We start from the raw sequence: 130602 nt of genomic DNA, 5'->3' as shown, positions 1-130602 counted from the left end.
CCATCCATGGGCAGCCGGCCCATGAACACACCTGTCCCCCCTAACTCCCGCATCCACAGGCAACCGGCCCATGAACACACCTGTCGTCATCCCCCCCAGCCCATGAACACACCTGTCCTTCCCCCCCAAGCCACAGGCAGTAGACCCCTGAACACACCTGTCCCCAAAGTAACAACAGGCAGCCAGCCCCATGAACACACCTGTCACCATGTCGGGAGGGGAGATAAATCTGACAAGGACCCGGGGAGTGGGAGGAGAACTGGGACTGGCTGGGCAAAGAGATGGACCAAGGAGCCAGTGGGGATGGAGACTTTGGTGATGGGGGTGGTAGGTGAAAAGCGGGCTGTGAGGGGAGGGAGATAGATCGGACAACGAGCCAGGCACGGGGAAACTGGGATAGGATGGGCAAGGAGAGTGGAGACAGGGAACTTAGGGTGTGAACAACTGGTAATGGCTTGGGAAGGAGACTGGGCTGGGAGCTGGGCATAGTGGGGGGCTGGGTGTGAGGGAGATGAGGATGGGATGTAAGACTAGGACTTTCCAGGCAAGAGGTCTGGGAATAGGATGAAAAGCCTGAGGAGTGAAGACTGGGACTGGCTTGGTGAAGAGAATGGGGCTGGACCAGGAGATAGGGGTGGGGAGGAGACAGGACTGGGACAGGGACAGGTTGAAGGGGATGGGGCAGAAGGGGTCAAGCTTGTGGGGAATGGGCAGAAGAGTCTGTGCCCACCAGAGTGCGCTCCTCTCTAGAGCCAAGAACGGAACCCAAGATGCTGGAGTCTCCCCATTCCTCTGCTGTCAGCAACTTCCTGTGAGACTCACTGGCAAATTGTTCCATCTCCCTCTAGTGCCGGTCCCCACAGAGGATGACAACCTACTTCTGCTAACAGTTACGCTATTAGGTCAAGTGGCAAAGGAGTGTGCAGTGACCTTGCCTGCTGTAGAAATCAAGAAGAACAAACTTGGACGGAGCCCACAGAGACCATTGTAAAGTCTACAGAAGCAGATTATCTCCAGAGCTCTGTTGATGGTTAACACCTTAGTCAACAAATTGCTCTTATATGAATACTGCCTCCAGCAGCTGCTGCTTTCTTGAGAGTACAGCAACATAGTGCAAAGACCTCCTTTGTCTCACTCTCTAATATAGGTGTTACCAGCGCTGGGAATGACAGAAACCTTTGGTTTGCCAGTAGTCGCACCACCCTATCCTGTGGTATCCATCAGCTCTCACAACGTAGGCAGGTTTGGGCTCGGCCAATACTTGCATAAGAGGCATCCAAGAAGCACCTTGGTGCTGCAAAATGGGACTGACAATTTAATAGATGGCGGACGCCGTTCCTGTATGTTAATGTTGAACTAATGCCCCAGGATAGTCCTAAGAGTTGCGGTGGTGCGATTGGTGAGATGTAACTCCAAAGTCCTGGCTCCTTGGGGCTGTTGAAGTTGCCAAGGCATTTTGTAGGAGCAGAGGTGGCCAAACTCCCATCTGCCTCCCTAAATTCCCTGGTTTGCACTCTCAGGCAAAACTTCAGCAATGGTAAAGCACAATAGCTTCCTAAGTGCATCAGCTGGGCTGATCGGTTGATAGAAGGGATATAAAAGCATATGATGTCACTGTTAAAGTTTTGTGTTACAGGGATGTGACGTTATTGACATAATCTGGGACCGTATAGATCATCGTTGCAACCAACGTCCTATAGTGGCACCAAATCATATAAAGGGGGCCAAATGAGGTGTCTAAGACAAGGTTATGGTTTGTTGATTATCCTGTCTATATGTGTGTAGCATTTTTGTAGTTGAAGTTATGAATATTGGCTCTACACTGTCTGTAGTTCAAACTTGTGCTATGCTTCTGGGTGACACCCCAGACAAGCTGGTGTCAGCTCAGCTTAGCTTGCTTGATGGCCCATTAAGGACCATGAGCTATACAGCTGACCCATTGAGAGAAGGCAGACACGCCTTGGGACTCAGCAAAGCATGCAGGGACCTGCGTATGGACAGAACTCTGAGGTGTTTCCAGGCCATGGGATGGGCAGCTTGTCCTTGGGACAAAGAGAGAGAGACCACATGGCAAGAAACTATAAAAAGCTGCTGCAGCTCCTCCATCTGGTCTTCAATCCTGCTTCTTACCTCTGGAGGGACCTAAGCTTTGAACCAAGGACTGAAAGACCCATCCCAGCTGTGGGTGTTCTCCAGAGACTGGATTTGAACCTGCAGTTTATTCCATCACTGCTGCAAGCCTGAACTAAGAACTTTGCCAGTCCTGTATATAATTGATTCCATTTAACCAATTCTAGCTCTCATCTGTATCTTTTTCCTTGTATGAATAAACCTTTAGATTTTCGATTCTAAAGGATTGGCAACAGCATGATTTGTGGGTAAGATCTGATTTGTATATTGACCTGGGTCTGGGCTTGGTCCTTTGGGATCGAGAGAACGTTTTTTTCTTTTACTGGGGTATCGGTTTTCATAACCATTTGTCCCCATAACGAGTGGCACGGGTGGGGATACTGGGAAACTGGAATGTCTAAGAGAATTGCTTGTGTGACTTGTGGTTAGCCAGTGGGGTGAGACCAAAGTCTGCTCTGTCTGGCTGGTTTGGTTTGCCTTAGGGGTGGAAAAACCCCAGCCTTGGGCTGTAACTGCCCTGCTTTTAGCTGTTTGTCCTGAATTGGCACTCTCAGTTGGGTCCCACCAGAACCAGCATTGTTACAAGGGAGCAGGCAGATGTGTTGCTTTTGGGTATCTGTTGGTGATGGACAGGAAAGCCTGATGGAGTGCTAGAGTATGCTATCAATAGCATTGTACCCAAAGTGAAAGTGGGCACGAAGGCACAAGTCTTTCCTCTTCACTCACTTCCATTCTTTCAAGATTTTGGGCCAATCCCTGGGGAGTACCCCTTGATGCGATGGGCAGGCTTGTGTGTTCCAATGACGCTCAGACTATGCCAGCGGGCGTTTGAATTCCTGGGAGGACTCCCTATGCCAGAGAGGTCAAAGGACAGCAAGCAGACGAAAAGCAGCCCAGATTGAATTTCAGTGATGGGCTAACAACATATCCTCAGAAAACAGGGAATTTATAGAAACACAGGAAGGTCAGTACTCATGTGGAGCCTTGTTCGTGGCCTAAGTGACATTGACGGCATGGAAAGGATTCTGATTCAGAAAGTTTTGAGTGGATGAAGTGTGTCCTGCTGCAACCTTGACTTCTACTAATCCTAGCATTTGTTTGCTAGTAGTAACCCTTAGAGAGACAAGGTGCGGGGTGTCGTGTCTTTTATTGGACCAGCGTTAAAAGATGTGACCTCCCCCACCTTATCTCTCTCATATCCTGGGGACTGACTCGCTTCAACTACACTGCATACAACAGTAATCCCTGCTAGTTGTCTAATTCCTTTTAGTGTCCATACAAGGACCCTGCCCTAGTCACTAAAACCCAGAATTTGAATGGTATTAGGCATATAAAAAATCTGGGCCTATCTGCCTTGGTCATTAGTTAATTAGCCACATCAAAAAGATTGAATTGGCAGCTGCTCCTCACCTCAAACCCAAAAAATTATTAACTGTAGATTAAATCAACCCAATCAGTCCTGCCTGTGATGGAGCTTATCCCCCATCATGGGCAAGCTAAGAGATAAAACCCCAGTTAGTGAGGTGCTGCACCTGATTAACTAATGGCCTCCTAACCAGAAGAGACAGAGCTAGGCCTGATAAGTAGTCTGAGGGAGCTCAGGTGAGGGAGTTTGTTCCTCTCCTTTGAGGAAGGTCTAGGCCAGGTAGACTAAGCAAAGCTATAGGGACAGGACTGGCTACTGGAAAAAAGGGGTGAGATCTAGGGGAGACTGCAGAGAGGGCAGGACTTTCCTATAGAGGGAGGCTCATAGGGGGCAGAGCAGGCTCCTGTGGGAGGGAGCCCTGAGATATGCTTTGTAAGCAGATAAAAGACAGGGCAGAAGAATTATTCAGTTTTGCCTGAACCTGGCTGGAGGCTGGTAGCCTACGGGAGGTGCTGGAGCTGAAGATAGTTGCAACATCCTGCCCTGACCCATCTGGGAGGATCACCCAGGGTGAGTGAGTACTACCAAACCTCTCTTACCACAAACTGCTAGCTTCTATCCCCTCTCCAAAAGGCTGGATAAAGAAGGGCCTTGCAACCTTCCCTGAAGGTTAACATAGTCTGGCTACTTCTTTCTTTCTTAATGGTCTTAAGTGGGGACACACACAATTGACTGTATAAAATCAATTTCTAAAAAAATCAACTTCTATAAATTTGACTTAATTTTGTAGTGTAGACATAGCCCAAGGGTGAAGGGTCCTCTTGGAGAATGCCCTGCTCTTTTATATCCAAGAGGCTGCACCTTTGCTGATCCCAACTGCAGCAGTATGAGAGGGGGAGAGATGTCACCCCCTTTAATCTCAAATAGCCAGATCTCAGGCCAGATGGTGTTCCTAGGGCAATATGTTCCCTATCCTCAGGGATAAATAGCCAGTCAGTACAGATCAAAGACCTGGTGACCTAGTGTTGCCAGGCTGCACCTATATCTGTAAGCACTCTTCAAACATCTGGTGATAATCAAGCACATGGTACTCTCTCTACAGGAGCATGATTGAAGCAAATTGAGAGACTCCCAAAGCTCTCATTGACTTAAAGAACCCAATCCAAAGCCTATTTACTGCTTATCTGCCTTGCAGGGGTGTTGTGAAGCTTAATTACGTATGTACAATACTTTGAGGCTTTTGCTTGGAAGGTGCAATTTGACTGGAGTTCTGAGGATCCACTCTCCTTTGAGTTTGAACAACAGTCAAAATTCTGGAGCAAAAATATGGGGGAAAAGATGCCAATATCACTTGTTGAGACACCACTTTTTAAGTCACAAAGGGCCTGATTCTCTCCCCCTGCTGTAGGATAGGCTTAATTCTCATTGATTTCAGTGGCAGCTACTGCTGACCTTTGGTCGGAGAATACAGATCACATTACCCCAGTGCCACACAGTTATGCAGTATCTTGAAAATAGTGGTGTAACCCACTGGTGAGTATGTGCCACAGGGATTATATGGTGAAGTTGCTTGTGATGACCCAGGAGGTCCATTTCAGTCTGATGTTCTTGGTCCTCCTCTGTGCTGGTCCACACACACAATATGAATTGTCACAGTCCTCCGCTACAGAGCTGCAAAGCGCGAGCTACGATAGCTGGATTTAAACTCCAGAGGTTGGTCTGTGGTTCAGTCCCACTGTGTCAGCCAAGAGGGCAATTGTCACACCGTAACATTCTACAAACCACTAATCCTTCAGTTTCCTGGACAGATAACCTATAAAAGCCAGGGAGCTTATATTTACTCCACTTCCCTCTGACAATTGTATAGGGATGGCAAGGTTTCAAATGAGCCCTTTGAAGAGTGGTTTAAAATTAACTAATTCAAACAGTGGTAACAAACCTGAATTCTACCAGCGCTTGGGATCCGGGTTAGGGTGTGGGGAGGGAAGGCGTTTAGGGCCTGCCCTCATCGTGCCAAGGTGCTGAATGACTTCACTGGGAGCTGACGCCAAAGGGGAATTGGTCACTCGGCCCCTCCCAGCACTGGGCTCTAAGAAGGCTGGTGTAGTGTTACATACAACTGGGGGAGTGGAGTTCATCTGCTGTAAGTGCAGGGGACAGAACCCAATTTGAAGGCCCTTCTGTGCCTCCTGCTGTTGTTTCACCGGACTCACCTGAACTTCTGGTATGCAGATTAGACAGAATGGGCTGAAAAACTCTCTAGTGCAACTCCCCTTAAATCAGTCAAGTTACACTAGGGATGAACTTGGCCCATTCCCTTTCGCAGGAGCTCCCAAAGGTAAATGCCAGGCACTTTTTCAAGCCGTATTTGTTACTGTGGCTTGTGACTGCAGAGCAACTCATTAGGTTTATTTTTATTTTATTTATTTAGATTTACATCATAAAAAGACTCCTATGCAAGGACCCTAGGGCCCCCAACACTTAAATGTACACCATTATACTGCCCCCAGCAGCATTAGAAAGCAAACATTCTTACTAGAACAATACCTCAACCTGGCCATCTACAAAAAGCTCCTTTTCATCTCCATCATCCTGGGACCATCTCCTCAACTCTCCCCAAAACCTGACGAAAGGCAGCTGAATGCAATTACGGCAATGTACTAGCAGATGGTGACTAGCATCCTACGAACTCCACCTAAAAGCCTCCTGAACATGGTTAGGTTCTACACTCCTCCTTAGATCCCTTGTCTGACACCCCCTTTCAGCAGCCCCCACCTCACGCAGCTGAATCTGCAGTCTCACTCTCTCTGAGTGCTCTCAGGGGTGGCCAGTACAGTCATCCTCTCCTCTGGAAGGTTATGCCAACAAAACATCCAGCCTGTGGGAGGAAAAGATATTGCAGTGCAAAGCCTCTGCATCTTTTGGGCAGAATCTAATTCAGCAGTATGATGCCATGCGTTGAAGCAAAAGCTTCTGCAAGCCGCAGCAGGACTGAGAAAGGCTGTGAATACCTTCCAGCTGTCCACAAGGCTATTTGTGCATAAAGGTCAGCCTGACTCAGTTGCCTCTCGGATAGAAAGCATGGGCAATGCATTGCATGCCGTTGCGGGGGAGGAGGGATGCAGCATTGGTGGAGGTGCTGATCTCCAAGGGCAACATTAGGCTGCTTCTGTGCCTTTCCAGAAGGAACTGAAATGTCCCAAGGCATGTTTTAAAAAAAGAATCCAGAACAGATGTGTGTGTCCTGGGCAATAAAACAGCTGAGAATGTCCTTGGGAGCTGCTCTGTTTGCTTGCTTACAGGCTCAGATTCAGCGGCTTCCACCAGTGTTATCTTGGAGGGGGCCCCAGCCCTCTTTTTTGCCTTTGCATCTCCCCTGATCCCTTAGGAGTGATGGAGGAGGAGAGCGTCCCTATGTAATGCCTATGTCCAGCACATACAGTAAAACATATTCTAGTGACTGAGGGTAAAATGTTCAAAAGCAGCTAAGTGACTTAGGTACTGGGAAATGGGACCCAGGCTCCCAAGTCACTTAGATGCTTTGAAATATTTTACTCTAAGACTCGCCCCCATAGTACTTTATATGCTGAAGTATACGCACATCAATATTGGGGGATAAAGTGTATTTATGCCCTGAAGCAAGTCCTGGCCCTCACCTCTGCACGCATGTGCCTCAGTAGAGGCAGTGAGCGGAAACTTGCTTTGAATGAGGGGGCAGAGTGGTGGTGCTCTGCATGGGGAGTCTGGGGCAGAGGAGCATTGGGGTATCACAGAAAGGAGGAGGAGTGGGATGGGTGCTCTGCATGGGGAGCGAGGGGAACTATTGAGACTTGGCAGAGCGGGAGGATTCCTACCTGTGCTCCAGCCTGATCCTGTGCACCGTGGTGGATGCTCCAGCCCCTCCCGGGTCCTGCTTCCACCACTGCCTCTCCCCCCACCACTTGCACACAGTTGATAGGGAATGACACATGGGGTGGAAACACAGATCAGCCCCACTATATTTCCATTGCAGGGCACTAGCTCACACTCCCCACAGTCCCATTCTGCTACTTCTGTGCCTCAGTGTTGCGGAGCCCAGGTCCACAGGGTTTCTCTGAGCAACCGTCCATAAGGGCTATTTAGGTGGCTCACGGACAGGTTCAGGTGATCTGCTGCTGTACATGTTGTTCAGTCCTTCCACCACACTAATGGCTGGAACAGTCTCAGTGGAGGGGTATCACTGCCATGTTAAGGGCTTGGAAGCACAATTCTGTCCCCACTATGGATCTCGTCACTGCCCTGCTGTGATACTTGGCCTGGGTGCTGAGGAGTGGTTACATTTTCTGTAATATTTGTATGAATCGTTTGCATGCCTCAGTTCCCCACTGTACTGTGCATTGCTACCCAATGTATGTGAAAGGATGAACACCAGTGCTGGAAGTGAGTGAGAGAGAGTGTGTGTGTGCATGCGTGCATCTGTCCGTCCTAGCTGTCTAGGTGGAATGACTGGGTCATTCCAGAGCTGGTTGAGAACAAGACAGATCAATAGAGGATCCAGCGATAATGAGACCCCGCAATGACTGAACAATCAACACAAGAAACCCTAGGAGAAGGGACATGTGACCTCAGCTGGAGAACAGATGGAAAAAGTGTCAAACAGCTGGAGTAAGGACTGTCCTTTGGAGGCACCCAGCATTCACATTTGGAACTAAGGCCACCAGATGGAGCTGATAACAGCCTTCATTGCACTGGCTTGGCCAGGATGAACTGTATTTAACCTTTGTCTCTCTGTGATAACCTAAGGACTGTCAGCTTCTGCAGCCAGGTCACTAATACATTGTTACCTTGTTTTGGAAAGGCTGCCACTGCCAACACTCACTGAGAGCGTTGTGCCCTGAAGGGGCCCAGGACAAGCCTCCTCCAGGCATCTGGTTCAGCTGGATTCACTGCAGGGAGCCAGGGGGAGAAACAGGGATTGCTGGGGCCCGAAGGCCCAGTCTTGGTGGCCATGGGCCTGTCCCTGTAGAAACATGTGGGTCCTTGAGAGCCGGCACACTAAAGGGGTCATTCGTAAGGGACTGGTTACCGACTGGGGCATAGACCAGAGCCTGTGAATCCATGACACTTGGCCTGGGTGCTGCGGAGTGGTTTTGGCCCTTGATAATTCTGTATAATAATTCTAATTTTAAAGAAAAAGAAATTCACACACCAAAAACTTTGTGAACAATAGGTTAAGGATGCTACATTACAAATGCTACGTACCACGAAAGTTGCCATGAAAGTTGCCATTAATAAAATCTAAGGGTTAAAGTATAGAAATGATAAACGCTGTATATACCCTTACGGGAAATATATTGGCATGAGGAAAAAATGTATGAAGATCCACATTCAACATTTCAAGAACAATCTTAACACTTTCCCTCCCTCCCATGTCACAGCAGACATGGCAGTGACTGCTGTAATTTAGGTGGCCCGAATGTTTCTGTTCTCACCTATTTTCACTTGCTCAAGATCCTGTCCAGTCTCTGGCCCTTTGGGCGGTTTCCCAGGCGTGGTCTCTGCCTGAAGCAGACTCCTTGTTAGCAATGGTCCCTGGGGCGCTTGTGGCTAAGAGGTGGCTGGAACAAGCCTCACACCTTTTACCTGCTCTGCACGCAGGAGGGTTAGGAAGGGGAGACTTGGGGGGAACAGGCCTGGCTGAGGCGAAGGGGTTTCTGAAGTGTATGCAGGATGCGGCTGAGCTGGTCAAGGGCCCGGCTAAAAGATTCACCCAGCGTAGGGTGCGAAGGGCTGGGGGACAGGGCCTGCAATGGCACGTTCTCTAGTCTGCAAATGACCTTCCAAACATGGTGCCCAGCATCGGCACTCTCCCTCCATGACTGCCCTTCTCAACATGGCACCCATCCCTTTCACGCCCCGCTTAATTGCCCTTCCCAATATGGTGGCCGCATTCGCCCTCTTCAGTGACCTTTCCAATATGCCGCCTTTCTTTGCCCTCATACTCTACCTACCTATATTTGCCTTTCGCAACATAACAACAACTCCCCTTCCTGTGCGAAAACTGCCCTTCCAAATATGGCGCTCAGCCTGTCCTTCTTCGTTTACCTTCCAATAATGGCGTCTGTCCTGTCTCATTTGTGTCCGTGCTGCGACTGTCCTTTATGGTTATTCGTTTTCTCCCTTCCCAATATGGCTCCCGGTTTGGTTAAACCTTCCTACTGGCCTGTTTCGCAACTGTGTAGCCTCCCCAGTATGACCCCCAGACTGCTCCCCTTTGCGTGACCTTCTCAATATGGCGCATTTCCCGTCCTTCTTCTCACGTGACCTTCTGAACACGATTTCCGCCGCTCCCATGTCACGTGACCGGGCCGGCGCGCGCCTGCGCGCTGCGCTCCCCCTCCTAGCCAGACTGGAGCGCTGGTGGTTGCGATGCTGCCGAGCGGAGCGAAGATGGCGGCGGCCGAGGGCGGCTCGGGCTCCCGGTGCCCGCTGCTCTGAGGGGGGGTTGGGCAGCGCGGCCGCGGAGCAGGGGGAAGGGCCCCGGCTCCTGCCTTTACCCCGGGCCCTGGAGAGAGCGAGGCGGCGGCGGGGAGGTGAGTCCCGCCGGGGGGCGGAGCGGCGCCCCGGGACGTGGGGGAGGGGGCCCGGCCGGGAGCGTGAGGCGAGGCCCCCCCTTCCCCTCCCCGGCCGGGGCATGGCGGGGCCCGACAGCCAGTGCGGGAGGAGCCCCCGGGGCTGTGGGTGGGATCCCCCACGAACGACGGTGGGGTCGGGGAGGGGATCGGGTCTCCCTGTAGTGGGGGACTCCCCATGTGAACGGGGGGCTGGGAAGCTGTCTCTGGGGCCATGAGAAGGGAGCTAGTTCCTCAGCTTGGGGTGGGGGGAAGGGAAGGGTGAGGAGCTCTGCTTGGGGGCGCTGGGGTGGGGGGAGAACCCCTCCGCTCCCTGCCCCCGACCCCGGCTCTGGTTTAGGGAAGTGGAAACCCGAGCAGACATGTCCGCTCCCCGTCTGGGAGGTGAGTAGGGTCTACGGCTTTCTGTGTCTCCTCCTCTCTCCCTCCCCCCCCGCCGCCAGACCTGGGGGCAGTGGGGCTTGCCGCCTCTCGGCAGGACTCCGAGAGAGGAGGTGGTTGTGGAGCACCTGCAGCGTTCGCTGCTTTTTCCGGGGGGGAAGAGTAACTAGCCCTGGGGTGTGCTCAGGAAAGACCTGTTCTGTTCTGCTGTGAAGGTGGCTGCTTTTAGGGAGGGAGGTCTGGAAGGGGGGATTAAATAGCAAATCTAGGGACAAGAGTTGGAGACTCTGCCCATCCTGTTCGTTAGAGAAGCGCTTGAGTTCTCTGTGTCTAACGAAAGCTGTGTATTTTTGCTGTCTTTGATATAATGCTGATGAGGGAGTTACACTCCAGATTACACACCACAGCTCCTGCCAAACCCTGGTCAGTCAAGAGTAGTCTACATATAAGGCATGATTCTTTAAGTTTCCATTCTGATTGCTATGCTGAAGGGGAGGATGGTTCTGCTCCATCATAGCATAGTGCTTGTGTGGGGAACAGTTGCACTAAGATTCCCATTTGCTTTCTTTTTATTACTCACCAAATACTAACTTCTGAGAGGATGTTGCAACTTCACCATTTTAGGAATAAGGAAAAAGCTTGTTTCTCTTCTCAGTATTTTCATTGTCTCGGATATTGTTTGTAAGAGCACATTCTGAGAAAAAGGATTTCTTTCAATATGTTCTGTTTTTGTGAAGGACATTAAACTCTGTACTAATGTCTTGGGACAGCCAAAGCTGTCATAAAATTGGGATTTCATTAAAAAACACAAACTTCAGCAATGCAGCACAAAGCATGAATTTCAAATAACGCGGATCCAGACAATCAGGACTGAGAGAACTTGCGTTCACTTGTAAGTGTTTTTAATAACAAGGCTGGTGTTATAATGAAGTTGCCAGTAGAAATAGCATTTTATATGTATAAAAATAAAGATGAGTCTAAAGAAAATATTTCAGATCCATGGAGAACTTGGTGTGAGTTCAGAATCTAAACGAGGCTCTGCATTTTATGCCTTGGGTGTCTGTGAGAGATATATGTTGGATTTAGGAAGCTTACATTGTGTTAATGCTAGTGGTGAACATAACATAAACAGCAAGAGATGGTAGCATGGGTATTACTTTACATTATCCACCTTCTCTGGCTTTCTTCTGGTAGTTTGTTTCACTGATGGTATGAGTGAAGAAGGGCTTTTTGTTAAACTATGAACTGAATAGTATTACTTCGGTGGGATTGCCTCAAAATGCATAGCTCTTACGAGGATTACGTTGTATTGCTGTAAGCAAGATGAAACCAAGCCTCTCTGGCTGAAGTATTTTGCACAGATGAATTCAAATTTGAAATCCTAACATATTCCATCTGAGAACAGGTGTTTATTTTTTCGTGGCCTCCGAGGCCGAGGGTGGAACATTGGCACATAGCATTCCTGATTTTGTGACCCAAACTCTGCTGTTGGAGGTGTTGGGGAAAGAACGAAAGGTATATGAAGGTATATTGAAATGTATGTCTGTAGCGTATGGCATCAGTTTGTTACCTGAAACTATTTCCTGCTTATAAACTAACCCAATTGTGGGACTTCTGTTGTGAGGCTTGCTTAATGCCTATTGATGGGCACATCATTTGTATTAAAATGGCTTCAGTTATCATAGTGAGAACTGTTTACACTGCAGGCTAATAAATGGTGGAACCTTACAAAAGAAACACTGTTTATTTGGGCAGAGAAAAACAGATTTGATCTGGGCAGAAATCATGGTCCTTTCTAAAGGAGTGGTTGATTGCACTTGAGATACCACTACTAACCTAAATTCTAAACTTAAGAGTAGCAGTATTCAGCCTTTAAGAGCCATCTTGCCATCTAATGGCACCACAGAGCTGGAAAGAATCTGTGTACGATGCCCCAGTATTGTGTGCATTATGAAGTCACATCTACATGATGACATTACATTGTCATGACAAATTGATGCAACATCACAATACAATGGTTATAATCAGGGAATGAAAAACTTACCTGATGTGCTAATCAGAAGACTAAACCTGTTAGCTAGATGCTGACTTGAAATATTAGGGGAGGCTTACCATCATGGTTCGGGGCAGTATTTGATGAGAAATGTTACGCTAACCCAGCTTCTCGGGAGGAAGGGATGTTGGGATTCTTAGTAGGGTTTTGTCCCTGGACCTTGCTTGGGGAAGGGTAGGGACCTCTTTCTTAATAAGAGATTACATTGTTGAATACAATAGGTATACGCAAAAAGAAAAGGAGTACTTGTGGCACCTTAGAGACTAACAAATTTATTTGAGCATAAGCTCTCGTGAGCTACAGCTCACTTCATCGGATGCATTCAGTTTTCAGTACTGTGTGACATTTCTCTCTCATACACTCTAACGGCAGCAGGTATAATAGTAAAACTGAGCTTTCTATCATCAGCCTTTACTGTCTCTCGATAAATAAACTCTCTTGCTAGCCCTCAAATTGTCAACTCCAATAATGGATTTTTCTATTCTCAAAATTCAAGAAAGTTGTAAAAGGACCTTTTTGAAGAATGAGGCTCATGCGCAAAGTGGACACAAACATTGTAGCTGTTAAAATTGTTAAAATACAATATCTCAATCATTCATTGGTAGTAAGGAGCCTGAATTAAATTTTATTTGATGGAGGATTTTAGGTAATCGGTATTAGAGGATACTACTTCTGCTATTTTTGTTTCTGGCTTTTTGCTGGTGAGGTGCATTTGGAAATCCTTTCGTTAGAATATTAAAATATTAAAACAGTCTGGCTCTCTACTGTATTTAGTTTTACATTTTCTTTTCATATGTTTAGTGGAAAGAGTGACATGAATTGTTGGCAGGGGACAAGGTACACATTTCGTGTGCAGAGAGGAGGATTATTATCAGCTCATTCCCAGAATATGAATGTTTTTTTAAATGTGTGTGTTCAAAACTTCACTAAACTTAAATTGCACTGTAGTCAGCTGAGGTAGTTGCCAATTTATGTTGCTTCCACAGCATAATTTATGCTGCTGAGGGTTGCTTAACAAGGTTACCAGTTTATATAAACACACCTTTGTGACAGTGTGAAGCTTTTCCCCCTGTATTTGGTTATCAGAGAAAGTTGTCAAAGATATTGATTCATGTCTCTCACAAATTTATGACACTAATAAACACGGATGAATTTCATAGTCTCATTGGCTTTTAAAAGACAACATCTTTCTGATATTGGACATGGGCTTAAGAAAACAAAGTTTGGCGTATAGTCTCAAATAGCTGGATTAAAATTTCCTTTCCAGAATGCTTGCATATAGCCCAGTGAGACATCTGTATCATTATTAAAGTGGCAATACTAGGCCTGGTATTGTGCAAGATGCAGAAAATATTGTTGTTACCCATGGGAGTTTACAATCTCAAGTGCCATGAATGTCCTAGAGCTTTAGTTCATTCCCATTAGATTGTTTTGTGGTTTGTCCTCTTCCCTAGTTTTCTAGAAACCATTGATACGTGTGTGCTCCTTTAGCCTGGAGATGGACACCACCCAAATGCCTGGAAATACAAACAAATAAAAATGGGAATTTACCTCCCATCTAATGTGAATTGAAGCATCATTTACACTCCAATAGTCTGTATTGCTTCCTCTGACTTGAATGCATTTTAAAATGTTTGTCTGGTTTATTTTGTCCTTTGAAGTTCCTGAGTTCCATACTGGACGGGGCATTCATTGGTTTTAGGTAGGTTCTTAGTGTTACCTGAATTTAGTTTTTGCTTGCTTGTTACATGAACATCATTGCACTATGTCTGTAAATGTACCCTCTCTGGCCATGATTTTGTCAGAGCTAATAAGATCAGTAGTTTTAATTGCAGAACTCTGGGCTATCCAGGAAATGGTGTTGGACTCAGAGGAAGGTGTTACTCCCTGAATCAGTACTGAACCAGTGTATGGAAGTACTATGCTGATTGTGTACTGGAAGAAAGAGTCATTTTTCACAGTGGTAAGGATATAAACCCTGATGTCTTGGCAGAATTCAAATTTGGTAGGTGTACATTCTGCCTAATTAAAATGCCTTCTGTGGGTTGATGAAATATTAATTTTGCTGGCACAGAAGGGGATATACTGTCCTAGAGGTGGGTGCATTTCATTAGTAGGTGAGTGAATATATGTAGTATTCAAACTGATTTAGGATCCTTCAGGATGAAAGCCACTGCATAAGCATAAAGTTTTTCTCTGAAAGGTAGACTCTCTTTATTAAATATGTCTGAACCTGAAAAAGCAGTAAATCCATCCATGTACTGGATTCAGGTGCCAAATTTTGTAAGTGCTTAAACAGTGATATTTTCTTATGGCATTTGTTTGACGGGGAACCTGGTACTGTCCATCTGTAAACTTTTGTCACACTGGAGTTGAGACTGGGAACCATGAAAGAGGTGTTGTTATAATGTGTCCAAAGTCCCCAGACTGCTTCTGTTTAAATCATAACAAATTCGGACATACTTCTAGTGTATAGGGGGAACTATAATAGTAGAGGCTTCATTCATTTTTATAAATTGTTGTGAATCTCCTTGTACTTCTCTGTGAACTCCCAGTCACAAAGAAGGGAGCTGTTTGTATTTGGGAGATGAACCTTTCTGAAAGACTGAATTCTTTACAAATCTATATTTTTCAGAAGGCCATTGGTTTACTGCTCTGACTGATATTATGCATGATCTGATTCCAGTTCTAACGAGGCTTTTGCTTGTGTGCATTATGGTGGTAAGATTTTTTTTTAGACACAAGTGGATGGAAAATCACTAGTCTTTAAGTGTTTCTTGTGTTACATTTGAGTAAATACATTTACAGACAAGTGTCAGTGGCTTTTTTTACCCTTTTTACATATTCTATTCTATGGAATCAAGTATATGAGCTAAAATTATTTAGATTAAAGGTAGCAGTTCAAGGGATAAGTGGGAAGTTAACTTTTCCTGTCTTGCTGAATTTGTACTGTACCCCTTTCCCACTCCTAGGTCTGCTTCACTCTGGGGTAGCTAGGTGATTGTCGGTTTCAGAGTAGCAGACGTGTTAGTCTGTATCCGCAAAAAGAAAAGGAGTACTTGTGGCACCTTAGAGACTAACAAATTTATTTGAGCATAAGCTTTCATAAGCTACAGCTCACTTCATCGGATGAGTGCAGTGGAAAATACAGTGGGGAGATTTTATACACACAGAGAACATGAAACAAGGGGTGTTACCATACACACTGTAACAAGAGTGGTCAGGTAAGGTGAGCTGTTACCAGCAGGGGGGGTCGGGAGGTACCTTTTGTAGTGATGATCAGGGTGGGCCATTTCCAGCAGTTGACAAGAGTAACAAACCATTATGAATTTCTAATGTCAGAAGCCCACTTGAGTAAGAGGATTCTGGGCCAAGCATTAGCCTGTTCCAGGCGTACCAGAAAGTGTAACTCCGAGACCTATAAATTGTGTAGCAGGTGTGCATGCTGTCTCCTGTCACTGTTTCAGAGAACATCTTTGACTCTTGGACTACAAACTTTTTAGATCATGTGCTGTTGTGTGCTATTAGATGTCATCATGTTTTGTCCCAGTAGTTGATGAAATGAGCCCATATATAGAGTTCATTTTGACTGTAGCCACCTGATCACTCTGCCTTTCTGACAATGGGGAGCTAGGAGTCAAGAGATCTAGTTTCTAGTTCTCAGTGCACCCTGGTTTGCTTCAGTTGACCACTCTGTAAAATGGGGATACTTTGTGAACTCTTGTAAGATCTTTGGAGGAAAGGTGCTAAATAAATGCAATAGAAGATCAAAAGTTAATTATTGAATTTGCCAGTGGCCTGTGTAATTTATTTGTAGTATCCTTAAAAAAAAAGTTCCTTGGTGTGTTGCCTTTATAGGGCATTTTGCTAAAATGTTATAAAAATCTAAACAAAAACCAATTCTGAAAATAGTTGAAAGACAGCAGAGAGCGAAGCAAATATATACTTGTCCAACTTGTGTTTTACATCTTTCCTCTTCTGACAAATCTAATGAGAGAAAACGAGCTATTATAAAACTCAGAATCCTTAAATTACTAATGAGAGCTAATGACCTGAAGAATAGCTCTGTGTTGCTCAAAAGTTTTTCTCCCACCATCAGAAGTGGATCCAATAAAAGATAGCTCAGCCCCCCGTCTTTCTCAACAATCTAACTAGAAATGTAATCTGTGAATTGTCTCTAGTATTGTACTGAAGCTGGATATTTGTACTTAACTTTAATTTCACATTTTTGTAGATTTGCATTGTGTCTTTCTATTCATGGGCCAGTCATCTCTTGATCTTTCTTAGTCACTGGGCTGCTCGTAGTTTTCTCATTCTCCTGTCCTCCTCCCTCTTAAGTGTGTAAAGATTTAGTATAAACCTTAATGTCAGATCTGTCCAGGCATGTGGCTGATCACAGGGGAATCCAGAAAAATTACCACCTCATAATGCAGAATAGCCATTGTATCCCCAATAACTCGCCACCCTTAGAGCCAATTTGTTGTACTCTTCATCTTTGTATAATGTTTGGCTGGCTAACGGGGGAGGTACTTATCCTTCTCTTCCCCATCTGCATTACCTCCTTAAGAATCCAAATGAATCACTTCTGACTTGCCTGAAATAGATCAACACTCCAAATGAGACCAGTGTTCCTTCTGAATCCTGTTTACAGAGCTGCTTTTCCTCCTGCGTGCATGTGTAGAAATACTATTGCTAGTCATGTAAGAAACATCGTTTTTAACAGTCTTAAACCTCTAGCACTGGAAGTTTTAGCTCTTCAAACTTCTATTGGTAGTGCAGAGCTTATTGATGATTAGCATAAGGGATTCCAGACTGCCAGCTACAGAGTTAGTGGTAGCTTGGCAGGATTTTGATATGTAAGTAGAAATGTTGCCTTACAAATCAGTCCAATATTTGTCAAATTGTAGTTTGACTGTTGTAGGGACACATGGTGCAGTCATAATTACATGCATCCATTGTCCCTGTAATAATGTACTTGCCTAGTGCATATAGAACCCAGTGAAGAGATGCAAAATATCTTTCATTCTGAATTGCAGTATACTAAATATATGTAATTTTTTTTATGTATAGATCAGCGATCAAAGTATTTATTGCTTCTTTGCTCTCCCTGGTCATATCATGAGTGAGAATGCCAGTGACAAATGCTGACACATTTGAATTTACATGTTAAACCCCTTTGCTCAATGTGACGGTAAACATTTGAGTTCTCTGCAGAGTTCTGTACTTACCTTTCTCATATTGGTATCCAACAACCTTTCAGTTTTTGCTTATTGTGTTTTTAGTTTAGTCCTAACTGTTCTCAGTTAACTGTCAAAAATATCAAACGAGCTCTCACAAATAGTCGAGTATTCATTTTAATATCTAGAGAGGCAGCGTCCTAGTTTATTAAGCACGGGTTAGGGAGCCAGAAATCTCAAATTCTAATCCCAACTCTGTCAGCAACTTGCTGTGAGACTCTGCTTCCTCACGTTCCTTATCTATAAAATAGAGTTAATGACCGCAGTGAAATGTACAGAGTTAGGCAGTGGAGCACCCACTGTCTGACTGCTGTTGGAATTTGTAATAAAAATATTATTTATGAACGAACTTAGGTTAACTTTTTTTGTAATTGAACAGCAGGTTTATGCATATGAAGTGCTGTCTTTGAAGTGTGGTTTTTTTAATAACACACTTTTGGCGTCATGTAAATTTTTTTCTAATTAGAAACTGAAAATTATACATGCTAGTGGTTTGTTGCATTAGTTTTGTCAGCTAAAGAGTAGTGCATTAAAGAAAAAAAAAGAAAAAGCCTTGTGTGTAGGGAAAAACCTGAGGTGATGTTTCCCTCCTCCTTTATCCTGGTCAACATGAAATCGAAAGTTAGTAGGTGGTTAACATTGTACTAATTGATTTTTGTTGTCCTTTCCTTTGTAGCATGAAAGCTGAATGTGGCTCTCATCCTTTCCAGACCTACTGTACCCCTTTCAGGAGTCTGATTTGTCTTGCGTACCCCCAAGTTTCACCTCACTTAAAAGCCACTTGCTTACAAAATCAGACAAAAGTGTCACAGCACACTATTACTGAAAAATGGCTAACTGTCTCATTTTTACCATATAATTATAAATCAATTGGAATATAAATATTGTACTTACATTGAACAATGTAAGCAAGTCATATGAAGTTTTAGTTTGTACTGACTTCTCTAGTGCTTTTTATGTAGTCTGTTGTAAAACTAGGCTAATCTCTAAATGAGTTGATGTCCCCCAGGAAGACCTCTGCGAACCCCCAGGGGTGCAGGTACTCATGGTTGAGAACCATTGCCCTAGTTCATAGAACGTGATTCATGGGATCTGTGTGGTTATGATTAACCAAGTGGATGCCATGAAGCATCTTTTTAGGACAGGCTTGGTTAGTGGGTCACAGTTCTTCATGGGATATATAGTCTAGAATACACCGTTAATCTGAGTGGATATGAATCAGATACGGAGGAGACTATCTGGTGCAGGTGCTAAGATGGTAATGTCCATGACAAACTAGCATTACCTAGATTGTCATGCCATAGCTGCTAAGCAGAAAGATCATTGCAATAGCCAACTCTTCAAAGCAGTGCATTCGGACAGCTTTAGAGATTGATTGATTAAATCCTGAATGCTGAACCTGTCCTTTGCTTTTGCAGCATCTGTTGCTTTTTGATCGTAAGTTACGTGGCATTCCAGGCACTCTTCCTACCTTCAAATTAAATGTCTCAAGGCTCCTTGTTATGTGAATTTCTTAAGCAACATGACAAGGTGGGGAACGGAGCATCATGGTTCTTAAAATTAGGATGCAGTATAATTTTGCTTTGTTGTAAATACAGAATTTGCTTCTCTGCAAACATACTTCATTAAGTGTATGCATGCTTATTCAGAGACTAGTAGAACTAGACATTTAAGATTTGGGTGTAGAGTGAAGCAGCATATACTGCTCTGCCAGTAATCCTAACTTTGACCTGGAGTTTGTGCTGAAAACTACTTTTATTGAGAATTTGAACTGGCTCTCAGAGGCTAAGCATGAATCTGGTGGATACTTGACAGAAATCTGAACTTTATTGAAGTCTCAGTCATACCAGTACACGTACTGGAAGCTGCAGTTGATTGCTTGACTTTGAGCATTAAACAAAGTGTACAAATATTAATTACTAATTACTTTTCTTCCCTCAAACCTCCATCATCCTTCTAGACAAAGCTATATCTGCCTCCGTACTCCATTTAATATACAAAGTCAGATGACAGTTTGTCTTAATTTCTCTCTCATTTCATTTTTCATTGAATGACAGTGTCCATAAGGTTACTTTATGCAACTCAGGCTGTCTCAGCTGCTACTGGAACTCAGCATTAGGCCGGTATTTATCTTTCTGAAATTAAGGTTTTGAGGCACAGGCCTTGAACTGGAGGCAAATCTCCAGTATACAAAAGGAAACTTTTTTTTTTAAAGTATCCCTGTAACTTTTTCTTGTGTATGCTTCCTGACTTAATGTTCTCAACTATAAAAGCTGTTTTTGGTGTTAGGGGTGCAGTACCCAGGTGGTCAGTGTTTTCCTTTTGTGTTTGTTTTGTTTCCTTGTGGCCTGTTGAAATTTCATGAAGCAGGTGCAATCTAGCAGGATCTTTCCAATCCAAGAATGCTGCCAACTGTATGGAATTGTCACTCGCGTTGGGGTGCTGCTTTACTGTCAGAACAAGTGTAATTGACACATGGTTATCTCCCTGACCTTGTGTGACAATGCAGTCTTCTTGCACTCTTTTCACTTGGTGTTTTGCAGCATTAACCCCTTTCTTTCATTGTCATTAATTTAAACATGGATGTCCTGCTGCTGAATTAATGCTGTCATGCAAATAACTAGTCTTTTTCAACTTGGAAATTCTTGTGTTACTGCTGTGACCAGACATAGTATACCAGTTGTATATTTTCTCAGACCACTCTTCTCCTTTGCTTCTGCCCACATTTTGTCCTTGCATGTGGCTCTCAAATCTTGCCTTCAATAATCTTTTTGTCCTGCCCCATTACATGCTTCATGATTACTTCAGTACTTGGTTAACTTGACCCCATTATTGGCGATTCCTGTGACTCTTGTTTTCTTGGTTCCCTTTCATCTGTCCCATGTGCACGATCAATTCTGTTTGGTTAATGCCATCTGATGCTCATTGTTAGTCTGGTTTTTCACTTTGATCTATTCAAGTACACAGTCACTCAGATTTACCACCTGTCCATTTGGACTACACAGGCTCATTTTTACACCACTCATAAATATTCTTTTGGCAGTTTAAAAAAGGAGAAATTGTTTGCCCTCTATTTTCCAGGTCTACTTATTTCCTGTGTTTGCTGGTGAGTTTGTTAGGGATTAAATTTATAGTCAGTCCTTTTAAAAAAAAAAAAAAAAAAAAAAAAATCTGATTTATACACTAAATGTAGTTTTCAAAATTAGGATTAAATCCAAAAACATTTCTCAAAATAAATAAAAATTCCCATGTGGTCAGTTGCCATTTTACCTGTGCTATGTGTTAGTTGTTGGCTAGCTTAAATATAAACAGTCTTCAGATGGCCATTTGAGGATCAGACAGCATTTGCACATGTTTAAAAAATTAGGGAAGATCCTAAATTAACAGTACGGCTCAGGTATTGTTACTCCTGTATGATATCTCTCAAGTAGCACGTGTGTGTTTGATTAGCTCCTTGAAGAAACTAGCACCTTTTGCATAAAATCCCCAAATGCGTTAGTTCACCTGATTGTTAAACCTGAATTCCAAAAAGTAAACTTTGAAAATGAATGTCTTTGCTTATTGTGAAGAATTTTCACCTTCATCTCCCATCCCTTGCTGCTGATCATTGTCACTTAGTCGATGCTCTCTCTGATGCACAATTTGGCTTTGTGCATCTGGGGCTGGGAGTGGGAGGGTCACTGAAGAGTAATGTAATGGCTACAAGGGGTAGGACAGAGGAGTCTCTCAGACCTAGGTCTCAGTCATGTGAGTACCTGTTTCATAGTTTGTATTGGAAACAGTGGTTCATATTTATTTGAGCATAAGCTTTCGTGAGCTACAGCTCACTTCATCGGATGAAGTGAGCTGTAGCTTACGAAAGCTTTGCTCAAATAAATTGGTTAGTCTCTAAGGTGCCACTAGTACTCCTTTTCTTTTTGCGAATACAGACTAACACGGCTGCTACTCTGAAACCAATGGTTCATATTGATCAGGTGGTAGAAGTAGTACAGGAAAATAATCCTTTATTATAGTAAAAAAATAAGATTAATATGCTACAAGTGATGTCTACTGCAGCGTAGCTGGAAAAAGCAGCCTTGAATATACCTGGGTTGCTTTAAATCAGCTCCACAGTTCTTGTTTTTTATCAGCAAAAACAAATTTTCAATGTAATTATCCCTGCAAAAAGTAAATTAATTGGTCAAATATAGGGATATCGTATTTTAAGACTACACTGAATCATTTAGTCTAACAAAAATCTGCAAACATGGCCTCTGTTTTATGACTCTTATTAGTACTACACACACAGCTCTGTTGGTTCTAGAAGTATAGCATGTCTCCCTAATGACATAACTGTAGGCTTGATTTTATGCACCTAAACCTATAAACAAGTTGATTAGGTTTAGCCGTCTTTGTAGGTTAAAAAAGAATTTCAGACACCACAAAGAGGAACAGTCCTGCATAGTAACCTTGAGAGTTGTCCTCTAAACAGTGGATTTAATTTTAATTTACTAGTACAACTTCACATGCTCTGCAATCCAATATCCTGAGAAAGGAGTTGGGCTGTATTTATTTAAAATATCTAACTGTGACATGTCTTGTAGCCTTTATCAAATGCAAACTGGGTTCTTGGTAATGATTCATTTTAGGTACTTTTGGAAAGACACCCAAATTCTTGCTGACATTCCAAAATTTGTTCTGTACAGACTCTGTACCACCGTCAAGATAAAAGCATTGTACTTTGTCCTCAACTTACATTAGGATTGGAAAAAAGTCTACTTATCTTCTTAAATCTTCCAATACATTCTGAAGCCTGAAAGCCATCTCTTTGCTAATTTGTGTCCTTTCCCCCTTTTTTCATTTGACAAGCATGCACTTCCCTTTTTACTTTGGATGGAGCTGAAATCAACCAACTTTCTTTTCCCCCTAGGAAAGCACAACTCTAAAAGTAGCTAACAGCTGATTCAGAGCCAGCAGAGGGAGCACAGGAGCAAAAACGTTTCCTGTGTACTTTCCACTAGAATAAGTGGTGTTCTCAAAAAGAAAAGGAGGACTTGTGGCACCATAGAGACTAACCAATTTATTTGAGCATAAGCTTTCGTGAGCTACAGCTCACTTCATCGGATACATGCAGTGGAGTAGCCAGTACATTGCATGCAGTGCATGCATCCGATGAAGTGAGCTGTAGCTCACGAAAGCTTATGCTCAATTAAATTGGTTAGTCTCTAAGGTGCCACAAGTCCTCCTTTTCTTTTTGCGGATACAGACTAACATGGCTGCTACTCTGAAAAGTGTCTTCTCAGTCTCATCAAGAGCAACACATTTAAAAAACAAATTCAGATACTTAGGTCTTGTCTGCACATGGAGTTGTTCCTAATTAACTTTCAAAGTGGTTTAAGTTAAACAGGAGCACTTATTCCAGAATAAATTGTTCACATATGGAGTTAATCTGCAGCATGTGCCCACAAGACTCCAGAGAATTAGTCCACTAGATTAGAACCGTTTCAAAATAGGGTCAAATTTGTGTCTAAATTACTTGAATGTCCTTTTTTTTAAATTAATCCAGATTACACAGTTTGTGCCAATTCCAAGCTTAATTTATATTTGGCTCAGTCAGTCTGGATAGAATATCTTTGAGTTTTTTAATCAGAGTTGATAGCTGGAAGTGTGGAATACACTCTTGATCTCAGTCAGGATTATAGTCCTGTAGTTAGGTGGGCCACCCAGTGGGAATCTGCCCAGCACACAGATTATTGATCCATCTTTGTAACTATTTGACCTGCAGGCAAATGTATTTAGTGCAGAGTGTGATTGATCCAAAGCTTGTTGGGCTAACGATATGCATTGTGAACTTTAGCAATACCTAATTACATGACACAGAACAGCTCCTTTAGTGCTGTTGTTGTCTATTATGACAGCTCTTCTAGGAGAGTTTTTTCCACTTGGCTTTAAATAGGTCTAAAGAATAAAACTAGCATGCAGGCAACTTCAACTAGTAATAAGGCTATGAAACAAAACAGAAAAATCCATCACGTTTATTTGTGAAGGATATTTTATAGTGTACCTAGGTATTAAAGGTCTAAATTAATTTTATGCAGCAGGCTGTATATGCAAAAATATGTGGAGAGAGACTAGGACTGAATGTCAGCTGTGGATGTAAATGTTTTTGGTTTTTAGCTTTTTGCCTGAGTTCTTGCAGTAATATTTTACCAACTTTTTCTTTAAAGATTCTGGTGTCTGACTGTGTTTTCAGTTTGTCACCAGAATTTGGTGATGGAATAAGTTTTAATATGTATGGTTGGGTTATGCTCAATATCGTCAATGATTTAGATCAGCGGTTCTCAAACTTCATTGCCCCAAGACCCCCTTCTGACAACAAAAATTACTACAGGACCCCAGGAGGAGGAACCAAAGCCTCAGCCCATCCGAATTCTGTCGCCCTGGGCAGGCGGCCAAAGCCATAGCCCACTGGCTTCAGCTCTGGGAGGGGGGCCTGTAACCTGAGCCTCGTTGCCCAGGGTAAAGCCCTCAGTCTTCAGTTTCAGCCCAGGGCAGTGAGGCTCAGGCTTCAACTTCGTCCCCAGGTGTCAGTCTTGGGTTTAGGCTTTGGACCCAGGCCCCAGCAAGTCTTATGCCAGCCCTGGCAACCCCATTACAATGGGGTCTCGACCCACTTTGGGGTCCCAACCCATAGCATGAGAACTGCTAATTTAGATAATGGCATAGAGTGTACACGTATTAAGTTTGTGGATGATACCAAGCAGGGAGGGGTTGCAAGTGCTTTGGAGGATAGGATTAAAATTCAAAATGATCTGGAGAATTGGTCTGAAGTAAATAGGATGAAATTCAATAAGGACACATGCGAAGTACTCCACTTAGGATGGAACAATCAGTTGCATGCATACATTCGCAATGGGAAATGACGGCCTAGGAAGCAGTACTGCAGAAAGGGATCTGCAAGACGCGAGAAGCGATTCTTCCACTGTACTCCGCGCTGATTAGGCCTCAACTGGAGTATTGTATCCAGTTCTGGATGCCACATTTCAGGAAAGATGTGGACAAACTGGAAGAAGTCTGGAGAAGAGCAGCAAAAATGATTAAAGGTCTAGAAAACGTGACCTATGATGGAAGATTGGAAAAAATTGGGTTTGTTTAGTCTGGAGAAGAGAAGACTGAGTGGGGAATATAACAGTTTTCAAGTACATAAAAGATTTTTACAAAAAGGCATGAGAAAAATTGTTCTTGTTAACCTCTGAGGACAGGACAAGAAGCAATGGGTTTAATTGCAGTAAGGGTGGTTTAGGTTGGACATTAGGAAAAACTTCCTAACTCTCAGGGTGGTTAAACACTGGAATAAATTGCCTAGGAAGGTTGTGGAATCTCCATCATTGGAGATTTTTAATAGCAGGTCAGACAAACACCTGTCAGGGATGGTCTAGAATTGATAATACTCAGTCCTGCCATGGGTGCAGGGGACTGGACTAGATGACCTCTCGAGGTCCCTTCCAGTCCTATGATTCTTTCATTTATAACAACACATAGTACTGGACTCGGTGTAATTGAAATAGGTTTTTACAGGCTTGTATCTGGTGTCCTTTATGTATAGTAATACTGTACGGGTTTTAACATGTTCAACAGGAAAGAACTACTTATGGAAAATCATTGCTATTGCATACATTTGAGTTTTACACGTGAAACAGCAGGAATCTATGCAAATGTTTATTTCATTCTCAAGGTTTTAGATTTCTTTCTTTGGGTATCCTTTTGAAAAGCAGTTAGGGGGAAAAGCTCAACTTCAAACCTCACTTCCAAGGACTCCTGACTGTCCTCTCAGAGCTAGTGGTGTTGAGAAAAAGCTTACTGAAAACATCTTTCCATGCCTCAGTCTGACTCAATCCCATGCAGCCATTTTATGTCTCTGCAGACAAGGGATGTTGCACATCATTCTGGTCCCCAAAGCTCATTGCCCAGTTGCACATTTTTTTAGTCTGGATGTTCCAGTGCTTTATAGAAACATTTTTCTGCAAAGATAATTCATCCGATTTGCTAGGTACAGCAGTGTAATGACCAAATCCCTCTTCCTTTTTCCTACTCTGCTGCTGGACTAAAGTCAGGAAAAGAGTAGGATTTTGTTTCCAGCACAAGTGATGTCAGGTGTTTCTTAACCTGTTACTGACATTTACTTTAATCACAATTGTAGCGCTACTCTTCCCTTGCGAATTAACTGGATTTTGCAAAAGAATTCTAGAATCTCCCCAAGGGAAGTGGTTTTCCTTTATTATTGAGCGCCAGCAATTCAAGGATTGATTTAAATTTTTACACACACATTACAGGATCTCTTCCCTACCTCTCCATCCACCCCAAGATCCCTGAAACTCTTAAATATCTGTTCTCTCCCTGCTATTCCTCCACCTGTCACTTAGCGCTTAACAAGTAGTTTCTTAGAATTGCTATCTTATTCCTTGAGTTCCGTCATGTACGTTCAGTGCTCTTCACCTGACTGCAGTGCACTTGACAGTCTGTACAATCTGTTTTTGTAAATAGCTTTTCTACCATATTTTTTACTAAGGAAATAGGATTTGCCCGTTTTAGCACTAAGAAAAACAAGTGAAGCTTGGATACCTCCTGTGGTTTTTGGGGTATTGGTGGTGCTAGTGGCACTGGGATAGACTTGGCGAGGTTTGATTATCTTGCTTTGTTTTATGCCTTAGCATTTTCCTTCAGTTCAGTGCTGCCACACTTTGTTTCCTATTTTGTATGAGACGATGGTGTGATCTTCCAGGGGGCTGGTTCAAAGAAAAAACAGTACTTGTAGCGCAGGTCAGAAGCTCTGAATATGTGACCTGTCCGGTGACTGGTCGTCATCACATGCATTGCCCCAATACCACAGCTCGAACGTTCCGCCTTTGACACAGTGATCTTTGGAATGACATGGCTAAGGGCATAGAAGCCAGCCATTTTTATTTACCTACCCATTGCTTTTTTTTCCATTTGGCAAACGTTCATTTTCCACTCTAGCCTCTTACTGGAACTGAAATGACTCCCGTGGTTCTTGTTTCCACCAGTATCCTTGGTAGTGCAGCTGTGGGCAGATAGCATTAGCTGTTAGCAAGAGCATGAAACAATCTGCAAATCCAACACAAAATGTCACTTGAGAATTTTCTTTTCTGTTAGAGGTGATTTCTTTAAGGGGAAAAAAACATAACAAAAACAACCCCCAAGACTTAGAATCTGAAGAACCCCTCCCGTTGGATAAGTGTTTTTAAGGTAGGTTAACAATTGTCTAAACTACTGGAGTGTCTCAGTAAATGCTGACTAAGGCCATCTCTACACTACTGGGACGGTAGCAGTACAGCTATGGAGCCACAGCCCCATGGCGTCGATGCAGTCTGAAGTGATGGACATTTTTCCCTTCACTGTAGGACAGCGGTCTCCAACCTTTTTACGCCCAAGATCGCTTTTTGAATCGAAGGGGAACCCAGGATCTACCCCCACCCCCTTCCCCAAAGCCCTGCCCCACTCACTCCTCTCCCCGACCCTCACTCACTTTCATCGGGCTGGGGCAGGGGTTTGGGCTGCGGCCAAGGGGTTTGCAGTGTAGGAAGAGGCTCTGGGCTGAGCCTGGGGCAGGGAGTTTGGGAGCAGGAGGGGGCTCTGGGCTGGGGCAGAGTGTTGGGGTGCGGGAGGGAGTGCAGGCTCTGGGAGGGGGTCAGGGCTGGGGCAAGGGGTTGGGGTGTAGGAGGGGGTATGTGGTGCTAGCTCTGGGAGGGGGCTTAGGGTGGGTTGGGGTGCAGTGTGTTGGGGTGCAGGAGGGGGTACAGAGTGGCTCTGGAAGGGGGGGGTCAGGCTTGGGGTTTGGGGTGCTGACTCTGGGAGGAGGTTCAGGGTGGGGCTTGGGGTGCAGAAGGGGGTGTGGGGTGCTGGCTTCAGGAGGGGCTTCAGGGATAGGGGTTAGGATGCGGCCTCCTGCCAGGCAGCACTTACCTCCAGCGGCTCCCGGTTGGCGGTGGGCACAGCGAGGCTGAGGCAGGCTCCCTGCATACCCCGGCCCCACACCACTCCCAGAAGGGGCCATAGCGCCCCTGCAGCCCCGGGGTAGGGAGAAGGGGCACGTGGCTCTGCGCGCTACCCCTCTCTGCAAGCACCGCCCGCTGCAGCTCTCCTGCCCAATGGGAGCTGCGGTGGGCAGTGCTCGCAGGCAGGAGCAGCGTGCAGAGGGAGACCCCCGGGGCGACAGGGCTGCACTGGCCGCGGGAGGAGTGTGGGGCCAGGGTAGGCAGGGAGTCTGCCTTAGCCACAGCCACACTGCACTGCTGGAGACTGTGATCGACTGGGAGATCCTCTAGGATCGACGGGTTGGTGACCACTGCTGTAGGAACACCACCCCTCTGAGTGGTTGCGGCTAGGTTGATGGAAGCATTCTTCTGTGGCTCTAGCTTTGTCTATGCTAGGGAGTAGGTTGGCATAGCTACGGGTTGCTCTGCGGTGTGGATTTGTTTTACACCCCTGAGTGATACAGCTATGCTGACCTAAATTTTAAATGTAGACCAGGCCTAAAGCCTGGCCTACACTACAGAGTTAGGTTGAGGTGGGGGAGCTTACATCAACTTAACTCTATAAGTGTCTATGCTACAATTTTGCGCCCACTGATGAGAGTCACTCACTACACCAACCTAATAAATCCACCGTGTCAGTGTAAATTGAGCCACCCAGGGCTCACAGCCCAGAGCCCCGCACTGCCCCACGCTGTCAGTTACATGATGGAAGTGCTCCTGGTGAGGATGCGCACTGCCCACAGAAGGAGCATAGTGTGGACATGAAAAAAAACGATTCAATGACTGTGCTGGCTGTATGTCAGCATAATTAAGTTGACTTAATTTTCTAGTGTAGACTTGCCTGGGGATACGTTGGGCCTGCCTTCGCTTTGAGGGAAATGCTAAGCTATAGGTAAGACATGTAGGCCTTTTGTCTTAACCCTCTCTCTGAATGCTACATTCCTGTAGATACATTGTTTTGAAGAAGCTGTACTGTAGTGGTTCCCAAACTTTTTGCTAAGGTGACCCACCTACTCCATTTTGTCCTTTTTGGGTAACAATCCGCTCTCCCACCCCAGCTCCCTGCTTCGCTCTTCCCAGCCCCATTGCTTTTGCTCTCTCAGCCCTACCCCCTCCTGCAGCCCCAGCTGGCTCCTCTTTCCCCATGGATGGGTTGTGATTGCTACAAGACTGCTGACTGTCTGCTGGCTCTGGCCATTTCCTCTGCATTGCTACAGCTACCCATCTCCTGCTCTCAGTTCCCATTGCTTGGGGAGTGTGCTCCAGGCGGCGGCAGCAGTGTGAAGGAAGCAGCAAGGGCCAGGGAGTGGACAGTCAGAAGCCGGTGTGTGGCTTGGAGGCACTTCCATTGCCAGTGCAACCACTAGGCGAACTAGGCGGTCGCCTAGGGTGCCAAGGGTTGGGGGCGGCCAAAAGTGCACTCCGGGGAGGCGGTGGAGTGGAGGTGAGCTGGGGCAGAGGGGCGCGGGGAGGGCCGCCTGCAGCAAGTAACGGGGGGGGAGGGGGGGGGGCGGGGAGGTGGCGCACAGGGGAACCACTCCCAGCCCCAGCTCACCTCTGCTTTGCCACCTCCTCTGAGCGTGCCGCCCCGCTCTGCTTTTCTCCCTGCCTCAGGGTGGCGGGGAGCTGCTGGGGGGGGGGTGCTTCAGGGCGGAGGGGGGGGCGGCGGGGAGCTGCTGCAGGGGGTGGGGGGGCACTTCAGGGTGGACGGGGGGTGCAAGGTGGAAGTTTTGCCTAGGGCGCAAAACATCCTTGCACCAGCCCTGGGCAGTTCCTCCACGCTGCTGCTGCCCAGATCCCTCTCCCTCAGCCTGCTGCCCAGGGGATGTGAGAGTGCGGGGAGGTGCGGGGAGATCTGCTTAGAAAACACTGCTGGACTGAGTCACTGTATATTCACCCACTGGTCGCAGCTCCTGAAGGGAAGTCTGCTGCAGGTACCAAACCCAGCTGGGCCTGCTAAGGCAGCAGAGTTAGTAAATGGGTGCTGTAGCCCAGGACCCAGTCTGAGTGGAAGAATTGCAGGATGCCACCCTAGCGAGGTAAAGGCTTGAGGCTGAAGACCTGGAGGTGGGTGCTCGCCAGAGAGATTAGCTAGGGATACCAGGCAACTGTGACAGGAATGTTTTAATATTTATATATAAGCAATTTAACAATCTGTGGTGGTTCTTATCAGATTTCAAGACAAGTCTAAGATCAAAACAGTAATTTTTTTTTGCTTACATCTAGCTTGCCCACTGTTTTTGTTACACAGCAGTGAATGATCACTTCAGCAGATTCCTAAAACAAGCAAGTTCTATTTCAAATGTATCTGGGAAGGGAGGGGGCAGGAAAAAATGAAACCCTATAAAATGCCAAAAGCAGTTATAAAATGCATTGCCAGTTGCAATGACACAGCTTTTGGGGACAATCAGATAAATTTGATCATCACTAGCCTGACTTGAATTTTATTACATGAATTTGTTCATTTATTTATCTATTATTTTAAGTGTTTTGGATTTTCTTTTTGGTGGGGTTTTGGAGCTAGTTGGTAAATGTTTCGAAATGTTCATGCTGCTCTGGAATAAAAACACTTCTCTCAGAAAATGAAATAGGAGAATATACATCCGGTGAAAAATTAAAGGATGCTTCAGAGCAGTCCTATTATGTGATAATAAGTTGTTAGAGTAAAACTGGGCTCCAGTCTGTCTACATGTTGGGGGTAAATGAAGACTTGACTGTATATTTTTGATGTGGTGCCATCATTTGACTTCAATATAGATGCGCTCTTGGTCTTGAGTATTAATGCTGCACAAATTAATATTTACAGCTTACCTAAACTGAAGCCTACTTTATAATGTAAATAGTGGAGGCTCAAAGTGCTAGATTTGCTGATCAATGGTGTCTGGGAGCAAGTCCTCTATTATCCAGGAAGCCCTGCTTTGAACTGTTGGAAAACTTAAGTTCAAAATAAAACAAGAATCATATGGAATAATTCATAAGGGGAAGATGATCTGTTCTTTCTTAACTCAGAAGTAGAAATAAATACTTCCTTACCTAGATAATACTCTCATCTGCAGATGTCAAGTGCTTTATGAAGGTAGGCATCACTGTTGCATGTTAGAGATGGGGACGCTGATGCACAGATAGGTGATCTGACTTGGACAAAGTCATCAAGCAATTTAGTGGCAGAGTCACTGGCCTGGGACGCTGGTGCTGTTTTCTAGAATCCTTTTTCCCTGAATAACAGGTTCTTATTTTCAGTTTTGTTTCTCTAATAAATCTTCTGGAGTGGATCATAGCAAAAGCGTTTCTCCGTCCCCCGTCCCACCCCAAGGTAGGTGGAATGGACTGTAATCCTACAACAGTCTTATGGTAGCCTCTCCCTGCCCAGTGTAAAACACTGCTTGTGTACACAGATTTTTCTGACAGTAACAAATCAAGTTGTGTAGAATTTTGTCCGCAGATTTGTGTTTGTGGAGTTGAAGGAGTGTGTTACTAATTTGGGGGTGTGTGTGTGTGTGTGAGAGAGAAAAATAACAGTGGAAAGGCTTGGAGGAATATTATTTGTGAAACTAAAATGTTTAGAAAACCATAAACTAGCAAAGTGAAATGAATCCAACTATTTCTAATGTGACATGATTTTACACAGCAGGCTCTAATACATCCCTGGCTGGGGTTGTTAGGTTCGTTTCTTTGATTTCTGCTTGGAGAGTAAATAGGACTTTCATTGTTTCCATGTTGAATCCTGTAATACCAGCGCCCCACCAGTTTCAACTTCCTTTCAGTCCACTTCCTGTGATTTTTTCCATAGAGAATTTCAAGATTACACAGATGACAATTAGTGTTAAATATAAATGTTGAAGGGATGCATTCACTGGAACTTGGTGCTTAGTAGCCAAACTAGTTAGAAGCACTTTCTCCTGTGCTAGTGAATTTCATACAGTTCATCTTTATATACACTTTCTTCATACATGGTATGAGGACGCTCTTTATGTAGTCAAGTGTAAACTAAATCGTGAAGATTTTAGCATTAGAACAGATTAACTGGTTCATTTGGGGAAAAAGGGTGTAGGAAATGAGAACGGAACAAGTGGAGCTGCTGGCACTTGAACTAGGCTAACCCAGATGCTGATCACTCAGGCTAACCCTGCAGTGCTGCATGCTCTAAAGTGTCTGGACAACTTGCTTTTAGTTTCTCCACGCTGCTATTTGCAGCTATTTTTCTGGCCCGTGCCAAAGACTGAACTTGCTGACTGCGCTTGCTCCCTGTTTGGAAAGATTTGCTAGGATTATACTTCCTGGGTTTTTAGCCTATATAGAGAGGGCACCAGAACACCTGTTTAGGGGAAATGGAGTGCCTCACTGCAGCCTGATAGACGTTGTAGGCAGACGTGAGATGGATAATGGAGTGGAGGAGAGCATCGTTGTTATACAGAGGACTAGAGTAGCTGGTTGTGGGTGCACAGGAAGTCAGATTGGGCATCAGGTGTGTTTCATATAACAGCTGAAAGGAGGAGAGAAGGATAAAGTGACATACATACTGAAAGTGGACTAAGGGCTTGTCTACACCACGCAGTTTTAGTGACAAGGCTGTGTTGACACAGCCTTGTCGCTAAAAGTCAGTGTGTGTAAACGCTCTTTTTCGGTACTTTCTCTGCACTTTAGCGAAAAAAATACTTCCAGCCCCATGAGCGGTGTTAGCTTTGTCCGCAGGAGAGCGCTCCTGCTGACAAAGCTGCTTTCACGCTGCCACTTGCGTCAGCAAAAGGTTTGTCTTCTGGGGAGGGGGGAGGCAGCTTTCTTAAATCCCCATGAAAGACAAAAGTTTTGTCAACAACTTCGCAGTGTAGACAAGACCTAAATAGTGAAATATATTACGTCACTTTTGGTTCATGAATTTTATCCCCTTTTGCAAGCCAGGAGAATTTTAAAATTATAAATATGAAAATTGTGAATACGTTGGGTTAATTGCTGGAAACCTGGTAATCTGAAATTGATACTGTATAACCATGCCCAATGTAAAGAAAGATTCTCTGAATAGAACCTGTGCTGAAAATGTGTATGGCAGAGTTTAAGAAGTAATTGCAATGTGGGTGGTATCCTTAAATAGAGAAGCAGATTTGTGTAGAACTTTATAAATGTGACACCAAGAGCTCTGTGCCCTCTGGCTAGGACGATAATGCAAGAAGCTGAGAGCAGGAGAAACTACATCTCAGAGGTGCAGTGTCCCTAACTAGAGTGTCAGAAGTGCTCCGACTTTGCTACTCTCTCTGATAGGGTTTTGCTTCAAACAATGTTAGGGATCTTGATCACAAAACAGCAGTTTGGATAACTTAAACTAGCGTGGAAGGAAAGGAGTACTTGTGGCACCTTAGAGACTAACCAATTTATTTGAGCATAAGCTTTCGTGAGCTACAGCTCACTTCATCGGATGCATCCGATGAAGTGAGCTGTAGCTCACGAAAGCTTATGCTCAAATTGGTTAGTCTCTAAGGTGCCACAAGTATTCCTTTTCTTTTTGCGAATACAGACTAACACGGCTGTTACTCTGAAACCTAGCGTGGAAGGGTTTTAAATGGACCAGATATCTGATCTGTTACGACAAATATTGTGATAAAACATGAAGACTGGTATTAGCTAATGGTATATGGGCTCCGGGGCTTTTCCCACTTCTCCTAGGAGTAGTTTGTGTAAACACACACCACTTTTAATCTGTTTCTGAAGCACCCTTCATGGTATCTAGGCACTGTATATAAATAATAGAAAACAGGGATCCCTCCAAACAGGACAGGCATTTCTCTTTTCTGCTCTCCCACTGGATCATTGATTGCTTTTTTAGAACAAAATGTTGCATGTTTTATATCTTTGTATTTTGGGGTGATGCTTTATGAAAGAGGTAAATTATGCAGCTTGATGGGAAGATGGCAAGGACTCTTCCTGATCACCTTGGGCAGGTTATTCCATAGTCTTGGTCTAACTACTGAGTCTCTTCCCCTTGCGTTTAGACTTGGGTTCCGTTAGCCATAGTGCACTGGGTAACTGTTGCAGTGGGTCCTGAACGGAGAAGTGAACCTTCATTTAGCATGGTCCTCTCAACAACTAAAAATGTTTTACCATACATCTACTAGCCAGAAATAGACATGAAGGACAAAGGTAGATATCTGAGAAACATGAATACCCTTGTGTACTCCATTACTGTTGATTTCTAGGTTTGCATTTGTTAAATTTTGGAGGCGGGTGTATGTTTTTATCTGTTCTTGTCTAAGTAGCATGCAGTTTGCTGATAGTAACAGCAGTTATGTCAAATCATTCTGGTTCCAGGCATTCTTTGTCATAACATTTGCTATATTAGGGAGTAAAGATGCTAGAAGATTTGAGAGCATCAGATGATATAATAACTGTAGCTTTTAGCAGTCTGTAAATTTGATTATATATTTTAAACTTTATTTCAAAGATTTTGACAGCCCATCTAATTTAGACTAGCTCTCCTAGAATTTTACATGGTTTTGCCTAATAAAAGCAGAGCAGTTCTGTTTAAAATGTACAATCCGTGCGTGTTCCTAAAAGTTATACAGAACTTTTCTTGTCTACTTCTGTTCACCCAGCAAGTTCCATGGCTCCTTTGTTTGTTGATTCTGTTTCTATACCAGTTTGTTGGTAAAAATAAGCTGCTGTGTTTCAGGACTAACTGTGAAAATTACTCTTATTTGGTCACCTGGCAACACTCATCATGCATGTGTAGGAGAATGTGCTGTGTGAAATTACTGACCTTTGAAAGATGACATGCATATATACAAATAATGTAAGCTAGACACACGCACTGGTCACCTGCAAGGATTGTATTGGTTAATTGCATAATGGTCCAGCTATCCCATTTTTCACTTAATTGATCCCAGGAGAGAATTCTGTGGAGGTTGAATTCTTCCATGCTTTGTTTCAGCAATGGGGGTGTTTTTTTAAATGTTGATCTACTTGAGTACAGTCATTCTGAATTCAATAGGTTTCAGAGTAACAGCCGTGTTAGTCTGTATTTGCAAAAAGAAAAGGAGTACTTGTAGCACCTTAGAGACTAACCAATTTATTTGAGCATAAGCTTTCGTGAGCTACAGCTCACTTCATCGGATGCATACTGTGGAAAGTACAGAAGATCTTTTTATAAACACAAAGCATGAAAAAATGGGTGTTTACCACTACAAAAGGTTTTCTCTCCCCCCACCCCACTCTCCTGCTGGTAATAGCTTATCTAAAGTGATCACTCTCCTTACAATGTGTATGATCAAGTTGGGCCATTTCCAGCACAAATCCAGGTCCCCCCCAAAACCTACTCTCCTGTTGGTAATAGCTTATCTAAAGTGATCACTCTCCTCCTTCCTGAGGAAACTACAATCCATCGGTGATCTTCCTGATAACACCATCCGGCCACTATGGATGTAGAAGCCCTCTACACCAACATTCCACACAAAGATGGACTACAAGCCGTCAAGAACACTATCCCCGATAATGTCACGGCTAACCTGGTGGCTGAACTTTGTGACTTTGTCCTTACCCATAACTGTTTTACATTTGGGGACAATGTATACCTTGAAATCAGCGGCACTGCTATGGGTTCCCGCATGGCCCCACAGTATGCCAACATTTTTATGGCTGACTTAAAACAACGCTTCCTCAGCTCTCGTCCCCTAACGCCCCTACTCTACTTGCGCTATATTGATGACCTCTTCATCATCTGGACCCATGGAAAAGAAGCCTTTGAGGAATTCCTCCATGATTTCAACAATTTCCATCCCACCATCAACCTCAGCCTGGTCCAGTCCACACAAGAGATCCACTTCCTGGACACTACAGTGCTAATAAACGATGGTCACATAAACACCACCCTATATTGGAAACCTACTGACCGCTATTCCTACCTACATGCCTCCAGCTTTCACCCTGACCACACCACACGATCCATGGTCTACAGCCAAGCTCTGCAATACAACCGCATTTGCTCCAACCCCTCAGACAGAGACGAAACAACTACAAGATCTCTATCAAGCATTCTTACAACTATAGTACCCACCTGCGGAAGTGAAGAAACAGATTGAGAGAGCCAGAAGAGTTCCCAGAAGTCACCTACTACAGGACAGGCCTAACAAAGAAAATAACAGAACGCCACTAGCCGTCACCTTCAGCCCCCAACTAAAACCCCTCCAACGCATTATCAAGGATCTACAACCTATCCTGAAGGATGACCCAACACTCTCACAAATCTTGGGAGACAGGCCAGTCCTTGCCTATAGACAGCCCCCCAACCTAAAGCGAATACTCACCAGCAACCACATACCACACAACAGAACCACTAACCCAGGAACCTATCCTTGCAACAAAGCCCGTTGCCAACTGTGCCCACATATCTATTCAGGGGACACCATCACAGGGCCTAATCACATCAGCCACACTATCAGAGGCTCATTCACCTGCACATCTACCAATGTGATATATGCCATCATGTGCCAGCAATGTCCCTCTGCCATGTACATTGGTCAAACTGGACAGTCTCTACGTAAAAGAATAAATGGACACAAATCAGATGTCAAGAATTATAACATTCATAAACCAGTCGGAGAACACTTCAATCTCTCTGATCACGCGATTACAGACATGAAAGTTGCAATATTACAACAAAAAAACTTCAAAACCAGACTCCAGCGAGAGAGTGTTGAATTGGAATTCATTTGCAAATTGGATACAATTAACTTAGGCTTGAATAGAGACTGGGAGTGGGTAAGTCATTATGCAAGGTAACCTATTTCCCCTTGTTTTTTCCTACCCCTCCCCCCCGACGTTCTTCTTAAACCCTGGATTTGTGCTGGAATTGGCCCACCTTGATTATCATACACATTGTAAGGAGAGTGATCACTTTAGATAAGCTATTACTAGCAGGAGAGTGGGGTGGGGGGAGAGAAAACCTTTTGTAGTGGTAAACACCCATTTTTTTCATGCTTTGTGTGTATGAAAAGATCTTCTATACTTTCCACAGTATGCATCCGATGAAGTGAGCTGTAGCTCACGAAAGCTTATGCTCAAATAAATTGGTTAGTCTCTAAGGTGCCACAAGTACTCCTTTTCTTTTTGCTGAATTCAATAGGTGAAAAATACACTATTTCTGATTCCCATCCCCAGTCGTTTCTCTCACTCTCACGAAATGGCTGTACTTTCCCTCCTGTGAAATCCAGGAACATCAATATTCATCCAAAATTATCAGTCAGTATTATTGCAAGTCACTAACTCTAAATGACATTAATATTTTATATAGACAACAGACATCAAAATAGCTGTAACTTAGTTTTTAATGTAATCTAAATATATGTGAACAGAGCATAAAGGTTGCAAAGCTGAGCGGTCAGGTAACGCCCAAATTGAAGTTGCCCATACAGTCTTAATTTAGTCCTCTTGTGTGTGTACATTATGATTTCCACTTATGCTGATGTATTTGTGTCTTTAAGTAAAGACACCTTCCATACGCCTGTAATTCTCAATCTGGACTTATTCTAAATAACAGGATTAATGTATTCCCCAGTTTCCAGCTGTTGGAAAGTTATCTACCTTTAAAAAAACAAAAAAACAAAACAAAAAAAACCACTAAGTTACAATAACTTAAATTACAATTTCAGAGTAACAGCCGTGTTAATCTGTATTCGCAAAAAGAAAAGGAGTACCTTTGGCACCTTAGAGACTAACCAATTTATTTGAGCATAAGCTTTCGTGAGCTACAGCTCACTTCATTGGATGCATACTGTAGAAAGTGTAGATCTTTTTATACACACAAAGCATGAAAAAATACCTCCCCCCCACCCCACTCTCCTGCTGGTAATAGCTTATCTAAAGTGATCACTCTCCTTACAATGTGTATAATGATCAAGTTGGGCCATTTCCAGCACAAATCCAGGTTTTCTCACCCCTCGCCCCCCGCCCCAAACCCACTCTCCTGCTGGTAATAGCTTATCTAAAGTGACAAATTACAATGAAATGTTATCATACATGGTATGTAACTAACTTATTCAGGATCAGGTGAATACTCAAAGAACTTGGCTAAGGATGCCTGCTTACTGGTGGGGGAGCTCTCCTTTCTGAGTGCACTAAAAAGGATGACCAAATTTCAAAATAGCTATCCTCTTTTTGGCACTCTTCTTGTGTACGTACTTGGTGTGAAAGCTTTTCCATTACAAGGACAGTCCATATTTTATAATACCACAATCCATAGGAGGAGGAATCACATATTTCCAATAATGTGCAATACAAAGTCTAATTGTTAAAGATAAAATAGTAAAATAAACCTTCTCACATTGTTTAAAATGCAGATCCTTCACTGGAGCATTAAGTAAGCAAACTGGGGAATGCTAGCAATCCAGTATTTTGTCAGAAGATGTCTCTCTTTAATAATTTCCTCCAAAAACTGTCTTAACTCCTGGATGCAACTACCACATGTTCCTATATCCCCGCAAACCCTCCAGTGGAGAGCCTCCATAGTAGCAAAAATATTATGGCTCTTAACTGGAGTTCAACGCCATGTACACAGTAATTTATACATTTCCTTGAGCTACCCAAATTGAGGATGTATATCTCCTTTCCCAGATAGAGACCCACTTTTCCATATAATTTGTCCAAATCCCTCTCTCATCTTTTCATCTGCTTTTCTTCTCAACATATTTTTCAATCAGAATTGTATGTATTTTAGAAATTAAACCTTTTGTTCCAACTTGTTCCTGGGTCAACTCCTCAAATGTGGTTAAAGGTCTAGATAGAGTTGACTTGTAGCCAGAGTTCACAATAAAATGTTTGACTTGTAAATACTGAAAATACAAGATCTTTATATAGTTTATATTACATATCTCTTGGTATGATTTCAAATCAGGACCCACGAACAGCTGTCTGCATTGTGTAATCTCAGCTTTTACCTGCAACAAATAGGCACTTTAATAACCAGGAATTTATTTTTAGGCAATATCAGTGAAAGGGCCTTGATTGACAAGAATTAAAAAAACAAAACAAAACAAACAAAAAACACTGTCCAAAGCTGCCAGGTGGGTGAGTGGGTGATTTTTTTTATTTTTGATGATCTAAATTCCTTTTTAACCCAATAATTATTAAAAATAGTTATATTTAGGCTCCTGTCCTGTTGAGTGGTCTGTCATTACCCCGTTGATCACATTTTAATCGTGATGCATAATAAATCAAATTAGGGAAAGCTTACTTTTTAGGTTATACAGAACTTTCAGGTTCACCCTGTTTCTTTTATGTTTCAGTACAAATTTTAATAGCAGATCCTGCCATGTTCTTAATGTCATGTCAGGGGTGCACTGAAACAAAAATAATAACTTTGAGAGGACACTCAACCTTAAACAAGGCTACTCTACCTAACCAAGAAATGTTATATTTGGTCAATTTCTCCAAGTCTTTTATTATTTATTCCACAGTGGAGGGTAATTTGCCTTAAAAATGTTTTCTCCACAGTGAGTATTTCTAAATATTTTAAAGATTCCTTTTCCCATTTAAATTCATGGAGCTGACCAGTTTTTGATCTTTTTGGGAATATTAATTTCTAAAATTTCAGATTTCTCATTTATTTTGAAACCTGATACCTGCCTAAATTTCAAAATCAATTGTTCTGTAATTTTTAATTGAGTCTTCTGGATCCTGAAACTATAAGAAGTCATCATCAGCATACAAAGCTATTTTGTGTTCTAATCCAGAAGGTGATTTGATACCCTTTACCGAGGGGCAGTTTTTCACATTTATTGCAAATGGCTCTATTGCCAAAACAAATGGGGGCATAATGGGCAACCCTGTCCCTTACTGCTACATAAATTAAAAGAAGGGGATTAATGACCATTAACCACAGCAGAAACTCAGGGTTGAGTATAAAGAGCTGATATGTCCCTATAAAACTTATTTCCAAAACCAAACCATACCAAATTCTGCCTGAGGTACTCCTATTCCGGTCACTCAAAGGCTTTCTCAGCATCCAAAGGAAGCAGCACTCAGGAAGATTACTAGAATTAACATTACAGATCAAATTCAGAGTTCATCTGCTATTACCAGATAAATGCCTGCCAGCAGCAAACTCAAATTGGTCAGGGTGAACACATTTGGACTATATGATTTTCAGTTTGCTTGCTAAGTTCTTGGCATAAGTTTTAACATCCATGTTAATTAGGAATAGGTCTGTATGTTGCGCAGTTGGTAAGATCTCTTCCTTCAGGACTGACCACAATTTTTGCCTCTTTCTAGGAATCTGGAATCTTGTTTCCTTGCAATAGACCACTGAACAATTCAGTTATAACAGGGACCAGCACTTGCTTTAGCGCTCTGTAATACTCCCCAGAAAACCCATCAGGACCTGGCGCTTTATTGGATTTTAAATTCTCAATTACAACTTCAACTTCCTTTGCAGTAATTTACCTATCAAGACCTTCCTCTGATAGCTAAAGTAGTTTCACTCTTCTCAAATGTCTATAAGTTTAGGCTTTGGATGTTCTGAAGGGTACAAAGATTGGAAAACGTTTTAGTGATCTGTTTAATGCCTTTTTATTTCTAACCAGGATGGATGGCTGATTATTTGTTAATTTTTCTGGCTAAAAACATATCTTTATTGTCCTTTTCATAATTTGATATATCTGTTTGCTTAGTCTTACATGTTTGTAACAGGTGAATCTTCCCTCTTATCATATTTTTTTCTATACACTCCTTTAGTACCTGTAGATTCATGTCTACCTTCCAAAACAAAGTTCTTTAACCAAACTCTTTCAAGAGCTCTCATCCTTTTGAGATATAATGCTTCAATTATAAGGATCCTCCTCATTACTGCCTTTTCAGCACCCCAGAGAACATTTTTGATCTCTTCCATATAATTTTGTTCTATATATCTGAAAAATTTCCTTCAGCTTTTGAATTCTGAGGGAGTCCTATCACAAAGCTATATTCAACCACCAGGCCCTTTGTTTTTTCACTGTCTCAGGCCATATCTACACTACAAAATTAAGTCGACCTAATTTCCCTCGGCATACAGCCACTTACATGTGTCTACACTTTGCTGCTTGCGTCAGAGGTGCGCGTACTCACCAGGAGTGCTTGTATCAATTGTACTGACAGTGTGGGGGCATTGTGGGACAGCCCCTGAAAGCCAGTAATCATCAACATAAGCAACAACGTCTACACTGACACACTGTAGACCGAACTACATCAACCTTGACTTTATCCTGCTCGTGGAGATGGAGTTATACCAAGTCAGCCTAGCAGGGCAGTTATATCAGTGGGAGCAAAATTTTAGTGTAGACACATCGGCAATTAGGTCGACGTAAGCTGCCTTACATTGATTTAACTGTGTAGTGTAGAGCAGGTCTCAGTCTTTTAATCTAATATATTATGCAGGGACTTGTCAGACCAAGTAATAACTTCCAGATCAGCTTTTTTGACCAAATTAGCCAAGGTCCTAGAAACAAAAATCACATCCATTCTGAAATAAGATCCATGAGTAAAAGAATGTGTAGACCCTGACATATGGATTCATTTACCGCCAGATGCCCATGAGATCCTCTTTTTGTTTGTGATGCAACAAATTTGTTCTTCCTCCTCCTGATCACCTGCTGTGTCCATTTGATTGATCCAGAGTGGGGTTAAGCATCTCATTAAAATCTCCCCTAGAATAATGTCCCTTTCCCTAAAACTTCTTAAAACCCTTAATAAAAAAAAAAAAAAAAAAAACCCAAAACAAAGCTCTCCCTGATTGAGAATATACACATTGGCTAATGTGAGAAGTTTACCTTTCAAGGACCCCTTAATTAAAATATATCTGCCCTCTGTCTCTGAGTTGTGCAGAAACAACAAAAGGGAAGTGTTTAGCGAAGAGTATTGCCACCTCTCTTTTGTTAGATTGCCCTGGAGAGAGAGAGAATGTCTGTGTCGAAGAAGTATTTAGGTATTTATCATTTTTCTTCAAGTGTGTTTCCTGAAGATACTGGGGAAATCCTTTTTCAGTGAGCAGAATACCCTTTTCCTTTTTGTTGGATTGTTCACCCCTTTAGCAGTAACAGTCATGACATTAATAAACTCACCCATGAATTCAAGTCTGTTCTTGTCTATTATATTACCATTGGTTTAAAAGCAGTGAGCCCTCTTAGCCAGGTCTCCATTACATTTGTGCCTCTTTAAACATGACGTTTAAGATAGTTCCTATCATATAGCAATTTTAAAACTCCAACAAATATTGCTTTTCCTTTTTTAAGCATCTATATGGCTGTACCTGATCCGGAGTCTGATTTACTGTAAATTTTTTAATTGAGCCAACATTTTTATTAATCTTTCTATTAAAACATAACAGTATTTAACACCTGCTTGTTCTTATCCTGTTTCCGTATCTGTGCATTTCCCATTGTTGCCTGGTCCCCTCTGGTAGTGGGTGTCTGGGTTATACTTCCTTTATAGGCATTTTAGTTCCCTGCTGGAGGGGGGTTTCTCTTGAGAACTAATCTGTATGTAATCTTATCAAACATCTTTATAATATTGCGGCTTATGAGATTATTTATACCATTGCTGAGTTCACTTATTCTTAAAATTTTCCACCATAGATGACCCTTCTCCAATTAACATAAATGTTGGAATGTTTGTGATAATTCTGACTTCAACTTTCTTCAGTAGGGAGATCTGGGTCTCTTGATATTTTGTTGTTAACTTTGTTTATAATATAAATCACATTAAATTAACTAAATATTATACCTCTTAAGTATATATTACCCACAGAGTTAAATATCCTGTCAGCTAAAGTTTTAATCCTTAAGCTCATTGTTTAGAAAACTCTTTACCTGTTGATTTTACCTAGATTTTACCTGCTACTCTTCCAGCCAGTGATCTCTCCGCTTCCATATTACATTCTCTATTAATCAGATATTAGATCAAGAGTCTTTATTTGAGAAGAGTGACTATGTTCTGGCAACTGGAAAATGTTTCCTTAGCCCTCAACAGAACAAATAGTTGTTCAAAGTTTCTCTTCTCATTGGGTGCCTTTGTTAAATGCTATTCTAGGTTGTTAGCTTCTTGAGCTAGTCAGGACCACTTGACTTTGGAGTTTCTCCTTCATTGGTGGAGTAGGAGGCTTGGAGAGGCTTGTTAGCAGCCAGCTGCCAAGTGGGATGCTCTCAAGTCTATCTCATGTTGTAAATTGGACTCCTTCATGCTCTAGTCATATTATTGGCAGACTACTCCCTCGAGTGGCTACATAAAGATAATAAGAAAAGGAGTACTTGTGGCACCTTAGACTAACAAATTTATTTGAGATAAGTCTCCTAACTTACTGCTTGCTATGTTAAGGTCTGTAAAGGTCAGGTCTGGGGAGAAAATGAACTGCTAGTTTCCCTTCAGATTCTCTTCCCATTCCCAGGGTGCATCGTCCCATCCCAATCTTATTTGAATCTGTGCAAGATGGTAGCAGTGTTCTGAATGACTGTATAGTTCCTGGCTCTAGGAGCTTTCAGATGTTCCTTGATAATCCAGCAAAGTTGTCTTACGTTGATCAATTTGTTGGAAGAGCTGAAAAAGATTGATGCACTTTGTATCACTTGCAAGTCAATGTTTATAATTTAGCATATTGTTTAAAATATATCTATACATAAAGGGAAATTTGTTACTTAAATAAAAAACCCCTCCCCTGGGAGCATGGAGAGATATTGCTCTTCATTATGGTATGATTGGAATGAACATTAAAAGCTGGTTTGAACTAGCAATGAGCTTGTAATTATGGAGCAGCTGCAGCACAACCCATCCCACTGATGCCTTAGCCTGGCAGCTGTGTGTGTGTAAACTCAAATTACCACAACTCTTCCACTAAAATGGGATTAGTCATTCTCCTGGGAAATGGGGTTTGATGTTTTTAAAATGACTAGGATGGTCTTAATGAAGACAGAAGCCTGTGTACCACATTGGTTGGCAGATTGCCTGCAGCGATTGGTTTAAGGCTTCGAGCAGTGCCTAGTCTAGCATTATTGTCACTGTATTATCCTATTACTTTTAGTCATATCTAAATAGCTGGAGATACTGACAAAGAGGCCTGAAGGGCCATAAACCCCTACTTTGCCTGCTGTTTTCTTCTCCATACCTGCTGTGGATAGACAGCTGGACACAGGTGGTATTGAAATAACCTTTTAGTTGTTTCTTATTTGTTTAAACTCTAGCGACTTGTAAGCCATCTAAGTAAATTATCAAGTCAGTACTTTTCTGTCTGAAACTCTGCAGTAAATGTAACAAGTAGATTAAGTGATGACTCGCCTCGTATTCTACAAACTGGAGCTCTGTTTTTGTCAAATATGGGACTCCATTGTTCTAGCTTATGCAAGAGAAAATTGTTCGTGTGGCTAAGATAAAAGTGAGAGGCTGTTGGTGTCATGGGACACCGTCAGTACCAGGTCGAGTAACTGAGAATGCCAACCAGGGAAATAACCCATTTCCTTCCCTGATGAAACGAGGGGTGCACCCCACCCATGTACTTATTTTCTACACCAGTACTGACTTGGACTCTTAATACATTCCATGGGTGGCATACCTGAGCCCACTTATCCACTGACGCTTTAAAAACTCCCACACCCCAATCTGGATCTGTGCTGGTTATGTGATATGTATGTACCTCGGGAACCTTGTAACTGATACTTGCAATCCCCCATAACCCAAGCCCAACCCCAGGTGTACAGTACCTTCCCTCTTAACTTGTGTAAATTTGATTTTAAACATTAACTTTAATATTTTTAAAGCTAACACAGATTTCTGAAACATTTTATTAGCTTATCCTGCAGTAGAATTAACGTTAATTTGAATATAGTTCTAACTGTATCAGGAGCAAACTCCTCCTACTTCTAAACATATTTTAAAGTCAATCTTTATTTACACAGGTGATCTCTAAATGAAGCTTTTGAATTGTATTTGATGGGAGTTAGGAACTGTACAAATAATGATGGACAATAATGGAAATAATGACCAGGCTGAAAGACCTTCACTAATAGAAAGTTTTTTCTTTTAATTTCTGGCACTATTTGGGCAAGTTGAGTGGTATCTTCTGTCATGAAAATCAAATGGTTTACAAGGACACAATGTGCGAGTGTGTCGATTATATAGGTAAAGGGGACTATTTCGTTAAAAAGTTTGGAGTTTTGGCTCCAAATGTAGGTTCTATTTCTTGTTTTTATTTAATAAAAAGCTTTCAAACTTTTATAAATAGAAATAATGTATTTGTTTGGGTTTAATTATTTCCCAGTTTGAAACGCAAACATTAGAGCGCAGGGATAAGAAAAGTGACTCCGACTATTACTGTTTTTATTGTTCAAACTGAGTGAAGTGAAGAAAATGAGTAGGTGACAGTAAACTAGTCTTTTTGTGCTTTCAACTTCACTAATCTGTGGTGGCACAGGTAACCATTTGTCATTTTAACAATTATTTTTAAGCAGCCATGACCTCTGAGTACTTTAGATTGACTAAAAGAAAAGGAGTACTTGTGGCACCTTAGAGACTAACCAATTTATTTGAGCATAAGCTTTCATGAGCTACAGCTCACTTCATCGGATGCTCGAATAAATTGGTTAGTCTCTAAGGTGCCACAAGTACTCCTTTTCTTTTTGCGAATACAGACTAACACAGCTGTTACTCTGAAACCTTTAGATTGACTGTCTCTCATTGACATGCACAGCTTATTAAACCCTTCCCTTGGCCGTAAACACAAGCAATGGAGTTTGAGGCAATTGCTTGATGTCTAGCTTAGCTTCATGATCTAGTCTCCTCCTTTGCTTTCAGCAGCAGGGCAACTCCCAGTTCAAGTTTTAATTTCCCCTTTTTCTCATCCTAGACCCCTGTCCCACAGGGGGGCCTAGAGGAGAAGACCCTGCCATTGTTGGGGCCCTGTGGTGAGTTCCTTGCTTGGCGAATTGCAGACTCATTCTTGATTACATTAACAGATGATATGGGACTGAATTTCTTCATTGTGGTAACCTCTAGATCTATACCTGGAAAGAACCATTAAAATGAACGGTTTCAGAGTAACAGCCGTGTTAGTCTGTATTCGTAAAAAGAAAAGGAGTACTTGTGGCACCTTAGAGACTAACCAGTTTATTTGAGCATGAGCTTTCGTGAGCTACAGTTCACTTCATCGGATGCATAGCATATCGTGGAAACTGCAGAAGATGAACGTGCAACATCTTGTCAGCCTTAAAAGCTTAACTTTTAGTAGCAGCAAATTTCATTTAAAGGCTTTTAAACATTAATGAGCCTCTATAGTCTGAAATCACCAATTTTCTGTTTCCCTTTATCAATAAAACTTAAGCCTGGGGTCACAACCCCAGATAAGATGGAACATTGTCACTACAAGTGGCATATTGGATGAGATCCACATTAGAAATTGATCCCACGATCATGGTAATAGACTTTGTAATGTTGTGCATAAATTAAATACACTTAAAATTACCCATAAGAAGAAACTCTGAAACAGTTTTTCACCCTGGTTTTATTAAAATCCCCCTTCCCCCTAAACAGTCATTCTGTAGCTGGTGACCACTGGTGGTGGAGGTGGCGGTGGCTTCCAGCGTAAGGCTGGTTCCACTGATTACTTTGTGCATCTTGCTCACTTAAAGTAGGTCGTTTGTGCCATTGTCATGCATTATCACTGCCACACTTAGCAAGAGGACTGAAATATCAAAATATTTTGCCTCGCAGTTTATTGAAGCAGAACTTGGTGTAGATCTGATGTCTAAATCCAATGTGTGAGGCTTTTCTAAGCACACTATTTCTATATAACTTTAATGTGTTTTTTTTTCCCTTCTTGAAGCTGTGGAGTGGAATGCCATGGCCAGTTCCTCGGACAGTGAAGATGACAGTTTCATGGCTGTGGACCCAGAAGAAGCAGTGGTGGAAGGGACAATGGAGCAAGACGATGAGCCGCATGCTGAGCTGGAGGTTGAGGAGACCAGGCATAACCGATCGATGTTGGAGCTGCCAGAAGAGGTTTTAGAATATATCCTGTCCTTCCTTTCACCATACCAGGAGCACAAAACCGCTGCCCTTGTCTGCAAACAGTGGTATCGCCTCATCAAAGGTACGTACAGCAGCAGTGAGATCTTTTATCCTTTCATTTGAGGAAAGATCTATTAGTTTTCCTGTCCAGTCTTTTTGCCTTGTTTTTAAAATTCATCTCTCACTGTTGCTTGCCCTTCCCTCCACATGTTAATCTGGATGCTGCAGCGTCTTGTTGTGCTTACAGAATTAATGCCAGAAGAATGACTAAAGCTGTTTGCTTCATTCTGTGCAGATAGGGCTCACAGGAAAGCACCACATAGTGAAGTCTCATCTACTAAAAAAACATGGGGTGTTGTTTGCTTATTGGCCCCACACCAATGTGGCAGACTCTGTCAAGATAAAACTAGTCAGCTGACTACTTCTGTAGTACTCCCAGGTATTGTTGTATGCATCGTTGCCCACCTTGCATTCAGATCCCTCTCTTCCATTCACTGTAGCACTTTATTCGTTCCTGGGCTCCCTGTCTAATGTGGCTGCACATATTGCTGCATAACTGTGGTCCAGAATCTCAGCCTTTGCGTGAAAAGAGAATTAAGTCGCTGGCTTTTTTGGTTTTGAAGATAAACTTCATGATATGAACTGCATGTAAACTGATGTAGTAATATCTGCCTGTGTCTGCAGATAGCCTGGAACATTAGCCCTATGGTATGAGCTACTCCTGTTTACCTCAATGTAATACTAGTTTCAAAGCATAATAGGGATGTTTTAAATATCATCAGCATTCTTTCAGTGGTGCTCATTGTAGAAGAATCATAGAATAGAATCTCAGGGTTGGAAGGGACCTCAGGAGGTCATCTAGTCCCACCCCCTGCTCAAAGCAGGGCCAATCCCCAATTTTTACCCCAGATCCCTAGATGGCCCCCTCAAGGATTGAACTCACAACCCTAGGTTTAGCAGGCCAATGCTCAAACCACTGAGCTATCCCTTCCCCCAAAGAAGCATTCATCAAAGGTGCTTTATCATTCTTGGATGTACAGGCAGATACTGGACAAGTCCCCTGCTCTGCCACATGCTTCCTGTGTGACCTTATTATGCAAGGCATTTAGTCTCTCGGGGCCTTAGCTCCCACTCTGTAAAATGTGGATAACAGTACTGCCCTGGCTGACAAGGGTGTTGGGAGGAGAAATACTCTAAAGATTGAGGCATTCAGATGCTGCAGCAATAGGTGCCCTATAAAGTACAATGAATTAGGTAGACCCTCCCCCAAATTTAAATTCACCTCTGTCTGCCCAGAATGAAGGAGAGCGGATGCTTCCCTTCCCCTGCAGTAAATGCCTCAACCAATGCCTTGTTTCCAAGAAACAAAATGCTCCCATGTCCCCAACCACTACCTGTATTCCCTGTCACAAGGTGCTCAGATATTAGAATGATGAGGGCTGGCCAGGAGTGGATAAAAATCAATTAGTTTAAAAAAATGTTTTTTTATTTAAATACAGGTTTATTATTAAAAATGAACTTATTTAAAATTAAAATTGAAATTTACAACCTAAATTAAGGCTTAATCTGACTGTAATCTGATTAAAAAGTAATTTTAAATAAAAAAGTAGTACATCTTTGCTGTGCAAGTTTTAAAGTCAGACCCCTGAACTGGTGGAAGTCACTGACTAAGCACCTGGAACCGGAGCTTGTCAAAGTGCTAAAACCACTTTTGATGACAGTAGCCTCTTCTGCCGGTGCAGAGAGAATATTTTCTTCATTTAGTTTATTCAGCCAGTTCAGCTCAACGAGCAGTTGGTTCAAAGTAAAACTAGCTGGGAGCTGTAAAAGCAGGAAAACTACATGTGAGGTTGAGATCCGTTAGTTCTAAAATCCCAAAGGACATGGTGACCAGAAACAATCAGTCCGGTTCACGAACTACAGATACTTCCTTTGTTTAATAAATTAGTTTTAAATTCAAAACATGTTCTAATAAACTTTTTTCTTATGTATCCAGCACATTTGAGGTAGTTTTGTTTACTTTAATTAAAAAAAAAACCCCAAACCCTAAATGCTGTTTTTGTGCATTTTTAATTCTCAAATTTTCATCCAAATGGAGCCTGACACAAATAAAAATATTCATCTAGTAATAAGTAATGTAGCATTCACTTCAATTTCTAATTCAGTTCATTTTCTAATATAATAAACTAAGACTGAGTAAATGTAGGTTAAGCTACAAATTACTTTAATAAATACACATAGATATCTGCCTGGTTAGTGAAAAGAAGCACCAAATTTAGTGCAAAGACTAGTTGAAAATCAGTATGTTTTAATGGTTACCAACTAATGAGAATCAGCCTTTCTTTAAGAAAATAACTAAAAAGTACAAGTACAAAACAAGATGAAAATGAATGATTTCGATCAAGATTTCCTGCTTGATACTTAAATTGCCTTGATTTGCCCCAGGCTGGACTGGATAAATGCACAGAATCCTACAATGCCGTTGTGTTTTCAAAACAAAAATATGCAGCACAGTAAGTTGAGGGCAGTGCAAGATAAATGGGAATTAATATCAAGCAGTAAATACTGTATTGATGGTATTGGATTTGATTAGGGCTGAATGCTGTAAGGGGAGAGAGGCCTGAATTATAAAAGGCAAACTTGTCTTATAGGATACAGGGTATTTTTACTTTCATTGCATTTTTTCCCTGCTCACACTTGTGGGCTGTGTCTTAGGCCTGCAGTTGCCATCAGTGTCCGTTTGTTAAATGACCTGTGCTGTATTCTCTGAGCAGGGAGTTCTGCACCTTCTCCCACATTATCTGGCAGTTTGAGAATGTCGCCTGCTTGGTCTCCTGGAGGTGAGGGCCATTGAAATGCAGAGGTTTTCTCTCTCTCTCTGCCTGGAAGCTGTGTGTCACTACCTGGTATTTCTGGAAAATATCTAACTTGCAGGTAAAGCACAAATCCCCATCTCAGTTTAAAAGATTTTGAGTGGATGGGGAGGACACATTGCTGCGATTCTCCCTCAGCTTACTTCTACCCCCTTTAAAACAACCGCAACAAAAATAACTGCGCTAGTCATCCCGATACTCATTAGCTTGTTTTATTGCTGTCCCAAACTCTTCATCTGTGTGTCTTTTTTTTTTTTTAAATTTATTTTTTTTAGGCTGTCTACACTGCCGCTTTCAGCGCTAACACTTTAGTCGTTCAGGGGTGTGAAAAAACACCCCCCACGAGCGACAAAAGTTTTAGCGCTGAAAAGCGTTAGTATAGACAGCGCTTTATGGCTGAGAGACATGCTCCTGGTGTTAAAGCTGCCACCCCTCGCTTGGGGTGGTTATTTTTTATCATCCGGAGAGCTCTCCCCCGGTGATGAAGCGTGACTACACTGCCCACGTCACAGCGCTACCAAGGCAGTGTGCTGTAACATGGGCAGTGTAGACATACCATAAGATTAAGCCCTTTGGGGCAGGGGTTTTTGGTCTCTGGAGCTCTGTGTGCTGGCCGCTGTAGAAGGGAGATTGGAGTTTAATAACAATGTGCAAAACTTACTGCTGGCTCTTTGCTGGCGGGAAAAATGAAGTAGGTAGGTGTTGAGACAGAAATACCTGAGTTTCTAGTCTTGGCTCTGTGGGGAGCCTGGAAGTCACTTTGTGCAGTCTTCTTTTGTAAAATGGGATTGGTACTTGTCTACCTCATTGGAAGGTCGAGAATGGATGTTTGCTGAGTTCTTTGAACATGTAAAGGTCTATATCACGTCTAAGTATTCTCTCCCCTGTTCTGAGTGTGACAGGTCATAGTTCAGATGGAGCACTTCTGAAATCGAGCAATGCAAAATTCTTTCAGCTCATCAAGTTATGGGAGGTAACAAACACTTCTCCAGCACTCCTAAAGCAGCACAGCGTTCAGCCCCTCATCTGAAACTCACCCTCTGCTGCTATGTGATGTGCAGTCACCTGCTTGCTTGTTCTTGCACTTACCATGGCTTAAAGGTATAAAGGAGAAGACTGGAATGAAGTAGAAATGAGTGATTCACCCGAAAAAAGAATGTGGGAGAGGCGCACTGTGTGCAGCAGGGATGAATGGCTTTAGGCAGCATACATTTGCGTGACTAGTTAGTCTTTAATGCTGGGAGTGTGGTGGGGGGAGGAGTTGTTTAGCAGGTATGTCATTTTAGCAGCTATTGACTATAGCAAATGTAGTTGCTCACCTGTACCCTACAGTCCAGAGAGGGTCACTTGAGGTAAATGCTGTTTGTTTTCTAATGCTTAATTTTTCCTGTTTGTCAGGATATCTCTGCTTTGAAATCATATAATTCAGGTTACATTTCCAATGTGGCCTCCTGGGGACCAACTGCCCGGGGACCAACTGCCCAGGGATCTAGTGCTTTAGTTTGAAATTTTCCTGCCACAAATCACGCAGTATGATACTTAGGATTTTTTTTTGTTTTTTTGGTTTTTTTCCCAGCACAGGGCTTTCAGTAAGAATTTTTGGGAAAATCTCTTGTCAAGTTCTAGCATCTCCACTGTCATAGATTTCAAGGCTGGAAGAGACCATTGTCTAGTCTGACCTCCAAAAATGTCTAGAGCAGATCTTTTAGAAGAATATCCAGTCTTGATTTAAAAAATTCTGTGATGGAGAATCCACTACAACCCTTGGTAAATTGTTCCAGTGGTTAATTACCCTCACTGTTAAAAAATTATACCTTATTTCCAGTCTGAATTTGTCTAACTTCAATTTCCAGCCATTGGATTGTGTTATATATATTTCTGCTGAAGAGCCCATCATTAAATATTGTTTCCCCCATTTAGGGGATAGTAAATTGTAAGTAAGTCACCCCTTAACCTTCTCTTCAAGATAGATTGAGCTCCTTGAGTCTATCTATCACTAGAGGGCATGTTTTCCTATCCTTTAATCATTCTTGTGGCTCTTCTCTGAATTCTCCAATTTATCAATATCCTTCTGGACACCAGAGCAGGACTCAGTGTTCCAGCAATGGTTGCACAAGTGTCAAATACAGAGGTTAAAATAACCTCTCTCCTCTTACTCAAAATTCCCCTGATTATGCATCCAAGGATCTCATTAGCCCTTTTGACCACAGTATTGCACTGGGAGCTGATGGTCAGCTGATTATCCACCACGTCCATCAAATGTTTTTCAGACTCACTGCTTCCCAGAATAGAGTCCCCCATCCTGTAAATATGGCCTACATTCTTTGTTCCTAGATGTATACATTTACTTTTAGCTGTGTTAATACTTAAATGGTTTGCTTACGATCCAGATCACATTGTGTCAGTGACCTGTCCTCTTCATTATTTATCATTTTCCCCCAATTTTTGTCGTCATCAAACTGTATCAGCGATTTTGTTTCTTCTTCGAGTGATTGCTCATGTGTATTCCACAATAGGTGTGCATGCTCGCCACGTGCACTGGTGCTGGAAGTTTTTTCCCCAGCAGTACCCGTAGGGGGGAGTGCCCCAGCGACCCCTGGAGTGGCGCCTCCATGGCGTGGTATAAGGGGATCTGCGCCTGCGCCGCCGTGACCCCGCCCCCCCCCCCCCCAGTTCCTTCTTGCCGCCAGTGAAGGTGCATCGGAACTACTCTGCTGCAGCTTTGCTGTAGCTCGGCCCCAGAACTGCTTGTTCGTTCAGTGTTAGTACCTGTAGTTAGTTAGCTGCTCAGTTGTTCAGTTAGTTAGAGCGTCCGGGCCGGGGCATGCCCCGTGCCCTGGATTTTAAGTCATGCAACACTTGTAGGCGATCTGTGCCAAGGAGTGACTCACACACAGACTGTTTACGCTTTTTGGGAGAAATCCATATCAGCGATCGTTGCAAGATTTTCAAGTCGTTCAAACCTCGGACCAAGAGGGAAGGAGACATTAGGCTCCAGACCATTCTGATGGAGCTGGCACTGATCCCGACTCCGGTGCGCCACTCCGAGCCGACACCACGAGCCTTCAACCAGTCGGCACCACTCCCCATCCACGGGGCACAAGAAGGCAGAAAAGACTACTACTTCGCAGCAGGACCGAGAAAAACCTGGGGCAGAGGCTAGACCCATGTCAGGCAGTCCTCGATCCCCTCGGGCTTCCAGGCCTCCGACTCACGTAGAGCAGAGTAGCCCGGCCACTTCGGACCAGGTCTCCCCAGATGTCCGGATGCCCTCCATGCCGGAGGCCCTACAGGCAGACCGGGACGTCATGTCCATGCCAGTACTAGGAGCGTCACCGATGTCGGTCCCACGCTGCAGGGACAAGCCACCGCTGGGATCTCCGCAGTCGCCCCTGGCTCAGTACCGATCTCGGTCGAGGGAACGTTCCCAAAGCTGTTCGCTGCCCAGCGACCGTTCAGGGCAAAGTCCACGTGGATCGCCCTCAACTCCCACCAGACTGTCTGGTTGGGTGCCATCCGACTGAGACTCTCGGCACCGCTCCACTTCAAGGAGTGAGTACCGACGGGACCGAGGCAGACGTTGCCAGAGGCCCTCATCTCGGGGGGGTTACCGCAACTGGTCATGGCACGGACATCAACCCCGTTCCCGCTCAGAATCCCACTCCAAGACCCGGCCAAGGCATCGCCTCCACAGCTCAGGGCATTGATCGCCAGCGTCTCGCTGTCGCGGGTCCGTCCGTTGGAGCCGATCACAGAGCAGCTGCTACCGACGGTACCGGTCCTCCACGTTGAGATCGTGGTCTCGTGGTTGGTGTTGCTCCCAGCACCACTGCTCCTCCCGGTCCCAGGACAGCGGCAGGCGGTTCATCAGCCTGGCCTCCACTCGTAGTCGTCCCTCCATGGGCTAGGCCAGCCAGGCCGAGCAACCGGGCCCACTGGTGCCGCAGCAAGTGCAGTGGCTCTGGGCCCCGTGGCCGGCCCAGTGGTACCAGTGGGCACCGTGGCTCCTGACGCAGCCCCGGTGGGGGTTCGCTCGGTAGCTGGAGCCTCAGAGGCATCATCGGCCTCCATCTCCAGACCTCCAAGGAAGGAGTCGGTGGGATGTACACCTTCGGTACCATACCCAGAGACCAACCAAGTGGTGGACCCTCCCATGCCGGCGGACACCCAAGGAACGGCACTGGCCTCCGCGGCCTCCCCGGATGAGGCGATTATGGCCTCGCTCCATTCAGTCGCGCAGGAGGACTTTAGGGCCCATCAGGAACTCCTAGAAAGGAGCCTCCACCTCCAGGCAGAGGAGATGGAGGAGCCCTCGGACTCCCTGTTTAATGTGCTGTTCTCTTCAGCACTGGGCAGGGTAGCCCTGCCTCTCCATGAAGGGGTGGCAAAAATTTCAAATGTTCTGTGGCAAATGCCGGCCTCGTTGGCCCCCGCCTCCAAGAGGGCGGAACGCAAGTACTTTGTACCCACCAAGGGACACGAGTACTTATACACACGCCCGGCGCCCAACTCCCTGGTGGTCGAGTCGATCAACCACAGGGAACAGCAGGGCCAGCCAACCCCTACCCCGAAAAATAAAGATTCACGAAGGCTGGACTCTTTTGGAAGAAAAGTTTATTCATCCTCGAGCTCCCAGTCACAAGTGGCAAACCACCAGGCTCTCCTGGGCTGGTATGAATTGAATCTGTGGGGCTCCCTTCTCAAGGTCAAGGACTCCCTCAAGGAGCATGATAGGAAGGAGTTCAAGGCGCTGGTGGAGGAAGGTACAGTGGCTGCCAGGGCAATCCTGCAAGCGACTTTGGATGCTGCAGACATGTGGTTTCCATAAGAAGGGCGTCATGGCCCCTGCTGTCCGGGCTGTCCAGTGAGGCGCAGGCCGCCATGCAGGATCTCCCGTTTGATGGCAAAGCTCTGTTTGCGGAACAAACGGATACAAAGCTGCATGGTATAAAGAACTCCCTCATGATCCTCCAGACTCTGGGTCTCTATGTCCCGGCTCTGGCTAAATTTAAATTTAAGCCGCAGCAGACTCCCGCTCAGGCCTCCACCCAAAATACGAGGCCGCCTATAAGAAAGCATGGGACTATAAAAGGCTTCCTCAGAGGCAGTCGAGGCTGGCCCCGCAACACGGGTCCGCCAAGGGCAAACAGGCGGGGAAAAGGCGATTTTGACGGGACGCTCGGGGGCACCCTCCCAGTCCTCCTCCGGGATCCACCCTCAATAAAGCTCCAGTTCAAAGACAAGGGGTTCTACTCCCGCTATTTCCTTACTCCAAAGGCCAAAGGGGGACTCAGGCCCATCCTGGACCTGTGAGATCTGAACCAGTTCATGGTGAAGCTCAAGTTCCGCATGGTCTCCCTGGCTTCCATCATCCCCTACCTGGATCCCGGGGACTGGTACGCTGCCTTCGATCTGCAGGACACGTACTTCCACATTCACATATTTGAGGGGCACAGACGCCTCCTCCGTTTCGTGGTGGGGCAGAATCACTACCAATTTACGGTCCTTCTGTATGGCCTGTCCACTGCCCCCAGGATATTTACAAAATGTATGTCAGTGGTAGCGGCCTACTTCAGGTGCCAGGGGGTCCAGATTTTTCCCTATCTGGACGATTGGCTGGTCAAGGGCAGCTCCCGGTCGCAGGTGAGGGATCATATGTTAGTCCCGGTTCAATGCATGGAGTTTATCAGGGCGATCCTGGACGCCTCGTCGGACACAGCTTTTCTCCCACCGGACAGGTTCGAGACCGTGAAGGGGCTCATCAACACTGTCACAAGGTTCCCAGTGACAACAGCCAGTGTGTGCCCCCAGCTCTTGGGTCACATATCAGCGTGCACGTACGTGGTCCGCCACACCAGACTGCAAATGAGGCCCCTCCAGCTCTGGCTGACCTTGGAGTTATCCCAGGCCAGGGACAGGATGGACAAGGTCCTCACCATGCCCGACTTGGTTATTGCCTCCCTACAGTGGTGGTCCGCCCCAAGCAACATGATCCAAGGGGTCCCGTTCAGGGACAGGACCCAGTCGCTGGAGCTGGTGTCTGATGCATCAGACCTGGGTTGGGGGGTTTATGTGGGGAATGTTCAGCGGGTGTCTGATTGCAGTGTAGACATACCCCCTGAGAGCATTGTGCACTGAAAGGTCACAATACAAGTCTCCAGCAGGAGTCTGGCTTGGCTGGATTTGGTGCATGGCGCCATGGAGAGAGACTGGGAATGCTGGTGCTGCCAGCCCAGTCTTGGAGGCCAAAGGCCTGCCCCTTTTGAACCGTGTGGGTCCTTGAGGCCTGGCTGACTGAAGGGGTCACTCCCAGGAGACTGACTACAGTCTGGGGCATAGAGAGACTCCATGACAGTGGTGCATAACTGAAACTAGAATCCAGCTCTCAATGAGCTATTCTCTTGGTAGGTAAATCTGGTATTTGTTTGCTAATGTTAAGATTCTCTGAGAGCTAAATCCTCTTCTCTTGTATCTGGCTTAAGTATCGTGGCTTGGTACAGGAGGTTTTGTGAATGCTGGCAGGAGCGAATGTTTCCAGGCCTTAGAATGTCTGCCAGGATGCTCTGTGACAGCTACTGTAGCCCTGTGGCTTCAGTAGACACTTCTCCTTCCATTGGGGGCAATGTCTGGTGGATCCCCAGAGCCCCATCCCAAATCCCTCGGCATAAATCCGTACCCCACATACAGAACCTGCAGCTCTGGTTCTGGTCCTGCTCTGCATGGGGGCCTTTGTGGCCACAGGCAAAGGGGCTAAATCTTCCCCTTAGTAATGTGAGAAATGAGCAGATTTTAATTATGGTATGTTCTAATAGGAATGTTTAATTGTAAATTTATTTTTAATGTTGCCAATAGCAGCCAACATGCAACATATCTTTATAAGGTATTGTGACTCCTCCAAAGGTTCATTTCAACAAACAGGCAGATGCTCATCTGGCAAAGAAGCAGTTGTGCACAGATGATATGTGATGATTAGGACACAACAGGCTTGCATGGCAGCGTAGAACATCGGCATTGTTTATCTTAAAACACCTATTTTCTAATGCCCAAAAGTGTACTAAGCTCCTATTCACCACTAACACAAAAAGATATTTATGTACATCAGACATCTCTGGCATCCATCTCTCACCTGGTCTCTCCAGCGTCTAGCTCCAGCTGGCAGATGAAATGGTATTGCATTGTGGTTTGAGGGAGGTTCATTGGGCCTGCCACTGTTAGACTTTGCTTCTTTGTCAATACATTTGTCTCTCACCAGCCTGTATATCCTCCATGTTTCTCCTCTGCAGAGACCCTCCTTAACTGTAGTCTAGGCGTTTAGCACACTGACCCCAAACCTCCAAATTCTCACTGTCTTCAGCTGTTGAGCCCTCTGACCTATTTCTGACTCTAATTTAAGCACTTGCCTCTGAATCAGACTCATTTAGAACATGGTAATCTTACAGTGCTGGTAATTTACCCTAGCTAGCTGCAGGTTTTGGTCAGGAGAGGATAACTGATACAGACAATACGTGTACGTGATTAGATTGCACAAAGGGTTTATTCTGTCATCAACCTCTTGAAGTTGAGAATTCTTAAAAACAGATATTGTGCAGATCACTTATAATTAGTTACCACCTTTGGGCACACTCACTGGCTTTGAGTTGTTTGTCCTCTCCCCTCTTGAATCCTCTGTGGGCCTGCACTAGAGCAGTTATAGTCCTTTTGTCAAACTGCAAGGACTTACCTTCTGATCACTAACCACCTTCTTACACCTTCCATGCTGCTCCTCCATTACCAGCCTTATGACATCCATTAATTAAACTGTAATTATTAACCTTTTATCATTTTCTTTTCCGACCTGGTATTGCAAAAAGGAACAGCAGTCAAGTCTGCATGGCTTCTAGGAGAAATGGATATACTGTCATTTATTTCTGTGGCTCCCATAGCCTTAGCATTTGCCATACTGAGTTGGACTATTTGTTCATCAAGACCAGTGACTTAACCCAGGCCTAATTTAGGCATACTTTGGGTTGTTTATTTTCCTCCGGAAATTGTGCAACGCTGATCATGGAGGAACAACTCCTTCCTAGACTTGTGACGATAAGTTTATGCCAGAAGCATACTCAAGTATTGTTTTCTCCCTTTTCTAGGTGTGGCACATCAGTGTTATCATGGTTTTATCAAGGCAGTCCAAGAGGGAAATATTCAATGGGAGAGTCGCACGTATCCCTATCCTGGAACCCCAATCACACAGCGCTTCTCACACAGTAAGTACCCATTTAGAAAGGAAATATGAACTCTGCTCATCCAGTAATTTAGCGTGTTCCACCTCTAGCAGCTGCTGTCACGTTTGCAGAGCATTTATAATGCAAGATGTTTGTACTTTGACCCAAGATGTAGCAGTAGTGCACATCCCTGTAATTGGGTAAAAGTTAAATGTATGTGTGCAATATGCTCTTCTGACAACACAAACAGTATACGAGTATAGATACGTGATAAACCATTTGTTGTTGTTAACACTCTGGTGTTAAGAGGAAAAGTGACTGACTTAGGAGCACAACTCCTATTGAAAGTCAGTGGGACATGTGCTCCTAAGGCATTTGGGAACTTTTGAAAACCCCACCCTTAGACTTAACTAATTTTCTTCTTTAATATTCAGTCCCTCTTAACTTTCTGCAGTCAAAATGACAGAACCTTCACTCTAATGACTTGAGTGCAGTGACATTGGTAGAGCTAATGAATTGGAACCTATACATGGCTCCTGGAGTGGCATCTGCGGGTTTCTGCAGTAGATAATGTTTACATATTTCTGCATTATTTGGAGGAGCTAAGCTATATTTTTCTTCATATAAAGCATGCAGGATTGCAGATTAGAGGTACTGAAGCAATCACATTTTGATATGGATCTGACCTGTTCATAGAAGCCAGTGACTCAACTGATGCTGCTTAGTTTAGGTGTGAATCTTTGCTTTCTGCTTCTAAAGTTCTGTAACAAAATTGAAAAATGTTCTCATGCGGGGACGTAAATCAAATGACAATTCATTTGTATTCAGTAGCTCCTAGAGGTTCTAGTCGTATTGTGCGAGGCAATTACAAACAACACAAATTCAGTCCCTGTCTATCTACATCTCTGGCTCTGGCCCCTCTGGAAGATGGCTCTCGAGGGAGCAGGATTTCATTGTAAAAAGGTAAACAAATATAAAGTGAGTGGTAGGATTCTGAGCATCATCAGTCATAACATTTTCATATTCCCAAGTAGTAATTTATTCAGTGAGTGATGCACAGCGCCTGCACACACCCACACCCCTCAGGTTTAAGTACCAGTGCTAGTAAACCACCTGAAGATGACTTGCACATTGTTATGTCTTTCCCTCACCTGTCTGGCGCTATTTTTACTAATTGCCTTTAGTAGCCAGGCTCAGGGGGCAGCCAGGGAATTGGATACAGATTTCTAGGTTTAGGGTGAAACTCGCCAAACCCAATAAAACCCCCTGCCAGAGCAAAATTTTGAGACTCTTTACTAAAAATAAGCTGTGAAAAATCCCTCAAATTTCCTCTTTTTCAGTGTTGAAAATTGTAGATGGGTCTGTTCTGGTATATTTCGGGATGTAGACACACACTGTGGCATCCTTCACCTAGGAAGTAAACTGATAGCAAGTTTGCTTCATGAAAAGGGATCTCAGCCAGGCTTGGTTGAAAATGCTGGAGAGAACTTTGGGTGAGAAAAGCTGTTAGTCAGGAGGATAACTTGGTAGTTAAGTTTAGGCTTTAGAATGCATGGTTGTGCCATTTTATACATAACCATTTGTTCCCATCTCTCTCTCTCTGCTTTTTATTTGAATCTCTATTCTTAAATTCCTTTGTTTTGTAACTGAGCTCAAGTGCTGTGCAAAATACAGGAGTGATGGTCTAAGGTAGAACTGGTAAACTGTGGTACACTGTTCCTTTGGGAGCAGAGGATCTCTGTGTATCCAGTCATCAGGGTCTGGATACCCCAGGGGGACACCTGGAAGGGACCTGGGGACTGGGGTGCATCTGTTGTCAACCTGCCAGGCAAAGATGGCTGGTGTAGCCCAGAGGAGAATGTGGGTGGCTGACATGCTGGTTGTGCCTAGCTGATTAGGCAAGAGTCCCTCATGTTGGAGGCGGGTAGTAATAATGTGACTCTCAGCCCTGGGTGCCCCGAGAAGTGTCACAGTAGTATCTGTGTTAACTCACATCCCACACACCAGTCTAACCCTCAGCGAGTTCAGAGGGTTTTTTAAAAGATGCTTTGTATTCAGAAAAGCTGGTTCGAATTAAGTTGTTTGGTGCTGTCCTTGGTCAGATTTTTGGACAATGTCTCGGTGTGGGTGAAGAGACCTCTGGTTCTTGACTTCCATGTAATCAATTGTTCCATATTTTTGAAGATTCCTACATTAAAGCCTGGAGGGAAAAAAAGCATTGTGTAGGTCTGATTTTTGCCAAGTGTATTATAAAACTCAAGCAATCTTTAGTCATACTGTTTTTGTCTTGATCAGAATAAATAAGAACCTATTATACAAATGTAGTACAATCTAAAAATATACAATTACAATAGAACAGTGACTCATCTAGTAAAACACAAGTGACTGATGCGGTCTCATAGCTACATCAAAAGGTCGTGGCAAACAGCAAAGGAATGTAATACGTTATGCCAGAAAAATTGATCCTTCAGTGGAATATTTGGTTCTGCAGTGACGTCTAAATCCCGAATCTTTTTTCTCAGTAGTGAAGCATGTTACCAGAATACTGGCTAATAAAGTTATTTTAATTGGGAAAATTCTGAATAGCTGTCAGCAGTCCAGATGGTATGTTCACACCTGTACAAGGGCATGGGGAGAGAAAAACTCAGAAAAACATACCCATAGTGGTGGTTGCTTCAAGAGTGGTCAAATTGGCTTTCAGCCATATGGTGGCTTACAATAATAGGAACAAGACCAGCTATGTCTTTTTCTTTGTACATAACATTGTTAAATATGTTTCTGCCTGTTGGCTTTCAGTTGGGTTGAAAGCTTGGACTGAAGGTAGCAGGCAAATACAATTTTAATATATAAAGTAAAACCATGGGAATTTTTTCACTGCAGACATTGGGGTTGGGGGGCAAAGCAGAGGAATGCAGGATTTAGTTTCTTGAGGTCTGGAATAGTCTATACTGGCACTGACATATCAGATTAAATCTATTCCTGCTTTTGATGTAGGTAGTGTAAACAATTATTGTAGGCCCAGTGGTGGTCTTAAGTTGCAGTCTTACCACCCATTGCTGTGGTGCTGTCAACTCTCTTAAGCTAAGCAAGGTCAGGCATGGATAAGAGAGCTCTAAGAAACCCCCAGGTGTTGGAGGGAGTGGTGCTGGTTATTTAGTGGATAGCATTATTTCCTCTGAGTCGGTACTAAACTTCTGCTGCAGTGTGTTAGGAGCTCAGTGTACTGTTGGGAAGGCAGCCTTTCACGAGAGATGGAAACTGATTTTGATGACTTAGGGTCATGAAAAACCCAGAGATGGTTTTCATAAGAGTAGGGGTTTAGCTTGGTGACTTCACTAAATTCTAACTCTAATAACTGTGTGTTTTGCTTCCCTAAATTGGTGGTGGTGGTATTCATTTCCTGTCCTAAACTGCAATGCCATGTCTGTGTACTATTAAATAGCTGCTGTATTGCTCCTCAGCAATTGCAGCACTTCGAGGGTGCGTGAAGGGATCTGTATAGAGAACCGGTACCAGTTTGTTATAGTGCTTTGGGACCCTTCACTGAGGAAGCCGTTGTGTATAAAGGGCTGTCCTTACACTCCAACAGTCAGGTCCACTAAGGAGACTTCACAAAGAATTTACAATATTTTCATTGGGAAGGTGGCGGGGAAATGCAAGTTGGATCTAAATAGAGCACATTTCTTTTCCTTCCTCTTAGGGTGAGACAGATAAACTTCCTTTATTTCTGACCTTTAAGGTACTTGCTGTATGCATACTCAGTTCTGATGCTCTTCGTTGTATTTGGTAAAGTTAACAAGTTGAACACTTTCTTTGATCTGAAGGGTTTTATGTACTGAATCCAGCCTTCTCTGTTATAGTCCGCTGATCTTATGCTGGCTGTCTCAAACTACTGTATAAGAAGCTGTGATATAGCATAGAAGTAATAGGCAAAATTTAGAGAAAACACAAATGTTTAGAATAAGATAAATTTGAAATCAGTGCTGTTGATCATCTCTCTAGGGTAGGTATTCAAATATAATGGAGTGTTTTACAATGTTTTTGTTTTATTTATGATGATAGTGGTGATGGTGGATTTTAGGAGCACAAATCCTCTTGACTTTCAGTGCGACTTATGCTCCTAAATCTTAGTTGCTTTTGAAAAATCTACCCTTAGTTCTCAAATTCTCATGCCATCTGCCCAGCAAAAAGCTCTAAGTACAACTACTTCTAATGGACCACATTTTCCATCCATCCTACTTCGTGGATTGATGCTGGCCCTTTAAATATATACAACTGGAATTTTCAGTTGTACTGTCATTTTTACATAAATGGAGCTGCCTTCCTTTTCCAGAAGCTTTAAATGGTTTGCTAAAGAGGGGCAGGAAAGCACAGTTTAAATTATTTTGGTCTATGATTAAAATACATACTGTGTTGACGTCATGGTGCCTGTCTGGCTGGCTTGTTTTTAAAACCAAATAGAGGAGAAGAATGCTGCCACCTCCCTTCAAAAAATAATAAATTGGCTGCACTATGATGCTGCTTGAAAGCAGTAGTTGCCAAGAGTTTGGATTGGGGTGGAGGAAAGAGTTTCAATAACTCTTAACCTGCCACTATTAGCAAATGATTGGTTTGCAGTTTGGCAGGGAATCCATCAGGCAGCCTCTAATGCTTTTGTATTTTCCCATTATCTCTTTGTATATGAACAAGGTGAAGTTATACTTGTATTTGCGTCTATTGATTTAAATTCCACAAGATATGGGAGGCTAGAAATAGATCTAGTGGACTAGTACCCTGCCCTTTCACCTGTAGAGACTGGGGTTCGAATATACATTGAGTCACTATGTGAAAATGAAATGTGGTGTTAGCCTAGTCCTTATCAGACATGTGCCTACATCACAAAACCACTGCAAAACTTGGCAGTCTCTGCTTAGGGAGAGGCCCAGGACGATAGCAAGCAGTGCTGCAGGTCAGCATCAAGGTGAGCTGCCAGAGCTTGGAAAGTAACACAGACACAATATAATGCAAGGATGGTGCACCATATCATCCACCCTAAAATCTATCCCAATATTAGTTCTGCTGTTGGTAATTTAGGTTTGAGTGGGTGTGGTAGATGTTAAGCCCTTCCGTTATGTGGCAATGGTATTCTGAGTAGGAGAAATAGGAAAAAATATTTGATTATACTCCCTGTTTTTGAACACGCTGTAAGCATGTATATGCCAAATGATTGTGCTCTGTGTAAGATGTTGACTTGGACCATTGTCCTTGCGTGCTCTGTATCTGCAAATCCCCAGTTCCTGCTGTGTGGTCAGCTCATGCACTGGACTTTTCTGTAAAAGCCAAGGGCATTAGAGCTATTGGCCTTTCTGTGGGCTTTGAATAGAGGAAGCAGGTGATCTGAATGACAAGTCACAGGTCAGACAATGAGCCATTTCTGAAAGGAGGAGATGGGTTTCATTGCTTCCCCTGCTGAGTGGAGTTGTCAGTGGTTGAATGTACTGTTTTATTACATCTAATTCATTCAGACCTAGTGGCTCTCTTTGGTGGGATGAATATGACTGGTGTGCCTATGGGTGGGCTGTGTTTAAAAAAGGGTCATTGACACTATGAATATATTACTGAGTTAAAGAATTATGGCAGGGGCATTTGATCAGTAAAATCCAGGGACCTTTTACTAGTACTGAATAAACTGACTTTGAGTTCAGAATAAATCCTGTGAACAGTGACCTTTGGTAGCAGCGACCTACCCTAACGTATTTCCCCTGGCCACCAGAGGTTGAGCATCACTCCACTTGCTCCCGTTATTCCACATTTCCCTTTGTTTTCTGTCACGGATATTTTGACTCCAGTTACGTCCACCAAGATGTTGGTTAATTCCATAACTTGTGATTTAGAGGAAGGGAAGGGCTGGCGCAGTTTCCAAATACATTGTGTCCTCCTTGAGTTTTACGTCAAAGGACAGCAAATATCAGGGTTCATCAAAGCTGCAAAGACCGAGCTCTAATATTGTAAAAGGTGCAGCTCCAGTGCACTCTGACAGCCTCGAATTTCCTTTCCTTTCCAGCCTTCTTCCCTTCGTGGTGGGATTACCACCCTCCTATCTGCTGTTACTCGTATAGCTTTGCTTCACTTGTCTTGCAGGTTATTTATGATGGTGCTTGGTCTTGAACTTCCGCATCTGTTGCTGTGGTTTTGTTTGCATAATTAGAGCTACTCCTTCACTTCTGTGTTAGATCATTAACCACATGCTGGTCTACACCATTGGCTGAACTTTGACATTCTCATCTGTTCTTCTCCTGTCCTATCCCTGTCCCTTGCAAGGACAACTATCAGTGCTCTCTGCAAACCCCAGCTGACGCCCTTTAGTTTTCCCAAAGCTTAGAACACTTCACTCTTGCTGTACAGACATCTTTTTTTGGGGGGGGGCGGGGGGGGGCTGTGATTTACAACTTGCTTTAGTATTAGCATTGCTATCACTTTGTTCAATGCAGTTCTGTAGAACTTTGGATTTTCTTAATGGTTGGAAGTATCCGTACTGATATGTATTCAATCAGTGAATCCTCACTGAGACTTAAGTGCCAGTTCTCGGTGCCATCTGTTTTGGAGAGGGGTGGTTTTGCTTTTTGAAGTGGTGTGTCCAAAATGTAATCAAGCTTTGGAACAGCAGGTGGGCACTCCAAGTCTTTACTGACATTACAGCCCATCTTCATGGGCTGTTTCAGCAGAGAATAGAGCCAAAGATTCCAAGGCCAGAAGGGGCCATTGTGATCATCTAGTCTGACCACCTGTATAACATAGGCCATAGAACATCCCCAAATGAAGTCCTAGAGCAGATCTCTTAGGAAAAACATCCAACCTTGAGTTAAAAATTGCTAATGATGGAGAATCCACCATGACCCTTGGTAAGTTGTATCAATAGGTAATTACCCTCACTGTTAAAAATTTACACCTTATTTCCAGTCTGAATTGTCTGATTTCAACTTCTGGCCATGGGATTGTGTTATGCCTTTCTCTGCTAGATTGAAGACCCCTTTATTAAATATTTGTTCCCCATGTAGATACATATAGACTGTAATCAAGTCACCCCTTAACCTTTTGATTGTTAAGCTAAACAGATGGCGCTCCTTGAGTCTGTCACTATAAGGTATCTTTCAGGGGTGCTGGAACAATTTGTATAGTTCGGGTGCTCAGAGCCATTGAACCAAACTGTAAACCCAGTATATGATGGAAACCACTTCAAGCCAGGGCGTGTGGCATGTTTACTAATCCTTTAATAATTCTCATGGCTCTTCTCTGAACCTTCTCCAATTGATCAGCAATTTAGATTGTGCCTATTGCAGAACTCCAAGTACTTGTACAATATTAAAAATACACAATCAAATGCAATAATCTGTCTAGCCAGGCCCTCAACAGCAATATAAATTAAATATCAGGAAATAAACTTCTTCCTCACCTCCAGCCATGCTACGTGCCTCTTGCCAAAGCTCTGAGAAAATAAATGAACTTTGCAGCATGCCTTGAAGGTTAAAATTTTGGAGCTATTTCAGATCAAGGATTAATTGAATTCCTGGGTGGAGGACCATTCATGGAGGACATCCCTCCCTTTCAGACCACGAGAGTGACAGCTTGATTGCAGTTGTCAGAATTGTTCAGAGTGAGATGCAGTCTTTTGGTATAGCCCCATGTAGAGTGTATTAGAGTAGACTTATTTTTAGGAGACAAAGGCACGGATAACTAGCGAAGTCTGCATCCCAGAGAAGAAAAACCTCACCAAGCAGACTGGAAACAGTCTTGCGATTTGTTACCTGATCATCTGGAATAGCTGTTGTGAATTTAAAATCTCTCTCCCCGCTCTTTCCTTTCACCAGTTTGCAAGCTCAAGTTACAAACAGCAGATGCTCAGCCTCAGTCAAGGAGGCTTATTAAAGTTCAGCTAATTCTTCCAGTTGCTTTCCCTAGCCTGCCTCTCCCTGACCTTTTGTCGTGTCTGGGTGATCCTGTGCCAGCTAGCTGTCTGTCATTCATGTCCCTGTCGCTGACACTGGGTTAGATGAGAGACATGAAAAAGGGTATCCTTGCCACACTGAACTATACAGGACTGAAGATGAAGTAACCGTACAGGACTCACGAACATAAGAGGGAAAGTGGTCATTATAGTAAGAGATAACAAGAGAACCCAAGACTTTGAGGGGAAATACTCAAATAAGGAAGTTCATCGGTATCATGTTGGCCTCTTGCACTAGTCAGGATAGTTTAGTAGTCTGAACTTCAGAGATCATATATCTGGAATTTCTGTAGCCCCATGTTCAAACCCTGGCAGGATCAAGTCACTCTCATTCTTTTAGGGCAGATAGGACCTATTTATAGTTTCTGTTCAGTATGTTCTTGTTTACTCTTGTGAAAGGTGCTCCCATCCCATAGTGATGGTACCATGGGATAAAAACCTGGATGGGTAAATGCAGGCATTATAGATCTATGTCTTAGTGTAAGAATCTGGGTTTTCTTCAGTCTTAGCCAAGATTTCCCCTTTTTACCCTCTTGTCACTTTTATGCAGCTTGCTGTGCATCAGCTACTGCTAGCTCCACCTGAAAGTGATCTGCCTTTTGGCTGCTTGTTAAGTGTTCTGTGCTTCTTCAGGGCAAAAAGTTCTTTGTAGATATAAAATATTATGTTACTTAATATCTCCCTCTATCTGCGAATACTTGGGCTACGTGTTGTACACCTGTAGTCTTTGTGGCACCTTAGACACTAACAAATTTATTTGGGCATAAGCTTTCATGGGCTAAAGCCCACTTCATCAGATGCCTGGAGTGGAAAATACAGTAGGCAGGTATAAATACACAGCACATGAAAAGATGGGAGTTGCCTTACCAAGTGGGCGAGTCAGTGCTAACGAGACCAATTCAGTTAGGGTGGACGTGGCCCATTTCCATCAGAGTGGAGCGGTTCTTTGAACTTCAGCCACGCCTGCTGGGGCTCAGGGCTTCAGCTGGAGAGAGGCTGATGCTCCAAGCCCTGTCAGGTGGCTCCCACATGGCTGAAGCCCTGGCAGGTGCACCTTGGCTCTCAAACTTCTGAAGATTTTGTTGTATGCAGCTCAGAGGGTGAGTAAATTTGGCTACCCCTGGCTTATTACCACAATCTGTAGCCCACTAGCAACCCCCACTCCCTTCTTTTCCCCCCTATAACTGGAGGGCTTTGAAATGTGTGTTAACTACTTATTCTAAACAATCTATTCCACTTTGTATTTAGCTGTGACACTGAGTACCTTTCCCAGACCTGAAGAAGAGTTCTGTGTACCTTGAAAGCATGTCTCTCTCACCTCGTCCAATTAAAGTTATTACCTCATTCACCTTGTTTCTTACTAAAGTTTGACAGCAATACAAATCATATGGACTAGCTTAGAAGAAGTGAGCATGTTGAATGTGCGATTCTCAGATAATCTAACTGAGCTTTGAGGTGACAGGTTTTTTTATACTTTCAGGAACAGGTCCAGTTGACTGGATAATCATTTTACAGCAAAGTTGCTGTAGGTTTACTTTGGTCTGTGACACTTCTAGACTACTTAGTGTTTATTTAAAGGACTCTAACATGTATTTTCTCTATTGTGAGCAAATTCCCTAATTTTATCAAAAATATGGGGGAGATAATTTTAACTGATTGTTTTTTGTCTCCTCCTTTTTTAGGTGCATGTTACTATGATGCTAATCAGTCAATGTATGTGTTTGGTGGCTGCACCCAGAGCAGTTGTAATGCTGCGTTCAATGACCTCTGGAGACTTGACCTCAATAGCAAAGAGTGGATCCGTCCTCTGGCATCAGGTGAGATGTTAAAGATCTTTGATTGCTCTTATTCTTATTCCTTACAGTAAACTACCCAAAGCTGACCCTAAGTGTCTTCCTTATAGGGCCCCACAGCTTGATACTTAGCTTGTCCATTCCTATCATCGTTAGCTTCTTTAGCTGAATGCTTTTTAGGTTGTATCTGTTGGTAAATGCAGAGTTTTTTGTTGTCCTTCCATCCAGAGAACTGTACTCTGGAGCAAGTTGAATCAGAGAATCTCAGGGTTGGAAGGGACCTCAGGAGATCATCTAGTCCAACCCCCTGCTCAAAGCAGGAGCAACACCAACTAAATCATCCCAGCCAGGGCTTTGTCAAGCCTGACCTTAAAAATCTCAAAGGAAGGAGATTCCACCACCTCCCTAGGTAACACATTCCAGTGCTTCACCACCCTCCTAGAGAAAAAGTTTTTCCTAATATCCAACTTAAACATCCCCTACTACAACTTGAGACCATTACTCCTTGTTCTGTCATCTGCTACCGCTGAGAACAGTCTAGATCCATCCTCTTTGGAACCCCCTTTCAGGTAGTTGAAAGCAGCTATCAAATCCCCCCTCATTCTTCTCTTCCGCAGGCTAAACAATCCCAGTTCGCTCAGCCTCTCCTCAGAAGTCATGTGCTCCAGTCCCCTAATCATTTTTGTTGTCCTCTAGTGGACGCTTTCCATTTTTTTCACATCCTTCTTGTAGCGTGGGGCCCAAAACTAGACAGTACTCCAGATGAGGCCTCACCAGTGTCAAATAGAGGGGAACAATCACATCCCTCGATCTGCTGGCAGTGCCCCTACTTATACAGCCCAAAATGCCGTTAGCCTTCTTGGCAACAAGGGCACACTGTTGACTCATATCCAGCTTCTCGTCCACTGTAACCCCTAGGTCCTTTTCTGCAGAACTGCTGCCTAGCCATTCGGTCCCTAGTCTGTAGTGGTGCATGGGATTGTTCCGTCCTAAGTGCAGGACTCCGCACTTGTCCTTGTTGAATCTCATCAGATTCCTTTTGGCCCAATCCTCTAATTTGTCTAGGTCCTTCTGTATCCTATCCCTACTTTCCAGCGTATCTACAACTCCTCCCAGTTTAGTGTCCTCTGCAAACTTGCTGAGGGTGGAATCCACGCCATCCTCCAGATCATTAATAAAGATATTGAACAAAACCGGCCCCAGGACCGACCCTTGGGGCACTCCGCTTGATACCGGCTGCCAACTAGATATGGAGCCATTGATCACTACCCGTTGAGCCTGACGATCTAGCCAGCTTTCTGTCCTTATAGTCCATTCATCCAGCCCATACTTCTTTAACTTGCTGGCAAGAATATGTGGGAGACTGTGTCAAAAGCTTTGCTAAAGTCAAGGAATAACATGTCCACTGCTTCCCCCATCATCCACAGAGCCAGTTATCTCGTCATAGAAGGCAGTTGGATTAGTCAGGCATGACTTGCCCTTGGTGAATCCATGCTGACTGTTCCTGATCACTTTCCTCTCCTCTAAGTGCTTCAGAATTGATTCCTTGAGGACCTGCTCCATGATTTTTCCAGGGACTGAGGTGCAGCCGACTGGCCTGTATTTCCCAGGATCCTCCTTCTTCCCTTTTTTAAACATGGGCTCTACATTAGCCTTTTTCCAGTCGTCCGGGACCTCCCCCGATCGCCATGAGTTTTCAAAGATAATGGCCAATGGCTCTGCAATCACATCCGCCAACTCCTTTAGCACTCTCAGATGCAGCGCAACCGGCCCCATGGACTTGTGCTCATCCAGCTTTTCTAAATAGTCCCAAACCACTTCTTTCTCCACAGAGGGCTGGTCACCTCCTCCCCATGCTGTGCTGCCCAGTGTAGTAGTCTGGGAACTGACCTTGTTCGTGAAGACAGAGGCAAGTAAAGCATTTTGAGTACATTAGCTTTTTCCACATCCTCTGTCACTAGGTTGCCTCCCTCATTCAGTAAGGGGCCCACACTTCGGTGGACTTTCTTCTTGTTGCTAACATACCAGAAGAAACCCTTCTTGTTACTCTTAACAGCTCTTGCTAGCTGCAACTCTAAGTGTGATTTGGCCTTCCTGATTTCACTCCTGCATGCCCGAGCAATATTTTTATACTCCTCCCTGGTCATTTGTCCAATCTTCCACTTCTTGTATGCTGCTTTTTTGTGTTTAAGATCAGCAAGGATTTCACTGTTAAGCCAAGCCAGTCGCCTGCCATATTTGCTATTCTTTCAACACATCGGGATGGTTTGTCCCTGTAACCTCAATAAGAATTCTTTAAAATATAGCCAGCTCTCCTGGACTCCTTTCCCCCTCATGTTATTCTCCCAGGGGATCCTGCTCATCAGTTCTCTGAGGTTGTCAAAGTCTGCTTTTCTGAAGTCCAGGGTCCGTATTCTGCTGCTCTCCTTTCTTCATTGTGTCAGGATCCTGAACTCGACCATCTCCATGGTCACTGCCTCCCAGGTTCCCATCCACTTTTGCTTCCCCTACTAATTCTTCCCGGTTTGTGAGCAGCAGGTCAAGAAGAGCTCTGTCCCTAATTGGTTCCTCCAGCACTTGCACTAGGAAATTGCCCCCTACACTTTCCAAAAACTTTCTGGATTGTCTGTGCACCGCTGTATTGTTCTCCCAGCAGATATCAGGGTGATTGAAGTCTCCCATGAGAACCAGGGCCTGTGATCTAGTAACTTCCGTGAGTTGCCGGAAGAAAGCCTCGTCCACCTCATCCCCCTGGTCCGGTGGTCTATAGCAGACTCCCACCATGACATCACTGTTGTTCACACTTCTAAACTTAATCCAGAGTCTCTCAGGTTTTTCTGTAGTTTCATACCAGAGCTCTGAGCAGTCATACTGCTCTCTTACATACAGTGCAACTCCCCCACTTTTCTGTCCTGCCTGTCCTTCCTGAACAGTTTATATCCATCCATGACAGTGTTCCAGTCATGTGAGTTATCTCACCAAGTCTCTGTTATTCCAATCACCTCATAATTCCTTGACTGTGCCAGGACTTCCAGTTCTCCTTGCTTGTTTCCCAGGCTTCTTGCATTTGTGTATAGGTACTTAAGATAACTTGCTGATTGTCCCTCTTTCTCAGTGTGAGGCAGGAGCCCTCCCCTCTCGCGCTCTCCTGCTGGTGCTTCCTCCCGGTATCCCACTTCCACACTTACCTCAGGGCTTTGGTCTCCTTCCCCAGGTGAACCTAGTTTAAAGCCCTCCTCACTAGGTTAGCCAGCCTGTTTGCGAAGATGCTCTTTCCTCTCTGTTAGGTGGAGCCCGTCTCTGCCTAGCAGTGCTCCTTCTTGGAACACCATCCCTTGGTTGAAGAATCCAAAGCCTTCTCTCAGACACCACCTGCATAGCCATTCGTTGACTTCCACGATTTGACGGTCTCTACCCGGGCCTTTTCCTTCCACAGGGAGGATGGACGAGAACACCACTTGCGCCTCAAACTCCTTTATCTTTCTTCCCAGAGCCACCTAGTCTGCAGTGATCCACTCAAGGTCATTCTTGGCAGTATCTTTGGTGCCCACGTGGAGAAGCAGGAAGGGGTAGTGATCCAAGGGCTTGATGAGTCTCTGCAGTCTCTCCGTCACATCGTGAATCCTAGCTCCTGGCAAGCAGCAGGCTACTTGGTTTTCCTGGTTGGGGCGGCAGATAGACGACTCAGTCCCCCTGAGGAGGGAGTCCCCAGCCACCACCCCCCACTTCCTTCTCTTGGGAGCAGTGGTCGTGGAACCCCCATTCCTAGGACAGTGCATCTCATGCCTTCCAATTGGCGGAGTCTCCTTCTGTTCCCTTCCCTCAGATGTATCATCTAGTCCACTCTCCACATTAGTACTTGTGGAGAGAACCTGAAAACGGTTGCTCACTTGGACATTCCCCTTTCTTCTTCTGGAGGTCACATGCTGCCAAATTTCTTCACCGTCCTTCTGTCCCCACTGTGCAGCCTGCTCTGAAACTTCAGAATGTTGTGTCCGTAGAAGCATATCCTGAAGTCTGTCTAGGAAATCTTCAGTTTCTCCTATGCAACGCAGGGTCGATACTTGTTTCTCCAGACCTTGAACCTTCTCTTCCAATATGGAGACCAGCTTGCACTTTTGTACAGACAAAGTCACTTCTGTCCTGTGGAAGAAAGACAAACATGGCACATCCTGTGCAGGTAACAACAGCTGAACGCTCCCCATCCATATTACCTTCCTTCTACGAGCTTCCTCAGGAGTTGTAGTAACTACTCAGAGAAGCCTGCAAGATGTAAGCCTCAGTGGGCTCTCTCCAGGCAAACTTCTTCTGTTAGCCTCTCCATTCGTGGCTCAGCTGGTTCGCAGCTTACTGGCTTTTTATAACAGTCAGGCCCACTCAAGGCTCACCTGGAACAAAGCACTCCCAATTCACACTTTTCAAACAATCAAGCACACGGTCAAACTGACAAACTGTCCCCACAACAGACACTCAGATACTCACCAACACAGCCCCCTAATGCAGCCCTTAGCATACCACCTCTCAGACAGAATGCCTTTTCTATGGTCTAGCAAACTGTTTTATGCTACTTTGTGCTATGTATAATTAGTGACACTTAGGTGAAGTTGAGAGCCTGGGTTGCTAGAAGTCATTGTCCCAGTGCTGAGAGCTTTGAATAACTTTGGTGGTTGCCAGTTCAGGTATTTGGAGGAGTGGATAAAACATGTCTCAGCTGGTTACCCACAGCAACCAGGGAGCGTGGGAAACAGGTATTCATGCAATCCCCATATTGTGAGCTAGAGCAGAAAAGGGCTAAAAGTTATTTCCCACAGTGGTTTTAAACATTAAAAATCTGTGTTTAAACATGTTTTTTTTCCATATAACTCACGCTTTTGCAACTTAAATTGAACAACTGCAGAAGTAGAGGCAGCTCTTTGGAATGAAATGAGGTGGCAAGCACATGAAATAGAATTCACTTCAATGTGAGGTGCCCTCCTGTCACAAAGGAAGCCAATGGGAAAACAGTGTTATCACTACTTATTTGTGTTATCTTAGTGCCTAGGACTGTCCTTGTCATGGATCAGAACTCCATTTTGCTAGGCTCTGTACAGACACTGAGGAAAGATGGCCCCTACCCTTAGTATCTTTCATGCTCATCCCAGAGAGTTGGGTGCAGATGACCTTAACAATGTTTTTTTAATCAGAAAATCCAATGTCTTGTATCTAAGGGTTAAAAATAAGCAGGTAGTGAGTGCTTAGACTTGAGCTCAAAGTGTATATAGGTTTGACTTAGGCTGTGTCTATACTGGTGCTTTTGTCAGTCAGGGTGTGTGGGGTGGAAAAAAAAAACCATACCCTGACCAACATAAGTTTCATTGACAAAAGCACTGGTGTGGGCAACACTGTGTTGGTGGGAGATGCTCTCCCACCAATATAGCTACCGCCGTTCATTTGGGGTGGTTTAATTATGCCGACAGAAGAGCAGCTACACAGGAGAACTTACAGGTTTGTAGAGTAGACATAGCCTTAGTGAGGAGAAGACATGGATGTTCCAAGATCAGAGTCATGAGGGTTTTTATGGGAATGATTTGCAGTTCTGTTATAAGACAATTTGCACAATTAAAAAGGAGGAGCTGATGAAGATGTCAAGATTGTTTGAGGCTCAAATTGTTGGTTTAAGAAGTTCTTGTATTTAAAGATCTGGGAGATCTGATCTATTTCTGATAACTAATCCTTGCAGGTGCTCAGATGGTGATGGACAACCTAATCAAAACTCAGGATTTTTTAAATCTTCTTACAATGCAATAACTTAACATCTGTATGATCAAACTTTGACTTATTCTCTTCTTCCTCTCCTGTTGTAATGTTGTCCCACCCTGAATATGTTTAATCTGGTGAGGAGTGGGGAAAGTGATGTAACTGGCAGTGGTTCTTTATTGAGGCTGAATGTAGTATATGGCCTACAGGTTGTTTTTTATTTAAAAAATGTTCTTATTGTGTTTAATGAATCTGGATACTAGCACCCTGATCTGCATCTAGATCCCTCTGTCAATAATATGTACAGAAAAATTCCCACTGTCTTAACAAACAGCACTCTTAAAGAGCAAGTCCTGTGGGAATATGTCAGAGTTAAGTCCTATGGGAAGATCCCCTGGGGAAATATTTCTGCATGCTGTCATCAGCACATGTGCCCAGATCAGATCGCAACTGAAACTTCAGACAAGGAGTCTAGCTGAACAGAGCACATTTCTCCATCTGTCTTCAGATGAGATGACTCACCCATGCTAGTGCTTCTGGTGGTTTCTTGCCCATAGCTAGCTGCCTTTTGGTGTCCTTGCCACATTATTCTCTACTGCCTGGAAAAAGAGTAGGAAACTAGAGGGGCAAAAGCAGAAAAACAGAGTAAGGACATTAAATTCAAATGAGTCCTTGAACAAGTAAAAAGAAATGACATTTAAGGCACATGTGGAATTCACTGCATCTTGAGGCAGAGGTAAATGAAGCAGGTGGGCTTTAAAAGGAGAGCTAATTTTATTAACACTTGGTTCTGCACAGGGAAATTAAATTAAATCTTACGCTTCAGTGTAAGCTAACAGCCTGTAGGGGATAGGGAGGAATCCCAACTACCTGTTTTTCAGATCCAGTATTACACATTTAACTCACGACACATTATGGGTTGAGATTTAATCTAGAGGCGGGGCCTCTGCAGGAGGCCAGATACTAGATTTGGCAAAGGCTTTGATCTGATATGACAAATTTGTGTGCTTATTTAGAATGAGTCTCTCAAGTAGTGAGAAACTGCTTGTGTCTTGAAGAAATTTTGGTACTGTACTTGATGGCTAAGTGGACAATGGAATTGCTTCCAGAGGTAGTTCAAAGTACACCTTTTATGATCATATATTAAGATCCAGCTGATCCTTAAGGAAGAAGCATGAAAGATATTTAGCTTAGGGTCTATGGAATCTGTTTTTCCATTTGGAGGAAGAACAAGGAGCTATCTTGATTCCATTCCACAGGCTCAGGAATCAGTTCTTTGATACTTCCCATATTCCATCTTATCTCTGCCTCTTGGACAGCTGTTTTGTTGAGAGAGTGAGGAAGACCTGGCTATTGCTCCTTAAAGCAAGCTGAAGTGTGTTGACTGAGGGCCAGGCTGCATGCTTTGGCATCTGCCCAGTCTAATGATTTTAAAATGAGCTGAGAAAGGTCTTAATGCCAGTCACATTCCTACTGCCAGAGTTCCATAAATGGATCACACTGTCTGCAGGTGAAGGGCTTACTTTGTTTCAGTTCATACCTGTTGTCTTCATTTTGTTTTTGTCCTGTGGGGGAATTAGACTAAAGGACAATGAGGTTGGGTACAGCATCTCCCAACGGAGATATTGTGCTTAAGCTAGCAATAAATATTTAGCTTTCAAAGAAAAAATTGGCTAATGCTTGCTTTCTCTCAAAGACATAGGGAGGAGTGAAATAATGCCTTCTGGTTTAAAGGAAACCCCCCCATTGTTGAGATTTCAAAATACTCTGTTTATATCTGTAACCAAGGCAGTGGCTTTCTTTTTATATTTACAGTGTAGTTAACATTAATAGAGCTAAAATATTAATACCCTGTAGCAGGTTTTGAGACAGAGCAAAGGGGAACCTCTCTAACCTTTACTCCCTTTCACTCTTCTGGCCACATCCCTATCCCAACACTCTGCAGTTTCCACTCCATGCAAATCTGTGTTGGGCAGAAGGGTGTGTGTATAGAGGTGATTAATGGGCAGGATCGCTGGGAAGCTTGCATGCAAGCTCACCACCAACTGGAGGGGAGAGAGCCAGAGCCAGAGAGGAAGACAAATATATGGGGTGGCATGCAACAGCTGCAGGGGAAGGGAGTTCAGAAAGGACACCTGGAGGTTTGGTTTAAGGAGGAAAATAGGTCAGCCAGGCTTGGAGGATTTACCAGTATTCAGGGCTGAGGTCAGGCTGGGTTCCCTAGTTGAGACTGTAGGCGTTAATGTTGTATGTGGGATCTCTGGAATATGTAGAATGTGCCTGGCCAGTGTGAAATGCACTAAATAGGATTCTTTCCTTCTGGGTGCCTAGAAACCACGACAGGACACAGGTCCTGGGAGCCCACCATAGCCAAAGAGTGAACTGTGTCCCGTCAAGACATGGGAAAGGGAGTTGGGGAAATAGTTTACATCAGTGGTGCCCAACCTTATTACACACGAGGGCCACATACACCTAAGCAAAACCTTGTGTGGGCCAAACAGATTCTGCATATTTTAATATATTTTACGTTCAGCTTGTTTTGTATGTATTTAGATAGGTTGTTTCTATGTATAGTAGTGTCTGTTTACACACTTGTATAAATTAAAATGATGTAAACATGACGACAGAAGGCTAACGAATCGTCTGTTAGTACATTGGGTTGAAGCAGGCTGCAGGCCTTGTGAAATGCTCTGGTGGGCTGTCGGTTGGGCACCCCTGGTTTACATTAATCAGTACGCCCTGGTGTCGCAATAGATCATTGTTGGATAAATAGGCATAAGAGTTTATCCCCAAAGAGTCGTCATTCTGGTTAGTCTTTGCCAAAGGATCTCCTTGATCATCTACATTTTTTTCTAATCTCTTTTCCCATTCTGTTGTTCATATGTTTATATTCCTCTGGAGCCCTGCACTTGGTTCCTGTGTGCTTAGGCCTTGTGTCAAACCTGAAAATACCCTTTCTGACTGAGTGGAGGAAGGCCTACAGCACAGACCACAGTAGATTATCAGGATGCCCCTGTTCCCTAGTGAGGGAAAGGGGGGTTTGAGGGAGGGGACTTTAGAACCCGGGTGTTTATCTTAGCATCACAACCATGACAACATAACAACTGGTTTCCCAAAGTGATAAAATATCAGGAATAACCATGACACAAGGGTAGTTGAAGTCCAAATGCTGTTCAAGTAGATGAGCCTCTTCAGAGCCTGCTGCATTCCCCATTGGTTCTGCCTCATCAGATCATTAGCTAAGCAGCCACCACCTTCTTTCTTGGTGCTGTCTTCCCTACAGCTACCTGGGGAGGAAAGCTGTCTATATTTTACAGCTCCCAAACTTCTCCCTTTCCTCAGCATGCTTTGCCATGAAAAGTGCCCACCGGGCAGTGGCCTTCCCTTCCCCCTCTGATATCAGAAGGCGTCAGTAGACTCATGGCTTACGTCTTCCTGTTTGCTGTGAACATGCATACTAAGCCCCTTCCAGTCAGAGCAGAGGGTAAAACTTTCCAGAACCTGCTTCCTGGTGCTTTCCTATCCCTAAAACCAGGCCATCCCAGCCTTCTGTCACTGGGGAAGTGGGAGCCTTCTCTTCCTTGGCTCACAGATTCACTCTCGGGGCCCTAACAAAACATAAATAGAGAAAACTAATTCTAGCTGTCTAAAAGCACTGACCCATTCCTTATTCTCCAGAGACAGCTTGTCTTGTCACAGGGCCCTTTTTATAGGTCTAACTCCTTTGGGAAAGAACATTCCTACCCCAGTTGTAATGCTTTAGCCAAAAATGAGAAGAAAAATTTCACTTAAAGCTTTATCTAGAATATTCTTGGTGGTATATATTTTTCTTAAGTAACGCAGTGGTTGTATCGGATGGTTGCTCCAGCAGCTGGCTTTATTAATCTTATTCCTTATGTCTGTGACTCTCTCCTTCCTTTGATTACTCTTGGGGGAATTTTGTCACTGCGCATTCACAGAATTCATGGCCCCCATAGATTTCTTTGCTTCCCCGCAGAAAAATAACTTCTGATGGGGAAGCAAAGGGAAGCTGCAAGAGCGGTCATGTGCCCCTCCCCGGCAGTGTAGGCAGGTCAGTTTGGGCACCTGGAGTAGCCGGTAGAGAGACAAATCACCGCTGGGACGGGAGGCTGGGCATTCATGCGTGTGAGAGAGAGAGACACACTGACCATCTCGCTTGCTATTGCGGCATGCTGTGTGTGGAGGGGCAGCTTTTTGTGATGTTTCTAGGGAGGTAGGTGTGGGGCAGGCTCTGTCCCCTCAGGCAGAGCAGAATGTAGCCGCTTGCTTGCTTAGTGAATTGTTCCCATTGTTCTTAGTGAATTCCCCCAGGAATATAAAACAGGTGTAAAAATGTTAAGGCTCCTTTACATTGCCAGAGTGGTGTAAAGGAGTCTTATTTTAAAGGACATTATGACCTTATAAATGCTTATTGTGCTCTAGTGATTAGAACTGGTCTAAATTTTTGGACTGAAAAAATTTCCTGTCAAAATGTGCTTTATGAACTGTTTGCTACTGACCTTCCTGGAGATGCTCAGTAGCTAGTATAAATTGTGAGTTTGAGTCCCCAGCCCTCGCTTGCTCTTCAGTTGTCTGTGATGTAACACTGAGCATATGGCTGCATATATTTTTTGACTAATAACCAGAAGTAAAGGGTCAGTACCAGGTACGTTACTATCAGACCGAGGGAGTTGGGGATTTCCTTCAATGCTCCCCACCCCCATTCTTCATCCGTTATATTGCCATTTAAATAAATTACCAAAATAATTGAAACCAGCGTGATTATATTGCATTATTTTAACAAATAAAATATGCAGAATTTTAAAATATTGTGCTCAGAATGTTTAATTTTTTTGGCACAGAATTCCCTCAGGAGTACTTGATGCATGTTTCCCCTCCCCAGCCTTTACACATTGTCTGGTCCTGTGTGTGTGTCTGGGGGTGGTTATAAGAGCATAGATGTTGTCACAATTAATGCTGAATGCCCTTATTTAGGTGAATGTTCTACTGATCAGTAGGATGCTGAGCATTCTCGCCCAGTGTCAAGCGCAGGGTTCACCAAACCTTAGCCACTGGAGTTTTAGGATCACAGTTCCCCTCTTTAACTGAAGTGGGAAGATGCACTTGATGTTGATTCAGTAAAGCTAAAAGACTCTCTGAATGAGCTAGGATAGATGCTCTTGTCATCTGTCCATCATTCTGATGTTAATGCAGCCTTTCTGAAGTTGGACGGCTGCATTGGCTGCGGCATGATAGAGCAAGAAAGTTGGCCTTTGGTCATTTTTGTGCTGTCATTGGCCTTTGAATTCAGTGGTGTAACCTTGACAAAGCTATCCAAAAGACTGAGGCCGAGCTTTTGTAGCTCTCATGAAACAGTGAGAGAGGTTGCTAAGAGATGGTAGTGAGATTTTGTAGCAGCAGCACCTGATTAAATCTGGCAAGATTCGAACGTGAGCTTCCTTGTTCATAGTTCTGTCACAGATGGTTGTGCCTTCTGTAGCTGGGGATGAGGCATAATCCAATTGAAAGAAATGGCCTTATTCCTGAAACCTTTGGGTACTAACAAAAATCAGTCATGGGCCTGAACTGCTGCATTAGAGACTGCAGGCGTTCAAAGTGGACACCTGGAATCTATTAACTTGTATCCAATTATGGATGTAAAGTAATGGACAGCAATACCTTCCTCAAATCATGATATACATGAGCACCACTTACCTGACCGCTGTGGGCCCACTCTTGGCTTCAGAAGGGCTCTGAGGTAGCTGTAATGTTATAGCATGGCCTGCGCTGGGCAGTTACAATGATGATGGTAGTTGGCTGGTTTGATTTGAGACCCTAACAGGTGGTGATGATAGGGTGGAAGGGGCAGTCAAATAATTATAAGTCCTCATTTTCAGATCACCTTAACGTACAGCTTCAGCACACTTTCTGGGCCCTATGGGAGAGGAACTCTGTTTACGTCTGTCCATACAGCATCAAGCACCTTGTGGGCATTAATGCAACGTATATAACAACACATGTATTTGGTATTCAGGAAATGATTCCGTTCCTGTTGCTCTCGTGCTCTCTCCAGTTGAATAATTACTCTATCCTTCGTGTTTCTGTGACTAGAAAATATTCCAAGACACTTATTTTCCAGGTGATTATTGCATACATCGAGGCCAAGTGACTTTGCCTGCCTATAAAGTGCTGTAACTGCTCATATATAAGCCTGAAGTTTAATCATTGTTAGACCCCTGTGCGGATACAAAATTTGTATCCGCATTTGAGCCACAAACATGGTCCACGGCTATCCATGAATGCACATGTCCACGGATATAAAGTGGATATCCACAGATTTGTGGGGCTCTAATCATTGTTGGTGTTTATGTGGTTCCAGCTACCTCAGACTGGTCATGTTGTCATGTCAAAGACTTAGAGAAGCAATTTTTGTTACTTGTTTGTTTCTTGGAGTAGCTAGTTCTAGTGTATGTAAGAGGCTACTTTAACCTCGTAAGTAGGGTTACCAGATAGTAACTGTGAATAAACGGGACGGGGGTGGGGGTAATAGGTGCCTATATAAGAAAGTCCCAAAAAACGGGACTGTCCCTTATCCTACTCGTAAGTAGCACAGAGGAGTTGATACAAGAAGCTATTTGATTTACATTGTTGTGTTCTAAATTAGCTATAATCACACAGGAAAAAAGCAGGGGAGATCATTGTGGACAGCTCAATGAAAATATCTACAAGATACTCAACAGCATTTTTAAAAAGCCAACAATGTTAGAATGCATAAAGAATGGAATAGAAAATACTGAAACTGTCATTTAATTGTTAGTATACCCTGTGCTTGGACTACCGTGTTCAGTTCTGGTCACACTATCTCAAAAAAAATATATATATATATCAGACAGAAGGGATCCAGAGAAGAACAATGAAAGTGAGTGGAGGAATGGAAAAGTTTCCGTATGAGAAGAAACTAAAAACATCAGAAGAGTTTAATTTAGTCAGGATAGGGTAGGGGATGTGATAGAAGTATGTAAAATAATGCTTCTTAGGCACATACAGTTTACTTTCTCTCTATCTACTTTCTCCTGATATAGAACAAGGGGGCATTCACAAAGACTACAGATTAAAGGAGATACTGTTTTACACAATGTATAAGGCCAAATCTACAAAGTTTTCCTGACATAGCTATGTTGGTTAGCAGTACTGAAAAAAATCACATCTCTGACCGAGCTATGGCTCCCTGTGTGGGCATAACTTATACTAGCAAGAGTTCTTTTGCTAATAAGTCTTCGGTCATTTGTGGAGGTGGTTTAACTATACTGGCAGAAGAGTTCCTTTTGCCAATATAGCAAAGCCTTTGCAGCGTAGACTAGCCCTAACCTTGTGGGACTAGTTGCCAGAAGACTGTCCAATAATTTAATAGGTTACAAAAAGAGAAAATGTATATTGATAATGGAAATATTTACAGTTGCATTAGGAATAACCCCTGCTCCCCCCATGTTTCAGAGTATAAACCAGATGCCATCTGCCTGAGGTTAGTGTTTAAAAAAAATAAAATAAAGTTGTTCCATAATTATCTATTGAAGTGTCTTGCACTGAAGCGTTTGGAGGAGACACTAAACTAATGGACACTGAACTCCTGTGCAGGAGACACTGAACTAGACAGACACTTGACTGACCCTGTATTGCAATTCCTGTGTTCCTATTATGAAAGACTTTTATGCCCTAAAATAGGGAACACTGTAATATGTGCACCTGCACTGAACAGAATAGGTCCTGGTCTGAGCATACCAGTACTCAGTTGTCTAAGGCAGTGGTTCTCAACCAGGTTACTAGTTACTAGGTTACTTCGGGTTACTAGATCTCATTTGAACCCATATCTGTTCCTAGTAGACTGATACACTACCAGCTATGTCACTATGGCTGAATTACTACATGTATCTGATTATTGTATGCCCGAGGCAAATCTAGTCTTTTAGAATAATTCTTTCTCGTGTGTAGGTCTGGCTTTTTCTTCCCATAGTAGTTAATAAGTTTCTACCTTGACTCAGCCACTTGGCTTCTTTGTGTCTCAGCTACTGCCTCTGCAAAATGTGGATACTCCCTCCTTCACATATTTGTTGTGAGGCTTAATTAAATGTTTCTAAAGAGAGCTTCAAATGAAGGATGCTGTAGAAGTACAAATTGACTCAATCCTTCTTTGCTATTGGCTGCACAAAGGCGTGTACCAGTGTCTTGGAAAATCAGCTACTGCATATGTATGTACAGGTGCTATAGTTCAGTGGTTCTCAACCGGGGTATACAGAGATCTTCCGGGGGGTACATAAACTCTTCTAGATATTTGCCTAGTTTTACAACAGGCTACATAAAAAGCACTTGTGAGGTCAGTACAAACTAAGTGTCCTACAATGACTTGTTTATAATGCTCTATAGACTGTTCACTGAAATGTAAGTACATTTATATTCCAATTGATTTATTTTAGAATTATATGGTAAAATGAGTGTCAGCCATTTTCCAGTAATAGTGTGCTCTGACGCTTCTGTATTTTTATGCCTGATTTTCTAAGCATATTTAAGTGAGCTGAAATGTGGGGGTACGTAAGACCAATCAGACTCTGGAAAAGGGATACAGTAGTCTGGAAAGGTTGATCTTTCATGCTGCCTCCCTTCTGACACATGTCACCACATGATAGCCTTTAATACACAGTATTTCTGACATGAGTTTTGCCCTTGAAATTAAATGCATTGGACACGTCTCATTGTCTACACTTTCAACAAACTCAAACGGGATTGGAAAACTCTTCAGTGGCACTGCAGTGGTCCTCTTCTGTGCCATAGTGTGCTGTGGTGGAAAAAAAGACCTTTAAAAATGATAGGCTGCATTGGGAAAACCATGGGAATGGGTATGAGCGAAAGCATCTCTGAAGAGGGTTTCTGGTGACTAGAGAAATATGGTTAAATTTTACATTTATTATAGCATTTCATCCTGAGAGGATCCCAAAGCAATTTTATAAATAACCGCATCACTGAAATACAGCCGCATCTCTGGTACAGGACAGCAACTGACTGTCCAGCAGTAATGGGGATGAAGATTTTGGTCAAGGAATGAGATCTTTGATGTCCACATAGAACAGACAAAAGCTTGATCATAGCCTCCAAACGTAGCAAACTGCAGGGTACTTGGGCATTTTTGAAAATTGTACCCTGAGTCCCATTTTCAAAAGGCACTTAAGAGCCTAAATCTCATTGAAAGTCACTGGGACATAGGAGCCTAAGTCACTTTTATATTTGACTTGAATTCCTAAACCACTTTGCTTTTGAAAAGTTAACCCTTAATTGATGTGCTTCAGTTGAATAAAGGCCTGGATTGACCCTGCAAGACACAGGTCTGTGGTTCCATGAAATTCAGGTATTCTGAACCGGATGCACATAGAGCCCCTTGACTAGTCCATCCTTGACAGGCTGGATGTTAGTTTGCTCTCTCTATTTGTGCAGTTGTGGAAAATGTCTTTAGTGGAATTTTTTTTGATTAAATCAATTGCTATTTGTGTTCAGAAGGGGTGAGCCATATTGGAGTTTAGACACTTAATCTAAGGGCAGGTCTACACTACAGCGGGGATCTATGGTCTGAGATCGATCCGCTAAATAGACCGCTGGTGGGTCTAGTAAAGACCCATCAAATCGACTGCAGGTTGTTCTCTCGTCGACCCCTTACTCTACCACGGACAAGAAGAGTAAGGTAAATCGACAGGAGATTTTCTCCCATCAACCTCCCGCGGTGCAGACCCCACGGTAACTCGACCTAAGGTACATCAATTCCAGCTACGTTATTCATGTACCCAGTGTTGCGTAGCGTAGGTCGACTTACCACGGTAGTGTAGGTGTAACCAGTGTGTTTTGTTTCACAACACAGATCTGTCCTCTCTTGACTTGCAAATCCTTCTCCATTTCCCTACTCTGGCCTTTTCTTTGTTTGCAGATTTAGTTTTCCTCTGTCTCATGAATGACAAGAGAGCAATTAGCGCTGCTTTTCAATTCAGATGAAAGCAGAGCTAACTACTTCTTCTGAGGATGGATTCCCCATTGTGCCTATCCAGACAAGCTCCTGGGAATACCTATATTGTGATAGAATACCATTCCCTTTTGGAAGGCAATGAATATGGCATTCCATAAGGCCATGTTGGGAGGTGAACAGCTCCTCTGAGGCCAACAGAGGTCACATGTGTTGCAGTCCCGAATATTCTTGTGTGAATGGTTATGGTAATAAAGGGATGAACGATGGAGAAGTTGTGCCAAAGTAGGGAATGTGTTCCCTGCCCCCGTAGACTTACAGTTTGCAGACATAAACCCAGCATGAGTTCTGTAACCATCTGTTTAGGGATCCAGAGACCTGTGGCAGCTCTCAGGCTTCCTGTGCTGTTGAGCTGTCCGGCCAGTTATGACTATACGTTCACTGCAAACTGCAAATGCTCACTCTGTGTATCTCAATGTAATGTCCTAATGGAGACAAGCCAGGCAGAAGTACTTTTCTACCTTAATGTAGCTTGTCAGTGTCACCCCCATGTCCCCAGTATGGGGGATAGTTTTTATCTCAGTGGAGCTAGTCAAGGTGTCCCCAATACTGGGGACATGGGGGTGACATTGACAAGCTACATTAAGGTAAAAACTATCTGTGCCTTGTCTCTACTGGGACTTTACATACAGAGATCTATCTCGATGTGAAAACCCGCTGCTTTTGTAGTGAAGACATAATCTTAACTCTGTTAATTTTTAATCTGATATAATTGTTTCTTCCTGACAGAAGCTTTATTTAATGCCCTGAAATGACTTTCCCATATGAAAAGGACTGTGGCTCTTGAAGTTGCTTCCTCTCTTTTGGGGGACCTTAAAAACACTGATATCTTTCAGAGAGAAATGACTTCTCCGCTTCTGTCACAGTGCCAGCTTCTCTCCCCAACCACCCAATCCTTCCACTCTGCTCATGCCTGGGAGCCACAGTGCCTGGCTGCAGTGTGCCCTTTGACCCAGCCGGCATTGTTTGAATTCTCCTTATCAGTGCCTCTGAGCAGGTTTCCAGAGCACTCCAAATCATTTCAGCTACAGGAGTAACAGAAATGACATTTGTAGGCCCCGGGTGAGCTTGTCATAGAGTACATGAAGTCACCCTATGATTTTCATGTTGTTCTCCCCTTAACCAGTATGACTTCAAGGTGAGGAGAGTGTTTAGAATGCTGTCAGCCTTCAAAAAGAAAATGCACCTCTGGTCCTCACTACTTTCTTCTACAGGAAGGTTGAGATACCAACTGCTCCATCCATTGTGCTGAAGTGCACATGGTACTTCATGCCTGAAGTGCAAGATGAAGGAAGAAATCCCTTCTCTGAATAGGTTAGTCTATGCAGATAAGAACAGGACAGAACAATTAATGGCTAACTGTCTTTACAGCTGGAGTGCCCTTGCTGCATGCAGAGGGCTCCCTCATCCAGCTCTTTAGCTGGGAGTTGAGCTCCCTCATTACTGGTGAAGACAAGGTGAAGCTGATTGGGATGAGCTCTGATCTCATTCCTGTTTTGCCACAGTGCCAAATGCTCATTCATCTGGTGCATCTCCATCATCAGCTGCCCGCTTTGCACTGGCTGCATGGCATCCATAGAGAAACAGATCCATTTCTGTTCTCATTGCGCCTCTGTGTTGCTTTTGAGGAGATGGTGTCTTTAGTGTATGCTTTTTTGTGACCACCAGTAAGGGGTGTTGGCAAATGGAATAGGCATTCCATCTTTTATTCCTCAACATGGTGCATCGATTCCATAATGTGCGAACTCCAACAGTATACAACTGTCTCTGCTTTAAGCAGCTTAGACCTTCATACAGATCACTACCTGTTTTTACCAACAAGCACGCTGTAAGGGCATGCAACAGAACATGCTTTATATAGTGTGGACTGTGTGTTAGGGAAATAGTGTTCACTTCACAGTTATGATTTGTGCTAGTTATTGGAGCTCCTTGCCACTGGCAGTGTAGCCTTATGTGGTAGGAATGTTTGTTGCTTTGTTTAGCACGACTTGCCCAGATGAAAAGAAAATGTAACTGCAGCCAGAGGAAACAAGGAGAGAAATTGTTCAAAAGGAATCAAAGGTTTTAAGCAGTCTTCTGTTTTTCCTGGTCGTGTTGGGGGATCTCAAGGCCTTTTCTCCAAATCACCAGGATGCAGAGAGGAAATCAAAGTGGTCGATGCCTTGGAACAGGTTCAAGTCCTGGGAGAGTTGATTTAGCCATTCATCTGAGAGTAGATATGTTGAATTCCATGCGATGTAATGGGTAGGTCTTTCAGATGAGATCTCAGAAATGGGGAACCTGTCTACCCTGTGGACACTGGATCCCAGGACACTTTTTGTAAGAAGAGGGACTTGCCCCAGTGCTCTTAAGGTGGGTGGGAGAAATTCTCCTTCCCTCCGTGGTACAGTGTGGTTTGCACTGATTTGCACTTTGCTCCCCAGTGGGGGCTGTATATACATAGAATGTAAGGTGCTGATTTTCCTTTAGGATGAAAATTCCTGTGTAAACATTGTATAATATATGTTGGGGGACTTCAACCTGAACACCTTAGTGCTTTTGTGTAATTAGTCTCGGTCCCTGTGTTAGCATACAGATTCTGTATTTTTCCATAGGGTCTTTCCACTTGTGCCCCTCACATCAGATCACCCTTTACTCTTAGCTGCTCTCCCCTCATATCTCTTCCCTTACGGAAAGGGTGCTGAGTGCACATAGGTACCTGTAACTGATTGGATTTTAACAAAGGAAAACGTTAGAAGCTGGAAGAAGCTTCCTACCTGATGGCAACAATTGTAAAGACCAGCAAATGTGTATGTATGGGAATGGGGTGGCTTTGACATTCCAAAGAATACTTTCCTGATTAGAGACAACACTTAACAGTTAGTTTTTAATCAGTGTTTGTAATTTAATTTTTTTCAAAAGAAATACTTCAATGCTCAAATCAGTGCCAGCACCCCTTCAGTATCAAACAAGCATGCACATTCCATGGGGAAAGGCAGTTTTGATAAGGGGAAGGATTCTGGGTTACAATCACATGGATAAGTGTTGTTAATGAGAATTATTTCAAAAAGTGTTCAGCAAAATACACCTACACTGCTTATCCCTGTGGAAACTAGCAATCTTGTGCCCTTTGTGTAAGAGTCCTTTCAGTTCATCCTGTGCAGGGGCAGAGGCTAATTGTCATGAGAAACTGCATTCACCTACCTGCATGTCCTCAGCTAATGAAATTGTAGATGCAAAGAAACAGACTCCTCAAACTCCTTTATTATGTTGACTGCCAGAATTATTCATGTTTCTGGGAGGTCGTTTACATTACCAGAAACACTCAGTGTGAATTTTCAAGACAGCTGACCCTGAAGAGCTGCTGATTCCCTTCCCCAGCATTCATTTAGTGCAGCAAAAGTAATTTTGGAAATCTCTTCTTGTATTCAGCATCTTATCTTTATTTCTGAGAGTTTTTGCTTTTATTTTCTTAGAAACGTATACAAACAACCAGACAGCCCCTCCATAAGACTTTATCAATGTGGTTGTAGTACGAAGGAATGAAAAATAACTTGTTACTTTAACCTTCTCATATTTAGATTCTGACAGACAAGGTCCATGAGCATGAATCCCTCCAGAGAGTAATATAAGGATTTTTCCCACTATTCCCTTCACAGGCCTTCTTGTCAGAGAATGGTGTAAGGAATTTTTTGCTGCTACTCTTCTCCCCCGTTTTCTCCAAGTTAGCATGTAAAGATAGCTGTGAACAGGAAAAAGAAAAGGAGTACGTGTGGCACCTTAGAGACTAACACATTTGAGCATAAGCTTTCGTGAGCTACAGCTCACTTCATTGGATGCATGTAGTGGAAGGAGGGTGACTATTCAGGGTTTTGGGAGCTTTGTGTAATGCACTCTCATTTAAAACATGACCTCAGGTTACATGAAAACATGGAAAATATTGCTGACAAGCATTTTATACCAAAATTGGGGAAAACTATTTGTGTTCATGTTAGTAAATAATGGGACCAAGCTTTTCAAAAATAGGTACCTAAAGTTAGGTTCCTAAGTCCTTATTTAGACACCTAAACACATGGCCTTATTTTTAACAGTGCTGAGCACCCAGTCTCTGCCATTGACTTCACTGGGAACTTCTGAGTCCTCAGCGCTTCTGAAAATCAGCCACTTGGGAGCATACCTTTGGGCACCTGTTTTTGGAAATCATGGCCGAGGCCTCTACTAAACTGCTACTTATGCAGCTTTCTACGAGGCTCCACTTGGAACACTTTGCTTTTAGTTGGTCTCAAAGTCGGTTGCCTTAATCCTTCTAGATTTAGAAAAATAAATTACAAAAAAGTCCTACATACAACCCATAAATATTTAAATGTGCTGCTATTTATTATATCTATAATGGATTGCCCTGGGAAGAAAGCAGATCAGCCTGGCAGATCGGACCAGTGTCCCAGCATGGTGTTAGGATCAGTGTACCCAAGGAAGCTGTCTTTCAGGTGAAAAATGAAGCCCAGGCCGTGACCAGTGTGGCATTTTTAACTGGAGTAGAAACATTTATCCCTGGATTCTTGGCCAGATTCTCACCCTGATAAACTGACTAAATTCCCCATGCAATTTTTTATGCATACTGAGTTCATTTCCTCTCCTGAACTGTTACATAGTGTTACTTTTAGATACCTGTGTCCCACCCCAGAGGTGGCTCTGCTTCAGTGGTGGAATGAAGTGGTACCAATATGTGTCATGCCTATAGTACAGATGTTTTGTTGAGAATTTGCCAACATTTGTAAAGCATATGGAGATCGTCAGGTGAAATGAATTAAAGAATGTTTAATGTTGTATGCCACACAGTGAGGCTCTTCTAAAATTCTATGGCATGATGTTTACTGTGGACTGCAGAGACACCTATTGGTAGGAGTAGAATAGATCATTTGAAATAATCATACTGCTAAAATGTGCTTTAGTATTGTCTGGTTTTGCTCCATGAAGTTAAAGCCCTTATTATGCCTCTGTATTAGTTATGCTCCCTAATGTTGGTTGAATATATATACATTTGTTCAATGTACATTATACATTGTGGGGGGAGAGAAAACCTTTTGTAGTGATAAATACCCATTTTTTCATGATTGGTGTATATAAAAACAAACATCTTCTGTATTTTCCACAGTATGCATCCGATGAAGTGAGCTGTAGCTCACGAAAGCTTATGCTCAAATAAATTGGTTAGTCTCTAAGGCGCCACAAGTACTCCTTTTCTTTTTACATTTGTTCTAACTCTATTTTCATGTGTGTATTAATTTTTTTTTGAGGGGAGTGCCCTTTGGAATGAAATTTCTCATTCCAAAGACTATTGTCCCAGCATATTATAGAAAAGTCACATTATGATCACGATGAAATTGGCAAAATAACAAATGCTCATGGGTCACATGCAAAGAAAAATACCCTTTTTCAATAAAGATTAATTAAGATTAATTATATAATTATATAATTAAGATTAATTATACTAGTATGCCTTTAACCAGTGCAAAAAATTCATTGCTAATATGTAGTAGTGTTTTCAAACTAAAAATATATTTACCGATCAGTATTATATCTTTAAAGAAATACAATAGACTGTTCTGTACTTTCGGTCATTAGAAGGGGTCTGTTTAAATTGTTTGAATTTTTTCATCCTTAGTTATTTTAGTTACTTTAAAAGCATTTCAGTTTTTACTTGCCCATCATCAAACTTAGAAAAAAAACCTCATTAGATCTGATACATGCATCCAGAACGAAAAAGCACTAGCCTAAATCAGGCCTGTTTGCAGCCCAAAGGTGAATTTTTGCATATGGAACAATTCAAAGAGCTTTATTTTCAGCAGTTTACCAGAACAGGGAAAAAAGTGCATTTCATGGTCTAAGAGAACTGAAAGCAAAAAAAAAAAAAAGCATTAAGCAATTTTTTTTGCTAAAAGATGTGTGACCACCCACAACGTTTTTTTAGGGGGCGCGGCAATTGGTTTTAACAGTAAGATTTACAGATGTGAACCAAATGCAAAAATTGTATCTGGGCTTGGATTCTGAAATTCCCACACTCCAGCATGTAGTGTGTGTTTCTGGAGCTTTTTGCTAGGGTCTGTCTCCAGGTACATCTGACCTGTACATGCTGTGATTCCCACTTTCTTGCATCCTTCCCCCCAACACTTATTTTCATCCATTCTAATGAAAGTGCAGAGCACCAGATCCAAAAGCACATGAGCATCTGTATATTTAGAGTCCTCCAGGTTCAAATAAACAGCTGTTTGTTTCAGTGACAAGAAGTTGAAAGAACCATCGTGTCCTCTTCTTCTTTGGCATCATGCTATAGGTAATTAGTGAACAAGCTTATTTGAATATGCAGTCAAACGGGATGTTCTTAAGGAAATACAAGGTGATGGTTGAGATGCTCACTCGATACAAACCCATGAAATTTAATTTCTTTGGTTCCCACTGCAGCTGTAACTCAGCAACATTGTACGTAAATGATTCCCTGTAACTTCTCTGATTTTATTGACATGGACTGAAAGAGCCAAGAGATTTCGCTCATTGCTGTAAATGCGCTCAAGTCAGCAATCCCTGTACAGAGGGCTTGAAATGTGCTGCATGATGCCAGGGATTGTATAGCTCCTGCAGCCTGTGCAGTCGGGCTGTGCATGTAGAGCCATTGCTCTCCCCTGCTCAGGGTTTGGTTTCAGTATATGTACAAAGGGGTGGAGTTACATGTGCTGTGGAAAGGAGCTTCACTTTGATGGTGTAAAAATGTAAACCACACTGTCTTGTTGATGGGTATTTTGTGTGCAATATTTCTCTTCCTGCCAAGAGGAAATGTTCCTTTTGACATGGTGAATAAAACAGAGCCGCATACTAGCAGTGCTGTTCAGTGGGATGGCTGTGGAGCAGAGAACCAATTGAGTGTACCCATCTGCTCAGCCGCACACACACCCAACCCCCTTCCCACCAATTATTTTTATATTAGCACTTTGTAGTATAATAAAGCAATTTCCATTTTCTCCATGTGCATCCTTAAGGGAAGATGAGCAGCAGGAGCTGATCAGCCCTCCGCCCCCACTTCAGATCAGAAAGCCTTTAATTAGCCCCAGCATTGCTTTGTGTAGCATTTTCACTATTACTCAAATCACTTGAATTCTGCAGAGTACAATATCAGGCAGAAAAAACATGGCAATTAAGCAGAGCATTGCAGTAAAGGGTGTTTTCTGACTGGCTTTCTGCTTCTACATATGAGTTGAAAGAAAGCTTAAAACAATACTGATCTTAGGAAATTTAATTCATGCTTTGCTATTAGCTGTCAAGTTGATTGTGTTTATATGGAATACTTGGTGACCGCTTACCAAGGTTTATTCAGCGCTCTGTTGGAATGATATTACTGACAAGGGGCAAAGAGACGAGCGAGTTACGTTAGTGCTCATCCCAGACTAGTGCTGAAAAAACCTTTTCCCCACACCATCACACATTCTGTGTATGCTGCGTGTTACAGAACAACTAGTTTACAACTGCCTTAGATAACAAATTGGGCGGGGGGGGACATCCGGGGTCCTGTTTACACTAGCCTTGCTGTCACTGCCCCAAATGATATTGCAGCAGTGGGAACATTCTTGACAAATGTTAGTGTAACAAGCCTCATGAATCCAATTATACAAGGCTCAGAGAGGGAGTCAGAACCTCTAGTAATGACTATCAGTAGTTTTCTGTTCCCATGGGACAGTAAAATTGTGACTCTTGAGATCTTCAGGGATAGAAGCAAGTGCTGTCATTCTCATTGGAAAGCTTGGGAATCTCCCCTTTCCAGTGGGATAGAACCCATGGTTCTAGTTCTGCACGTAGGGTGGCAAGATATCAGACCTTAAATCCTTCACTGAAGAAAGTCTGAATATTCCTTGCCTTGGGCCAGTATAACTCTTTTTGCAGGGAGGGATGGGAGTGCCACACTTGAGTGTGAGAGAGAGAGAGGGGGGAAACCTTTCTCTGAATAAGCAGCTGTGTTTTAATGTTGAGAGGTGTGCTGCATATTTATTTAGTAAGATCTTCTTGGGTGCCTCAGTTTGCTTTGTAGCAAATGACCAGTTAGGAGCTTGGGAAAGGTTTTATCCTTTGCTCTTATACACCTCTACCCCGATATAACGCGACCCGATAGAACATGAATTCAGATATAACGCGGTAAAGCAGCGCGCTGGAGGGGCAGGGCTGCGCGCTCCGGTGGATCAAAGCAAGTTCAATATAATGCAGTTTCACCTATAACGCAATAAAAAATTTTGGCTCCCAAGGACAGCGTTATATGGAGGTAGAGGTGTATTATAAAGATACTTGGGATTTCATATACTGCTAGTTGTGTGCAGGTGCCTTAGACACATTAGACAGGGTCCCTGCCCTGAAAAGCTTATGGTTGAAATGGATTTTGACTATATTGTGAAGTTGCAATTCAGAACTTGTTTAATTCTTTCTATATTAAACTAAATTCCCATGTGAGATGCTCCAGAGAGCACACCTCTCTCCTTTTCTCTACACTGTGAAGCCTGGAAGCAGGAGGAGCAAATTAACTGGGTTTTTTTCCTAAACCCAGATTACAAGGGGCATTGAAAGAGGATGGCCCTGCAAAGGAGAAACTGAACAATGCTTTCTTGACTCTTCCTTTAGGGTCTTTGTGTTGAGAAGGCCCAGTCTAGGCTAGTAGTAAATTCATGTCTTTTGGGACCACTCAGAATCTCAGTGTTTGCCTAGTTTTTAATGTCTCAGGACAGAAATAGGAAGGGTGATTATCAGGCACTGGTACAAGGGAGCTGAATATTTTGAATTACAATATTTCCCAGACCTTGTGGTTTAAGACTGAGTTGGAACTATAGTTTATCAGTACCCTCAAGGAACATTATGGAGATTTCCTCTTGATTTTCCTTCTCCTAGCACTTCCCCTGTAGTATTACCTAATTCTGATGCTTATGTTGTGATCACCAGGAAACTTCATTCTCTGCCTGTCACTTTGCTTTCTGACCTCTGAACTGCTGCTCTTCCAGGCTGACACCTCATGTTGTCAGTTGTTAGAGCTCCACTCAGCAAACTGCTTGGGAAAGGCTTTTGAAGAGCAAAATGTGGGCTGGATCATGAAGGCAAGGACTTATGGATATCAAACTGTGCTGAAGTCCTCATGATGTAGTGAATGATGTTGAATACAGCACACCTGTCCTTGGGACCAAGCTATGCCCCATATGGCAAAGATGAATGAAGTTCCATGTGCTAGGGTCTAAGATCTGGCTTATTAAGAATTGTCACTGTGAACCCAGCAGTCAGTGTGATAAACATGGACTTGAACATCAGACCAGCTGTTATAGATCATTCAGAACTAGTGCAATGGATTTCATTGTTTGACAAGTAGTACTGAAGAACAGGAGTTCTGAATTCTTTGTTTTCCAGGGGATGTGCATTATTTAAGCAGTAACTTGACAGTTGATGCTTTCTTTGGGGAATTATTTGGGGTGGTGTTTTAAGAGGTTGAAGGCAGTAATTTCAGCCATGCAAGTACAACACTCTCCATCAATGTGCACAGCTTGTTAAATCTCATATCTGTTATAAAACTGATTGACAGCCACTCACTTTGCAGGTTTTTCCTGGGAGGAGTTGCTATCGGGTATGGATGTTAGTTATGAGATGAATTGCACAGAATCAGTCATAAGACATGAGCTTTTCAGAATTGTTGCACAGTTGTAGCAAACTTACTGTAAAAACACAGAATTTTGATTAATTACATTCCATTGCAGTTGCTCATGTATTGCCATTGGCTGATTTCACAGAAGGCCAAAAAGCTTGGGAAACATCTGCACTGATTAACAATGGCACAGAATGTTGCTTCATGTATCTGATTATCCAGATTTCATCATCAGTTCTCATTGGTTTATATCCTTTCTTTGGGGTAGAGGGCAAGGAAGTTTAGTTAAATTTGTTCCAATGACTTTGTGTCTGATAAGATTAAGTGCATGCAGAGTTAAGTGCAGGATTATCCTGGAGGGTGAAATCCATGTGAATACCCACGCCTGTTCAGAGTTTCTCCCATGGAAAATCTGGCTTCAGGACAAGAAGTTGGTCTTATTTTCTGCAATTTCATTGCTCTGATTGTAGTGTCTTTATCTTATGCTCCAAGGTTTACCAGTACTGCTCTGCTTTTACCAAAATGGCAGTGTCCGCATGTGTTGAAAAGTCACCACTCCCCTGGTCCTTCAATCTCTGACACTTCCAGTATCCCTGAATTTTAGGGGGTTATTTTGCTGTCTTTTTAAGGCCCAGCAGCATGTTGGTGGCTTCTCTGCAAATGCTTCTCCACCTTTACAAGTCGCTTAATAAAAGTTAGAGGTAAAATAAAGCCCCTTTCTCTGCCAAGGCAGGATTGTTGCTTTTCTAGTGTCTTGTCCAGTTTTGTTTTCAGTGTTCTTTTTTAAAGGCTGTTGGTACCAAGAACTTTCCTTTTCCGAGAAGGAGAGAGTGGGTGCCTATGTTGCATTTGGGAGCAAGCCTGCCAGCGTGGGTCCACTGACGTGTGGTAATGTACCAGCACACTAAATAGAACTGAACAGACAGTGCTTTGATGTTGCAGCTTGGGCTTGGAAGGCCACCACCGCCTGGCTTCAGAGCCTGTGCTCCAGGCCAAACAGCCACATTTACATAGTTACTTTTAGCGCACTAGTGCGAGTCTGTGACCTAGGCTGAGAGGCTCACTTCCACACACTGTGTAGGCATAATTGGGACATGCCTGGATGTCTCTAAAGCCGTTAAATGAACTGTCGGGATTTGGGAAAGTGGGAACCTGTGAGGTCCTGCTGTTTTTCTGGAAAATTCTCACCCTCTGCTGTGAGTTGCTGTTCTCAAACAGGTGACATGACCAATAGCGCTGGAGAGGGGTGTTGCTAGAGACCCAGTTGCCATGCATGCTCCTCCAACCATTAAATAAAGCTCTTTCCGAATACGAAATCGTAATCTAGACTTGGAACCTCCCTAGATAGAAAGTCCATGAAGTTTCCCCTTAGAACATTCTTATTTTCTCTTATTTAATTTGTCATCATGAAGGCCTCACTTCATGGTGATTATTCTGTGGCCTGAGGAGCTTCTCTGCTGATCCTTCTGGAGTCATGCTGGTAAAAGGACAGAGCTGGTTTTGAACTTTGCACATCACATGCTACCACGATGTAGCTCTGAGACTACTAGACTGTCCATACCCCAAATGTACTATGGTACATGTATTTTAAACATTGAAAATACTTGCAATATAAGCTTCTGTCTTAGGTAGTTTCTGGTGGGACTCTGTCTTGACTAGAATCACTACAGCTGCACTGCTGTAGCACTTGAGTGTAGTTGCTCACTAGAGTCACAGAAGCAGTTCTCCCATCGCTGTAGTTAATCCACCTCAACAAGTGGTAGCTAGGTCGGCAAAAGAATTCTTCCATCAACCTAATGCTGTCTACACTGGGGGTTAGGTCGGTTTGACTGTCTCCATGGGGTGAGGATTTGTCACATCCCTGAGCAACGTAGCTGGGTCGACCTAAATTTTCAGCTAGACCTGGCCGGGGGGCGGGGGGGGGGGGAATACTTTTCAAAGCATCCCTGGAGGCTGGAGAGTGCCTCTTTGAAAGATTCATGTCTGCTTCGTGAGTTGGCAGATTCATCAGTTGAAAATTAAGTAACCAGAAGCCTGGCAGAAGCATCTCGCCAAGCAAAAAGGTGCAATGCGGTGTGTCCTTAAAATGTTTAGTCATTGCTAGGCCCTCTGCATGCTGAAATCCTTACCCTCAAGGAAAAGGATCCGAGAATTGTGCTTCCCGTAAAGACTCTTTACATCAGTATCAGTGGTGAGCAGGGTCGAAGTGGGAAGTATCCAGAAGTCAGCACAGTCAGCTGATGAATGTAGCTAGTAATTTATTCTAAAACAGAGCCCACTAGATCTGTCTGTGGTTGACAACTCACCTTGTAGTGCAGCGTTTCTTAAACTGGGGTCCATGGATCCCTGGGGGTCCATGAGGGTACTCCAGGGGGTCTGCAAGCCCCAGAGATGAACTCCTCCCCCTCTCTGCCAGCACCTCCTGTACTCTGGGGAACAGCTATTCAGGGCGCACTCGGGGGTCGGGGAGGAATCCTGTCTGGGGCCACCGGCCCCACTGCTCAACTCCTCCCCCTCCCTCCCTGTGCCTCCTGCACACCTTGGAACAGCTGTTCCCCAGCATGCAGGAGGCGCTGGGAGGGAGGGAGAGGAGTGGGGATGGGGTGCGTTCGGGGGAGGGAGCGGAAGGAGGAAGGGCAGGGGTGAAGCAGGGGCGGCAAGAGGAGGGGCAGGGCCTTGGGGGAAGGGGTGGAGTGGGGACAGGGCCTGGGGCTGAGTGGGGGGTTTGGGGTCCGTGAAAAATTTGAAATCAAAATGGGGGTCCTTGGGTTGCTAAAGTTTGAGAACTGCTGTGTCACTCTGCTTCTAACAGACAAAGTCATAAAGAGAAATAAGCCCACCTGTGTTGAAGAACTTTATTTTTGCCTTTGAAATGCTGTTAAGCAAATTTTATAAAGTTGTTTAAAGGAGTCATTTTGCAGCTCCAAGTAGTTGAGCCTGTCCCTGTGACGTTTTTGATGGCATACTTCATCTTTGCATTCTGCACGCTTGAGACTTGGGAAGTCAGGAAGGCTGCCTGTCAGTTCCCTTCTTTGGAGTCCACAGTCAGAACTCTTGTTTCATATTCTTCTCCAAGAAGCTTCTGACCTTTTCAAATGCCTGAACTTGCAAAGTGACATGGGGAGTCAGTAGACAGCCAGCCAAGGAGACTGTGCTTAGTTTATGGTGGGTTTAGCATGTTGCGATGAAGTCATTTTCAGATTAGCATCTATCACGGCGGTTTCTCAGTTGCATTTGTTAGCCTTTTCTCTACTGGGGACTTTTAGATAAAGAATCTGCTGCTGCCACCACAAGGTGCAATGTGGTTATTCTATTGCTCAGAGCAGAAACAGCCTTCTGTCACTCCCTTGCTTGGTCACAGCTTGATCAGTGTGGTGGATGTGTATTCTTGTGTACTTTGTTTTTCACAGCTATTCTCTGATTGATGTTTCCATCTTCACATGAAACCATGTAGAACTGTCTCACATCTATCTGGTTTCTAGATTAACTCTTCTGAAAGTACTTTCCTGGCTTACCAAATTGTGATTTCTCCTTCGTGTCAGAATAAAACCCCACTCCAGTAATGCACCTGTTCACCATCTGTTAGTAGACCAAATGTCTCAAACAGTCAGGGCCAGATTCTGCCCCCCATGGACAGATGGACAACTCCTGTTGACGTGGTTGGGGGTTGTGTGTGTATCTAAGTCAGGAATTTGACCTTCAGGTCATAGCAGTGACAAGATTTGTCACTTTACCTGACTATACATTATAGAGGAATCAAGTCAGTCTGTTATATTTTTGTAGTGATTTCTTCCCAGGTTCCCAGCTCTTAGCACACTTTTTTTTGTTTCAAACTAATTTCTGACCCATTTTAAGAACTGATCAGCCTTTATTTAATACAGAGTAATGTTCTATTTTTATATTATTCTTCAATAGAAAAGAAAGATGTATTTGCCTTTCTAGTGGGAGATAAACTTTTGCTAAATATCTATTGTCATCACCAATCTAGGGGATTAAGCATACACCATATTTTAAATCTTTCTGTGATGGGAATCCATTAATTCTACATTCACCTGGCACCGGTGGTGTAAGAAGACAATCTCCTTGGCTAGTTCCTTAAGACTGGTGGGTTCTCGGAGCTCTTAACGCAAAACAGTTGCGTTGGGAAAATTTAATTTTGTACGGCCAAATAATTAGCAATGAAAAGTGGATATTGTTAAGAATTTGATCAGTGGCATAGAGCAAATCTGAACCACTTCATTTTAGTCATTAAGGAAACTAAATATTTTTGGAACTACTGTCAATATATTTTAGTGTGTGAATTACCATTTGGGCTCCATGTTTTTCCCCCTTTGTCCTCCATCTGACAGCAACAGCAAAATGTGCTCATGCCTGGAAAAAAGGGATCCTGGGGCGCAGGGGACAGTCTGTCGTCTTGTTTTGTGTGGGGGATGCTTTCATGTAGGCTTCGAACTTCCTGTCACTTGAGATTCAGGCTTGGACTAATGACTTTGCACAGCTGTAGCACCTTATATCCAAAGCTCTCAAAGCATTTTACAAACATTGAGAGAAATTTCACAAGTCCCCTGTAAGGTAGGAGTGTTTAAATAGCTGTTTTCACTTCTCAAAAATAGAGTCTTGGTTCTGTGTCTCATTACCTACTGAAATATGCCTCTGTATAAACTGCTCTATTAGGACCGTAAACTAATTAGCTTGGGTCCGTTAGCTCAGCATTTTAGATGGTAATAGTACATTTTTGGCCAAATGCATGGGCCTTGCTAGAATTGCACGTCAGTTTCTGCAGTCAGGCTTGCTTAAGTGTGCATTTCTAATTTCTCTTTCTAATTGTGGGCACAGTTAGGTTTTTATCCTTGCTTTGTGTGATGTCTCCTTACAGATTGTCATTATGACCTTGCTACAGGGTACTGTTGTGAGAAGGTGCTAGAAAGCTTCTCTGCAGAGTACAGGGAATCACTTCAGATCTGCTGATGGACATGGGAGTATTTGGGGGGAAGTGTCACTGTGTCTATTCTGTCTGGGACAATTTTAATATTTGACTGGGAAGTAATACAGAATGTTTTATACCTCAGATTGTTTGTTCAGCAAGGTCACACATGGTGCAGCACCTCGGCCTGTTAGCACAAGGAAAGTTTGTATTTTCTCAGTGAATTGTGGCAGGTTCCCTGATAGTTCAAAGGGATGTGATCCTTTTCTAACTGTTCTTCGGAGAGGACTCTCTCTGCCTTGGAGAAGACTATCTCTGGCCAGTTCAAAAATAGTCATGTTAAGAACCAATTCTGAGTAGTACAACTAATTACAAAGACAAGATGTTCAAAAAAAAAAGTCAAGATTATAACTTTTATAATTTATTGGGGGCAGGGATAGCTCAGTGGTTTGAGCATTGGCCTGCTAAACCCAGGGTTGTGAGTTCAATCCTTGAAGGGGCCATTTAGGGATCTGGGGCAAAAATTGGGGATTGGTCCTACTTTGAGCAGGGGGTTGGACTAGATGACCTCCTGAAGTCCCTTCCAACCCTGATATTCTATGATTCTACGATAACCAGTTAGTTCAGTAATGTAGTGGTGGCGTGGAGTGTGAGGTGAGATCAATGTTCTTTGTCTGATTTAGTAAAATAGAAAATAAAAGCCATCTGATCTTGGGTAATATGTTGCAACAGATTTCAAGCCCTGGGATACAGCCACTTTTCCCTCTGTTTACACGCAGCAGCAGTACAGCCCAGAGTGCCTCATCTGAGCTACATAACCAAGACTGGGACCCGTAAGCCTTTAGAATTTTAAATGGAGTAAATCAAAGATAACTTACTTGTTAGATACGGTGCTTTGTACTGTAAGAATTCTCTCCTGCCATCTGTAACCTGCAGTCTACCATTGCTCCAGATTCTGAGATGTGACTGTTAATCCCTGCTGGGAATATGTAGGGTTAATTTTGCAACTTCCTAGCTCTGTAAAATGAGATTCATAATATGCTGTGGCTTGTAAGTACCCAGGAGATATTCCTTGGGGAAAAGTTACTAGTTATTTGGAGATAATTATTGCTTTTATTCAGCACCAAAGCAATAATTTAAAGTGATATGTTAGAAAGCCAGTAATTTCCTGTCACTGACTGACAGATGTTTTGCCATATGTGAGATGTGCTTTCAGGCTTGTACTAATTACGATGACACAAATTGGCAGTAGCTTTCTTCCCATGCTCCCTACTCTAATTTTGTCATCTTTTCCTCTCTGCCTTTTAGAGGGGAGGTTCCATTTTGTCACATTTCAGTAAGATCTGTGCACAGCTTGGCTGCTGGTTTGAAATGCCGTTTGCTAACTTTTTTCCTTTCTCTGCTCCCCTCCAGGTTCTTATCCGTCACCTAAGGCTGGGGCCACTTTAGTGGTGTATAAGGACTTGCTTGTGCTGTTTGGTGGGTGGACGCGGCCAAGCCCCTACCCTCTGCACCAGCCGGAGAGGTTCTTTGATGAAATACATACCTACTCGCCTTCCAAAAATTGGTAAGAGAACATCCTGAGAGGCTGGATTGGAAATATGCCTTTTACGTTGAAAGTGTATCCATACACTCTGTCTGTACATACGGAGCTGCTCTTAAAAGCTTGGCTGAATCCCTCTGACCGACTTTGCTTGTGGAGATATAGGAGGAAGGAGAAATGAACATTCCCTGATCTTGGGTTAAATGTCCTGAAGCTGTTGTGACCCTGGGTAAAATATCTAGTGAAGTAATGTCCAGAGACGTGAAGAGCCAAGAGTCCTACTGTCTGAGCTCCCTGATGGCCATAGCTTCCTTATTTTCTTAGAGTAGGAACTAAAATGAAACTAATCCATTTTTTTTCTTAACTCCTTCCTGCTGAGGCTATATAGGTGCACAGTTTGAGAGTAGAAGTAGGTATTTGGAACACGTAGTTCATTTGATCATACATTTTGATTCTTTATTATGTCTTAAAAAGTCTCTCTATTTAGCTTTTTTTTTAACAACACCTAGGGATTTTACTTAAAGTAAAAAATTTGAGGGGAATAAGATGAGGAAGAAAAGGGACACGTGGAACGGAAGAGGAGGAACAGACGAAGTCTCACATCCCAGGTGGTATTTCAGATTTAGCTGCGGAGGTGGAAGTGTCATCTGTATCTCCCTTGTATGGCCCCGTCTGGTCAGGACATATCTCAGGATTAGGATGGAGGAGGTCTGGGGTCATAGGAGATGGTGGCGAAGCTTGCTCCAGTAGCCAGTCCAGGCAGGCAGACCTCCTATTTCTGAATTGCTGCCTGCTCTGTCAGACTTTAAGATTAGCTAGGAACATCAGAAAAATATATTAAAGATGGTAGCAAAACTCTTTTTCTAGCCCCCCCTTCCCAGAATAAGTGCTCACATACATCAGTTCTGAAGGGAAGTATGTTGTATGTGAGCTAATGCCTTACTAAAGTAGCGATGAATCCTACCTCTGTTTCATATGGGCATTTAATCACCAAAAGGCTCAGTTATCTATTGCAGTTGTGGGCAGTGTCTTTAGTGTGCTGTAGGTAAATAGTTAATGATAATAGTTGAGGACAAATTTCATTGAAAATACCAGTACTACCAATTTAAGATCCTCTTTCCTTGTCATGTTAAACAGTTTACAGCAAGTTAACATTTTCAAATACTAGCTTTTAGTCATATTTGGTCTTTGTAGACGTTTTTCCATGAGGTTTTCTTCTCTGTAATAAAATGTCTTTTATGAACCTGCTGTTTCTTGTGACATTATTAAGACTTGAGCTAATTCTTTTGAATTGCTGATTTCTCTGCTCTTCGGATTGCATAGAGGGCCTTTCCTTCGTATTTGCCTGTAAAGTGCTATGCCCACTTAAGGAGCTAGAAACATGTTTCCTCCCCAAAGGGATTTATTTGGTACAGATCTAGAGCCAACAAAGTAAATGTATTTTCTTTTCCATGTTGCTAGCGTGTTCTCTGACAACTGACTTTCCCAGCACAACTACACTTCAGTATGAGCTGAAGTGCCTTGGCTGTACTTTAGTTTGAAAACAGTACTACGTATTATCATTAACTTCAGACCTGTTTTGGTTCCAAACTAAACTTCGTCTTCCCTCCATTCAAATAGTGTTGCTATTCTGGTACCAGAGCATTTAGTCAAAATGCTCTATCTCAGGTTTATCCTTTTTCTGTCTTTTCGTTGTTTGCGTCATCACCTTGTTTTATTTCATGTTCATTTACATTTTATAAATCCCTGCTCTCCACACTCTTGGTGGCCTCTGTGGTATTTGACACATAACAAATGATACAGCGCCCCCCTTTTCAATAAGGCAGCGTTTAGATCTCGGGGGCTAGAAATTGCAACACCAGAAAGTCATGAGCCAGTGCACTTTCTCAGGAGGCAGTTTTCCATTTAAGGGTGTAAGACTGTTTGTTTCTAAAAAAAAATTGGCCATTTGCCTTTTTCATCTCTGGAGGAGAAATCTGAGGGGAATTTGTAACATAATTCACAGATTTTAATGTATCGTCACCTGTTTCCTTAGGTGGAACTGCATAGTGACAACACACGGCCCCCCTCCCATGGCAGGCCACTCCTCTTGTGTAATAGACGACAAAATGATTGTCTTTGGAGGTTCCCTAGGATCTCGGCAAATGTAAGTTTATAACTTTTTTCCCTCAGAGGTATTACTGGGAATCCTGTGAACGTGAAAAATGAGGAACAAACATTGGGTAGGGTCAAGTACGGCGTGGGGCAGAATTGATGCAAGCTTTTCACCCAGAGCTGTGATAGTGCATCATGATCCTACCCTCCCCCTCTGCTGTGCCAGTCTCTAGAGCTGAGCTGGTTCATTTTGCTGATTCATACCACGTTGTGAAGTTGATAAGCATTGTTTAGTGAAACCACTGAGCCCACATGGAGCTCCAGTGAAGTCAGTGAGGCTGTGTGCCGTGGTCCACCCACATGGAGGCCTAGACTTCCACCTGGGAGGATTCGAGGTCAGAATGGCTCTTAAAATGAAAGTGAATTTAGCGGTCTCTGCTAAGGGCAGTTTATCCACTTCACAGTGCGCTGCGTCAGCAAGCTCCGTTCAAGAAAGTGCCCTGGACTGGAATAAGGGAGGGGAAGTCAGGTTCCTGGCGCATGGTTTCAGCTCTGGGTGGGAAAGCTTGTATTTATGAAAATACTAAATTGCGGCGTGTCTGTGAAGCCTTGGGCCTGCTGCTCCCCACCTCCCCATTGCTGCCCTGTCTTGGAACAAAGCTTAATCAGTACTTGATGCATGCTCCTGATTGGCTGCTGTCCCATTACTGGTTCCCTTCTCTGTGGTAACCTGTGTGACACACCAATACACACACATCCCCTGCTTGTGGGAGGAATCAGTTTAACTCTGCTAATGTGCCCCGAGGTTTGAGCACTACTGTCTAATGAGAACAGTGCTGCAGTCTTCCTAACTGTTGCTTATTTGAGATCCCAAGGGACTGGGTCTCTGTACCTCTGGTTCCATTTTGTCATCTTGTCCTTGCAGGAGTAATGACGTCTGGGTTCTGGATCTCGAGCAGTGGGCTTGGTCGAAGCCAAACATCTCTGGGCCTACCCCTCACCCACGTGGCGGCCAATCTCAGGTGACTGTCTCCTGCAGTTATTCAGCAAACATTGCAGTACCTTGCGGTGAGCTCTACAAGGAGCTCTAGCTGCCTGCACAAAGTGTCAAGGATAAATTAGAGAAGCAAAATCCCATCGCTCATTTTGTGATCAGCTTCCCATCCCCACCCGAGGGGCTTCTAAAAAGTAATTCCCCCTTTCTGAGCCATCTTTGCAGTCTCAGCATGCCAGGCCTTTGCCCCCTTTCCACCTATTTCACCGCTTTGAGAGGATGCATTTTTAAAACTTCTTGATGTTGAGCCAGTTTGTAAATATCTCGGTGTTTTGTGTATGTGCCAAGACTTGTGATTAACATGTCTAAAAAACAAACCTTCCCATTTTAACATTTTAAGCAAAATACTGCAGTCTGTCTCAACATATAAAGGATCCATTTCTGCTTGCCCTGTGGGGGACCCCATGGATTACCAGACCCACCAGATTTCAGATTTCAACTGACATGGACAATGCCCAGTAAGATCATTAGTTCTCTGGAGCCCACCTTGACACCCTGCATAAGCCCTACAGCATGCATGCCAGAGCGTCGCCCCAGATTCCCCATCTCCTGTCCTGGGAATGACAGGGGGAGGGATAGCTCAGTGGCTTTGAGCATTGGCCTGCTAAACCCAGGGATGTGAGTTGAATCCTTGAGGGGGCTGTTTGGGATCTGAGGCAAAAATTGGGGATTGGTCCTGCTTTGAGCAGGGGGTTGGACTAGATGACCTCCTGACGTCCCTTCCAACCCTGATATTCTATGATTCTGTCTGACTTTGGTACCAGCAGGGCATTGATACTGCTCTCCTCACCATACCACTCAGATAGCATGGTGATGGGGGCCATATAAATACAGACCATGGGCATTTGAGTGCTAAATGAACAGAGTTAAGTTCCCTAACTAGTTCCCTCCACTTAGCAAGTTGCATTTTGACTCCACCTCCTGGATTCATTGTCCATGTATATTAGGTGGAGTCACAAAGGTGTCAGAGTTTCAGACAGGCTGGTGAGAGAGGAGAGGTTGTGCCAGCCCTTAAAGGAGGTTCTGTGAGTAGGCTGGGGCAGGAAGGATGTGATGGGTACATTGAGGGAGCTGGATGAGGATGTTGCTTTGCCTAGGGTCCTGCAAAACCACACAGCTTCATGATAAAGCAGTGATGGTCTTGCTTAAAATATTGTTGTATTCTCCCAAATCTGTAATACTTTTCTTTACCCCTTTAGATCATTATAGATGATGAAACCATTTTAATCCTTGGTGGTTGTGGCGGTCCAAATGCAGTAAGTATATAAAGTGTGCAAGCACGAACACCGAATGTGTGCCCCTTCCTTGTATGACACAAGCTTCTGTATACGGCCATAGTGGTCATAGTTGCACGTTATCATAACAGCAGCTCCATAGGTCAACTTCTTGGTGTGCTGCAGAGCAATCTTGACTGGTGGGCTTGGCAGCTGAATTGTAGACTTCATGTAGTTGTCAACCGTGCTATAGTTACCCATAAATAACTCCTAATAAAATGCATTGCAGGTCTCTAGCACCCATGCAGGCATCTCAGAGCAGTTTACAAACATGCCCTCTGCGATAGGCCAGAATTAGAAATTGGATGAGAAACTTAAGGCACAAAGAGGTGACTTGCCCTTAAAATCCCACAGTGGTAGTCAGGGATAGAACCCGGAATACCCATCCTGTGCTTTCACTTCCAGGCCAGGATTCCTTGCCATCTGTAGGAAGATGGCTTCTGGAAATCTTTGTTTCTGGGGAAGATCTCTCTGCACTAAGCCTAAGTTTCTGGTTTTGTCACACTTTTCTTCGCAGCTGTTTAAGGATGCTTGGCTACTGCACATGCGCACAAACCCCTGGATATGGCAGCCATTGAAAGTGGAAAATGAAGACCATGGAGCCCCTGAACTATGGTGTCATCCAGCATGCAGGGTAAGGGGGTCAGAAATGGGGCAGGGTGGTATTACGAAGAGGAATTAGTCATGAAGGAAAGCTTATTTATTTGAATCGGATCTCCTGGCTCGTTAACATGATATGATCTCTGCTAGGGTGTTCTCATGTGGAATATCCCGTGACTGCTGGTTCATTGGATGTTTGGTTTCCAGCATACGTTTTTCACCAATGCACTAACACACCCGTAGGGGTTTAGGAACATCTCTGCAGCAGTTTGTAATAGTGCGCTCCATTTTTTGTCTTTTAGGTGGGACAGTGTGTTGTGGTCTTCAGCCAGGCTCCCAGCGGGAGAGCTCCACTTAGCCCCAGCTTGAACTCTCGCCCGTCTCCTATCAGTGCCACGCCGCCAGCCCTGGTTCCTGAAACACGGGAATACCGCTCTCAGTCTCCAGTCAGGAACGCCGACGAAGCTCCTTGTGTGAATGGCCGCTGGGGCACCCTGAGACCTAGAGCACAAAGACAGACACCATCAGGCTCCCGGGAAGGGAGCCTGTCCCCATCCAGAGGGGATGGGTCACCTGTACTGAACGGTGGGAGTTTATCCCCTGGAGCCACAGCGGTGGGGGGTGCTTCATTGGACAGTCCTGTACAGGCCATATCGCCCAGCACACCTTCTGCTGCTGAAGGATATGACCTGAAAGTTGGACTTTCCCTGGCGCCGCGACGAGGATCGCTACCAGATCAGAAAGATCTACGCTTAGGGTCTGTAGATTTGAATTGGGATCAGAAACCAGGTTCTGTTAGCTGTCAAATGGATGCTGTGGACAATAGGACAGTTGGTGGAAGCATGAGAAATCCCCCAGAGCAGACAAACGGAATCCATACCCCACCTCATATCACTAGTTCCCTACCAGGGGCGGTGTCACCAGGTGCACTCCGAAGAAGCCTGGAGGCTGTCAAGGCCCTGTCTTCCAAAGGTGCATCTGGTTCAGCAGCATTAAGTCCTCCTTTGGTGTCTTCACCAGGATCCCCTGGTAGCCAGAGTGGGAGCAGTGCCGAGGTGGCGCCAGCACCACGCCCAGGCTCCGCCCAAGGGGATGGCCATTCCTTACCTCCGATCGCTCGTCGCTTGGGCCACCATCCACCGCAGTCTCTGAATGTCGGCAAGCCTTTGTATCAAAGCATGAACTGCAAACCCATGCAGATGTATGTGCTAGACATTAAAGACACCAAGGAGAAAGGGCAAGTCAAATGGAAAGTGTTTAATAGCAGTTCCGTGGTGGGGCCACCAGAGACCAGCCTACACACTGTAGTGCAAGGCAGGGGGGAACTGATCATATTCGGTGGCCTAATGGACAAGAAACAAAACGTGAAGTACTATCCCAAAACAAATGCCTTGTACTTTGTGCGAGCAAAAAGATAATGTGGCAAAAGCTGTTCAACCCCTTCCCTTCCTGCCCCACCCCCTTACCATGGCTTTCTTTTTTTAACCCTTTCTCTGTCACGCAGGCATTTAAACTGTGAACTAGGGAACGACAAACCAATAAAATCCAAACACAGTTTCAGCGCTGCCCTCCAGTTTCCAGTCTATGATCCTGGCTCTGGGCTTGGTTCAGAAAGTCCTATTTTTAAAAAAAAAGAGAGAATATTCTGTTTACAAATGGGGAGAAATCTCCATTCCAGTGGGATGAATTGTTGCTGTGTTCTAGCAGGAGCTTCACTGCGCCTTATCCTTTGCTGGTAACTAGACCAAGAATTTGGGGTGAGTGGGTGGGAAAACTTCTAGGATCCAATAACTTCTTCAGAATTTTTCAGGAGTATAGAGGGGCCCTCCTCTCTCTCTCTACAATTGCAGTTCCTATAGGGATGCTGGTAAGAATGGTCTTCGAAGAACATACTGAATAGCTGCAGACAGGAGGCTGTGTGCTTGTATGCACTGACAAATACTCATGCTTATCTGTTGAATGTGGCTGCATAATGAAAATAGCGCTTTTTTTAATCTACCAGTATTGCAGCCATTACTGTAATCCTTAATCTGCAAAATGACACAGATGCCTTTTTTCCTAAATGCTTTGGCCTGATAGAACTATTCTTGTCCGATACAATGAGAGAGTTAGAAGGGAGAAAGGACAGTTTGACATTGAAATGCCAGGATCATCCAGAATTAAATTTATACAGCCCACCTTAGTATTCCACCGGGTAAAGTCCTGCACTAGATCAAACCAACAGCTTGGATTGATGACTTTGGAACCCCTGACGGTCTTGAGTTGCAAGCTGCCGAAATAGTGCATACAAATACATCATTGACATTTGAAAACAGTAAATAATGGAAATCACAATTTTAGAATGATTTGTACATGCGTGGTTAGGATGTTTTATAAGAATCAGTGGCTATGTGCATCCTTAAAGCTTGACTTCTACGTTTTTCCCCCATAAGATTTTGTTCTGGATCCTTTTGTTATCTTGAGAGTGCTCGACTCCGTACTTGTACCTGTACAGACAACTGTCCTGCAGGCACTGGGATGTCTTAGGTCATCTTTGCTTATCAAACAGAAAGAACATGTGTACAGGTTCAGATTGCTCAAAGTACTTAAGCACATGTTGAAGTCCTGTTGACATTAAACATTTACTTAAGTGCTTTGCTAAACTGTAGCCACACAGACCATATTCAATTCTTTTTCATAGCTTGTTTGAGCTAGTAATTTATGCGGTTACTACAGTTCAAATTCCCTGGTTCATGCTCACATTAAAGTTATCCTGATGGATAATGCATCAGAAAATAACGTTAATCCAAAGTAACATTACAATTATATCAACCAACCAAAGCAAGGGAAATTCAGATGTAAAGCTGCTGCTCCATCCTTTACTATAGATTACGTTTTATCAGTTTGCTACTCCTTCAGTCTTACTCCAGAGTGCTTTCTTTTCAATTACTTTGAACTTTTTATAGCTTTCTTTGAGTGTACAAGACATTTTGGCAATCACTGAACTGGCAAATTTTAGTCTGGAAGGGATTTTTTCAGCCAAGTTACAAATACCTGCAAAGTAAGGGTTGAAGTGGAATGCTGGCCCAGCATTAACAGCCTCCGGGGTAATCACTGATGCTGAGAATTCAGTTACCTAAATCAACAAAGACTTTAGTTCAAATCAATTCTGATTCCTTTTAATGTACACTTTTGGATGAATTCTCTTTCCTTCCCTCTGCAGCTTGGAAGAATTGCAATAGAGACCGGCTGATCCACAGAGGGGCACCAGTTTGCCATAGGTTTCTTTCACTAGCCTGTGATCCTGGCTGCTTCTGAAGCCTGCAGTTTTCATCGGACATTGTGGATTGTTAAATCTGTTGGCCCCTGTTCTACAATAGTCTCCACCCACACAGGGCCCTGTTGTAGTTGCTGGGGCTCCACACATTGCAGGATTCAAGGTTTATTATTTTTACGACTCTTTCTAAAGCAAAAACTACTTGTTGCTCACACCAGCAGGTTCAGAAAGTTGGCAATGCTGGTTTAAAAAAAGCAGGGGAGGGACTGACAAGCTAGGCCGCACAATGTCTCATTAGACAATAACGAACTAGAAAATACACTTTGAAGCCAATACCCAGACCTGCCTGAAAGTGATCTGCCCCTGTGGTACACCACATTGTGGTGTTAATACGGTCACTGAAGCACAAAGCTCACTTTCCCTCATCTCATTATATCACGATGGTCTCCAGCTTTGCCTTGGCCAGAGATGTTGAGAACTGTTCCAGGTGCATTGTAGGGCTGTTCAGAGAGAGGAGCATTTAGTTAACTACTGAGCACGCATAGTCCTGAAGTGGTGGTTGAGCGCTGAGAAAACGTTCAGAAACTGCCTGTATTCCTTGAGCAGACTAATCACAAAATAAATCTTAATACATATGTGGCATAAAAGTAGGAAATCCTTTCCTAATCACAGTGAAACCTGCACACTGGGCAGATCTGTGATAGTTGTCATTGCATTGGATGTACCACGAAGTGGCTCCTTTAAGATTTCCAATATGATTTTGTTTGGACTTTTAACTGTCTCCACTGGGCCACTGAGTTTTGCTGGACCTTTGGTGGTCACTGAAAACAGTTTTTTAAATCTAGAATCACAAGCCTTTTTAAAGGGAAAAAAACCCTTCTCTAACTCCAGTATTCTTTCCCATTCTGCCCCAGCTGTATTTGTTTGTTCAACAAGCCCCAAATGGTTTCTTTGAACCTGATGGTTTAAAAATGAAAGAAACCCAACCATGGCTTTATATTTATCTCCAGGCCTCCAGTAAAACCTGTCTCCGTTAGACTGAAAGGCACTGAAGGTACCTCTTTGTACACTGCATTTTCAGCACACAAGACTGCTTCAATTTCTGTGTTCATCTTGAGTGCAAGAATCAGTTTTGTAAAATGCAAAGGTTGTGGTGGGGTGGTTTGAAACCCTTTTACGGGACGAAACAAATTCAGCCACTGTTGGTTTGTTAATGCTGGACTGGGTTTAATGCAAACCTGGTCTATCTCCCAGATCCTCCAGTGTCACTTGAGCCTTGAAAAATTGATTTTGAGGGTGTGAGCTATATTTGAATGCACCTTTAATGCTGTTATATAGAATCTTTATTAAGTCCAGCTCTGATTATATTTAACATGTAAGCCAGTTTTGTCTCAATTAAATGAGACATCCCACCTTACAGTATCTTTATCAATATTTAAAATGTTCCTCTTCAAGCTTTAACCCCTTCTATGGCTCCAGAGGGGCCTTTCATGATGATGGCATTGGGTTGACTGCTGTTGCTTAACGTAGCAGAGGTGGGTAGCCAGTGTTCGGGGGTTTTTTGTTTTTGTTTTTTCCTCCTCTGCCCCAGCTTGATCAGAACTCCATTGTGATTTCCCTATACAGGATGAGATTGACATGTTTCATTTGCATGTCTGTCTTTCACCCAGGGTTGTTTGAGAGCAAAAACTGAAAGTTTTAAAAAGCCAACTGCTAGTGAATTTACACTGATGTCTGTCACTATAGGATTTATACCCTTCCCCACAGACACACACATCATACCCCAGCCCTCAAGTGCTCGAAGTTCACTGCAGAAGATAAAACTGTACAAAGTGACATAGGAAGTGGTCTGGATAATTCTATGGGCAATTATAATAGCTTCATACCAGATTGCAAGCCACATGGAAACTGTAAGGGGTCTTCCCGGTCTTGCTTGTGGCATTTCCCAATTCATATTTCCATCTGTTCTAGTCCGTGTGGTGATCCTGGCATGATGATGTTTCACTGCTTTGCTTCATTTGTGGCCTCTTTACCAACACATTCATGTTCTGCTAGCTCAGCAGACTGGAGTGGAAGGACCCAGGAACACAAAAAGCAGTCCCTTTGCCTTTCCCTCCTCTGCCCTGTGTGTGTTGCAGAAGGCATGTTCTGCATGGTTTCAACATGGTTCCCAAAGTGGTCTCTATGAATGACAGAAATGTGGGTCTTTATTTCCTCCCCCATCCTGTCCCCAGACAAACAGGTTTCGTGTAATACGCACAAAGTGTGATCCAATGTCGCTGGTGCTGTGACTCAGGTGTACAGGATGACTTTGCCCTACTCGTCATTTTAGGCTCATCCAAGTGTAGGAATGAAAAGTGGATTTCATTGATATTTAAATGTGTAAATTTCATTTTTGTTAATGTTTTCCCCCCAATGAATTTTTAGCAATTTAACAAATAAATAATAATAAAAAGATGGCTGGCAGTTGTTTTTAAATGACTGGGTTTTAAAACTAGCTTTCATGTAAACTCTGTATATTGTTCCAGTGGCATCTATTGGTTTTCTTCCCACATCTTGCTCCCTCTGTGCCGTTTTTTCTCCAACCCCCCCACCCCCCCGCCTTGTCCTAAGGGCTTGTTGCTATGACAGACAGCGGACAAGCCTTAAGGGTTAAGTTTTGAGATTTAAATTGAGACGGGGAGGAGTTTTATTGTTTCAGTTAAATGTATCTGTTTCGTTGCACTGCCTTCCCTTACAAGAGGACGATACGATTCCTTTTGAATAAGTGGGCCGGAGTCAGGCAATTCCTACTATGAGATCCTCAGCGCCCTTTGGTTGGCTCTGTACCTTGCTATCTCTGATCCTATGCCTTGTGAGGCCACTGGGGGGGCTATGCCCTCACATGATGAGTTGTCTTTTTCCAATTTCTCGGCTGCCCCTTAAAGGGCTTAACACAACTTTGAAATAACTAAAATGACAGAGGTTGGCTATTTTCAAAGGAGCCAAAGGGATTTGGGCACTCAGTTCCCATTGCAATTCAGTGGGAGTTGGGGCCCAAGACCTTAATCCCCCACCTAGTGAACTCCATGGTGAAGCTCCCATTGACTTCATTGGTGCAAGATCGGGACCCAACTTGCTTAGCCTCTCTCAAATCTCACCTACATTCTTGCACAGGGGTACAGTGTCCAAATACAGTGAAAACTTGATCTAGTGTATCAGGCAACCCTTTGTCTCATGGGGTGCTGGGTGACTTACTTTCAGAGGTCCTAAGCACCCACAGTAATGCGCTGAGCCCCATTCACTTCAGTGCGTCCCTAAATCAGGGCTTGAGTGCAATTTTTTTCCTCCCTTTTCAGGACCATTTACTAACCAATTCAGACGGCACCATGGCAGATTTTGTGGTACAGCCAAGATTGGGATCTGAAGGGAGGGGGAATTATACCCCCAATATACAATTAAATGTCCAACAATAAAGTGATGTGGCAAAAACATGCAGCGCATCCCTATACAATGGGGGAAGATTTTTTCAAAGGCATAGATGGCAGGTGTCTACTTTTTGGTTTGGTTTTGCCTCTGAAAATTCCCCATGGGTCTTTGGTTTTTACCCATCTAAAGGGCAAGGGCTTAATTAAACTAAGATCCATGTTGATGTGGGTCATGTGTGGTGCTAAGAGGAGCAACTGTCTGAATGATAGTCACTAGTACAGGCTTTTCTTCTGCTCTAGGGTAAGGGAAATGTTCACGAAACTTGGCTGTGATGCATAAGGGTTGAGCCATTGTTTTTCAATGGAGTGCCCGTGGGAAATGTTACTGTTTGAAGTTGGTAATGGAAACCCCTTTACGTAAGAGGGGAAAAAAGGGACTGTTATCACAACCCTGCCTTTGAAACTCCCGCTGTTTGTGTACTTCTATAATGATCCTTGTTCTTATTGGAGTGTCACTCTAGGGGTTCAGGGGGGAGGGGCTGGGGCTGCATGCAGGCTTTTCAACAGAATTGCCAATGTTCTACTGTACTCGCACAAAACCGAACACCTTTGCCCCACGCCCCTCTGAGGCCCTTGAAGCCCCGCCCACATCTGAGGCCCTGCCCCATGCTCACCCTATCCCCTCCTCCGTCACTCGCTTTCCCTACCCTCACTCGCTCACTCATTTTCACTGGGCTGGTTTGGGATTGGGGTGTGGGAGAGGGTGAGGGCTCTGGCTGGAGGTGTAGGCTCTGGGGTGGGGCCAGGGAAGACAGATTTGGGGTGCAGGAGGGGGCTCTGGACTGGGGAATGGAGCCGTGGGGGTTTGGAGTATGGGGTGGGGGCTCTGGGCTGGGGGTGTGGGTTCCAGGGTGGGGCCAAGAATGAGGGGTTCAGGGTGTGGGAGGGGGCTCTGGGCTGGGGTAGGGGATTGATGTGTGGGAAGGTGGAGGGCTGGGGGTGCGGGGTTTGGGGCACAGGAGAGGTTCCAGGCTGGGGCTGAGGGGTTTGGAATGCAGGAAGGGGATCAGGGCTGGAGCAGGGGGTTGGGGCATGGGTGAGGGCTCTGGCTGGGGCTATAGGGGCTGGGGATGAGGGATTCGGGGTGCAGGAGGGTGCTTGGGGTGAGGGGTTCGGATCAGGGTGGGGGGTTGAGGTGCAGGCTCTGGGCAGCGCTTACCTCAAGCTGTTCCCGGAAGCAGCAGCATGTCCCCACTCCAGCTCGTACAAAGAGGTGCAGCTAGGCTGTGCTGCCCTGTCTGCAGGTTCCCGGCCAATGGGAGCTGGTGCCTGGGGCGGGGGCAGTGTGTGGAGCTCCCTGACTGCCCTTTTGCACAGGACCTGGGCAGGGATTATGCCACTGCTTCCGGGAGCTGCGCCGAGCCATGGCCCCTGCCTTAGCCCCGCTGCACCAGTGACTGGGCTTTTAATGGCCCAGTCAGCTGTGCTGATGGGAGCCACCAGGGTCCCTTTTTGACTGGGGGGTGCTGGTTGAAAACGCAACACCTGGCAACCCTACTTTTAAAGATGCAAAAACTGAGATTAAAAAGCATGTTGTCATATCAGCAGTGCTAGTGTCTGCAGAGCTTCTGTTTGTCTCCGGGGGGGAGGTTCTGGGGCTTGCAGTGTGCAGGAGGGCAGACGAGGTGACCTGAGTCTCAGCTCTGGGCCGATGGACTCTCTTTTGTACAGCACCCTCCACCCGGGGCTCCCAGGCCAGAGTGGGGTCCCTAGGCCCTGCTGTAACACAACCGCCAGGAAAACGTGCTGAGTGTGCCAAGGCAGGGGACAGCTGCATTGCGTGGCTATGGGGTGATCGATCCCTCGTGTGCACCCTTCTAGGCACAGGGTCTGAGACCAGCGAAAGTGCAAAGCTCTGGCCCCCCGGGAGGGCCCACAGCCAGTGCACGGGGTGGGGGGGAGTTTCTTTGCAGGGATGTCAGCTGCCCCTGGCGCTGGAGAAACGGCCCCCGCTGGGGCGAGCTGTCGGGGCCCGCGGGGTGCAGGCCGGTGCAGACCCAGGCAGCGCCCGGGGGGGGCGGGGCTGCCCTGCGCGCGCGGGCTCCTCGCGCTGTCCGGCCCCTCGTGCACCCAGCCACGGCGAGACCCGGCGCAACCCTCGCGCATGCGCTGCTGCCGAGCTGGGGCAGGGCGTGGGAGCGCGCTCAGGGGGCGGGGCGAGATCGTGCGCGCTGAGGTCACACGCCGGCGAGGCGGAAGTGGCTGCAGGTGAGAGCGGGGTCCCCTCAAAGCGGCAGGCGCCGGGTGCGCGCGGTCGGCGGCGCTCGCGAGGGGAACGAGGAGCCACCCTGGCCGGGTGGGGTGGGGCCCCTTGTCACAAGTCATAGCTGCTCCCCTCCCCCACCCCAAGACCTGCCCCAGGTTCTCTGCCACTGACTTGCTGTGTGACCCTGGGCCCCTCCTTTCCCTGCTCCGTGACTCAGTTTCCCCATCTGCACCATGGGGCCTGGCAACGCCGACCAGCCCTCTCCCCTTTGCAAACCGCCACCCGCTCCCCAGCAGATGGCTGCTGTGTAATTGTGAGGGGGTGGCACCGATACCTTCCCAAGGGGCCCTGAGCTGTCCTCTGCCCCTGAGACGGAGACCGGCGGGGAAGGCGAACAGAGCCCGAGAAGCACCCACAGCAGCTGTGTGGAGTTTCCTCCCAGAGGGAAGAGGGATGAATAACATTGGAGTAGTAAGAACTTTTATACAGCATGAGCCAGAGACATTACCTGCGGGAAACCGATCATCACATCAATGGGTTAATAACAGGTCTTGTGTTTCAGCCTGCGGTGTCCAAGGCACTTTACATGAATGGGAGAAACTCTTCCCCTACCACTGAAATGCATCCACTTCTGGGGTGCAACATGGCAGCTGTTTAACAGTGCACAGGAATGCTGCACAGTAGTATAGGATGGAATGTGAGGAGGAATCCTGTATCCAGACAAACCTACAGGAGGGATTTAAGGAGGCAGATTATAATTACCTGACCTGGAGTTTGGCCAGGACGCAAGTTAATGGGTAATTATTAGTTAACGTGGAGAAGATGGGGATTAATATGAGAATTGAGAGGTGGATAAGGAACTGGTTAAAGGAGAGACTACAGCGGGTCATACTGAAAGGGGAACAGCCAGGCTGGAGGGAAGTTACTAGTAGAGTTCCTCAGGGATCAGTCTTGGGACCAACCTTATTTAACATTTTCATTCATGACTTTGGCATAAAAAGTGGGAGTGTGCTAATAAAATTTGCATATGACACAAATTAGGAGGTATTGCTAATATGGAGGAGGACTGGAATATCATACAAGAAGATTTGGACAACCTTGAAAACTGGAGTAATAGAAATGGGATGAAATTTAATAGTGCAAAGTGCAAGGTCATGCGCTTAGGGACTAACAAGAATTTTTGCTATGAGCTGGGGACGTATCAGTTAGAAGCAACAAAGGAGGAGAAAGACCTGGGTGTATTGGCTGATCACAGGATGACTATGAGCCACCAATGTGATGCGGCTGTGAAAAAGGCTAATGCAGTCCTATGTTTCATCGGGCGAGGTATTTCCAGTAGAGAAAGGGAAGTGTTAGTACCATCATACAAGTCACTGATGAGACCTCACCTGGAATACCGTGTACAATTCTGGTCTCCCATGTTTAAGAACGATGAATTCAAACCGGAACAGGTGCAGAGAAGGGCTGCTAGGATGATTCGAGGAATGGAAACCTACCTTATGAGGGGCGATTCAAAGACCTTGGCTTGTTTAGCCTAACCGAACAAAGGCTGAGGGGAGCTATGATTGCTGTCTATAAATACATCAGAGGGATAAATACCAGGGAGGGAGAGTTGTTATTTAAATTAAGTGCTAATATGGACACAAGAACAAATGGCTATAAACTGGCCATCAACAAGTTTAGGCTTGAAATTAAATGAAGGTTTCTAACCATCAGAGGAGTGAAGTTCTGGAATAACCTAAGGGGAGCAGTGGGGGCAAAAAAACCTAACTGGCTTCAAGACTGAGCTTGATAAGTTTATGGAGGGGATGGTAGGATGAGATGCCTTTGATGGCATGTAGCCGATCTGCAACTGCTAGTAGCAAATATCTCCAACAGCTGGAGATGGGACACTAGATGGGGAGGGCTCGGAGTTATACAGAGAATTTCCCATGTTTTTGGCTGGTGGGTCTTGCCCATGTGCTCAGGGTCTAACTGATTATCATATTTGGGGTCGGGAAGGAATTTCTCCCCAGTTCAGATCGGCAGAAACCCTGGGGGTTTTTGCCTTCCTCAGGAGCATGGGGCACAGGTCGCTTGCAGGTTTAAACTAATGTAAATGGTGGATTTTCTGTAATTTGAAATCTTTAAATCATGATTTGAGGACTCCAGTAACTCAGTCAGAGGTTCTGGGTCTATTACAGGAGTAGGTGGGTGAGTTTCTGTGGCCTGTGATGTGCAGGAGGTCAGACTAGATGGTCACGATGGTCCCTTCTGGCATTAAAGTCTATGAGAACAGTCCAATGCTTACTAATGAGAATTGCAGTGTGTTCTTCAGTAACCCCAAAGGGAATGCATCCAATGAAGTGAGCTGTAGCTCATGAAAGCTTATGCTCAAATAAATTGGTTAGTCTCTAAGGTGCCACAAGTACTCCTTTTCTTTTTGCGAATACAGACTAACATGGCTGTTACTCTGAAACCCAAAGGGTCAGTAGCTCAATGAAAAACCACACAGGGCCTCCCCTAGTACCTTTGTAGGGCACTGGCTAAGTACTGACTCGTAATCTCAGCTACTGAGCTATCATTAAAATGTACTAACTATTTTTAGGAAATGAAGGAAAGCTTACCCGTTGGGGGGGGGGGGCGCTAATGTGTGGTGTGAGCGGGAGGCCAGCATTCAGTCTGTTCACGAAGAAGAATAGACCCCACACATCAGCAAGTCTAGGCCTGACTGTTTTCCATCGACTCTGTTGAATGTCTAGAAAATCAGTCCAGCAGCTGGCAGAGGAATAATTTATACAGCTAACACATCTGTTCCCAGCTTGTTAGTTTCTTTGCTTTGATCAGTTGCCTTTTCCCTTAAGAAGGGGATCAAAGCGTTCAGACGTCTACCTCCTTTTGAGAGGTGCATGTGAGGTTGGATATACAGCCTGTGCTAGTCCCGCGAGCGCTTGCAAAACCCTAGGCAGGGCCCCCAACTAACAATCGCATTTATTCATTGTTATGGCCTTCAGCAATACCACCTTGTGTTGTGGAATTCCCTCTCCGCGTCAGGCCAAGGCAGTGTCGGGATGGGAGAGCTTCCAGGAACACCCAGGAGCAGTAGGTGGCGGTGCTAGTGATTCACTGGTGGCATTATTCCCTCGGAATCGGTATGGCATCAGGGCTTTGGCATAGCATTCTGCTCCTGGACTAGCAGTGTCACAGCGCTGTCCTGAGCACTTGCCACCTGGAAGGATCCCCTGGCACTTTCCAGGAGTTACGCCTATTGTCCTGGAAAAGATTCCAGCTAGGCTACAAGTAACTACGTTCTGCTCATCTAAACTCCCGCAGCTTTCAACTGGGCATGGCATTTGTCTTCATTTCTTGTCAGAAGCTGCTCTCCTGAGCTGTGTGCTGCTGAAGAGTCAGGGGCTAGCTAGAGAACTCATCTCTTCCCAGCGGTCAGTCTAGCACCCGACACCCAATGCTAAATGCCCCAAAAGAAATAGCATCTGTAAAACTGGGTGATTCCAGGGTTTCCCAGACCGTGAGTCCTGTTTGTGACAGAGCCTGTGTTTTTATGTATCCGTATTTAAATGAACACAAACAAAAGAATGACCTAGACCGCCTTGCCATCAGTCACAGATCTATAACAAAAGCCAGGTATCGTCTCTGCTTTGGAAGCCTGGGGTCTAGAGTAATAATAATTATCCCAAGCTCTTACATAGCATGTGTTATCAGTAGAGCTCAATGCATGTCACAAAGGAGATCAGGATCATTATCCCCATTTTACGGAAGGGGAAACTGAGGCACAGAAGGGCAAAGGACTCACCCAGTGTTGTCTGGTGGGAGAGATGGGAATACAATCCAGTTCTCCTGAGTGCCAGTCCAGTGGTCTGTTCACCAGGCTACTCTAACTCCCTTAGAGTATCTGGTAGCTGCTGGTTCTCTCTTAAATTAATCCCATTATTATTATTAATTGTCGATATTCCAGTAGCCTCTAAAGGTCCCTGTTGAGATCAGGGTCCCTTTTTGTGCTTTCCCCTTTTCTTGCTGCACAGACACATAGTGAGAGACAGTCCCTGCCTCCAAAGAGCTTACAGCCTAGACAAAGGGCGGGAGGGGAAACTGAGGCACATAGAAGGAAATAATTTGCCCGCAGTCATAAATCAGAGTAAACCTATTGTATTTTTGATTTTTAGTAAATTTATTATCCACTGATTTAATTCCCTTCCCTTCTCTCTCTTTACACAGATTTTTTGACAATGGTCCAGTAGCAGACACTGACTCTCGCAGCCACCTGTCCAGATATGGCAGTTTCCACTGGATCTGTGATCGTCCCAGACTGGCACAAGTCCCCAGAGGGCAAAGAGTACCTGGCCACCATCCTGCGGAAAAACAAGCGGAAATTCTTTGGTGAGTCCTCTCTGCACCCATCACCGCTGCAGGCCCTAGAGGCAGCTGGTGAGAAGAGACAACTCTATGGGACAAGATTAAGCCACAGTAATGGAGGAAAGTGGTGGGAATCAGGCTGCTTAGTGCCTTTGCCCCCCATTGAGGCTTTTATTGGCCACCTATTTTTGGTACCACTGGGGAAATAAAACTGTGAATTCAACAATGGATCATTTATAGATGTTATTGAATGGGCCTGGGGAGCAAGAGTTCTAGGCTCTGGGCTTCAATTTCCTCCTTGGTAAACTGAGGATGTCATAAATATAAAGGGAAGGGTAACCACCTTTCTGTATACAGTGCTATAAAATCCCTCCTGGCCAGAGGCAAAACTTTTTCACCTGTAAAGGGTTAAGAAGCTTAGGTAACCTCGCTGGCACCTGACCCAAAATGACCAATGAGGGGACAAGATACTTTCAAATCTGGAGCGGGGGAGTGGGGAACAAAGGGTTCTGTCTGTCTGTCTGTGTGATGCTTTTGCCGGGAACAGATCAGAAATGCAAGCCTTCCAACTCCTGTTAAGTTAGTAAGTAATCTAGCTAGAAAATGCATTAGATTTTCTTTTGTTTAATGGCTGGTAAAATAAGCTGTGCTGGAGGGAATGTATATTCCTGTTTTTGTGTCTTTTTGTAACTTAAGGTTTTGCCTAGAGGGTTTCTCTATGTTTTGAATCTGATTACCCTGTAAGGTATTTACCATCCTGATTTTACAGAGGTGATTCTTTTACCTTTTCTTTAATTAAAATTCTTCTTTTCAGAACTTGATTGCTTTTTCACTGTTCTTAAGATCCAAGGGTTTGGGTCTGTGCTTACCTGTACCAATTGGTGAGGATTCTTATCAAGCCTTCCCCAGGAAAGGGGGTGTAGGGCTTGAGGGGATATTTTGGGGAAGACGTCTCCAAGTGGACTCTTTCCCTGTTCTTTGTTTAACACGCTTGGTGGTGGCAGCATACTGTTCAAGGACAAGGCAAAGTTTGTACCTTGGGGAAGTTTTGAACCTAAGCTGGTAAGAATAAGCTTAGGGAGTTTTTCATGCAGGTCCCCACATCTGTATCCTAGAGATACAGATCTGTATCCTGTATCCTGTATCTGTCCCCTGTATCTGTATCCTGTATTCAGAGTAGGGAAGGAACCTTGACAGGGGATAATAAGGGTTAATTCAGTACTGTTTGCAGTGTGCTTTGAGATCCTTAAATGGAAGGGCAAAGCGTTACTTGCCGCATGCCCATTCAGACCCATGGCATCTGTGTCATAAGACGTCATGGGATAAGAGGGAAGGTCCTCTCATGGATCAGCAACTGGTTAGAAGATAGGAAAAAATGGTCAGTTTTCAGAATGGAGAGAGGTAAATAGTGGTGTCCCCCAGGGGTCTGTACTGGGACCACTGATGTTCAACATATTCACAAATGATCTGGGAAAAGGGGTAAACAGTGAGGCAGCAAAATTTGCAGTTGATACAAATTACTTAAGATAGTTACAGACTGCGAAGAGTTACAAAAAGATCTCACAAAACTGGGTGACTGGGCAACAAAATGGCAGATTAAATTCAATGTTGATAAATGCAACGTAATGCACATTGGAAAACATCATCCCAACTGTACATACAGAATGCTGGGTTCTAAATTAGCTGTTCCCACTCAAGAAAGAGATCTTGGAGTCATCGTGGATAGTTCTCTGAAAACGTCCACTCAATGTGCAGCGGCAGTTAGAAAAGCGAACAGAATATTGTGAATCATTAAGAAAGGGATTGCTCAGGGATGGGCAAACTACGGCCCATGGGCTGGATCCGGCCCGTCAGGGCTTTGGATCCGGCCCGCGGGATTGCCACCCCTGTGGCGCTGCAGGCCCTGCGTCACTCCCGGAAGCGGCTGGCACCACGTCACTGCAGCCCCTGGGGGAGGGGGAGGCAGAGGACTCTGCGCTGCCCTTGCCTGCAGGCACCACCCCCCACATTGGCTGGGAACAGGGAACTGCGACCAATGGGAGCTTCGGGGGAGGTACCCGCAGGCGAGGGCAGCGTGCGGAGCCCTCTGCCCCCCTGCCTCTCCCAGGGGTCGCAAGGACATGGAGCCAGCCGCTTCTGGGAGTGGCGCGGAGCAGGACCAGGGCAGGCAGGCAGCCTGCCTGAGCCCCGCTGCGCGCTGCTGCCCCCCCCGGAACCACTCCAGGTAAGTGCTGGAGCCCACACCCTGAACCCCTCCTGCACCCCGCACCCCAACCCTCTGCCCTGAGCCCCATGCCGCACCCTGGACTCCTCCTGCACCTCAACCCCCTGCCCTGAGCCCCCTCCTGCACTCCTCCCTGCACCCCTCCCTTGAGCCACCCCCACACTCCGCACCCCCTCCTGCACCGCAACCCCCTGCCCTGAGCCCCCTCATACACCTCACAACCCCTCCTCCACCCCAAGCCCTTGCCCTTCGCCCCTTCCTGCACACCACACCCTCACCCCTGCCCCAGCCCTGCATGCAATTTCCCCTCCCAGATGTGGCCCTCGGGCCAAAAAGTTTACCCATCCCTGGGATAGGTAATAAAACAGTAAATATCATAATGCACTATATAAATCCATGGTACACCCACACCTTGAATGCTGCATGCATATCTGGTCACCCCGTCTCAAAAAAATATATTAGAATTGGAAAAGGTACAGAGAAAGGCAACAAAAACGATTAGGGGTATGGAACAGCTTCCATATGAGGAGAGATGAATAAGACTGGGACTTTTCAGCTTGGAAGAGCGACGACTCAGGAAGGATATGGTAGAATTTTATAAAATCTTGACTGGTGTGGAGAAACTGAATTATGAAATGTTATTTCCTCCTTCACATAACACAAGAACCAGAGGTCACTCATTGAAGTTAGTAGGTAGCACATTTAAAAGAAACTAAAGAAAGTACTTCTTCACATAATGCACAGTCAACCTTTGGAAATCGTTGCCAGGGGATGTTGTGAAGGCCAAAATTATAACAGGGTTCAAAAAAGAACTAGATAAGTTCACGGAGGACAGGTCCATCAGTGGCTAGTAGCCAGGATGGGCTGGGCTGGTGTCCCTAGCCTCTGTTTGCCAGAAGCTGGGAATGGGCAACAGGAGGTGGATCATTTGATGATTATCTGTTCTGTTCATTCCCTCTGGGGCATCTGGCACTGGCCACTGTTGGAAGACAGGGTGCTGGGGTAGATGGACCTTGGGTCTGACCCAGTCTGGCCATTCTTATGTTGTGTTCTTATGTGTGAGGACGTCATTATCCTTATCCCCACTTAACAGATGGCGAAAGTGAGGCCCAGGGAGGGGAAGTGACCTGTTGAAGCCCAGTCAGTAGGTCAATAGCAGAGCCAGGGTTAGAGCCCACTGTTCGGTCTCACAGTTTCCAGCTCCTGCTACTAGACCTTGTTGCCTCCATGCATGTTGTGTTCCCCCGAAGCTTTACGTAGTTAGATACGAGACGGGACACGGTATATCCAGGGGCTGGAAGCTAAAGCCAGACAATCGCAAACTAGAAATACAGTGCAGTTTTGTAACAGGGAGGAGGGTCACTAACCATTGACAGAAAGTACATAGGGATGGGGTGCAGTCTCCATTCTTGGTAGGCCTGTAAATTCAACCTGGATGTCTTTCGGAAAGATACGCTCCAGCTCAAGCAGAAGTTCTGGGATTGATGCAGGGCTCAGTGGCTGCAATTCTCTGGCCTGCGTCATACAGGAGCTCAGATGAGATGATCATAATGGGGCCTTCTGGACTTTACTTCTGTGGATCTATAAAGGATAGAAAATGGGTCATTCTGGGATAAATTAAAACCCGGCCAACTTGGGGTGCGTGGAGAGATTGATCCTTTAAACGGGGGCTGGGAGAGCTGTGATCTCAAAACAAAACTGCTTCTTGTGGAAGTTGGGTGGGGAATGTAGGGCTGAGAGACATTGACAAGTGCTGTTCTTTCATTCCAGGGCTGATTGAAAGGCCAGTGCTCCCCCCGCAGATGGCCGCCGACACTGCCAGCTATAAGATTTTTGTCTCTGGGAAAAGCGGCGTGGGTAAAACCGCAATGGTGGCCAAGCTGGCTGGCCTGGAGGTGTCCAGTGCACATCATGAAACAACAGGTGGTTGATTGGAGGGTGGCAAAGGGCCACTGACAGGGAGTAAGACTGTCCCTCAACCTTCCCAGCACGGGGGAGAAGCAAGAGAGGATGGGGGATGGTTTCTCTGGGAGGCAGCGCTTTCCTGGGAACTGCTGGTGAGATCACTAGCAGCACGACATCTTGCTCTAAGCCAAGAGACGACTTAGAGGCAGCCATAGAGGATAGGGAGCCAGAAGGGATTTCCTTACCCATCCTGGGTCAGCCCCATGCTGGTCTCTGCTATGGGCCATGTCTCTGCTGTCAGTGACCTGCCTATCTACTGCTTTCCAGCTCCTTGGTTTGGATTGCAGTGTATCGGAATTGGGTGGTGTCCCTTTAACTTGCTTGTGAGCCCTCCGTCTTCTTTTGCAGAAGCCACCAGAACCTAACAGAGCCCTGGTGTATCTATGGAGCTAGGCCTTGTGTGTATCTAGCTCGTTAACATGGTTATTTGAAACCCAGCTGGGTTTGGGTCATTTCCTCCTGCTTCTGCTGTTGTGTCGAGAGCACAGGCACAACAGGGATGGGTGAGGAGGACAGGTCTCCCTCCATCTCAGCAGGTGGCTGGAACAGAGCAGCAGCTTGGAGCTAAGGGAAGAAAACCTTCAAGCAAGGGAGCAGGAAGGAGTTCTTCCCAGTGCAAGCGACTGGCCCGTGGGATAGACCCACTGCAAGTGAGAAGTCGGGGCAGTAGCACTGCAGGGAGCCTGGAACTGGCTGCAGGTGGTAATAGGGCCAACTTCAGGGGTCAGCCGGATTCCAGATGCCCTTTGCCTCATTGTCCTCTTCCTCCTACTCCCCAATACAGACACGATGCTTTCTGTTAAGCATCCAGCCCTGTGTGCAGAGGTTTCCCCCAGAGGCTCACAGCACACAAGTATTTTGTGGACAGGGCAACTTCTGTAGAATAACACAACAAGCCAAAGCCGTGGGACGGTATTTTGTGGCTAGAGGAGACCTGGGGCCTCAAGACTCTGGCTTCTGCTCAGGACTCTGCCACCATGTGACATTGGACAAATCGTCTTATTTGTCCTGGGCATTCATTTCCCCTTCTGTGAAACAGAAATCCTAACCCTTTCCTGGCGGGAACGTGAGGGCCGTGATGAGGTGAGTAGAACAGCAGCTGGTTGCTGGGTGTGTAAGTGCAGCGTTGTTATTCTTTGGGCATCTACATGAGCAGTGTTGTTATTCGTTGCACTGTGTCATTCTCCTGGGTCAGCCGCAGACTCTCTCCCTGAAAACTGTTTGTTCTTAAACATCTTTTAAAGGCTGGTGAGTTTGGCCAATGGTGGGATGTTCCCTGTGTTACAAGTGGGGAAACTGAGGCACAGGACGAGGCTGAGACTTGCCCAAGGACACGCAGCAAACTAATGGCACGGAGAGGAATAGAACCCAGGTCTTGTGACTCCCAGATCAGAGAACTGTCCATGGCCTTCGCTGCTGCCTTAGCATGGCTGCCATGCCCACTATTTGAAGAGTGTAGCAGGTATCAATTGATAAAACCTCAAAATGTCCCTGTGAGGTTGGTATGTGTCAATCTATTTCACAGATGGGGAGACAAGCCCAGAGATTATGAAGCCCAAGGTCACAAGGGGTCATTGGCAGAGTCAGGATTAGATGCCACGTCTCCTGTATGCTGGCCACTGAATACGTGATTCCCTCCATGCCCCGAGAAAGGGCTCTGGGTGCCCTTAGGGAACTTGGAAGCTAAACGGGGGCGATCTCGTTTCAGGGATCCAGAAGACGACGGTATATTGGCCGGCCAAGCTGAGGGACAGCGGCAGGGCACTCATCTTCAGGTTCCATTTCTGGGACTGCGGAGAAGCAGCTCTAAAGAAATTTGATCACATCCTACCTGTGAGTCAGCCCCGGGGTTGGGGAAGCTGTCATGACCTGCAATCTCCCTGGGAGCTGAGACTGACTCAAAGCACAGAACTTGGGTCCGGATTTCAGCCTCCCAAAGCTCGGCGGATGTTCAGAACTGGGCTGGAGGGTTAAGCCTGTCTCTAACAGCACCTTCTGGGTGCTATAAACTGCACCCCATGTACATCGCAGCAAAACCACTGGGGAGGAATGGGTCTCTTAAAGGAATAAACGGCCCGTGTCAGGAGAGAGAGCATGGGCTGTCGGCACAGCCTGCATGGTAAGGGGTAAAGCTGAGGGTTCACAGCAGGACCAGATACCCCCTCCCCTCTCCTTTGTCTCACTGGGGAGGTGGGCCTGTATGGCACAAAGCCTGCCAGCTTGGCTCCAGAAGGAAATGCCTCTGAAACTCATTGGGCCTGATTCTCATTTACATTTTATGCCCCTCTGGCCTTGGTACAAATGAGAGTCAGGCCTGCTCATGTCAGGCACACCTTGCTGGGCCAGTGCTAGCCAGGACTGATGCTGGTTGGCCTTTCGCACTTGGGGGAACTGAGGCACGGCAGGAGGAAATGACTTGTTTCAGATCACACAGGTGTCAGTGGCAGTCAGGAATGGAGCGCACATGTGTCTGCCAATCCAGAGTTAAGTCTGCTAACCAGTCCCTCCCTGCACTGGCTGGGACTAGCTGTGTGCACCCTGGCTGACATCCACAGTGTCGCTCCCTTCTAGGCCTGCAAGGAGAAGGCAGATGGCATCCTCTTCCTCTTTTCTTTCACCGACCGCTCATCCTTCGACGACCTCCCCAGCCAGATCTCCCGCGTCACGGAGGGATCCGAAAACTTCGTCAAAATAGTGATTGGCTCCAAGTATCCTTGACTCGCTGGCTCCACTCCACCCTGTCGATTGCTCCTAGCTCTAGTGACACCGGCCGCTGGGGTTTCCCAGCATGGCACCCTCATGCGCCTCACACAGCAGTGGAAGCTCCTGGCCTGCTTGGGGTGGGGGTTAGCGAGACACAGGCAGGGCTGTTTGCTTCCTGTGATGCTGCAGAGGAAGCTGGGAATTTTTAGCACGTACACAGTAGTTACGCCTTCAAATCCCTGTGCAGGCAGGAACTGGTCCTAACAGGCACCTGTCAGGAGGGTCAGTATCATTAGCTCTGCTTCACAGATGGGAAAACTGCGGCTTGGAGCAGGGCAGGGACTGGCCCAAAGCTGCACAGGGAGCCAGTGGCAGATCTGGGAATAGAACCCAGGAGTTCCTGGTTCCCTCTGTATCAGAGATTGGTTGGAGGGCACTCACTGACGTATCTCCTTCATTCTTACTGCACTAGTCAGGCCAGGGCTCAGAAACAGGCAGTACGTACCCACACTCTGGGGGTACCTGCACCTCTCTGAAGCTGCTGTCTTGTTCTGCAGAATCTCCACTTCCATTAGAAGCGGGGTGTGGGGGGGAAGTGACATCCGTAGATTGTGATTAAAGCCTCGAAAACATGAGCGGGGCGTCACCAATGTAGGTCTGAGTCTGCAGAGCACCTGGGGAGTGGCTCTAAAGAGGTGTGAACTGTGCATCTTACTGGTGCGAACTGGGGTCGATTCTGCTTCTTGGCAACCCCTTGGTTGCCGGTGAGAATTGTCCAGCAGTGCTGATACGTGGAAGGCAGGTTTGCGAGGCAGCAGCCACGGAAGGAAGAACTGGGAGGCCTGCTCTGACTGCAGCGCCTGCCTGGGGATGGGGCAGCTGTAGGGAGCAGGAGGCTGCAGCCCAGGTGCTGGACATTTCTGCAGGAGCGGGGATGCTGGGGCCTACGGAGCTGCATGCCCGTACCTCTCCCTGTGCTCTCCAGGGGTTGGGGCTCAACACGTCCCCTTCCCGGGAGCTGCCTGAGGTAAGCGTTACCCGGAGCCCACACCTCTGCCTAAGCCCTGAGCCCCCTCCCGCACTCCGTACCCCTTGGCCAGAGTCCCCTCCTGCACCCCAGAACCCACACCCCCAGCTGGAGCACTTACCCCTCCATACTCCATCCTCCTGCCCCAGCCCAGAGCCCCCTTCCACACTCTGAACCCCCCATTTCTGGCCCCAGCCCGGAGCCTGCACGCCCAGCCAGCGCCCTCACCCCTTCCTGCACTCCAACCCCATGCCCCAGCCCAGTGAAAATGAGCAAGTGAGCAAGGGTGGGGGAGAGTAAGCGATGGAGGGAGGGGGGATGGAATGAGTGGGGGGCGGGGCCTTGGAGAAGGGGCAGGACCTCTGGGCAGGGGCAGGACAAAGGTGTTCAGTTTTCTGCAATTAGAAAGTTGGCAACCCTATGCATAACCCATGGGCATAGTCAGACCTCCCAAGCGGGAGCCAAGCTCGAGGAGCCCAGCGGCGCTGGGGAACACGCACGATCCTGGGTGGAGCAACTGCCCCGTCTTCTGTGGGTGGCGTCTCATCGGGGCCACTCACATGGGCAAGACTCATCTTGTAGGCGGAGCTTGGAAGAGCACCTCCATCTTTTCCCCCCTCGATGGGACCCCGCAGTCAGGCTGTTGGAGGATGACGGGGGTGGGTGTGACTGGGGTCCCGTGGGGCAGAGTCCCTGGTTCTGTCTCAGGTTTCCTGTAGCACCCATCATGCCAATCGCTTACCTGTAGAGCCACATGCCGCTCTCGTGCACTGCCTGGGTGTGGGTGGCACTCGGGGCAAGCAGAGAGCTGGGCAAATGGGCCCGTGCTGCCAGGAGCCCTTCCCCTTGTCCAAGCAGCCAGCGGGGAGGATGGCGAGAGAGGAAGGACTCATGTGCCCCCTCCTCCCGTCAGGAAGGGGGGATATTGGGCCCAGTCTAGACTTGGTGGTGACCCCAGGCCGGAATGTGGCCCATCGTGTTGGGTGGAGCCATGCAGTGGTTGTGGTGTGTTGACCCGGTGGCGCACCGTGCGGGCGTCCTGTGCCATGATGAGTGCTGGCTCCTTGACGGTGCCCACCCAGGTTCGACCAGTTCATGCACACCGACGTCACAGAGCGGGACCTGGCCGAGTTCCGGCGAGCCTGGCGCCTGCCCGTGCTGCGGATGAAGAGCGTGAACGGGCCCCGGCTGGCCGACGGGCGCACCCTGGACGGCCGTGCTGGGCTGGCGCATGTGGCGCACGTGCTGAACGGGCTGGCGGAGCACCTCTGGTACCAGGACCAAGTGATCGCTGGCCTCGTCCCAGCACCGCAGCCTGGCACAGAGGAGACGTCCCTGTGCTGAAAATCAGCTCCCCAAAAACTCAGGATGCAGCCGGCAGGTGGAGCCAGAGGCCTTTCAAAGGTTGGTTTGGTGGGACTCTGCTGCAGCCATGTAAGGACCAGCTCTAGCCTCCAGATCTGGGAGCCCCCGGCCCCCACTGGCTCTAGCATCACAGAGGTGCCCTGCTCGGCACTGCCATCACGCAAACCTGCGGCCAACTTGATCTGGGGACCTTTGTTTCTGGGAGTCCTGCCCTGAGACAGGACAGGCCCGATTTCCAGAGGAGCTAAACGCCCCCAGCTGACACTGACATGACTTGGGATCAGAGCACCACAGCCCCAAGCCTCTCACGGCAAGTACCCAAAATCACTGACCACTCCCGGCTTTAGCTTTGATCTGAGCCAGTCCAGAAGAGCTCCAGCCTGCATGCTCCTTCCTCCATCCCTGTAGCTAACCAGGATGGCAGCAGCATCCCGGGTGACAGGCCACAGGAGCCACTGGAGGCTGGCACTAGAGGAAGCACTTTCTGCAGCGTTGTTTGGGGCTGGGGAGTTTTGCAGCTCTGGGGTAGGGCGTGCCTCAGCACTGGAGTGCCAAGGCAACAAGGCGAGCTGGGTGGATCGTAGCCCACTGTGCATTTGGACGTGGCATTGCTAAACATATTGTTCGGCTGCACGCACTTCTGAAGCTCCCATCACCTTAGTATCTGGGCTGTCTCAGGGCTCAGAGGAGCTCGTACGGTCACTTTCAAGGTTATTAAACATTGATAGCGCCTGTCATAGAATCATAGAATCTCAGGGTTGGAAGAGACCTCAGGAGGTCATCTGGTCCCACCCCTGCTCAAAGCAGGACCAACCCCAACTGAATCATCCCAGCCAGGGCTTTGTTAAGCCGGGCCTTGTCAAGCCAGGCCTGTCTGTGGATTGAATTGAATTTTATCCTCGGGGTGGGGGGTTAGCCTGCGCTGGCTCTGCCTGCGGCATGGAGGTGTCAGGTTGCAGTCCCGTGTGGGACTTGAGGTGAGACTCTGCCCCTGTTTGTGCTGATCACAGGAGAGCTGGCATCATCGGGTGCCGTGGCCAGGCAGGAAGCTGGGCTGGCAGCCCTGGATGGGGCCAGCTGTAACACAAGACACTCTGCTTTAGGGGGCAAAATGGAGCCCTGCCCTCAGTGGACCTGTGAGTAACTGTCAGGCCCTGAAACCTGAGGCTCACAAAATTAGTGGCTGGGTTTAACAACATGGGCCCATGTGCTAGCCAGGAGCCCAGCTCCCAGCAAAGCCAGTGCTCATTGTGTTGTCCTGCAGGAATCTCCCACCCTGTCCCCAGCCGCACCTCTCCGCCCTGCGACGAGGAGCGCGGGTTGGGTTCTACGGATCAACGATCGTATCCTAAAGGTGGCACTTCAGGAGCAGCCGCTCAAGATCAACTCTTTCCTTGTCGCACTGACCCCTCTGGCCTGCGACCCTCGTCCCTGGGCCGATGTAGTAATAGGATTTTATGTTTGTATTTTGTATAATTTTAAATAAAGGATCAAGAGTAATAATGTAGCATGTATTAAATGTATTGCGTATGATTTCACCATATGCTGCCAGCCACCCTTTCTGAAAGCAGAAAGGAATGGCCTGATGGGCCATTGGTAAAGATGCATCAGCCAGAATCTGTATCTGAGCTGATTTCAAGGCAGTAACAGACCTTTTAGGGTCACCACTTTGTTGTAGGTTTAGTATTTTAAAATAAGTACAAGAATGCAGTGATTGTTTTCTCTTTCATTGCAGTTTGATGTTCCTGTTCAAATGCTCTGTGTAAATCAATTTTGTGTTGTGTGTGAATGAGGAATGTGTGTGTTAAGAGGTAAGTGTGAAGGCCATCGCTGGACCAGATGTTCTAGGGAGGAACCGAAGAGGTTGCAACATGCCCCTATTGAAATGTCAGAGGAAGGCAGATTGACGACTTTAAAGTGGCACCTATCAATGGGGGCAAGATAGCTGTGATCAAACCAGCCTGGGGTAACTCCCTGAGAGACTTGATGAAAGAACAAGATAAAGGATGAGGAGGACAATTTAAGAAAACAAGCACTTGTCAAACAACAACTGATTACAGCATGACAGTGCAAAACTCATGGGTCCCAATGAAGAAAAATCACTGTATAAACAGCGGCCTTGCCATGAAACTTCGGGTTCGTCCTGCCAAGACTTCCCCGGAGCATCGTGTCGCGACTGACAGAACCCGGCTCCTCCCTATCCGTGATCAACCTAGCTGACCACTAGATTGATCCGCAATCTGGACTGGTAACTGTAACATCGAATGGCAGGACAGAGAGAGAGAGAGAGAGTGTGTGTGTGTGATTGAATGCATATGCTAATTGTGTATCTTCAGTAAACGCGGCGTATTGCCTTTTCCCCTGAAAAAGATCCCATGCGCTTCTTATAAGCATAACACCCACACTTCAGTTTTACAGGGCACCTTCTACACATCTCACGTGGCTGTGCAGTCGGCCAGTGCACACCACGGCCAGCCAAGGGTTCCTCCCATTGGTGAGGAGAGGCCTGTGAGGGAGGAGAGGTGACATTAATGGGGCAGAGTTAAGGTGGCATCTGCTGCTCTTACCACCACCCAGTTTGGCTGTAGAGTTCACCAACACCACGAGCCCTGGGGCAAAGGTGGTAAAGTCCCCAGGCTCTGAGCAAGGGCTCGGGAATAGCAGATGAGGCTGGGGGAAGCATTTGGAAGTTATCAGAAATCGTTCAAAGCCCTCAACGTCACCTGAGGCGAGGGAATAAAACAGACGGTGCCTCTACCCCAAGTTACTTTAGAGAGACGGCTTCCCAGCAGAAGAGAGAGGGCTTTTCAGAGAGGGAAATGCACACTGGTTTCCAGTCCCAGATCTTAGAAGCCTCATGTGATTAACCTCAAAATATTCACCCACCCCCCCGGCTAAGGATCACGCAAGTGGCTCTCCAGGGAAGAATTATTGTAGGGGCTGGGAATGGAAAGCAAGTTACAACTTTACCTGTGGAATTGCTAATGTGTGTGTGAGCTGCCTGTGGGGGAGGGAATGAGCGTGGTGTGGAATTGGGTGTAAATGATCACTTGAGTTGGACCCAGAGTTCCCTTCCAGGATTGCTCCAAATACAGACAGACACCAGATGGCCCGAGAAGCGGGGGTGGCTTTCACGGAACGTGTTGGGGATCACATTATGCTGACTGTCGCCCAAACTCGCAGATCCGCGGCTGGCTCGTGCCAGGTAACATGCACGGCTCATTTCAGCTCCTGGCCAACGGCAGTGTCCAGGGGCACTGGAACCATGTGTATCGTGGGGGGGCTGAGAGCCACTGAACCAAACTGTAAACCCTGCCTATGATGGAGACCACTTCAAGCCAGGGGGTGCGGCAGCTCCCCTAGTTCCAGCACCTATGGCGGTGTCTCCTGTGTGCCTGCCCCCACCTCGCCCCTCTGATCACGTCCGTCTTCTGGGTGCAGGC

At 44.9% G+C, this 130602-nt stretch overlaps 2 protein-coding genes across 13 annotated transcripts; both read left to right on the top strand.

The window, feature by feature from the left end:
* Positions 1 to 9711: 9711 nt before the first annotated feature.
* On the top strand, positions 9712 to 110306 carry FBXO42 (F-box protein 42). 8 transcript variants are annotated; one of them, XR_006286443.1, is made up of 12 exons: positions 9855 to 10068; positions 46633 to 46899; positions 57817 to 57933; positions 67558 to 67692; positions 98808 to 98861; positions 99442 to 99595; positions 101607 to 101717; positions 102591 to 102687; positions 103919 to 103975; positions 104511 to 104627; positions 104896 to 106328; positions 107796 to 110306. XR_006286443.1 is itself a non-coding variant. In XM_037880950.2 (12 exons), exons 3-12 carry the CDS (start codon positions 46650 to 46652, stop codon positions 106009 to 106011), a joined length of 2208 nt encoding a protein of 735 aa, XP_037736878.1. In that variant the 5' UTR covers positions 9951 to 10068; positions 45658 to 45715; positions 46633 to 46649; the 3' UTR covers positions 106012 to 110306. The 8 variants fall into 8 exon arrangements, 7 of the variants coding, with proteins under 7 accessions (XP_043387667.1, XP_037736877.1, XP_043387670.1 ...); XM_037880950.2 differs by adding an exon at positions 45658 to 45715 and having other exon boundaries at positions 9951 to 10068; positions 104896 to 110306; XM_037880949.2 differs by having other exon boundaries at positions 104896 to 110306.
* A 3142-nt stretch (positions 110307 to 113448) lies between these two features.
* On the top strand, positions 113449 to 128666 carry CPLANE2 (ciliogenesis and planar polarity effector 2). 5 transcript variants are annotated; one of them, XR_005222735.2, is made up of 8 exons: positions 113481 to 113524; positions 114085 to 114319; positions 117738 to 117899; positions 121870 to 122022; positions 123773 to 123897; positions 124636 to 124772; positions 126877 to 127198; positions 128424 to 128666. XR_005222735.2 is itself a non-coding variant. In XM_037881219.2 (7 exons), exons 3-7 carry the CDS (start codon positions 117794 to 117796, stop codon positions 127136 to 127138), a joined length of 783 nt encoding a protein of 260 aa, XP_037737147.1. In that variant the 5' UTR covers positions 113481 to 113524; positions 114085 to 114319; positions 117738 to 117793; the 3' UTR covers positions 127139 to 128017. The 5 variants fall into 5 exon arrangements, 4 of the variants coding, with proteins under 4 accessions (XP_043387671.1, XP_037737146.1, XP_037737147.1 ...); XM_037881219.2 differs by lacking the exon at positions 128424 to 128666 and having other exon boundaries at positions 126877 to 128017; XM_037881217.2 differs by lacking the exon at positions 128424 to 128666 and having other exon boundaries at positions 126236 to 128017.
* Positions 128667 to 130602: the final 1936 nt, after the last annotated feature.

This window comes from Chelonia mydas, chromosome 18 (genome assembly GCF_015237465.2).
Source record: "Chelonia mydas isolate rCheMyd1 chromosome 18, rCheMyd1.pri.v2, whole genome shotgun sequence".
Lineage (NCBI taxonomy): Eukaryota > Metazoa > Chordata > Testudines > Cheloniidae > Chelonia > Chelonia mydas.
Note: the sequence above shows the minus strand (reverse complement) of the source record. Positions and strands in the feature narration are given on the sequence as shown.

Excerpts from the sequence above, each read along its gene's own strand:
- FBXO42 (XM_043531732.1), top strand. The coding sequence starts at position 9,768 with ATGGCGCATTTCCCGTCCTTCTTCTCACGTGACCTTCTGAACACGATT. Across the intron at positions 57,934-67,557 it reads CACACAGCGCTTCTCACACA|GTGCATGTTACTATGATGCT; the intron begins GTAAGTACCCAT and ends CTCCTTTTTTAG. Across the intron at positions 104,628-104,895 it reads GGTGTCATCCAGCATGCAGG|GTGGGACAGTGTGTTGTGGT; the intron begins GTAAGGGGGTCA and ends TTTGTCTTTTAG.
- CPLANE2 (XM_037881218.2), top strand. The coding sequence starts at position 117,794 with ATGGCAGTTTCCACTGGATCTGTGATCGTCCCAGACTGGCACAAGTCC. Across the intron at positions 123,898-124,635 it reads AATTTGATCACATCCTACCT|GCCTGCAAGGAGAAGGCAGA; the intron begins GTGAGTCAGCCC and ends GCTCCCTTCTAG. Across the intron at positions 124,773-126,235 it reads AAAATAGTGATTGGCTCCAA|TCAGACCTCCCAAGCGGGAG; the intron begins GTATCCTTGACT and ends CCATGGGCATAG.